The following is a 144,179-nucleotide window of genomic DNA, read 5'->3' on the forward strand; positions in this document are numbered from 1 at the left end:
AAAAAAATGTTTCTTTATTAATAAAAAGGTCTTAAAGATTTTGTTTTCTATCAGTAAAAATAATATTGATTTAATAGGAGTAAGAACCACTAAGGGCCCCTAAGTTTTCTCCCGTGCCCAGGGAAAAATTCCCGGCTCCCTTCTCTCAATGATCTGGTCGTATCTTGCTCATTAGTAGCAGAGTGGATAAAACCATCGAACACTGGTTTGGGTTCTTGCCTCGCCACATAGTGTCTGGGTTTTTTTCATGTTTGTAACACCTAAATAGGGACCAGTCTTCCATATAAAGAGCTCCCGGGAAATATCCCCTCTCGGCAGATCGCCCATGTGTCGCATTGCCGTAAACAAATAAACCTACACCTGGTCATATCTTACTTGACAGAAGAAATGAGAATATCGTATTAAGAAATAATTAATAAGTTTTTTTTAACTTCGCTCTGTGGGCCCTAAGAGGACCTCTCTTAATCAAACCCATTATGGGTTCGGCCAGGCCCACAATGGGGCGGCCGGGTGGTGAGGGACGGGGCCCGACATATCTGAATGGATCACACCCCCGAAAAATTCCTGGGGATTTTTCGAACCCATCCAGATCCGATCCCGGATCTCCCAGAGCAGTAAGCTGTTATGTAAACCGCTCGATCATCTGGTCGATGTTTATGTAATTAGTTGCCGAGTGGATAAAAACCACCAAACACTGGTGGTCGTGGTCGCGGTTTCGCTCCTCATCAACGAGCTGGTCATGTGGAGTTTTCCAGGTTATCTTCATGTATCTTATACCTATGCAGAGGCCGCTTTTCTATAGAAAGTCCTCCTTGAGGTACCCCTCTTTGGAAGATCTCCCTGTGTTGAGTTTCTTTATCTGACCAATCCTACATTTTTGTTTTTTGCTATTTTTAGTATTTTCTGCTTATCATTATCAATGTACAGTACCTCAAACCCTGGTGGCCGGATGGCCGAGCAGTCAAGGTGGCAGCCTACCGCTCTGCGGGACCCGGGTTCGAATCCCAACGGGTCGAAAAATCTCCAGGAATTTTTCGGGGGGTGGTCCGTCCGGATATGTCGGACACCGTCCCTCACCACCCGGTCGCCCCATTGTGGACCTGGCCGAACCCATAATGGCTTGCAAAAAAGACCCTCTTAGTGCCCACAGGGCGGAAAGAGTTAAAAAAAAGTACCTCAAACCCAGTAAACTGAGACTCCATCATTTGACATTTACAGAGACAAAAATTTGGAAATACCAGTTTATATGCATATATTATAGCAAGTTTCAATACTAGCGTACCAATAGAAAATTCTTCTGGCAGGACTATGGGAAACTTGTCCTAATTAGATGTTAGACGCGAGAAAAATCTGTAAAGTCCTTTAGCAGGAGCTAGTTGTCTTTGTTCTCAAGAGACTTAGATCGCAGGGTCAATACACATTCTTAGCATGCAATTTCAGTTTTACGAGTTGCCTTGTGTCATGAAGCATCGGGCAGGCATAAATGTAGTGCCGAACCCCGTCCTCTTCTCCACAATAACTGAACAGCATTGAACTTATGGAATCGACAGAGTTACGTGTTGAACTACCCGTGTCCTGTGAGAAATTGAGTCACCTGAAAGTTTCGACTAAACCACTAAACCACCGACTGTGGAGATGCTTCGAAAGAAGCTCCTGGAAATGTGATACAGGGAAATAGATTCCCACTCTTGCTGCCAAATCTCAATCATTTCCTTACGAAGGCGAAGATTAAATCTCGAGGCTGAAAGAATACAGTAGTCTGAAATGTTACGACAGTCGGCGGCAGACCGCGCCAGCTGGTCAGCTTTCTCATTCCCTGGAATACCACAGTGAACACCCTCTAATCCACCCAATAGGAAAACTTAGAACTAGTTGAAATGATGTTGAGAATGTCCCTGCATAGTAGTTGAAGACTCTCGTTATTTTTGAGGGCTGCAGAGCTCTCGGTGATGATGTTAATCGCCCTTTCAAGAAGATTCATCTCGCACCAACTAACTGCCAAATCAATGGCAAGGACCTCATCCTGGAAGACCGCGAACTCCGGGTAAAGAACACGTGTCGAAGAAAATTTCTTTTTCTCCCGAAAACACAGAAAAGAGTGCTATTACCAGTGATTACCCTTGATCCATTGGTGAAAACTTCCACGTCTACTAAATAACCCTGTCTTGTATATAGCCCTCCTGTGGGCTGGGTGTAGAAGTTAGTCTATTTTTCTGTTAACCTCGTACTGTACAGTACGTTGCCGAAGGGAAGAAAAAGCCTCCAATATCGACCTCGAACCCTCTGGTGATAAAATATCGCTTAGCAGTCAAATCGGTGATTAAACTGGCGATTAAAGGTCGCCAGTTTAATCACCTTTTTTTTTTTTTTTTTTTTAACTCTCCGTCCTGTGGGCACTAAGAGGGCCTCTTTTAGTAGGCCCATTATGGGTTCGGCCAGGCCCACAATGGGGCGACCGGGTGGTGAGGGACGGGGCCCGACATATCCGAACGGACCACCCCCGAAAAATTCCTGGGGATTATTCGACCCGTTCGGATTCGATCCCGGGTCCCCCAGAGCGGTAGGCTGCCACCTTTACCGCTCGGCCATCCGGCCGTCAGTTTAATCACCTTAATAAACAAATATCTCTTATATTTTTTCAAAACGTAAAGATGAAATCTATTAAATAAAGATTTTAAAACAACTTTTTGTCATATTTTTTGAAAAGTATTATTTGTCAACAAAAGCCAATTGTCTTCACATCTTGCTTCTTTACTGTTTGGGTTTTGCACCCGTATGATGTCATTGTAAATATAACTTGAGGAAGTTGAATCTTTATACATAAAAATACATCTCTACATCTGAATATTTTAATCAAGTCCTTCACAGCCGTTTTGCTATACACAATTTAGGGAGGTTGCGGCAGAAGTTTTCATCTTTAAAACGTGAACGTCAAACGTCGAGCGCCGCCATCTTGTAAGCCTAGAAGTTTGACAATAGCATTTGTGTAATTGTCAAACTTCTAGGCTTATAAGATGGCGGCAGTCGACGTTCGACGTTCACGTTTTAAGATGAAAACTTCGGCCGCAACCTTTTTATTGTCTTTAGCTTTCTTGTTTGTTTACGGGTTCGAATAGGCTGAAATTATCTACTGTTTCAACGCCGATTATCAAGTGTTCTATTATAACAATGTTTACTAATTTGGCCCAGAGTTTTTCACGTTTTCCACAGTGTGTTGCAGTAGATATTACATAATTCTAACGTATATAATGCAAATTATCTATGACAGACATGAACGTGGGCTTACTGTAAATTTATTTATAATTATTACAAGATTCGAGTTTAGTTTCAGTATTATATAAAACGTACGGTATATTGTATTTCAAAGACACTTTAAGCTTACTGCTTTTAACTTTTTATTAACTTCTTATGTAATTTTCTGTATTAAGTATCGTGTCTGACCATACTTATCTCATGTTACTCGCGTTATTATTCATGAAAGATAAGTTACGATTACTAAAAATTTTTATGTAACAAATTCTTGTAAAAGAAGTGCACAAATAAGTATATTTGCATAAATAAAAGCTAAAAAAAAAAAAATGAAAATATATTTATAAAAAGAAACATTTTCGTTGCGGAGGATTCCGGTTCGATTCTCCATGGAAGTCATCCTCTAACCGAAATTATAAAAATATTAAACATAATATTATTATTAATTTCAAGATTATTGTTATTAATACATAACAATAACAGTTTAGTATTATATTTAAATTTTCCATCACACTATTTGATTTTAATTAATCTGGCAACACGAAAGCGTGCGTAGCGTGTTTGATGCAGACGATACTGCTGTTTGAAATTCGCATTATTTAGGCATTTTCGGAAATGATCTCGATACGTAACGAACAAGAAGCCAGTCAAATTAAACTTTACATTTCTTTCTTAACGAAATTCTTGAGAGAATTTACATGGTTAATCGATTCCTTTGTGCTGGTATGTAATCGTTTTATTTTCATTTAAAATTATTAATTATTCATGCTATAAAAAACCCTTACGTAACAGATTTTTACAGAAGAAGATGCATTGATTGGTGATGAAAGTGTATTAACCTACTTACATAAATTAAATCACATTTTATAAATAAATTCACTTAATTTGTCTTATAATTACTCTAACAGATGCAATGGTAACATATACAAATAGCAATAGACGAGACAAGTTGTTTTGGTTTAAGTACAGGTGTCTAAACTACAAACCATAATGTATAAACTGCGGTTGCTTCAAAAAACTGGGACCGAATGGAAAGTATGTTCGTAAAGACCAGATCAATCGGTCGCAAACTAAAAGAAATCAAGAAATCCTTCGTGTCGGATGGTGGCACGAATGCGGCTCCAAACGAGGCAGTTGGGACCTTGTCACATCCGTAGACTGTGCCCGTGGGAGTAAAAGAGACAAAGGTGTGACCCTTTAAAACATATAAGACCCAAAATCAGTCTATCGTGATTTCGAAGACCGTCAAAAATGAGGTAAATTTTAAAAGTGAAAAAATCTCGAACTATTTCTTGAAACCATGCTAAAATCGACTGTTTTCACTTTACTAGAGGTGAGTAAAATCTCATAAATAGCAAAGAAATACCAAGGAGCGATCGAAGTTGTGCTGCAGATCCCGTCGAGTCTTTCATGTATTTAATGGGTGTCCCGTGGGCCGATTTCAAGTGGCTATATCTTGCAGGGGAATATGTAGACCGTTGGTTCCCTTAACTATTTGACTTCTATGGTCATGGCATATGGCTTTGATAAGGTCAAACCGTCTCATTCAGAGCTTTGTTTGTACCAAATGGGGTGCAATTTGAATTTCTCTCTCCTGGGAAAACTAAGTTCTGTCCACCAGTGGCCAAGTGGACTGGGAGTACGGTTATGGATTCATGCCTGGCCAGGACGCCAGGCACAAACCCATGGTTGGCCGCGTGGAGTTTTCCAGGTTTTTTCCAAGTCTGTAATGCCCGAATAGGGGCCAGTTACTCTTAAAAAGACCTCCTGGAAGGCATCGCCCAAGTGTTGCTTTGCCATAACTTAATAAAACAAAACAAAGTAAGTTCTTGTTACCCCTTCTTATTTTTCTGGAGGTTTTGGAATGTTGACATGTGATGAGTCAGTCCATACCACTGCTACTCTGCCTTTCCCCTTATCTTATGCACTTAATGCCCTCTTATCTGAGACTGATGAATTATCTCTTATAATATGCTTTTCAAATTATTTCCTAAATAATTACACGTCTCGGCACCGCCTTATCTGATGCCTGGACACATGCCACATCTGTCTGGCTTAGTTTCCTGTTTGCATTGGAGTTTGGGATAAAAACAATACAAAAAATGTTCTAAAAATTACTACTATCCAATATTGGATTTTTTGAACAATTAATAATTACAAAAATACAAAATTTTAATTAATTACAAATTGAAATTAATGCTAGTTAACTTATTAACTTGCATTAACCTGACTAAGGATTTTTTTTATGCTCTGTTCTCTTAATCAATAGTAATTACAAGAACTTAGGCTGACACCACAACAAAATTAATGAATAAATATGCAGATGAAACTTCAATAGATGTAAAGTTCTTTAATGTGGATAATAGAAATAAAAAGTAAATAATACAGTTCAATGTAATTGTAAATAAAAGTTCTTTTGTTATCAGAATGAAAAAAACATGTTGTATAAGTTGATAAAAACATGCTAAGTCATATATTTATTGAGATGAAATGTTTCTCAAGATTTAAAAGTGAACATTCTGTTAAAAATGATAAACAAAAATGAAACCAAATTTTGTTGATTTGGTTTTTGTTTGTTACTTTTAACAGAATGTACAGGCTGATGATGAGACATTCGGATTTTGGAAAATATTTTTCTCAATAGAGACACAATTTCTGTAACTTATATAGCATTTTTTCATCCTAATGATGACTACAGAGTCAGTAATTAATAAGGAGCCAATTCTTATGCTACATAAATATAGAGCAAGAGAGAATTTTTTTTTTTTAGCCCATGGTTATGCATTAGTATTAGGTGCTAAATGTTCTATTTGATTAAGCTGCTAAAGCAGGATGAACTCTACACGATTTAGCTGGCTGACTATGGTAGAGGAATTAAATCTGTCCATAGCATGGCAAGCACTAGTGGACAAAGAGCTATAAATTCTCATCAATTGCTACATATATAGTGCACATGCCTAGTAAAACTTCATCGGGTAACATATATTCGAATTTTGAATAATAATCATATTTAACAACATTCTAACAGAAATTTATTGCCGCCTGAAGAACCGTTGAAGGTTTGAAAACGTTCGTGAAATTTATTTTTTCATTTTTGATGTTAATTGCACACCGGTAACAGGCTTTGAGGTACATAACTGACTATGGTTGATGGATGGTTTGTTATGCGACAATGTTTGTGGGGAGAGCAAATACTAGACAACATTTTCCTCCAGAGACGAATCGCATGATGACGGATGTTGCTACTTTGCTGCTCATAAATTGGCACAAGTATCATCTGAGACTTTCACCGATTGGTTGTTGGTGGCAACAAGTTATGTTTTCCAAACTTTCGGAAAAGTAAAGTTGGCTATCCCTTGTTGGGCAGCATGTTTTGTGATGTCGAAATTGGCTTACAGACCACATTGTGCAGCAAAATTGTGTAGTGTTTGACTCGTTTAAGACATGCATCTGCATTCAAAACTCTGGAGCAAGAGTTGAGTCAGATGTTAACTGCTATGTGACTACAGTGAATGCTAATTTGTTAAATTCTGACTGATTTTTGATTTTGAATTTTAAATATGGACATTAACTTCTCTTCTGTTGGGACTTATTCTTTGTTTTTAGCAAGTTATTTTCTTAAACTATATTTTTATTATAACTTCATTCGTAATCATTCAAATAGTTGAAAATTTCAAATGGCAAAAAAGTGTTTTATTTGCTTATATAATTCATTTGATCTTATATAACTCATCACACATTTATATATTTTGAATAGTAAATAGCGTGTTGCTACTTGTAATTAGTACGAATATGTTTGCAGTACTTTCTTTATTCATGAGAAAATAATAAATAATGCATGATAAAAATAAATTTTTATATAATCAACATCTTTACAAGAGAAAGTGTATTGATTAATACGTAAATTTAATCTAATTCCATAAATTTACATTATAACTACAAATAAATTAATTTATTCTGAAGTTATTCTAATAAATGCAAATTTTTCAAGCATAATTGCAAAAATGATCGAAATTATTTTGGTTTTGTTTATATAATTTACATACATTTAATAATATAAAAATTAGGTAATTAAAAAATATTAAATTTTGTAAAATTTATATGGTGTCACGTAATGTCGCAATTTATATAAAACAGATTTAATTTTGAAGTTTTTTTTATTTTGTTGCAGTGAAGCGCATTAAATTGATTAATTTAAAACAATGGCGCCACTCTGGAATAGTTCAGAAGAATTAGGTCTTGTTATCAAGTACATTATTGTATGACAGATGCTTGGTTTTAAAAGAATTAAAGAGTGAAAGAGCATTTCTTCAATGACAAAATAATTCCAAACAATGAAAAGTAAACACCAATGATACTGTAATTTTGGTTCTTCCTTTCACTTTGCTTCTATCAGAACTGCTTTAGTGATATTTATGTAAGTCTTGAAAACAAACTTAGCTTTGTCAAATCTTAGCTAATAGAATTAAAAAAAGAATCATTGTTTTAATAGTGACAGGGTGAATAAAAACATCGGCTCTACCAGGTGTCTAGAAAAAAAGATCTGATTCATTATCTGCTTTTCATTGTTTGGAATAATTTCATCATTGAAGAAATTGTTTTTACGCTTTCTTTCTGATACTTCTAATTAAGATTTAGATTTTGTTTTTTTTTTTTTTACAGATTATTTCTGTAATTAGAATAAATTCATTTTTTAAATTTACAGAAATCATTAATTTTTTTCCCTATTTTTCTGTCCTTTGAATAGTAAGAGGATATTATTAATCATATCCATTGTGAGTTTGGCTAGGTCCAAAATGGAGGGTAGCTGAATGCGAAGGAGGGACCAAATGTATTCGAGACAGCTTCCTTGTGAAAAAATTTCTGGAGATTATTTCAACTGCCCGGATTTGATTTCAAGACCCTAGGGCAGTAGGTCGAGGCTTTAACTGCCTCGACCTACTGCCGTTTGACGCATTGATTTAAATGTGAAGATTTGCTAAAACCTGTGCAAAACTTTGGATTGAAATCTCTGCTTAAATTTCTTTTAATTTTTAAACAGTGTTTATTTTTATAATGCCAAATTTGTTTTTCTTTTCTTAACAACTTTGTATTATGTTTTCTGCATAAAATATCATATCTGTAGTGTTATCATTCTTAACAAAAAAGAAATCAATGATTTTGAGTTTCTAAAGAAATGGCTTAATGTCAAGAATTTTTATATATTATATATTAGCAATGACTATTTTTTATTAACTGTTATTTATTAACGACTGTCAACCTTTCCTAACACCATTTTGATTTTGTATATTTTATTGTGTATATTATTCTCCAAATAAATATTCTGTTCTGTGATGCCATGATTATTTTAAATTAATCTAGTTACCCTCTGTCCATTATTATTATTATTTATTTTCTATGAGTATGTTCTTATCGCATGCTGTAAACCAGATCACGTTTTACGAGATGACATGTAGATGGCGTCCTAAAAGACACAATCTCTTACGAGTTAACTCGTTGATAGTCAATGTGTTAAATGAAGATAAGATGATTCATAAACTTGGTTCTGATGATTTTCATATTATAATATGCGAAAATTTATTTGTATAGTTAGGAAGATTTGTATATTTGTTAAAATAAGACATCGCATTAAAAGAACATAAACATGAAATCTATCTCTGACTATCTAAATATTCCTAGTTACTGTGTTGATATATTTTTTAATATTAAAATTTAAATAGATTCAGTCTTTTTTTTTTTTATTAATATTGCATGCTATTCATTTTAAGAAGACTGTTTTTTTTTTTTTTTGAGATAAATGCATTTTGTCTTTGGATCCGAAGCTTGATAATGTAAGTGATTTGTCCTATTTTTGAAATGGCAATTCTTATTTAAGTATAAGTTTCAGATTTGTAGATCTGACATTTTTATCTCAAATAAAAATGGGCTCTTTTCTTCCGCTGTGCCAAATAATTGTCAAATACGCTGTAAATTCAGTATTATTAGTTTGTAATTAGGAAGACAGAGAATTAATTGGACTAGAAACAGAATATTTGACATGTTTATCTTATTTAGATTATCATGGAAACTTATGATAGGAATTTGGTGGAAATTATAATAAATACAACTGACCCTATAATTATTTTTAATAACAAACACACAGCCAAATTCTTTATTGGTAAACTGATAAATGATCAATATGGTTTTATCTGAAATTACTTAGTGTGGAAGCAATGATCGAACAGAGGTGTGGGTAGCATAACAGTCAACACGTCTGCACTGCAAGTGGGAGTTGCGGGTTCGAGCCATGCTTTGGGCTGATCTTTTCTTTCAGAATAAATTTGTTAATTTATAATTCTATCCATCTTTAATTTGAGTTTTAGGTGCTGCATATTGGTGCCTAAAAATCAAAATACAGATGGATGTAAAGTAAAGTCTAGTGTCTATCGAAAAAAGCATTTCATCGTGCATTACAGATCAGTTTTAATTATTATATTTAACAAGAGATGACAGCTTGGCCTGCCTCCTGCCAAATTGCTTAGTAATTATTTAACCTTATATTTCAATAAAGAATTCAGCTGTTCTTTTGGTATTTAGTGATGATCATAGGATATTATTATTGTTTAATTCTTTGTTAATGTATCAGGAAAGTCTGAAACAGATTTGGATTTTGAAGTTTTAAATCATTTTAAGCTTTTTTTTTTATAAATACACAAAAGCAAATAATGTTTTTTAAATTGCATTGGAATTGTTGTTTATTATTTGAGATTATATTATGAATTGTATATTGCTTTAACTATTAAAAAAGTCTTAATTATTATCCTTTTTCTTAATTTAAATTATTTTGTTGTTATGTAAATTAATCATACGAAACTTATTTTTAGGATTTCTTCACTGATAACCATTGGTCGAAATTACCATTTTCCTGGCAATTGTGTCTTTGCAATGTAGAACCACAAGATCTATCAGTTTGGTTAACTAAAGAAAAAATGAGGTAAATTAAATGACTTTGCTGATAATTTTTGAATTAGGATAATCAAATTACTAACAAGATTATTTAATAACGAGAAGGAAAAAATACTGCTACAGTAGAGTCCTGGAAACTAGATTCTTGGTAACTTGACATTCCATAAAACTTATTGTGTCATTTGAAAAAAATAAAATAATAATAATAATAATACATATAATACACATCTCAAAGCCCAATGAGTTAATATAATAAACCAATGATCGCCTAAATATTCGGGCTATAATATGTCTATAATCAAATAATTAATACAAATAAATTTGGTACTAGAGGTAAGCATTAGACACCATCTCTTAACTAAATTAATAATTATAATTTTTAATAATTAATTTAGAACTTTCTGGAAAAAAATAACTGACCTGGGGCAGGGCTTGAACCCACAGCCTCCGCTTCCGTGTGGTGTGCTACCAAAGCGAAGGCTGCCTTGGGGTCCGGGTGGCACAAATGGTAGTGCACTGCATGGCAAGCGGAGGCTGCAGGTTCAAGCCCCGCCCTGGGTCAGTTATTTTTTTCCAGAAAGTTTTAAATTAATTATTAAATTATTAAAAATTATAATTATTAATTTAGTTAAGAGATGGTGCCTAATGCTTACCTCTAGTACCAAATTTATTTGTATTAATTATTTGATTATAGCCAGTAGGATCAAATAAGTTATCATTCTTCACTATCAACACTCGATAACAACATCAATTCCATGTGTTAACAAAGAATATAACCTTCTTTCCAAGGTTCCACTTGTAAAATGCTATGAAGAAAGTGTCACAAACTCAAAAGTAGCCACTGAATAGCAAATATTTTTAAAAAAGTCATATTTTTAAGGAATATATTAAGTGTTCGTTGTAGATTTTGTATGTTGTAAAAATATTTATTTTGTGTTTAGTCATTTAATGCACTGATCACATCTTTATTTGTTAAGTTGCAATAGAAGCTGATCAGTACTAGCTAAGAATCTCTTCTAACATACAAAATATTTATATAAACAACAACTAATCCGTTATACATAAAGACACAAACCAATGCCGAATTATCGGCATTGGTTGGTGTCTTTATGGTGCCTAACGCCTAACTCTAGTTCCAAATTATCTTAAAATTATTAATATTGTTATAGCCGTTTTCTAGCCCGATAATTCGGCATTGGTTGGAGTCTTTATACAAAATATTTGTGACTATGCCTAATCTTGCCCAAAACATGCATTCAAAGGAATATTTACTTTTATTTAAATGTGCAAAAGTTTTGTTATAGTTTCTTATTTTAGAATTGCTAGTTAATTACATGCAGCACTTTTAATGTGTAGTTTGTGTTGCCATGCTGTAATTTTATATTTGTGTTCATAGATATAAATTAAGAGCAAGAATAAAGTATTTGTTGCTTAATGAAATTTTGAAAGGATTTTATAAATTAATCAAATCACTTCAAGTTCTAAAATGAATTTTTTTGTTTTTTTTTTGCACAGAGTGCAGAACAATAAGTTTATTATTATTGTGTGGAGATGCTTAATGCTTAGTTTTCCACAAATCAATCAAAACAATAGTAGAATGATGTAAAATTTACAAACAAGAAAGAATTTTTGGCTCAATGATATATAATAATTTCAATAAATATGTTAGAAAGATATATTTTTTTGATTTTGTAAAATGAGAATGCATAAAACTAAGACTGTGTATAAAAAGTACCATGAAAATCAAGGACAAGTTCATGTTTATTCAATAGTTTAACTTTAATAAAAGCTAAACTTTTGTGCCTTTATAGTAGAATGTAATTATGTCAATGGGAGGTAAAGCCCAAAACAATTTGAGATAAAAGGTTCACTGTACGTCACATGAGAGATTAATTCATAAGCTTGAGTGCTTTTATAGTAGTACTTTAATAATTATGAATCAAATACATTGGTCAGTTACTGTTTTATTTAGAGTTGTGCATAAATTGTAAAGCCAAACGATTGCCAGATTACATTGGGCTACATTAATGCTACTAACTCAAAACACTAACTACTACAGTAGAGCATTGATTATCCGACTCGATTGGGGACTGAGGTTGGTCGGATAACTGAAAAAACGGATAACCGAAAAGTATGAAAAAATATGTTATTAGTATAGTGTATTAGGCCTGGTTTAAATACTGACCTCCCTTTCATGGTTGAGCCAGTGTTTCCAGCTAAAACACGCAAAAATTTAACAAAAATAATATTAAAGTAGCCAAGACATAGTCAAATATTGTAGCGCCACGTCACTAGCGGACATTTGAATTTGCCAACTAGAACGTGATCGGTTAACCGATGTGACGGTTGATCGGCGGTCGGATAATTGATGCTCTACAGTAATTAAATATCAAGTAATTTGGCTTTAATCTAAAAATTGGGTTAGTAGATGTTTATATTCGTATAAATTGTAAAGACGGAAATTAAAACTTGGGAAAATATACAAATATTGATGTGTAAACTTAATTATGGTATTTTACTCTCTGACAGTTTATTTATTTTAAATTTTTAATAAAGTGATAGTATGAAAGGTAAATGTAAACCATTTTCATTCATTTAATTATAAATTATAAAATCAATTGTTAATTTGTTTTTCAATGATACAATGATTTTTATAAATCTTTCAGTTACAAAGAGGTCTGGCCTTTGGGTCTGCAAGCTCTCCGAATTGTTGCGCATACATTCACATTATCTCGTAAAGCAGTTACCCCTTTCCATCAGTTAGAACAGTTTCTGAATTCTTTTAAATTTGAAAATAAAGGTAATTTGTCTTTCATCAAAATTATTTTTTATAAGTTAAATAAATTTATTATTAAATTTTCATATAAACTTCTTGTTAATACTTTCATAAATGTTTAGTTTACATTTTAGAATTTGTAAAGAATTACTGAATGTTTTTGAAGACATTTTCTATCTTCTGTGAACAGTTCAAAGTGATATCGATGTAGTAAAATATATTATTACATTGATATTAAATCCTTTCTAAATTTGGCTAGTTATTCTAATTATTAAAATTATCAGCAAATTAACACATCCACATATATTTTTTGTGAGAGTAGAAAATCAACAATTTGTTGATTAATATTTTGTATCTGACAAATTGTACAGAAATTTCAAACTATTTAAAATTTTAGTTCATAAGTACAATTTTTTCACTTCAAGGCAAAGTAAATATTAATAAAATTGAGAGTTTTTTTTAAATTGGAGTAAGTAGATTCATCAAGTTAAATATTTTTATTGTGGTTTATATGCTAATCAGTAAAAATTTATATTCTGAAATGAATATCAGAAATTAAGCTGACATTCAAAGTGGACAATAAATTCTTATAAAATTTATTATAATTTCTATTCATTATTATGTTGGGTTAAGTTAGATATACTCGGTTAACACCGGTGGCTAAGTACTATGCCGGACCAAAGTCAAGGCATAGTAACCAAAACAGAAATTAAAGAAGTGTATCAGTGTGTGTGTCTGTATTCAGGAATTTTCTCACAATATGACATGTATTCAATATAGTGGCCTTCTGTAGAGTGATGTATGTGTTTCTATTCAATTCTAATGTGCCCAGGCTTTTGTGTAGTGTGTGTGGTATGACACCTGTAGAGGAGAGAACAACAGGTACAATAAGCACCCTATCCATCCTCCACAGATGCCTTATTTCCTGGGCGAGTTCTGTGTACTTACTAAATTTTTCAGTGCATGTGTTTTGTAAATTGTGAGTGTTTGGAATGGATATGTCTATAATGTATGTGATTTTATTGTGTTTGTCAATGAGTGTGATGTCTGGTCTGTTGTGATAAATTGTTTTATCTGTGATTATAGCTCTGTCATAGTACATTTTGTGCGTGTTGTTTTCCAATACTGTCTGTGGAATGTATTTGTAGTATGGTTTGTGAATGTCTACTAATTTGTGTTTCTTTGCAAGCTCTTGGTGTATTATATTTGCTACTTGATTATGTCTGTGTAAATAATCTGTCTGTGCCAAGAGCTTGCAACCAGAGGTGATGTGTTGTATAGTTTCTGGCATGATGTGACATTTTCTGCACGTGTCATTTGTGAGTGTTGCATCTTTGAGTATGTGTTTTCTGTAGTTTTTAGTATTTATGACCTGATCCTGTATGGCGATCATGAATCCTTCTGTCTCCCCAAAGAGGCATCCCCGAGCTAACCAGCTGTTTGACGCAGTTTTGTCAACAAAATCCTGGGCCAGGTCATAAGGATGCCTGCCATGGAGCGCCTTTCGAGCCCACGATTGCTTAATGGTGTCTGTGCTTTTTATATGTTGTGTTGTGTCCATATGATGTGAGTGTAAGTTTAATGGTGTGTTATTCGAGTCTGCTAGAGTTACTGCTTTATGTAATTGTGATGTTTCTTGTTTTTTGTAGAAAAACTCTCGCAGTGACTGTATTTGTTTGTAGTGAAGGTTAACTATGTCAATCAGGCCACGTCCGCCATCTTTACGTGGAAGGGTTAATCTTTCTGTGGCGGATTTAGGATGATGTTGTTTATGCTTAGTAAGTGTTGTTCTTGTTTTCCTTTGGAGTTGCTCGAGATCTGTGTGAGTCCAATGTATAACTCCAAAAGAATATGTGAGTACTGGGATGACATATGTGTTTATTGCTTTGACTGTGTGTTTTGCATTTAATTGTGTTCTGAGAATAGCATTTAACCTACTTTGGTATTCTTTAATTAATCTTTGCTTTATTTGTGTATGTTCTGTTAGTTTGGCCTGTTGGAATCCTAAATACTTGTAGAACTCGCCCTGTTCCATGGATTCAATAATGTCTCCATTTCCAAGTGCAAAATCTTCTTTCTTCAGGATTCCTTTTTCTATGTGAACTGTTTTGCATTTATCTAGGCCAAATTCCATTTGTATGTCCTTGGTGTATGAATGTGTGATTTGTAGGAGTTGATGAAGTTGTTTTTGTGTGGATGCATAAAGTTTTACGTCATCCATGTACATGAGATGTGACAGTGTAAACTGTGTTGTTTTTTTGTGTCTAATATTGTAACCATATTGCGTGTTGTTTAACATGTTGGATAATGGGTTCAGGGCTAAGCAGAACCAGAGAGGACTCAAGGAATCTCCTTGAAAAATTCCTCGCCTAATAAAAATTTGGTTTGTTTGTATGGAAGTGTTACTAACCCTGAGATGTAGTGTTGTTCTCCAGTGCTGCATAGTGCTTTGAAAGAATGCAATGAGTGATGGATGTATTTTGTACATGTGTAGGATATGTAGCAGCCAACTGTGTGGAACACTGTCGAATGCTTTTCTGTAGTCTATATATGCCATGTGTATGTTTCTGTGTTGTCTGTGTGCTTGCCGTAGAATGACTGAATCTATGAGTAACTGTTCTTTGCATCCCCTGTGGTTTCTACGACAACCTTTTTGTTGTTCTGTTAGAATGTCGTGTTCTTCAACATGTTTGTATATTTTGTTTGCAATACAGGATGTCAATAATTTGTAGAGTGTTGGAAGACATGTAATTGGTCTGTATTGTGTGGGGTCTGTGGTATTGTTGTTTTTAGGTTTCATGTAGGTGATGCCCTGAGTAAGAAAATTTGGCATGTCTTGTGGATTGATGATGATGTGTGTTAGATGTTTAGCTAGTTCCTGGTGCAGTGATGTAAACTTTTTGTACCAGAAATTGTGAATGTTGTCTACACCAGGTGTCTTCCAGTTGTGTGTTCTGTTAACAGTGTATTGGAAATCATGTATGTTTATTTCAACACAGGGCATAGTTGGTATGTTGTGCAAGTTTCTGTTCTCCTCCTCGATCCAGCCTGCATCAGCATTGTGCGTGACAGCACTGGACCAAAGAGAAGACCAATATGTTGTAAGTTCTTCTTCTGTTGGTGTGCCACTGTGCTGTGTATCAGTGTTTGCTTTGTTATTGATTTGTCTGTAAAAGAGTTTTTCATTGTTTGTAAATAATTTATTTTGTTGTTTTCGTAGTGTACATGTTTTGTATCGTTTGAGTCTACGTGCTTTGGCAGCAAGTTTTTGTTTTAGTGTATCAATGTATTCTGTAATGCTTGTGTTGTGATGTTCATGTTTTGTGTGTGTTTTTATTTTCTTGAAAATGTTTTTGAGCTGTTTCCTTAATTTGGGTGTTATGTTGTTTTTAGTGTATTGTGTTAGCCTGCCTAATTGCTGTCTAATGTCATTTATTTGTGTTTCTATTCTTCTCTGCCAGGCAGGCTTGTGATAGAATTGTGTTTTCTGTGTATTTGTCTGCGATTGTACTTTCAGTCCATGGTGTGTCACTACTGTGACTGCCCCAGCATAAACTAATGTATGAATGTCTGCGAGTGTAGAAATTGAATGAATGTAGTGTGGTAGTAAGTGAGTGTTTACATAATTTAGTGTTTTTCCTACTTCCTTTGACGTGTTGATTTTTGGTATTCGTGGTCGTTGTGTGGGATCTGTACCTGTATATTTAGTGAGTGTTTCCTGAAATATAAGTGAGAGCGTATTAACTAAATCCAAGTCTATGTTATCAGTGATGGATGAGGAAGTGTCTGTAGTATCATTAGTGGTAATTGTTGTATGTGTGTTATTATCAATGCTTGTTGCTGGATTATCCTGACAGGTTACATGATCTTCATTAATGTTAGATGTTTCTGTCTGTTGATGTATTTGATCAGCAACCTGTTGTTTGATAAGTTCAAGTGTTGTTTGTGGAATAAGGTTGTTGTGTATAATTGTTCTTTTTTGATCAACAACCCTTTGTTCGGTGACAGTGAGATGAGGATACTGTTGTGTGAATCTATGGTGTAGTTGTTGTCTGTATGCTGTCATGTTTGTTTCGAGTTTTGTGATGGTGTAATAAGTACGGATGATAAACTCGTTCATTTCTACTGTCCATTTCATCCGTTGGCGTGGTTTTCCAGCCTTTGTGGTCTGTGGATGCATTGCCACAGAAACACCAAGGCTGGGTTGGTTCCTCACATCTGTTGAGGGCATTGCAGTAGCCATGCTTGGGCCGGTGCTGCTTTCGCCACCGGTAACCAAGGGAGACTGTGACCTATTTTTCGAACGTGAGCCTCTGCCTAACCCACGAACGCGGACCTTGTTAACCCGGGCGACGTCCGAGCCGGTATCACACTTTGATCTAGTTATTACCATGATGAATATCTCCACAGAATGTGGGCGTGGTCACTCTTAGCTTCATTTCTCCCCATAGACCTTACTGGCATGGGTGTCCCTACCAGGAGCTTATGCTCCAGCCTGCATTGCCCTATGGATCAGTAAAATTACTGGGCTCTCCCACCACGACCAGGTGGTGACCACGGGAGAGTCATTATTATTATTATTATTATTATTATTATTATTATTATCTTCCAAAATATGAATGTAAGCAAATAGTCATAATGGATGTAAATATTATATTAATATAAACTTGAATAAAGATAAGAACAAGTGAGAATTACATCTAACGTAGTGAAATAAAGAAATTACCCTGTTTATAACCAATATGCATTCTGTACGTTGTAGTAAAATGAAGAAATTACACAGGGTGATTCTCTTTTCAGAGCTCTTAAACATTTCTTAACAACTTTGTTATTTCTTTATGTTTGTCTATGAAAATTTATATGGATATGTCTTGTACATTACAAAAACAAGTTTTCCTGAAGATGTTGAAAATGGCTTTCTTTAATATTCAAGCTCTTTTGTATTTGAATCTGCAGAGTTTCAAACATGTTTGCTAATGTAATCTAGGTAATGGCAGTAACACCCACCATATCATGTGTTTGAAGGTGTAAATTCTGCAAGGATTATTGCTGTATACTCATTCTTCTATTAAACCTCAAGAAGTCAAGTCTTGGTATCTTGGTGGCCAAGTAATCTCAAAAGATTTTTGGAGATTACTTGGTCACCAAAGAAAACTTAATTTTCCTCATGTTTGCATCTATATGTGACACATCGCTTTATCTTGTTGAAAATAATAACTTTTCAATTGTTTGTCTGTTAACTGACGTACTGTACAGTACAAATCTTTGAGTATGTTAAAGTAAATCTCAATTGTAACAGTTTGATCAAAGAATATGAGGCTGATAAGTTAGATATAAACGTGTTTAGATGCTGCAGGTATTCATATTTTAGCATTGCTTTAGCAAAAACTTGTTCTAAGTACAAAGTCTTGTAAACTAGTCTTCCATATAAATATTCATATGCAAATATAAAGAAATAACCAAGTTGTTGAGGAATGTTTGGTGCTGCTTAGTGTGAGAATCACACTGTATTTAATTATAAATGGGATAGATAAAAGTAATTATACTTCTATTTGGAACAGGTTGTTATACATATTTTCAAATAGCATATTCCTTCAATGTTAAGTAGCCATAGAATCTAAGATTCACCATGACGTCGAAATCAAGAATTTTTTTTATGAAAGGAAAAATTGTTAAATGATCAATTTTATTAAGTTTTTAAAGAAACAACAAGTTAGAAAAATAATTAAAATTCCATGAAATAGATAATGTTTGTCAGTTCTGTTTTCATGCTCTTCTGAAAATACAATAACTATTCATTGTAATGCTACATTATGATATCTTAAAGGCACTTTAAACATTAGAGAAGGTGTTTAAATCAAATGCTTGTCACCAGTAAAGCATGCTTGTACCAATTGACAGGATAGCCAAAAAAAATCTTCATTCAGTAATAGACATTTTTTGGCTAGCCTGTCAACGGTTGTAAATACTTCCAAGATTATTTATAACCATTTAGCATTTTAGAATGAAATGCATAGACGTCTTTGAAAGCATTTATGAGAAGTAAAAAAAAGGACTTCTTAAGTAGATTATAGGTTATTTTCTGTAGTTTTAAATGAATGGTATTACAGATATTTATAAGATGACAGCATTATAGTTAATAACAAAACAATAATATAATGAAAATTTACTTTATTATAATTAGCTTAGAATATTGAAAACATTTTTTATTAAAATTATAAATAAGAAATATAAGTTTAGAAATAATGACTTAATTTTATAGATAGAAACATAAATTCAAATGAAGATGCTGAAATGTTGAAGGGTTCAGATTTGGATCATATATTTACAAGACACGTAAAACCTAAAAAATGTCATGAAATTAAAAGAATTGCACAGGTTAGTATATCTTTAAAATTTTTAAATATTTCAAATATAATACAAAATGGCTCCATGTGTAGGATTTTTAAAAGAACTGAGTTTAAAAAAAAAATTACTTTCTCATAACATTATGTTCCAGAGTAATTAACTAATTGTAATAATTGTCAATGATCGATGATACATGAAAAACAAGCTTAGAAGAGCTCATAACCGGTGCTCTCATGCTGCATGTCTGTTAGCACCCATTCAAATAATTTCACCATTTCCTATGAGGCAATATCACTATTTTGGAAACCACTGATCTATAGTTAAATAAATTTTTTAAAAAAATAATGCCGAGGAAAATTTACATTTTGCTGTTGAATTTATTTTTACTGTTTTTAAATAATTATTTAAAAAGTAATATTTGAATTTATTTATAAATCAAACATTTGAAAATACAGTAGAGCATCGATTATCCGACTCAATTGGAGACCGAGGTTGGTCGGATAACTGAAAAAACGGATAACCGAAAAGTATGAAAAAATACATTAGTATAGTGTATTAGTATATTAGTATATCCCATGTAATAAGCATATTAGTATATCGCTATTAAACTACTTCGCGTTGAATTTTCATCGATGTTAAGCCTAACAAAATTTTTTAAAATAATCATCATTAAATTATTTCTTTGTTTTGCAAAATAAATACAGAAATAAAGAAAAATAGAAAATTAAGCCTGGTTTAAATACTGGCCTCCCTTTCATGGTCGAGCCAGTGTTTCCAGCTAAAACACGCAAAAATTAAACAAAAATAATATTAAAGTAGCTAAGACATAGCCAAATTGTACAAATATTGTAGCGCCACATCACTATCGGACATTTGAATTTGCCGACTAGAACGCGGTCGGTTAACCGATGTGACAGTTGATCGGGGGTCGGATAATCGATGCTCTACTGTAATTTTAAACCTATATTCAATTTTAGACTGAAGAAACTTTAATTATACTAAAGGTAAAAGTACATTCATTAATAAATCTTTAATCTTTTGTTAATATATTGTTGAATTGATGTGTAGTTATTGCTTTTAAAAGACGAATAATTTCTTAAATATAATTTTAAGAATATTTTTATCGGTCTTTTGTAGTCTATTTTCTCTCTTTGTTAAGTAAACATTTCAGCCATTTCAAGTGGTAGGAGTTCTTTTTCTAGTTAGTTTCTAGTTCTTTTGCATGAATATATTACCTAAACCTCAATCATCTGTAGTATTCATATTATTTATAGCTCTTAAATTAATTCAATTTTGAAACAAACACAGTTAACACTTATAGAAAAAAATATTTAGTAATATCTATCAGAAATCATTAATTTAGGCATTAAACAAGACCAGCTAATTATAAAAAATATTTTTATGTAATAAAGTTATAAAAAATGTACATATTTACAAATTTAAGCTATTGAATTTTTGAGTTATAAGTAAGAAAAATAACAATTGTATAATAATTTTTGGTTTTTTGGCTAAAATAAAAATTGTTTTAATTCAACATTGTTTGAAAAAAATATTGAATTGATAACTTTGATTAGTATAATGGATTTGGATGCAAAATATGTATTTTAAAAGTCTTCCAATAAATTTGCAATGTATTTTTCACAAATTTAAAAATAAGATCTTAAAATATATATTTTTTTAACAATAGATTTAATTTAATTAGATCCTATAAGGACATCATTAATGCATCACTTATGTGTTGCATCAAATGATAGTCTTACATGAACATTGCCTGTTTTATTTAAAAACGTATACAAAATATTAAAATGGATGAAACAATTAGCATTTTAATGTCATTTTTTTAAAATTTTGTGGCACACCGGTAAGCTTTTTAGAACCACCATTGGCTGAAAACTAATATGTGAATTACACTGTTTCTACAAAGTAAGAGACTGAAATTCCAGCTACCAAATAATGTTTATTTAATGTTTAATTATAATAATATTTCAGATTGCCCAAGTGGTCTTACAAAACATTAAATGTCATAATGTTGTTGATATTGGATCTGGCCAGGGACATTTATCTCGTCTTTTATCACTTCGGTATGGCTTTCAAGTAATAACGATGGAGACTATAGAATCTCACATTAAAACCGCAGAAAAATATGATAAGAAGGTAATAAAGGCATTGTAATTCATTAAATAACCATTAGAAGATATTTTATCTATAAATTTATAAACGTTACAGATAGTTTTATTGTAGGCTTTAAGAGAAATTGTTAAGAAACAAAACAATAGTAATTTGAATGAGAAATCTGAATCGAGTGCTTTAATATTGCCAAAGCATATTGTTTATCATATATCTGAATCGACAAGTGAATCTGAACTAATTCAAGTAAGTATTGTCTATATATATACTGTATATACAATGGAATTCCATTTTAACATTTGCCATGTAATAAATTTTTTCAGATGATAAAGAAAAATTGGGAAACAGACGTAATAAACTCGGATGTATGTAAATTATTTTATATATATTTATATCTATAACTGATTTTATCTGAAATAAAACGGTTAATCAGGACAAACAAACCCTCCTATTTTGTCAGTTTCCTATTAGATATTTAATTAAAATATTGGATGGAAATTGTGAAGAAAAATAAAACAGCATATCAGCTGTAATAACTGATCACAAAGTATTAATAATATGTGTGAATGCATAAATAGTGAAGCAGTCATATATTGCACAAGGATTGAGATTTGAATTTTGTTCTCTAGAGTAGGGTTTACATGTTTTTTCAGATATATCAAAATTTAATTAAAATAATAATATATAAATAAATTGAATCTTTAATCACACAAGTGCCGTTTTCTTTAAAAATAGGTTTTTCCCAATACATTTTAAACTACATCTGAAAATTACTAAATAAAGCCAGAATAAAATTCACATGACTTCTTAAAGAATAAAAATTCAACAAAATTATTGATAAAGTTTGGATAATGATTTGAAAACATTTAAGGACTTATTTTAAAATTTATAATATTTTAAAACGCAAATAAAATGCAAAGAATTATAATATATAAAACTTTTATTCATAAATTTTATAGATAGCTTTATTGCTAAATCATTGATTAGTTTATGTATTTGTGATTAACTATATTTTTAATAAGACTTATATGAGACTGAATTTTTTGTTTTAAGTAAAGAGTAATAATCATTTATTCTTAATCTGCTACATTGTTTTAATGTAATTAGTATCTGTACATTACGTACGTTAGTCGTTCCGTAGTTTATAATATTACGTTAAATTAAATTTTTTAAAATATCTTTACAGAATAATAATATTTTTTTATATATTTTAAAAAAATATTCAAATATAGATACAAAATATTTTTGTATCTAATCTTAACGAATTTAATTGTATTTTAATAATCACGAAGTATTATAAATGATTTTATAAAAATTTTATTCTCAGATATTTTTCGGTATCGTTGGGCTGCATACGTGTGGAAATCTTGCAGTTAATATGATTAAATTATTTTTGAATAACTGCGAAGCCAATGTAATTTTGTCTGTTGGTTGCTGTTATATGAAGCTAGATTTAAACAGGTAATATATTATTGCTTTTTAAATTTTTCTCACTTTTTAAAATATTTGTTAAATTACTTGTAGATCAGATGCAATTATGACAAAAAATTTAACAAAATGTAAACATGTTTATTTCTAAATATATCAGATTAATGAAAGTTTTAACTTTTTATCTTGGAAATTAATAATTTTGATTTCCATTTTCCGTGATGATTAATTTTTCACTTTACAACATAAATATAATGTAGATTTTGAACTTACGAAACATGAAATGTCAATAAATTTTTAATTTTCGCACATTACTTTATAAAATACTGATTTAAATTATTATTAAGCCTATCTAAATTTTATATTAATTGACTTAATTGCTGATAAATTCAAACTACTTACAATTAAGAAACCTGTTATAATATTTATGAATGAATTCGAGCTAGCAATTTCCAACAATGCCAGTGTTTTATTTAAATACTAATTGAAACATTGAAAACATAAAAGCACGAAGAATAACGACACAGCAGATTTGGTACTGTTCAGCAAAAACCATTTCGTTGTGTATAAATATCAAATAAACAGGAAATCCAGCATAAAGTTGAAGATTAAACTATATTTATTTTTGGTAGTTTCAATGATTGATCATCGTCATCATATGTTTGTTACATTTTTAAATTTGAAAAAAACATTTGATTTTTATAAACAGATTTATTTCAATGCAAAACTGAAATATAATTATGTAAACTGAAACATAAAAGTAACATTATCTAAATAGATAATATAATAATTAAAACATAGTTATTTTTAAAAGTTTACTATATATATTTGGCAAGAGAATAGTGATATCAATAATCCTATATTATGCCATGTTTTGAAATTACTTGTTAGGTAAATTTGATCTTTATATTTTTGAATAAAAAAATTTTGAATTTTTTTAGGTTTTTATAATTAAATGTTTAAAATCCCAAAAATTTATTACTACTAAAGTTTGCAAATTGTCATAGTCATCGCTAAGACTACCAATTAAATGAGTTTGGTCTCGTTTTCATTGATTTTGCCTACACTTAGCAACCAATTCTTTTGTCTCTTTCACGACAATTGTAAATAAATTGACACACAAAAGTGAAAATGTTAAGCAGTTTAGAATAATTATTACTCTGATTTAATAGATTGTCTAGAAAGGATTGCTGAACACTGATAGCACAGAAAATAGTATTATCCAATTCACATTAGTATTATCCATTTCCTTAATTCACATAAGTAATCATCCTCATTTTCTAATGTCTCAACTGTCATATCTGAGGATTTCAGCTCAAGTTGATTTCTCAAGAATTCTGGACCATTGAACCAAAAGGAATTGTCTAACAGATGACTGGCATTTATACCTTGAGATAGTAGATCCACTAGATTCTGGTTACCTGGACAATGATGCCAGGCACTTGAATCGCAAAGGTTTTGAAATTCCTTTATGCAATTGGCCACAAAAGGCTTCCAGCATTGGCCCTTGATCCAGTGAAGTGTAATCATGGGATCAGTCCAGAAGAATACAGATGCAGTTTTTTCTGGTCCAAGATTTTCTTGACATTATTTGTTAGCCAGGCAGCTAGCAAGACTCCAAGTAGCTCCAGCCTTGGAATGGTAATTCTTTCGATAGGAGCCACTCTACTCTTGGAAGTGAGGAGATTCCCTATAATATCAACTTTTACAACTCTCAAGTATATGGCAACATGTACTTGAGAGCTAGTAATGCTAGCCAAAGGGCTTACTTACCCTTTGGCTAGCATTACAAAAACTGCGGATCTCAATGATACTTGCTTTTCCTTTAGTTGAGTTAAACACATCCCTAGGGATGTTAAGCTTAAGAGATGTGGAACCTCAGAACACCATTGGAGCCATTTTTCCTGTATGTCATCAGATAACTGCTCATCCCAAGGAATTTTCTGCAGCCACAAGTATTTCACATGAATTATGAATGGAGAAAGTATTCCTAGTGGGTCGAAGATTATCACAACTTCTCATAGGAGGAATCGCTTGGTACTCTCATTCTTAGACAGGATCTCTAATTGACCCTTCACTTCTATGATGAGACTCATTTACATTTCAGGACAGTCCCAAAACCTTGGCTGCACGGAAGCCTAACTCAATGGAATCATGCTTCGATTGGGTGTCGAGTCCGTCTTATTTCTACTGCTCCATCAGAGATCTATGGTTTGCTGACCACTTTCTTAACATCATGTTTCCCTCTTTCATAATGGACAAAGCCTCTCAGGAGACCTCCAAGGCTTCTTCCATATTGTTGGCATTGGCAATGAAATCATCCATGTAGAGGCAACAATCCAATAGTTCTTTTGTGGCCAGGTAATCATGCTGCATCGTTCTTAGGTGTGCCTTGATGGTGGCAGATAACAAGAAGGGACTGGAAGTGACCCCAAAGGGCACTCTCTTGAATTGGTAAGTTTGAAGAAGGCCATATTCCTTCCACAGGAAACAGACGGTATCTCTGTCCCTTTCTGCCAAGGACAGTTGCAAAAAAGCCATTTCTATGTCTGATATTAATGCAACCTTGTGAAGTTGGAAGTTTAACAGAAGATCAGATATATTTCGATTCAAGTTTGTACCAGGCCACAACAGTCATGATAGTTGTCCAACATCATGTGAACTCGCATCAAAAACGATGTGCATCTTGGCGGTTGTGCTGTCCTCTCTGATGACAGGATAGTGAGGTAGATAGTAGACTGTCTTGTCTTTTAATTTAATTATATCTAGTACCTTCTTGATGATTTCTTTTCTTTCATAATCCTTCAGTGTTTCTGAGTATTTTGACTGAAGTGTTGGGTTATGCTTATGGCTATTTTGGAAAGAGTTTATTCTTTTTGTTGCAATATTAAAATTGTCACTGAGTTCTCTCCAATCCCTCATCCAAGGAAATTCAACCTCATATCTTCCATTTTCATAGTGGATAGTTTTTCAAATTTCTCTAACACTTCATCTATGCCATTGCCACTAGGATCATCCCTTAATGACATTTTTCTGGCATATCTACCTCTTGTTCCTACTATTTTGCTGACAGCATTCTACACAACTTGAAGCTACCTTACTATTTGGTGTTGCAATTTTAATGTTCTCAATTTTCCAAAATCTTTTGAGCATTTTGTCTAAACTAGTCTCTTCTTTAATAAAGCTACAATAAATTTGGTTATGGTTCTTTACTTGCACTTCCCGAAACATCAAAGCCAAAAATAGTATTTTGTAAAATAAGATCTGAATTCTCAACTTGAGTTGCCCTGGTTTCAGTAGCTCATAAAAAATCTCAGCCCCAATATCAAATCCACACGTTTTGGAATGTTAAAGTTATCATTTGCCAGCTTCAACTTAATAAAATCTTGAACTCAAACATCTAACTTTCGTGAGGGAGTTACATCGGCAGTTATTTTGAGGATGACTAAAAAATCTAAACTCTTCACAAAATCTTTCTCTCAGTTACATATTAGAGCATTAACCTTATTCTTTATCATAAAAGAAGCATCATTTAGACCACAAATTGCAATATTAACCTTTTCCTTCTTTAATTGTATCATTTCTATACATCTTGACATGAAATTTGACTCACTTCCAGCATCAAAATGGCATCTTACCTTATATTACCCATTTCATCAATCAAAAAACAAATTGCAGTGCTCAACAAAACCATTTGGGCTGTTGTTTGAAACTGATGCCTCAGTACAAAAATTGGTACTGAGGCATCAGTTTTCAAACAACTTATTACTTGAAGCAGTTTGCAAACTGCTCCTTGGAACTAGTATTATTTGGTTTAGGAAAATGGGTTGCAAAATATGAAGGTGTTTCAATAAGTAACACCTTCTATTTTTTTAAACAAACATTTTAATGTGTATACAAAAACATGAATATAGTAAATTAAGTTTGAATTTCTGGCAACACTATTGCATGATAGGAACACTTGTGTTGCCTGTACATTTCTGACAAATGGGAAAGAAAAGAGCAGCAAAGCGTTATTCATTTTCTATGGGCAAGGGGCAAGAAATGTGAACAAACTCGTGTGGAAATGCAGAAAGTGTATGGTGATAATTGCATGGCCAATTCAAATGTCCATCGATGGTGTGAAATGTTTAAAAATGGTTGTCAGCGTGTGATTGATAAGCACAGGTCAGGTCATCCGGTAAGTGCAGCTTTGCCTTCAAACAGTCACTGCTGTTAATCGAACGATTCAAAGTAACTGCCGCATTCACCTGAAGATGCTGTCAGAAAAATTGCTCGGTGTCCTATTTGGTCCTTTGAAGAAATTCCTGGCTAGAGCAAAGTTCCATTCTGACAAAGAGGTTAAATCAGCTGTTCACAGATGGTTGTATGGCCAGGAAACAGCATTCTACAATGCAGACATCTTGGGACAAGTGCTTGAATTTGAATAGTTCTTATGTCAAGAAGTAGCCTAATCCACATATTTCATTTCATATATTCTGTATTTTCCATATACATTAACACTTTTGCTTAAAAAAATAAAAAGTGTTACCTATTGAAATCCCCTCGTATAAGTAGATTTTTTTACCTAATTTGTTAGGTTTGAATCGCCCATCTTTCTGTCTTATGCTAATATAAGAAGCTGTTTCTCTATCTAGTGATTGATACAATTTGTCTGATACTATGAGCTCATTTAAATTTTTGAAATCTGACACATTCAAATAGTACTCCCAAGCAGTAGTCAACCTAGAAGAAAATTGCATGTATGTTTTGTTAGGTAAATAATTTCCCTTCTAAAGTGCTCTAAACATGAGTAAAAAATAGGCTGAAACTCTCTCAAGATGATCTCCTTCATTTTCTCATAATTAGTTAAATTTTCATCATTTAAGTATGTAATTGGATTAGTGGCTCTCAGTAAGTTCAATAAGATTTCGGCCTTATGAATGTCAGGAACATTTTTAGAAGCAAATGCTCTTTTTAACAATGAAAAGAAAAATCCCCATCCTTCAGGTTTCAAATCAGTTTTAGTTTTGTTTTCGACTGCTCCGATATAACCTTTCAATCTCGATTTGACTCTGTTCTTTAGACTTTCTCTCCTTAATAATTAAATTGGCAATTTCCGTAACTGACTCAAGATTGCCCTTACACCTTTTGCTGTTTTTTAATATCATCATATAACCCAGCAGTCGTTATTTTTTCATTGACAGTTAGACCTAAGTTCTGAACAATAGGAATGAGATATTCTCTTAGCACCTTTAAATGTGATTTCGAATGTTTCAAAGCACAAACAGAAATTGTTCTTGGAATTTTAACTCAGAATTCTCAAATTAGGCTTGGACTCTCAACTCAGAATTTTCACCTGTTGAGAGCAATGACACACAAATTTAAATTTATCCACAGATGAGTGTTTCAAATCCACCACGATGGACCATCATGTCGATGCTCTTATTGTTAGTGGACTGTAAAAAATTTTCTCTCACACAATTCGAAACTCAAGAAAAAGAACACTCATGGCTCAGAGACATTTTATTCTTTCTTTTTCTGCTAGAGGGCCCAACATACTCTAGGGCATTTAAATATATACTACATCCACTAGAAGGTATTTAAATATATTAAAATTGTTAGCAGCTTCGATCAGATTAACTCGAGGAACACAGCAGTTATCATTTTCCATCTTATTCGGTTAAATGCATAATTTGAATTTCAGTTTAGAAACTTATTTTCAGTTGAAAATTTGATGCTCTTTTAAAGTAAAAGTTTGTATTATTATTTTACTTATAATCTCATATTAAACAATCTGTCCACAAATGTTTGGGTTGATGTTTTAGTTCATTTCAGGATAAAAATATATAATTTTTTGGAATGTTTTAATATATCCATTTTAATCTGCATATATATTTATTTATATATATATATATATATATATATATATATATATATTAAAAAATTAATTTACTATTAAAAAAATTTAAATTAATGAAAATGAATTTATGTATATATGTTACAGTCAAAACTCGTTTTTAGTTAGAATGTGTTTTAACTAGTTGAAACTAGTTTATATTGGATGTCTTTGTTAAAACCTGTTTTGTCTACTTAAAACTAGTTTTAACTCACATTCATTTTTGACTAGCAGTAAATTCTAGTTTTAACTAGACAAAACCCGTTCTGTCTAGTTAATTTACTGCTGTACATGTTTTGATTTTAGATAAAACTAGTTTTAACTTTTAACATTAGTTAAAACTAATTTTAGCTAAATAAATATGTTTGGGGGAAATAAAGTTATGTATAGTGATTCGGGGAAGATGCCTAACATTATGCTTATAAAGGAAATTATAGTGATAATTTGGGTTTTGGAGGCTTCTAACAAAAATTTCATATTCTTGAGCATGTTTTTCAAATAAAACTTTGGAGTATATGAAAAATAATTGTATATTGTGTTTGCAATGACGACTTTTTTACCATCTGGCATTTTAGGCATCTCACCCCAAGTATCCGGGTGAGATGCCAAATGCCGTTAGGGTAAGATAACAAATATAATTGCATAAAATTAATTTTCGAATATCTTAACCAAATTTAATTTATTGCATATGCAGTACAAAGTACTTCATAGTAAGTATAACAGTGTAGTATAAGTATTGTTAAGTTTCCACTTGTTCTAACATGCTCTATAGCTAGTGAAAGCTTTTTTCAGTCCAAAAACCTTTTCGAGAAGTCCTTATATAATTTCTATGCATATCCTGCAATAAAACGAGAAAACAAAAATTTATTAAAAATAGGCATATCGGAATTCAATTAACAAAAAATAGGCATGTTACTCCATGAAAAATGTGGCATCTTTTCCATTTGTCAGGGTAAGATGACTACATTGTACGTGTTCTAGCATGTCTGTTTGGGATCGGCGGTAGCTCACAATGGAAACTTTAGAACCTTAACTCACACATTAATTGTTTTTAGCATTTTTTAATAAATTTTATTTTAACTTTTAGTTTTAAAAGGATACTAGAAACATTTCACAACAAAAACTTCGTTCTTATCTTGCTGTTATTCTTCTCGGATGTAGAAAATGAGGTAACAATAGCCAACTACAGCTTTCCGCACTCAATATTGGCCCGACGATTCATCGTACAAACACGTGACAATATCTGACGTCACCGTTTGAAAATATCAAAAAGTAGGCATCTTTCCCCGCTTACCATCTTACCCCGAATCACTCTATATGTTGCAGTCAAAACCAGCTTTTAGTTAGGATGCGTTTTAACTAGTTTATACTGGATGTCTTTGTTAAAATCCGTTTTGTCTAGTTAAAATTAGAATTTACTGCTAGTCAAAAATGAATTTGAGTTAAAACTAGTTTTAAGTAGACAAAACGGGTTTTAACAAAGACATCTAGTATAAACTAGTTTCAACTAGTTAAAATGCATTCTAACTAAAAACGGGTTTTGACTGTAACATATATATATATATCATTTACAGAAATTTTCCACTGAGTAATTTCCTGAAGAATTCCAAATTCACACTGACTTATGAAGCTTTAGAAATAAGTTGTCATGCAATTGAGACTTACACTGAAAGATTAAGAAGTAAGTTAAATTGTAAATTTTATAATTATATATTTGCTTAACCATAATATTTTTTATTTTATTTCTACTCGATTGTCCCAAATCATTTGTCTAATTTGTTAAATTAATGAATGTTTATACTGCTGGACAGAAAATGTGAACACCCATAAAGCAATGACACCTTCTGGGTGTTTGATTTTTCCTGTCCAGCAGTGCATATTAAAGATTATACTCGATTGGCTTGATATTTGAATAAATCTTCAAAAAAGTCTAAAATCCAACAATAAATTTATTTGACTAATATTTGTGGTCGTTGAAAAGTTACATTTGGATTACATCAACATAAAATATTTGAATGCATATGAAATTTGAAATTTGTTTTTTTTTTATCTATCAAATATAACAAAACAAAACAATTTAAATATATTTTACAATAGAAAAAAAAACATGAAGAGCTCTGATATTTTTCAATGTACAAATGTAAATACAATACAGACGATTCTCCTCCAAATTAATCAATGACGGAGAAATACTTTTAAACATTAATCAAATTTGTTTTTCCAGCGACATACATAAATCTTGTAAAAATCAACATTTATTCAATGCGCACACTGCAGAAATATTTACTGTTTCACGTGCTTTTATGACAGTTATCATCCACAAAATTGTGCTCCTGGAAAGCAAACAGATAGAATAATATTAATAAAAATGTCTTTTTTATTAACAAAATTGGCCTTGAATAACGATAATTTTGTTTAAAATCTAATCTTCTTCTCAAATAAATTATAAATAAATGTTAGTATGAATCCCATATTTGTACTGTAATGAATATTCGAAAATAAAAATATAATAAATTTATTGTATTTATTATATTTTAAATTTTGAAACTTTTAAAAAACATTCGATAATATGCACTTAAAAGCAAATTGTAGACGATTTTTCAGGAAGCTCGTAATATAAGCCCCAGTTAAGATTTACAGCCAGATGATTGTATTTAATAAGTTCAATGCAACCCATGACGGATGTATTGAATTATAAAATAATAATATTTAATTAAATATAAATAAATTCTAATTAAATATTGTAAATATTCAAATGATCACCTTTGAATGAGACATCCCCTGAAAATAAGACCTAATGCATCCTTTGGAGCAAAAATTAATATAAGACCCGGTCTTATTTTTAGGGGAACACGGTAATGTGATTGGGGGGGTTATTTTAAAATATTTTAAAAAGTTACATTATATTTTTTTACTTCTATTTATCTAATAGTAAAATAATATGAGGTTCAATCACTTAATTTTGGTTTAATATTTTATTATTATTGAATTTTTTCTCACAACTGACAAAATTAAAAGTAACTGATTTAATCTGGCAATTATTTGGCTTTATAATTAACAAAATTTTTTAAATTATTAGCGAGGTTGAGGCCGAAGTTTTAAACGCGAAAACGTGTACGTCGGACGTTCGGCGCCATTTTCCTGTAAGCCTAGAAGTTTGACAATGGCGTTTGGAATGTCGAGCATGACTTTCCAAACGCCATTGTCAAACTTCTAGGCTTACAGGAAAATGGCGTCGAACGTCCGACGTACACGTTTTCGCGTTTAAAACTTCGGCCTCAACCTCTCTATTGTTTACATATCACTGACTTATGGCATTCTTTAAGATTCTGTTTATTCATTAAGCCATTTTTTTTTTTCTTTTTCTTTTTTCATTTGTTACAAATATTATAGAATTAACTGTATTTTACTTGTGTTAGGTTGAAATGCCCATACATTATGCAAAGAATATATTTTTATCAAAGAAACATATTTTTTAGCTTCTACTAACAGTTAAAAAATATAGAAAGGTTTGTATTATTTTTATATTGAAGGAAATGCGGATTGTTTGAAGATTCATTGTTACCGAGCTACTCTGGAAACTTTGATTGTAAAGTATTTACCGGAGATGAAACATTTCGGTCTTCATAGTATAAAGCATGCAGATAAAATGCCATTTTTTGCGTAAGTTAAAGTTTAATTTTATAAATTACTGTCATAAATTTAAATCTATTTATGGGTTTTCGTTTGTTACAGTTATGTTCAGAATGCATTGAAAAGAATTGATTTAAATATCACTCCAGAAGACATATCGTCTCCTTATGTTAACGAATGTCTCGAACGGTGGAAACTAGTTGTGATATTTTATTCACTCAGATTAATGATTGCGCCAGTAATAGAAACCCTTGTGTTACTAGACAGGTTGTTGTTTTTATACGAAGAAGGTAAGATTTTGTGTAGCATGTGAATTTTATAAGAATTTGTGAATTTATAGAAAGTTGACTGATGATAAATGTAATGACAAGATAGATTCAGAAAATCTGATAAAGGTTAAAATAAAAAAACTGAAAATATACTGATTCAGAGTGAGATTTGGATCGTCAACTCTTGTTCAATCACAGAAGTTACAATACAAAAATTTAATCCCAAAATTAATGCAAGCTTATTTATTGCTCGCTCTGTCAATGAGATTAATTTGCACTGATATAAACTGAGAATAAATCCTCTGATTAGATGTTCTAAATAGGCATTCGGTGCTGAATTTTACGTCACTGAAGAACTTGGTGTATTGTGAGTATATTCTTCCATGTCATATTCAATAAAACATTGTACTGCTTATATGGAATGAAATACTGAAATGCTCCAATAAATGTAGAGGGTCAAACATCTACTTGGAGCAAAAATTTCACAAAAATAAGGTACATTTGGATGCTTTCTTCCCATAAAAATACTTGATTGAAAACATTTAAATGTATATTATTTTGTAAATTTTTTGTTGCTAAAAGTGCATTTTAGTGTGGGTCCCTCAATATACAGTAATTGGATAAGTAATCAGGGTGATTGATACCAGTCATTTTTGAGATCTGACAACTTAACTCATATTTGTGGTGTTTTTTAATATCTTTTTCTTGTAGGCAAGTATGTGCTGTTAGAGGAAGGAGATTTGCCTTCAAATTTCACTTCTAAGACAGAAGTTTCATTTAATTAGAAAATTATATATATTTTCTTGCATCATATGTTCTATCTGGTGCATAACAAATACAAAATGCATATTTTACACAGAGAGAGATAGTGTGTGTATCTGTGTGTGTATGTTATGAGTTGATATGAAGTTGATAGATACCTGTGAAATGGGTGAACTTAGTGAGATTGGGGTTCTAGGAGCTTGGAATGGAGGAGGATGGAGGCAACAACATGGACATAAGCACCATACTCTTTTTTGAACTTCTTCATCAAAGGTTTTTTTCTTCTTCTTCTCCAATCTTCTTCCATCGGGGACCTTCTGCAAACACTATTTGCCGAATCATAGATTCCGTCACCTTTAATTGGGTTTTCTAATCATCACTGAAGGTTTTTGATGATTACTTAAGAAATCTTCCTCTTCATCCGGAGGAAGTATCTTGCCTACATTCTTTTTTCTCTTCTCCACATTATTGTTTCAACACAATAACTTTGATTGCCAACATATTTGTATCTGTATCCCTTCTGATGAAATATTTCTTTTTTTTCTCCTTTTATTTAAACGAAAAGTTTTCCTCCTACTTTTCCAAACACCCCATATAAGTCATTAAAGTCCCAATCATCTGACCCATGCAATTTCTGAAGGTTACGATGGACCAACCTCACATAAGATGTTTAATCTTCTGAATTACAGGAATTTATCTATAATGATGAAAAAATTTATATCAATTTCTATTGTTAAAGCAAAAATTATTAAAGAAAAAGTCATAAAATGAAAGATTAACATATTTTTTTTTTAGATTTTTAACATTTGAATATTATTAATTTATAGTGAACTATAAATAAATTTTGATCAAATTCATAAAATGATACACAAAAAGACATTAACTATTTAATTTTTTGCAGGTTGTTCCTGTTGTTTGATGCCGTTATTTGACCCAAAAATATCGCCACGTAACCAAATTTTGATAGGAGTTAAACCGAATATTTTTAAACATTAAAATTTCAAAAAACTTTATCAAAATATGAATTACTGTAGATAAAAATCAATTTCTTCCATAATAACTAATTAAAATATTGTACATATTTCAACTCAATTTCAAAAATTTGCATATTATCAATATTTAACTATCATAGAAGATAAGTAAATTATTTTATTAATTATTTATTGAAAGAGAAAGATTTTAACATTTTTGATTTTATTACGCACCTTTTACGAATGAACAAATGGTAGCTTATGCGGCAATATGACTGTTTTATGCAATTAATATTTGTGTTATGCATTACGGTAAGAGAAAACACCCAGGAACGGAGAAGTATCGTTTGATAAAGAATTGTTTTGGACGAAAACAAATCCGCCGAGAAATAAGTTTGACGACTTTAATATCGACAACGTCGGAACGAAAAATTCTAAAGAAAAATATCGACAATTGCCCGAACGAGTGAAATAAAATAAATACATCTTTGCAAAGTAACAAAACTTCAAATGATTCCTCAATGTATGAAATAAGCAATTTGATCACAATGATTTTCAGAAGCAAATATGCATGAAATCAGATATACAGTACGCAGCCAGTCAAAATGTTCCCAAAATTATGGTAGAGCATCGTAATGGTAAGACATGTGGAAATTCTTATCTAATCGGCTTCAAAGTAGATGATTAGGCAAACTCTTCGGCACAAACACGCTTGCCCCGTCGATCCTGCCATGGTCGGAAGCACTTTTGGAAGACTTCTTTCAGATCGTTCGGGAGCCACTGTCCGGATGGTACCAATCACATGTTTGTACCAAGTGAACAGAGTGTTACTGGCCATTTCTGCATGCAAATTTTGCATGGTTACAAGATGTAGGAAATGGTATGACAAGTGGCAGGGAAGTGCTTTCTACATTGTGATAACACACCGCCTCACTCCGTCGTTTGTCGTGTAGCAACTCCTTGTCGACAAAAGACTTCCCATCACTGCTCGATCGCCAGACTCGCCGGATCTCACTCTGAGTAACTTTTGGCTGCTCCCTACTCCAAAAATGGATCTCAAAGGGGCACGTTTCGCAATCACGGAAGACAACAAATGGAACGAGATGACCAAACTTCCTAATATTCCTAAAGAATATTCCTAAAGAAGCCTTCCAATGGGGCTTCCAACAATGGCAGGATCGACGGCACAAGCTTGCGTGTGCCAAAGGGTCCTACTTTGAAGACTATTAGGTGTTTTCTTATGTCCTACCATTACACTGCTATACCACAATTCTGGGAATATTTTCACTGCTCGGGTGTTCGTATATACAAAAATTTTCGGTTACACTACCCCATCTTTAAGAGTTTATCTACAGAATGAAAAGAAAACAAAATTTCTTGATTACTTTATTATTTACTAAAGATAGACAACTGATTTAAAAGTGTTTAGTATGATTTTTAAACACTTTTTTTGCTTTGAAAAAGCGATTAATTTGACTTTTATGATTGGACGAGCTTACGCAACAAGAATATATATTTAATAAACTCTTCACTTGTTCGGAATATAGACTGAAAAGTACGAGTAATATAGGACGTAAGAAGAAGAATGATAAATATTCAACAGAAAAGATTTCAAGCGATGCCATTTCTGCATAATACTCGAGAACTTATACTATTATCAAATGCCAAATAAAAACATTTAAATAGTTTTTACAAGTGTAAAAGTTTTTGTATATTTTATATGGTTAACGGATTGTACAAAGCGCAAGAGAGAGAAAACTGCCAAAATGTAGAGAAGGGAGCTAGAAAAGACCCACGAAGAAGAAAGAAGCTTTTCGCAGATCGGTCTTACTCTAAAGTAGAATCATAAATTTTATTACTTGGAATTACTCTTTACTCTTCTAAAATTGTATCCGGAAAACTGTAGCAACTTACGTGGAGGAATCAAAGATTCGACGAAGAACAAATTTAATCTCGAAGTCTAAGCAGGTACGTTCGGTCTCCAACACTTTTATCGAAATTATAATCTCAAATTTATGAATATTGACATTATAAACAACTTTTTTTTGAAAATGCCTGAAATAAATTTTATCTAAATTTAAATATAATAATAAAAATCTCTTGTATTTGATTTATTTTTAAATTTTTATAACTAAATTGACTAAACTATTTCATTTTCTGTCTAAGTCGGTGTTTTTGACCGGGTTCCGTGGCAGGTAGGGTGTCGCCACGACTCGAGCACTGCAAATATAGTGCCGAGCGGCACCGTAACATTTCTTACGCATATTACCGAAAAGTGCAAAAAAAGGTCGGACGGTTAAAGCACCGAGCTCGGCAATGACGTTTCCGTATGCATTTTTCTCTTTATCTCGTTCTTACAATACATTATATTTTTACTCTGTCTGTCTCGAGGGCACCGAGAAGGCCTTTTTAATTGTACTTGTTACGTGCTCGGCCATACATTGGGTAAGACAGAATGGCAAGAGGTGGTGCACGAGGTATTGCACAGACCACCCGTAAAAATTCCTAGAGATTCCCCATCTGGTCCTCCAGAGCAGCAGACAAATAGAACCGAGTGATAAGGTGGCAGCCTGTCACTCCGAGGAATCTGAAAGTTTGTTTGTTTGTTTAGTTTTGGCAATGCAACACTTGGGCAATCAGCCTAGGGGAGTGCCTTCCAGGAGGTCTTTTTAAGAGAAACTGGCCCCTATTTAGGCATTACAGGTGTGGAGAAAACCCGGAAAACTCCACGTGACCGGCCTGTCCAAGCGAGGAGCGAACCCACAACTGAACTCCCGGTGTTCGGGGAACAAAGACTGCTTGGCCACTGGTGGGCCCCAGAAGATCTGAACACTACACTCAAATATCAGATCTACACTCAAATACATTCGATGGCAGATCTCAAAGATCTGCCACTGAGTGTATTTGAGTGTATTTTAAACCGACCTTCTACCCTTTGTATATCCTAGCACGTTTGCACAATCTTCTTGCAAACTCTCCACTTTTGGGGCATCAAGAGTCCACCGATGGCCGAGTGGATAAAAACCACCAAACACTGGTTCTCAGTTGTGGGTTCGCACCCAGTCAATGGGCCATAAGGGAAAGTATTGGAATCGTGCCCAATTTGACCCTCCGAGATTTTTGCAAATCTTCACATTTTGATACTTCCCAAATCCAAAAAATCAAAAAATGGCAAAAAATTCCGTGGATGTGCATGTGTGCACATACGTCTATTTCGCTTAATATCTCAGGATAGGGTTAAGATTAAGAAACGAAATTTAGCACGGTTGAATATGAAGGGCTTTGATGCTATTCAATTTTGGTGGTTAAAGATCGAGCGGATGAGGAGATAGAGGTATCATGTCATATATTGAGAGAGGTAGGACTAAGAAAGATTTTATTCGTTATCATCATTTACACTTTTTATATTTTTTTTTTTATAAAACTCATTCCTATCTTCAAAATTAAGCGTTTTGCACTTTTATAATAATAAAAAATATAGAAAGTTTTTACAACAAAATTTCGTAACAGATGGCGCCACTCACAAATTTATTTTGCTTAATATAAAAGTTTTTAAACACTTAAAAAACACGTAAACAGATAATGAAAATCTTCTTTACTCGCCATGTACAATAAAAGTTTTTTTTTAAATAAAAAAATGTCATAACAGTCGGGAAAGTTACTCAACTTTGCCGGATTTCTTTTTTTATAAATGCACGTGTAACGTTAAAGAATTAAACAGACGTCCGTCATCTCTGTAATCCGGCACTCTGTGCAATAAATAGCCGGATTAGCGAGAGTCCGCCGTATTTCGTCAAAGCTATAGGAGAATGATGCAGGCATACTTTCCCCGCGCGGCATGGAAATTCGCTTTAGGATGAGACTATGCAGACATCAAATTTTGGTGGTCAAAGGCCGAAGGGGGTCGGACTTAACGACGATTTTGCTGGTTACTAGCGTTTACAACTTTTTTATTTTATTTTTTTTTTAAATACAACTCGTCTACCTTCAAAATTAAGTTTTTTGCTATTATATAATAATAATAATACACGCTATTTTATTTTAAACGACGTTTTAACATCAACCTAACACAAAATGAAGGCTTTATGGGAGGAAAAATAAATAAACAACGGCAGACGATATTTGCGTTTCTTTCGTAAGAGGCGCCCCTAGTGGCAGAACGTTTCGATTTTTTTTCCAGTCGATTATACCGCTAGTGGCGCTACTTCGATATCATGCGGCGATGTAATTCGTCGCGAGGTGAGGCGGAGTGACGTCGATTTTGTAATAAATAAGGTGATTTAATCTCGTCTCCCGGAAATATTGGAGGATAATATTGGCAGAGGGCGTTGCGTAGCGATTAAATTGCCAGAGAATTCGAAATGGGTTCCGTCAGTACTTTGAGCCCCTTCGTGTATTGGGCGCAAACGGAGAAGAATTTATCGCTGAGAGTCGATCTGAGGAACGTTAAAGTAAGTTTGATCTTCGCTCGTTTCATACATTTTCGCAATTGCCTACAAAATATATTCTTTTTGTTTTTTGGTTTTTTGTGGTGATCGATGAACCAATCGCATCATCTCTCTCATCCTTGTAATTAATGGTTTTGTTTATGTAGAGGTAAGATAGAGGAATTTACCGAAATTCTTCTGCAAATCGCGGCATTTTCGAGAATTATCGGGGTAAATGGTGAACTTGTACCGTGTTGATACTCGAATTTGTGCATTTAAGCTCTAAAGTATGTGGCATGCTCTGCATCCTCCTCTGGATTGTGTCTAGAACGTCGGTTCTCGGAGTGCCGTCTGCGGACCACGGACCAAACCGGTCGTTTTTTCTAAATTGCAAGAAAATCCAGAGTACGAGCATGGCCCCAAATGAGGTGGTGGGGCGTTATCGGTTCCGTAGACCGTGCCCGTAAGAGCAAAATTGTTAAAGGAACCGCTAGTCTTTGTGTTAATCTTTGCAAGAAATTGGCTCATCTGGGATTTTAAAGATCCTCAAATGGGATAAAATTTAAAACTGGAAAAAAAATCTGGAAACATTTCTTGAAACGGTGCTAAAATTGAGTTTTCCGCTTTACCGGAGACTGGTAAAAGCTGGTGAAACACGAGAAATTGCACTGACTACCAGGTGCCGCACGGTCTGTTAGGCCTCTCAAGTGTTTATTGAGCCTCCGGTTCAATTTTGGGAGGCCATACGTTGCATAGTCGAGCATAGACCGTTTGGTCCCTTTGACGATTTTTACTCTTGTGGGCGCAATGTATGGCTTTGATAAGGTCCCGTCTGCCTCGTCCGGAGCTGAATTTGTACCCACGATCTATCAATATCTAAGGTGATACTTGTGGGATAAAGAGTAGATCGAGGCATAGGTCCACCCTGTTTAAGTAGTCTGCAAGATCGACAGACTCTAGAACTACCAGTCTAGAATGACTTCACGACTTGTTAGAAGGAAGTTTTGAATGCATTTCTGTTGGGATTTTGCCAATGCTGTGCTAGGCTGCTCATGCCTTATGTTTCTTTTGTGCTCCGTCAATCTTTCTTTAAGGGACCTTCTTGTGGCTTCGATGTAATAAAGATGTAAGAGAATGATAGAAGTATACATTTTCTAGATATTTCAATTCAAATAGATAAGAGAGGAGATATTGCTACAAAAGTGTATAAGCCTACCAATTCCTAGGTTTAACCCATTGTTTATACCTTGGAATTCACACGACCCTGCAACATATAAGCTTGCAGCATTTCGGTCACTTATAACAAGAGCACACACGCATTGCAGCAAAATACACGATAGAAATGAAGAGCTGCAATATATCAAAAAGCTAGCGAGGCAGTTTGGGGTTGACATTAAGGCTTTAACCAACCAAAGAAAAACCGGCAGCAACAAACTAAATGTAAGAAGAAAAACAGATGATTATACAGTGATGGAGTATAGGGCCCAGCTAAACAGTATATACAAAAGAATAGGAATAGCAACAAGCAAAAAATAATATACAAAAGGAATCCAACAGTGTATCAAATGTTAAGAGCAGACAAAGACGAGCTGGACCGGAGCCTCATTCCTGGAGTTTATAGAATCCCAGTAACAGATAAAAGGAGGCAGAAAGAACTTTATTACATCGGAGCCACAAGAAGGTTCCTTAAAGAAAGATTGACGGAGCACAAAAGAAACATAAGGCATGAGCAGCCTAGCACAGCACAGCACTGGCAACATACATCTTAGTAGACCCTCCAGAAGTAAAAGTGGAATGGGAAAAAGCAAGTCTGATACAAAAAATTTACAACAAAACGCACCTCAAATATGCAGAAGTGTGGCATATATTCAAAACCAGTCACAAAGGGCAAGCAATCAACTTTAGAGAAGCAAGATATCAGCAGCGTGGAGAACCAGCATAATATAAAGTTTCTTTTCAGGATAAAAATTTTTTATCAACATAATATAAAAGTTTAGTAGGAAGGAAGTTGGTGACAGCTTATAGAAAGCCACTACTTGCAGCATGTTACGTGTGCAATGTGTTTAATATACACATGTATTTTATGGTTATTTAGTTAATTTATTAATTATGTGGTTATGTTATCATTTATCGTTTGTATTTACTTTATTTTAAATCTATCGAATATGAGATTGCGCTGCTAAAAATATTTTAAAAGCGTTCCATAACGAATTTATTCGTTAGTGCAAATCGGGCAGCATTCAATGTCATTTTTCTTGAAAAAGGTTATTAAAGATGACCGAAAACATTTGAACTAGCAATAAAAATGGCTGCAGAGTAAAATGGTTCTTTGTGTAGTATTATTTGTTATGCAAAGCAGTCTGTGAAGAGTTTAAAGAGTTTGAAATTGTGATTAGTGATTTTTCATTTACGTATAGTGATTCTGTAAATAATAATTTGAATCCGTGCGAGTATTTCTACATTCCTGCGAAATACCAGCTTGAACTTCAAACACATTATAAATCAAGTTTAGATGTTTGAGTTTACGATGCTTAAAGTGCTAATTTATGCATATATTTGAAAATCCAGATGGGATCCTACTCCAATTAGTCCAGGTTTTCGACACGTCACCGTATTATGGTATTTACGTGCTTGGTGCATTCATAGCAAAACCTGTATGAATTATAAGAATAGTAGTATGTGTTCCCCTCAAATAACCTTGGTTAATTGGGGTTTGGATAAGCAGTGTTCTACCATAGTAACTTTTGTGCATCGGATAAACGTCGCATCACGGTGATCGAGACAATTCTCTTATTCTATGTTTGCTAAGCCTGCAGAAATTATTGATATATACAATGTTAGTATTATCGACGTGTTTTTGTTGACTTGTGCTTCGTCTTACAACACATCATATGGATGCTCTTTGATTCTTTTCTTGTAATTGTCTAGAAATGCATTTGGTGTAAATACAGTTGCAGTTGAATTGTCCATCTTTTGCCAGGATCTTACACACGTCAGCTGCATAGCAAGGTGCCTAGTGTCCTTGTCATTTCAGAATAAATGAACTTTACAAATACACCATAGGAAGGACATTATAGGATTGCATTTGATTGTGACCAGAGTTTGCTTCCCTAACAATTTATGTACAAATCTTCCTCAGTACAAACCTTTCTGAATATCTAGGATGTGTACGATTATTTGTAGCATATTCATACAATGAAGTAAGTCTTTTAATTGTATAAAAAGCCATGCAAAATGTCAACATTCTTAATCCTTTTAAATTTGCTGCTTGTGTATAATACACCGATATAGTGTTTGTAGGCTCGTCTTACAAGGCCTTTGAAGCTGCTGGCTTATGCAAGATTGGATCGTCGGAGATTAACAGAATGTAACAAGGACGATGTGCCGGCTAGACAAATATCCGTAAATGATTCCATCCGTTAAAGTCGTCAACCAAATTATAAATTGTAAAGAGATGACGAACAAAATCAACGATTTAATTAGCTATGTTCACGTACGACTTATGTTTAAGCATCTTTTTCATTTATGATTTGGAAGTCATTTACAATAGATCTATTTGAGAAATCTTAAGAGTATCGCATCACGTACTTCTCTTATCGGAGCCAGTCTTTTCTGTCTATGGTAAAACCTTGTTATTTTGATATCAGATAATATCAGCTTAATTTGAAGTCAAGTCTAGTCCCCGGCCGAGAGAATAGGATTTTCCGGATAATTCAAAATATGCATACAATGAAATTCGAAGGCATTATCTGGTCCTTTCAACCGCAAAAATATTTTCTACATAGAAACCTATCATATCACGTGTTTTATAAGGAAAGTTTCTATACCCAAGTGGCAATTTTCTTTTCAGATTTATCAATTGCACATCGTTGATTTATTAGATGTCCATTCAGGGTCATTCAGACATTGTACTTGTTGCCAACAAAGAGAGAATTTTATCGAAGAAATCTGGAATTTAATTAATTTGAACATTTTTTGCAAAAACCTATTGTTTCGTAATTCTAACGTCCATTAAAAATACGTGCATATTTGCGATAGAATGCGTATGTAGCTTTAGTCGGCTATGCAGCTTGTTTTGTAACACGTGATTTTAGTAATCTCAAACCGAAGACCGCAAATTCCTCGTAGAACTAGCCATTGGTCCTCTAGATGAAATTTATGGGTAATTCTTATTGAAGCACTTAAGTTTCTTTTGTACATTATTTTCAGATCTTGTTTTGAATGTAGTTTTGTTATGTTTTCATTAAGTACATGCCGACTAAAGCTTTTTCCAAAATAGCTTAAATTACTAAGTAATAACTCATAACATTATTGCATTTGTAACCGAACAGGTGAAATTATATAAGATAATGTCATAATTTTATTTGAGAATTACAAAAAATTCTAGTTAATTCCAAAGTCGTGTTTATTTTGTCCCTCTAGTTTCGAAATAACGAGGTTTTATCGTATTGTTAAGTTAGTGTGTGCATCCAGTACCCAAAGTGTTCTTTTAGTTGGTAACTAAAAAAAATGTGTAAACCCACATAATAATTATGGCTATCGTGATATATAAAGCAAGCATTCATTCAGTAAATTTGTTTCTAATCTTATCTCTATCTGACCTTATTGATTGCATAACCGAAAGGTTCCTGTTAACTGAAATGGTTAAGTTCTAGTTTTTAAGGAAGGACTTTAATATTGAAGCTAAAACTTGTATAGGACTAGCACGCAAGTAAGTTTGCCGATGATGCAAAATATAACTTCTTAGACCATTATCTAGCAATATTCTTTTGATTTCTTTGATTAACATTAACTTTTTGAAGCGGGTTATAAATGGAAACAAAGCAGCAAACGTTACAATGGACAATTTCTTTCGTAACTTATATATAATCCTCCTCCAAAAATAGCTTCCGTAAATCAATACTGTTTTATAAAAAGATTAAAACTAATAATCATATACCATTCTTATTGTTTTTGAGACAATAAGAATGAAATCCTTCATATTCTAAGCTGTCACAAAGTGTCGATAGACTTCATTTTTTTCTCATTATTTTGGGTCGGCAGTCTACGATACGTACGCTAAGTGTGACGTGTAGATTTACGGCACGAAAAAACAACTCTAGAACGGATCTCGCAACACGACAGCTTCGGGATGATCTCGCATTATTAGTAAATACTCTGGAAAACCTTAATCTTAACGAAAACATCAATAAAATACCAACTGTTTGTTTTCCCTCTTAAGTAATCCTTATTTATATATATTTAAAATTAACAAAAAATATTCTAAATTACATCAACCAAATCGCCGACTTAGGCGTAAGTTTCAGTCAAAAAAAAATTTACGTTTGTAAAGTACCGTACGTAGACGAGGTCGTAGAAGGCTCGGCTTTACGTGGCAGAATTTCATGGTGCTATTGCCAAAAAATTTTAAATAGGTTAGTTTCTTACAAATTTACAATTGAGATAGTAGATTACGGTTCAATGGTGTGGGGACGTGTTTGTTTATATACCAAAAATATCTTATGACAACGAAAACATACTTTTCGAACAAAGTTTGATGTGTTTGATCACTTAATAAACATAATAAAATTTAGTTGTTATTGCCTTGTTATCCTTATTTAGCCTCCAGGAGGCTAAATACAGAAAGACTGTTTAAAACGTATATTTTTTCCCGGCTTAAAAATGATTAATCAAACAAATTTCATTATTTTACAAGAATATCTTCACAAATTAACAACTTTGGTTAAATATTTAGCAGAATTTTAAAGAATTACTTTATTTGTATTATCATAGATTGTAGTGTATATTTATTATGCTTTGTATTGGAAAGTGTCAATTTTTTTAAAGTGATATTACAAAGAATCTTGAAATATTAGTTAATTTCGAATCCTGCAAATTTTGTATGACTGCTGACTTGGATAATCGAGCTAAGTAAGCGAAACTCATCTCTTTGCCTGAATGTTGTTGGATTTCAATAAACTCCTCCAAAACTGCCCAATTGAAATTTGGTACAGATGGTGAATCCCGGGTGGTAAATGTCGTAAGCTGTTTGGAATCTCGATCGTATTGCGTTGTCGTCGTCAAATATCGCAGGAAGACTCTGCCGTAGAGTTAAGCCGGGCGTTTAGGTGTTTACAAAGCGTGCAAGGCAGTTCGGTTCTGTTTAAGGCATAAACAAATACGCTGTGCCCGAGTTTCGCTTGGTATTCCTCAGTTTAACGTGACGGTTGAATCTAAACTCCAGTTTAACGGCTATATGTTAGTTTGTATATTTGTAAATATTGCTGCCCGGCAATACAAAGTTTAAGTTTGTACACGTAGGCTTGTGAAAGGAATAGTTTCCAAAATTGGACACTAAATCAGGTATCATTGCTCGTATTTTGAAATGCACTAAATAAAATCTTCATTTGAGCATAAATCTTGCTCGGCTCGATTTACTCGCATCAAAAACGAGCGCGGTTCTAGTTTAATCGGACAAAACGGTTGTTTCTTATTTCAAAACTCCTAAATTACAGGATATTTTTATACTATAATTAAACCGAATTAGTTTATATATAAAAAATATTCTGTAATTTCTAGTTGACTGATTCTTACAATTTCAGTATTTTGATATGAATCATTTTTGTGTGTTATATATCTTTGTAATGATTTTATAGTTTATATACTTTTATAAATGTTTTAAAATATTTAAAAGCAAAATTTCAATCGACTTAATCATAAAACAAATCATTTTAGGCTCCTAAAGTAAGCCTGACGTGCAACGAATTGGAGTTCAGCGCGAATGGGATCGGAGCCAAGGGAGAGAATCAATACTATTTCACGATTAAGTTTTATCAGAACGTCGATCCCGACGTAAGTAAAAATTTTGAATTTAATCTTTGTTAAAACGACGAATTTATCGACAACTTTTAAAATTATGTCGACGTCACTATTAAATTTAATAGTAAAGTTGTAAAAAATATCAATAAAAAAAGGATCCTAAAACAAAACAAATTAGAAAAATGTTTATATCAACTCACTAATTATTAAATTTATTAATAGTAATTTTAATAATTTTTTGCTGTGATCCTTTACTCTATCTGTTGGTTTTTTTAGTCTTCTAAATTTAGAAAATAGGAATTTTGTAAATTAAAAAGAAAGGTAATGTTATCTGTCTTTACTTTTAGAATTTTTCTCAAAAGGAATTAATGGTAACATCTCTGAATGAGAAATTGGTATTCCATTTTATTTTAAGGGATTTCTGCAAATCTTGATTAGGATAAAAATACTGTACAAACAAAAATTTGGATAAAGTAGCTTATCTTGCACATGTATATGCACAGGGTTTTCCAGAAAGAATTCTACCGTTTTAAATTATTGTAATTATGTTAACTACTATCCGAGAACGTCGTACTGTATGTTAAAATGTAGTAAAAATGTCCAAGTTTCACATTTGCCCCTTACAATTTTACAATGTATCGATGTGACCGACCGATATTTGGATTCTTCCTTTGCTCTCTGTAGCACATCTGTCGTCACTCTTCTCGCGGCAGCCGCAATTCTACGGTTCCTACGGATTACTTGTGTTGCGCGGTGACGAGCGATTCCGAATTTGCAAGCTGCAGAACGTGAGTGCCTTCTCTGTTGCAGAGTTGTCATTTTGGTGTCAAAGTATGCTATGCATTCCACTCTGTCGATTGTCTTGCGTCTTGTATTTCTCAGATAATAATTAAGAGAATTATGGTAACTCGATGTAACACTTAGCCATTTATTTTGAAGACCCTAAACATTTTGAAGATTATGTACATCTAGTGGTTTTTTCCCCCCTATCTGAGCAGAGGGCTAAAATTTTATTTGTTAGTATTTTGAATCTTAGACAGATTGTATATAGATTTGTCTAAATGTCTTTCTTGTAAAAATGCTTTGTCTTTCAGTTCAGTCCAAAAATTTAAGGAGTGCTTTAAAATTTTACGTCGGAATTTTTAATTTATTTCTTCATTCCTTTCTTTTGTGACATCTCTCGTTCTCTGTCGTTCTGTAGATGATCCTTATTTTTGTGATGTAATTAGTTCCTAGAAAATTATAACGTGAGTTGTCATTGAGCCAAACTATCTTCCATAGGTTTGGTGTAATATAATGAAATTATATTCCTAGAAATAGTTTGAGTTATGTGATACTACACAGATTTAACATACTTTCCTGTTGGATTCTAAGATAACGTCAAGGAAGACTAACAAGAAATATAGTAAATTACATTCCTTGATGTTTTCCTGTATTGCCCTTACTTACTTTTGTCTTTAAGGAAATAACATATTTAATTATATTTAATGATTCTGACAGAAATTAAGCAAAGTATTAGGTTGAAAGTTAAAATTTATATAAATTAATTCCTAATAAAAATTATTATTATTATTTACCAAGGATAGCCAATATAGAATTACGGATCGCGAAGTAGATTTCAGCATAGTCAAAAAGGAAGAAGAGTGGTGGCCCAGACTGATTGCCGAAAAGAAGAAACCGGTGTGGCTGAAGATCGATTTTGATAGGTTAAAAACAGAAGACGACGAGTCGGACGGCGAAAATTTACTCGAACACAGAAGGGTGAGGGACTTTTTAATTAATTATAAAAGCAATGCACGTGGAATGCCTTAATCACTTTTAATACATTCGATCTGATACACGTTGCCGAGCATCTCAAAGCATTTAGTAAAAAATAAATACGTTTGACTTCTCGAGCCATATAGAGATCCTTTGAAGTCTAAGTGATGGAGTTGACGATTACAAGGGATATTACATTTGTCATGTTTTATTCAACAAAAACATTTTGAATGTAATTTTCACTTTATTAATAGACTGAGCCAGTTATGATATTTAGATAGTTATATTTGAAATTCTGTATGTAGACCACGACTCTTGGCTTTTACTTAATTTTTAATGACCATTAGAGACTTTAATTATATCAGTGTTTATAATTAAAGTATGCTCCCTGAGACCACTCCGGAAACAAAACTGTTAAAATTTTGTTAGCAAATTTATCTATCAATTTATCTTGACAAGGGGAAAACTACTGTTGGATTTTCAAAAATAACTATAATTTTCACTGCTAACAGATCTGTAACAGCATCATGATCGTGGCAGCATCAAAGAAACTTAGTAGTAATATGTGACAAAGTTGCAGAAAGCATATCTATGTTACTGCATTAACAATGGCCAAGCATGACGCATCAGGCTAACAAGACTTGTTTCCCTTTCAATTTGCTCACTCTCATAAATCTGCAATTCTACCTGCATAAGCCCTGTATTTCGAATAGCTTCTTAACCAGCAAGGTGTTTGAAAAGATCATCCGATCACCCTTTTGTCGGTAAATGTGTAAGCAGTATGTCTCTTACAATGCTCATGTTGTGAGACATTGCATAAATATGATATTTGAGTAACATTTATATACTATCCCATTCTAAACTCCCTACTATAGTTTAGGAACAATAAAAGTTTGCAGAATGTCTTCATAATGCTGCCATTACAATGCCAATGTGATAGCAATGCCATTATAGACTACCAGAAACAAAAATCGTAACTATTTTTGAAACTTCATCTGTAATTTTACCATGTCAAGAAACATAACTATGAAATTTTAAGTATATCTTATCAAACAGTTTAATCTCTAGAGTGATCTAAAATGACACACTTTAATTTTGAAAACTAAAAATCGGGTTTTATTTTACAAATCTTCTTAGTGGATCTGTATTAATTTTGAATAAAACTTTTAAAATTTCAGTCGACCTATGACGATCTCCTGGATGATCTTGCAAAATCTAGAAGGAAAACAAAAAAGAAAGGTATGATGATTTGAAAAATGATAATTTTAAATCATTAAAAATTCTCTTAGAGAAGTGTAGTTTAACATGTTTACACATATATTAGTGATAATCTCAAATTTTACATTCAAAAAAGTTAAAATATCTTTGGTGGTAAAATTTGTGGATTAGATCTACTGTATTTAACATTATTTGTAGAATCATCAGAATGTTTTATTAGCAAATTAAATTTTGTGAAAGTAATAGGAGAAAAAATCAAAATCCTTAATAATAATAATAAATAATTAAGTTGCAAAATTTGACAATGCAAAGCAACTCAAATTCTATCTGCTTCTAAATAAGACATAAGGTTTAAACTTTAAAATGCACTGTCGTCGGTCTCGGGTACATTTTCGATGTCGTTTTTAGAGGCAGTCCCGTCTCCCACCTCAAAACCCGATTAAACATAGACTTCACCGAATTCTATGTTTGGTTGTGTTTAAATGCACTGTATTGGTATGTGTGGTGGAGTGAGGGCATAGGCATCAAAACACACACGCATGCGGGGATTTTTTTGCAAATTGATATTTCGAGACCCTCTAAATTAAAAAAAACTCCGAGGGTCAAATTTGACACAATTGCAATATTTTTCCGTGTTATAACAGCCGAGAAAGTAAAAATAACTCTGACAGGAAATTTCAAGTACTATAAAAAAAATTTGCTTTTATTTAAAAAAGTAGAATATTTTATATTTATGCTAAGAGATTTTTAAAATCATCTAAAATATATTTAATTTTTTTACAGTGGAAGACTTCAGAAAGATTTATCTGCTGCTTTATAACTTATTTCAATTTGTGGGTTTTCTGTACTGTTTAATTGTGATATCCATCAGATATGCAAAAGACGGACCTCGTGAGTACTTTATTATTATTTTTTGATACGTGGCCGTGGAGGAAATAAATAATTTAATCATTACATTTGCATTACGACATTAAATTATGGTGTCGTCTTATTTGGATCGACAAATTCTGTTTGTTTTTCTGCAGTAGTAATCCAACTAATCTGGTGCCATAACTAGTTTGGATCGGTTAGCGTACATCAATATTATAAGAAATTCTTGAGCCCAATTAATTAATATTAATCCAAATATATACTTGCTGGTTTTTTGAGTTACTAATTTTACTATTGAAAAGTAACTAAGCAAATCCGGATGGTGGGTATTTGGATTAATTATTAATAATTTACTTTTAATTTAATTGTTATAGTGCCCTTTGAAACTTGCAATTGTATTTCTCTGAAATTTTGTGTAGTGCTTGATTAGTTTCCTTTGTCTATGGCAACTGACAGTTATGTACTCGTATTTGTCATTTTGTGATGTCACAATGGGAAGAGGGTGTTAAAAATTCTGTACTAATATTCTGAGTTATGGGTTAGTATTTCATGAAATAACCAATCATAGCTACAGTTGTTGTAATTTCAAGAGATCTTTGTATTTTACTGAAAGAACAAATTTGAAATTCAAACAGAATAAAATTTCAGTTTTTTTTCAATACATAGAATATGGACCCGTCAGTATGCATTTTAAGAATCTGCTTGGTTGTATGAATGAAGTACCATTTATTATGAAATTTTTCTCCAGTTGAACTCAATTTAGAGCTAGTTTGTTTGTGTTGGTGTTTCGTACGACCAGTCCAGGTCATGTCTTCTCCGCATTAACTCTCAATTTTCTTTTGTACTCAAGATTTGGAGCCCGGTATCCAATTGGGCTTAGACCAAAATTTTTTCTTGCATGTCTACCTTGGAAGGAAGATGGTATTTACAAAGTATGCAAAGCATTTCCAGGATGTATTTGAAATTGATAATTAAAAATACTTGAAAGAAACTAAATTGTCTTTGTGCTTTCATTGTATCCAATCGTCAGATGCTATGGAAGTATGATGATCTAGTTTCTTCCATTTTAATGACTAAAATGCTGTTGCTATTTTATATGAAAATTTAAAAAAATGTTTTTTACATAGTTGATTTAGAAATTTTCCGATCCAAATTCATAGATGTTGATAAAATAATCTTTAAAATTTAGTTACAATTTATTTATTAACTAATTTTATGTTTAGCTTACTAAATGTCATAATATTGTAAGAGCAAACATGCATACTCGGGACAGAATACAAATTTGTTTCGGAGTCTAAACAGGCGTAAGATCTATTTGCAATGCTCAAAACCTTTATGTTCTTAAACTGTAATGTGATTATGTTCTTTAATGGTTTAAGCTTCTTTAAACATATATATGGTGGATTCATTCTGGTAGCAGAGCAGTTTAAAAAATATCCAGAGAACTATTCTAAACTGAAAAACAAATTTTAAACGAATGGTAGATGTTAATGAAAATAACTTTGTTTTTTAAAAGAGTAATTCCTAACATTGTTTCTGAGTTTGAAGTGTGCTATTGTCATCATCAAAAGGATGAAGCATAACATAAAATGAAAATGCAGAAATTATTAGTGTAAATGCAGTCTAATGAGAAATGTACTGTGGTTTTCTAGAGCAGTTGTTTATTTTGTTTTTCCCTGAATTTTTGAAAACCAAGATAAAGTACGATAAATGCATTTTTAAGATATTAGAAAAAGAAAAAACAAATTGATATGTTACATTAGAAATAAAGAAGTAATATGGAGATGTGTGCAGTAAATCCTGTCAAAAAATGGTATGTTCCTTAGAATAATTTTTACGCGACTGAAATTTTATGAGATTATGGCATTACTGACAAATTGTGACAGATCCACGGAAAGTGGGTCAAAATCAAATGGATGTAACATGCTGTTAGTTGTTCTGCCATATGTAGATTCCGTATGCAAGTTTAGACTATATGTAACCGGATTTATTGGCACCCGTAAAGCAAAATATTTAATAATAATAATACAGATGCCTTTTTATTTTTTAGTGTCGATGGAGGGAACGTACGGTGCGATTGGAAAGGCATTTCAGTTCTGCACTCTGATGCAGCTGCTGGAGATACTGCATCCGCTCCTTGGCTATACTTCTGGTAATGCCGTCTTCCCAACAGTTCAGGTGAGTCTGTTCAGGCAACTCTCGCATGAATGTCAAAATTAACTTGATCACCCAAGTTAATTTTGTATATTATTATTCCAAATATCAGATCACTGATGAATAGTAGTTAGCTGCAAAGTACATTCTGTTGTGTCAAACTAATTATCAAAAAGAGAGTTTTAACTTTTAAAATCGTATTGTAGGTGTTTGGACGAGTGACCATGCTGTTCCTGATGATCGGCGGGGAACCGAGAATGCAGACCAAACCGGTGGTCTTTTATTTACTCTTAATATATGCCACCATAGAAGTCATCAGGTAAGAAAAATTTGCCATCTTTAATTAATTATTTTATATAGATTTTATTTCTATATTATGATGTTTATTTGATAATTTCAGATATCCATATTACATGCTTAGAACGTACAGTGTGGACATTGGCATTCTGACATGGCTGAGATACACAATCTGGATACCATTCTATCCCTTGGGATTTCTGTGCGAAGGTGTGTATTAAAGTCATTCGTAATGCTATTCGTTTTTAGCAAATATTGGCTAAATTTTTCATACATTATTTATTGTTTTGTTGGGTGACTCTTTAATATATATATATATTCCTTGGCCCAAGGAATTTATAAATTGGCAACATAAGTGTTTTCAATCCTGTGTGAAGCTATGATTGTACCCCACTAGAGAAGATACACAAATGAAAAATTTATCACAAGTTTCATTTTCTATGAAATTCGCTAATACATTCCGAAAATTACATTGTGTATATCTTTCATCCTATACCCACGATCTATGGTAAACTTGTAACAAAGTTTAGTCAAGGATATTAATATACATCAAACTTCATTAATATGCAAGGATGCATTGGGCAGACATCTCTGTAAGAAATTAACACTGACAGTTTTTGGCTTAAAGTTAACATTTGAGATAAATATTCCAACATTTGTAATTTGTCATGTTACTCTTATTTCTCGTACAAATAGACCAGAATTTATTTTTGATATATTTTTAGGTGTGATAATATTACGAAACATCCCCTATTTTGAAGAGACAAAAAAATTTTCTCTGGAATTACCCAATGCGTGGAATTTTTCCCTGCATTTTCCCACTCTCATGAGAGTTTATTTACTGATGGGATTTTTTCCAAGTAAGTATTTGTAGAAAAAGTTTTTGTTTTTGCTTTGGCATGTCTACATTTTCTATGGTAAGCTTTTAATTAGTATTTTAGTCAACAAGAAACTTCTATATTGATACGAAAATACAGTAAAACTTCCCACCTTTTGAATATGCAGACATACATTATTTCTTGGTTTGCACAAGCAGTTCTATCCAATAAAATATACTTATTTGCTGTATATAAGGGCAAAGAATTTTTAATGTACAAAGTTATGAAATTGCCTTTCTCAGTCTGGTCACAATGGTGGCCATCCCTTTAAATACATAACACATTTTTTAAGTTATATAACTGAAAATAACTCGAATGTCCTCACACTTTTTAAATTAAAAAAAAAAAAAATAAATACTAAGAATTTATGAAGAGAATATCCATTGTTGAATATTGAAACTGAAACTTTCAATTAGATATAAAAAAAGCTCTATCTATTTAGCTCCTTCCACTAAGAGGCCCCTTTTTTAAGCAAACGGTAACATTTAAACCAAGTTATAGACTAACCTCCTTACATGCGCAACATGTATCCGTCTATAAAACATAAGAGTTTTAGAAACATCAAAAACTCTTAATTGTCACCAATGGATTATAGACATGATAATTCTTGTATTAAAAAATAACTACTTTATAAGCAATGATTCTATAGGCAAAATGATGGCATCCCGATGGGTTCCCATTCCAGCTGAACTAAGTATGTCCAACATTGATAAAGAGGTTGCCAACATTAAAGGCATTTATGGATCTGCAATGCTACGTTGATGACTGCTTCATAGTATACAATAATATTATTATACAAGCGGATCAAATTCTGGAACATGTAAATAAAAGAGACAGATATAAAATTTAATTTAGAACTCTAAAAATGGTAACTGGCAGTTATTTCAGACATTCTCGTCACTAGACTTAGTCACAAAACCACTTGCACTATTGACAGTGTTATGCATTTCACATCTGAAGTACCCAATTATATCAAAAAGAACATTTTTTACATTGACAAAATCATACAACATACCACTAATGAAATTGATAAATCAACTGAAATACAAGACGTAATGAAAATATTTAATGAATGGATACAGCAAATGCATAATCACCAACTGGATCAATAATAGGAAAACTAATAAACACAAACAAGAAAGTAACAACACTACTAATAAATTTTTTAAAATCCCGTACAAACAGAACATTTTTGAAAGAATCAAAATTAAATTAAGCTAATATAATTTTAGTGCCCAAAAAAATCCCCAGTTTAAATAGGAAAATGAATTCTCATGACAATGATGATAATATACGAGGGCTATTTTTTAAATAAGGTCCGTTTGTGAATGAAAGTGAGAATAATGCACAATCACGGCGGCATGCATGCGCTTCTGCTCCGAGCAAGCTTGGCGCGCGTTTTGACGCCATTTGCAGCCATATCGTCTGTCTGTATGCTGAGCTGTAGAAGTTAAAATGTTTAAGAAAATTGAGTCTCCCGCCGACTGTGAGATACGATCTGTTATTCGATTCTTGAATGCAAGAAACTTGGCAGCAGCGGAAATTCACCATCAGATTTGTGAAGTTTACGGTGATAATGCTGAGTGAAAGTTTGAAAATGGGTAAGAATGTTCAAGGATGGACGAGTTAATGTGCATGATGAGCCACGCCCTGGCCGACCTTCTCTGATTTCTGAAGATTTGATTCGTGATGTGGATAACAAAATTCTAGAAGACAGACTATTCAGGATTTCAACGTTATCAATTGAATTTCCACAGATTTCAAGATCAGTTTTGTATACCATTGTTTCGGCGAAACTGAATTATCGAAATTTGTTTTCTCGGTGCGTTCCAAGACTGCTTTCTGACGATCACAAAACAGAGATTAAACAGTGCTTTATCATTTTGACTCGATACGATCATCCACACAGTCCAGATCTTGCACCCAGTGATTTTCACTTGTTTCGATACTTAAAGGAGTTCCTTGGTGGTCAACATTTCAACGACGAAGAAGAAGTGAAACTGCAGTCGTGGATTGGGCTTGACAGGCGGCAGATTTCTTTGAAGTCGGAATTCAAAAAATTGTTGAGCGGTATGACAAATGTTTAAACAAATTCGAAATTATGTAGAAAAGTAGATAAAAGTATGTAGAATATGGAAAAAAATATATTTTAATGATATTTACAGTATTTTTCTTCTTATTAAAAAACTGACCTTATTTAAAAAATAGCCTTCGTATAACACCAGAATAATGTAATTCACAAATTTGAATATAGCTGCACTGTACCTAAACTTTATATATGTGAAACTAGCAGAAATTTCAAGGTTTGTTTTAAAGAACACATAGCTGCAATTAAGTATGACAACAGTAATTCGGCTGTAGTGGTACGTTGTAACAGCAAAGGATGTCAAATAATTAGGGACACTGTAAAAATTGTTAAAAAAGAATCCAACACAAAAAAAGATGATGGTATGAGCATTTAGAAATATTAAAAAACAAAGACAAAATTATGAATAATAATACTGGTCAAAAATTACATGAAACATTGTATCCATATTTGACCAAGAGGAGGTGCAGGGGAAGGGTGTGTGTGTAAATAAAAAAGGAAAATGGAGGCAAATTTCTTGTTTCTGTAAATTACTTCGTCGTGTCACTGTTCTACTGTAAATAAGTTTATAGTCTTATTGATTTAACGGTGAATAAGTTTTTACTTTATTGTTTTAACAATAAAACAGTTTGCTATGTTACAGTTTTAACAGTGTACTTTATTATGTATATTGTTTGCCTTTTGCTGCTAATACTACATTATGTATCGTAAAGGTTGTAAACTTACATTAGACATGACGGTACATCTATGTTATATATATTGTTCTTTTAAATCATTAACATTCTACTATTGTTATAGCAAATACCTGTACACTAATAATTGCCATCTGTATTATATCATTTGTTGCCATTTCTGTACTTTTCATATCCATGTAAGTTAAAATCTTAAAAATTTTTTGTACTGTTACAAAATTTGTAACATGTATGCTCTATTTCCTAAGGAGTTACAGTTAAATCATAGAGTTGATGAGGGACTCGACGTCCGAAATGCATTCTCTTGGAAATAAAATGTGCTTTTCTAAGGCTGGTCCTGTTTCTGAATGATGGATGGTGTAATAAGTCTAGCAAAAAAGAAAAACCGACACAGAGCTTATAAATTTAACTGTCAGTCAGTCAGCTTAGTGTCACTTGTGAACTACTGACTTCCTAACTACTTTTTCATTTGAGTGAAGAGATGAAAATCATATGGTGCTAAATTTGGACTGTACAGTGGATGAGGGAACTGCTCCCATTTGAACCTCTGGAGGAGTTTCTGAGTCATTTTTGCAGCATGAGGACGAGCATTATCATGGAAAAGGATCATGCCCTTGGACAGCATTCCTCTTCTTTTCAACATCTTAGATATACAATCCAGAACAAGAGTTTTGCAGTACATGGTTGCATTGATGGTTGTCCCAGGTGCCATAAATTTGGTCATCAAAATGCCTCTTCTGTCCCAGAAAATAGTTGCCATCCTTTTGTTGGTGGAAAATGAACATTTGAAATTTTTGCATTTGTTTGGAGATGAAACAGGAGCAATGAAACCAATGGATGCATTTGTCTTGACAGTTTTGAACAACACCCACATCTCATTCCTCATCACAAACTTTCCCTAGAACATCTCACCCACCATCTTGGTGGTAACGCTGCAGAAACATCAAGGCAGTACCCATCCTTAGTCTTCTGATGGTCTGTGAGCATCTTTGGAACCCATTGTGCACACAAGTTGCTGAACCCAAGCTTATCCATTACAACGGTATAAAGCGTGGACCTTGAAATTTGACGAAACTCCTCACTGAGCTCGTAAATCATAAACCGACACCTTTCTTGCACCAATTGATCCATTTTGTTCACCAAGTTATCAGTCATCACACACTTCCTCCCTTGACTGCCCTCATCGTGAATGTTGTCATGTCCTTATTTGAATTTCCTGCACTATTCATGCACATATCTGTTGCTCATGAAGTTCTCACACATCCATTCAGCCCTTTGGCCTGTAGAAAGCTAATTATTGTTTTATTGTTCGTACTTCATAGTTGGCGGGAGACTGGATTGGCAGTGCCATGTTTTTACTGCACAGTAGAAACGTCTAAAAGAGCTTGGCACGATGCTAAGTGGTGAGAGGATATACTACTCAGAGACAGGGTGTGCCTCTAGTGTGTCATGTGCTTCATACACCGGGCACCACTCGCAGAGAGGCGCCCAAATGGTCTCCAAGACAAACTATATGTGTTTCTGGAGGAGGGAGGGGGCACCAGTTATGTTTGCTAAGCCACTGATTTAGGGTTTTCCAAACAGTCATGTGCAATACTTTGGTTGGTAGAACAGCTGCAGCTTCTCTTGATGACATGTTTTCGTTTGTTATTAATTGAAATACAATGGGTGATTGGTTAACGAACAAATAGGATAACGAACACTTTCACGAAAGATTATGTTTGGACAATGAACACCTTACAGAACACAAGAAGAGGCGATGTAAAATAATGAATACTGATTGGTCTTGTCTTCAGGCAACAATTCGAAACTTTTTCAGAGTGTGGGAGACGCTCAACCCAATGTATACTGATCGAATAGTATTCCTCCTAGTTTGAAACTCTCCCTTGTAATTCCAGCCTTTTATTTTTCTGACAAACAATTCTTGTATAATATTCACAAGACTGTCGGGCAGGCATTCGTTAAGTTTTGCATCGGTTTTTATTTTCCAAAGGTGAGAGAGTAACAGCAAAGGTAGAGAGTGGGCAGATGTCTGATGTTCTGGGCAGTATGGTTCGAATGGCTCTACAGTAGGCTGCAGTTCAATCTTATCTAAGAAAGGTACAGTATAATCAAGAAGACTCAAGCAGCTTAAGGAATAACAAAAATCATATCTGAGAAATAAAGAATATTGAAGAGCTCATAATGGAACTTGAAACTGATCTGATGACAGAACGCCAAGAACTCTTGAATGAAGAACACTATGAAACTCGGCAAGATATGTTTTCTTCTGGAAAAGAGGATTAATGCCGATATCTGCTATTAAACATTTTTTGGAAGGATGTCAGAACAACGGTCTTAGAATGGCATCCAAACCAGGTTGAGATTAATAGACTTAGAGATGTCTACAATTACAATGCTATTAATTACTTCTGAAAAATCCCGAAGAAGAGAGAAAAGCAATTGACATTAGACAGATTCTTTAACCCCCACAAATGGAAAACAAATGACCAATAAAAATGCAAGACTGTGTATATATGTATTTTTATTATTATATACTTTCTTACTACGTTTATTTATGTGTGTTTTTTATTTTTTGGGGTCTCCGGAATGTATTAATCAAATTCCCATAAAATCTATGATAAATCGATAATCAGTTAACAAATAATTCCGATAGCAAATAAAGTCTTGAAACAGATTATGTTTGTTAACCGATCACCCACTGTACTTGGAGTCTATCTCTGTGAGTCAGGCTTTCAGCCTAGTGTGAGATTAGAATTGGGGGCAGAACAGGTTAGAATCAACCTTCTGTCACTTAATCGACCTATCGATTGCATGATCGATTCCCAGCTGTCAAAAGTTGGGATGGCTTCTGTAAGATGAGACAAGTATCTGTGAAGATGTCTTGTGAAACAAGGACATGTTGGAGCCCCTGTTATCGGGTTAACGCGCTTAAATCGTCTCGTGGAATAACGAGTGGGAGGGCTGCAAGTAAGTTTGGACAGGTGCTGGATGGATTTGAGTCAATGATAAATCCATTTAACAATAACAAAATAAAATTTAATTAATCACATAAATTGAAAGTACAAATAAAATCGATTCAAATAAAACTATCTTAAATCTAGATCCTAAATCGCGTGAAAGAGTTTGACATATTATATTCATGAGTCACATATATTACCTGAAAACATTTGTAGGTTTCTTATAAATCTTCAGAATAAGCACAAAATTATAGGTCTTTCAATCGTCTACTTAACATCAAATTTTCTTCTATTTTAGAGAGTGACTTGTAACCATATCTAACTATTGGAGAACCCTAACTCACTTCTTCATGGGATGAAGCTTCTAAGCGGACTCCTCGATTTAGGCGCATATGTCGATAATATTTTTATGTTTTACCCAATCAAATCACTGCAATATCACCTCTGTAGGGGTAAAAAGGGGTAAAATCTCTCGACAACACAATGACAAAGTTGATGATAAGCAATTTTTTTAAAGGAAACCAACTTCCTTTTTAACTGAAGGGAGTAAAAATTCTCCCTTTACATAATTGATAGAAGGAACCAGAAATACCTTAAATTTAAGCTAAATTAATACAATATTTTTAGTTTTATATCTGTTTGTTAAATGATGTTCTAAAGGTCCTAAATTGTATACATCTATTGTTAACAGTTTGATGTTAATGGAGGCAAAAATGAAAGTATTTGTGTTATCACCTCTCATATCAGTTTTTAAAGTTAAACTTCCTTCTAGATTCTGACGCATATTTTGTCAAATAAAAATATTTTTAAAACAAATTGAATAAAATATATTTTAACTAAAATTTAAATAGTATTTATGAAACCGTGCCGGTACTTATTCTGCAACTTGAACACCAACTATATAGTGTATTCACTCAGACACATGGCAAATTTCATCACTAATTTTTATTCAGTTGAGTAAAAATTAGTGATGAAATTTGCCTTGTGTCGGAGTGAATACACTATATAGTTGATGTTCAAGTTGTAAAATTTAAATAATTATAGTCCCGCAATCTCACACTAGCAAATCATTGATTTTTCTATATTGTTGTTTTTGCTGTAAAACATGCCTTACAGCAGATGTAGAACGATTCACACGAGCGGCTACTTGCCTCAATGATTTGCCAGATTCATGTAGTAAATGTATTTCACGAATTTCTTGTTTTGATGATAAGCAATTTTTGATGGTACAATTTTTGTTAAACAATGCTTTGTGGTTGCAGTCTAAAATCTTTTCAAAATTTCTAAACACTGTTTAAATTGCTGCAGTATTTGATTTAAAAACCATTACTGCCCTCTATTGTTAATAATAAAGTTGCTTTTCTTAATTATAATACATTTTTAGTCATTTTTAAACCTGTGTTTATAATTTTGTTACAGTCCAAAATTAAAAAAAAAACTTTTAAACTAGTAATCATTTTAATATATTTAAAATCTGTAGCTATAAAGTTTTTGACCTAAAATTTAAAAAAAAACTTCAAAACAACTGTGTTTATACTTTTGTTACAAATTGTAATATCTCAAAAAATTACAATGGTACAATTAGTTTAACACAATCAAACTGAAAGTATGTTCTCAACATAATCAATTAAATTGACATGAAATATCATTTCACAGTTTAAGACTAACAAAATTAAGTAATTGTATCAATTCCCCAATAGGACTCCTTTTGAAAAGTTTAGAAATTTTTAAATGACTTTTATTTCTGTGTACAGAAATAAGTTTCTGAACTTTTGAAATGGAACCGTACTGTTCTAGTACTGCGAGGTGCAAACCAATTTACATAATACGTTTATTGGCAGTTAATTTTAACTTCCTGCATTTTTTTTTTCTAGCATTGTATTGTTTAATGAACAACATGTACAAGCAGAGGGTGAAGATTCTGGGAGAGAAGAGGAAAGAGAAATCCCTATGAAACATTGCAAGCGGCTAATTACACTCCTCTACCAATAAAAAAGAAAGAAAATAATAAAGTTTATTATTGTATATTTAATATAAATATCTTCGCCTCGGAATAATTTAGTCTCCCTCCGACGGATCGATAACGCGTTAGTCGCTTCGGACACCACTAAGGGACCTCGTTCGTCTCAATCTCTCTCTCTTCTTTTGTACTTTTGTTTCGAAGAATCGATCGATTGTATCTTACTTATTAAAGAATCTTCGACAAAAATAAAATGAGAAATTATTTGCTAATCCCTAATATCTTTTGTACTGCCATTCGACTTTCTGAACCGAACCCAAAGTTCTGTGCTTTCGTGTGTACAAACAAAAACTCGGCACGTTTCGTGTGTTTTATCTTTACATTCGTATTCTAAGTTTGCTTTATTGTTCCTGTGTTTCGACCATTGAGGTACTTCCTTGCCTCAATAGTTGAGATCTGCGTATTTAAACGGTTAGAAAAAATGTTTAAAAACGATCCACTTTCGTGGGATTCCATTTTCGGGCTTCTACGCTACACCCACCAGGAATTGTTGACAATGGATTTCCCTCGTTATCTCCCTTATCGCTTTAAAACGAGCCAACAAACAAATCGTTACGAATTAACAGCTATTGTGTTTATCCAGATAAATATGGCGCCTTGTCTAGTAAAGCATCCGATAATCGCGGGAGTTTGCGTGGCTTTTAATCCTAAAAGAACTGTCGATTTCGTGTTAAATTTAGGTCATTAGGGGCTATCCATAAATTACGTAAGGGCGATTTCGGCCATTCTAGACCCCACCCACCCGTGTAAGAAACCGTAATATTTTCTTTGATCCCCCTCCCCTTCCCTATCTTACGTAATGTTTAGGCATTTTATAGAAAGATTTTAACAAGACATTTTTTAATGAAACCCTAAGGTTTTTGGACCTAAGGTTAAAACCTTAGGTCCAAAATATATAATTATTAATTAGTTAAAGTCTTTTATAAATATATATTAATTATGTGAACAAATTTAAAAATAAAATAAATTGTTCATTCGAATTCATTAAATTTTTATAAGAACTTTATTTTTTAATAATTAACAATGTTTTTATTACTATTATCATTAAAATTTATAAATGAATATTATGACGATTAATTTTCACAAAAAGGACGGAAAAAAAGTTTACACGTGCACTAGCTAATCGATCTGTCAAACAGAAACGTCATACAAAATAAAACAAGAGAGAATAGAGAAACCACATTCCGTTCCATATTGATTAAATCTTGGCTAAGGCCAAGAAAATAAACTACATGCTGATAAAATGTGTTAGGTACAGTACACCTGGGGACTAAATCATAAAGCCTGTAAAACTCTATATAATAGGGCAATACAACCAATGCTACTTTACGCGGCCTCTAGCTGGTGTCAAGTAACTAGTAAAAATTCAGTAGCAAGTAATTACTCTCTCTTCAAAGACCAGTTTGCCATCAGGATTTCGAAGTGCTGCAGAACTGTTTCTACTAACGCCTCTCTGATACTAGCGGAGCTCCTTTTGCCACTATGTATTGTAGAAAAGGTTCTAAACTACTGCATCAGAAATACAAACATCAAGGCTCAACAACAGTCGCTACTCCTATCTACGGCTGTTTATATGCTACCACATTGCAATTTCCCTATCTCTGATCATCACCCCGTAAACAAGGTTATCCCCAGGGTACATTTGGTGTCATCTGCTTCCTCCATGGATAACCATGCAGACATTAATATCTACATAGATGAGCCGACACAAAGGGGGCTTTTGGACCCAAGTATCTGTATCTTCCTCCAAACTGACATATTTTACCTAAAATATGTTAGAAGGTACAGATACCTCCCGCATACCTCCATCTATCAAGCTGAAGAAGATGCTGTCTACCAAGCTATTCAGTGGGCCACTTCACTACCAAACAAATCTCTATCAACATTTACAGTGATTCTCAGTCTGTCCTAAAAGCTCTATTAAATCCCAATTGCAATAGCAATAAAATCATATATATCCAGCACCATATTAAAAATCTTGTAAATAAATGTCTTGTAAATTTGTTCCTGACCATACTGGAATACTAGAAAATGAAAGAGCCGACTTTGAGGCTGAGTCAGCTGCAAAGGATACCGACTTGGACTACACTCACATCCCTCGCTCACGTGGCAGCCTTAAAAATTATGTTCATGACAACGCTATCCAAAAGTGGAATCAACAATGGTTGAGTAGTTAAAAATGGTAGAATAACTTTAGAAGACTATTTTCCTAGTGTTGAATGTAGTTCTCATCACCACTTAGAGATTTAAGGTTTGCTACAGCTCAACTACTACAGCATGATAATTTTAGAAGCCACCCGGCGATGCAAGAGGCACTTTCTGCCCGAAAGTGCCTCTTGCTTTTGCTCTACAGAAAACCTAGACACCGTCGACCATATGATGTATCATTGTGCAATTTACGGTCAACATAGACTTATTGTTCTGAAATTAGAAATCTTTACGCTTGGTTTCAGGTGGCCGTATCCACTCGATAAGCTTGTTCAGAAGCCACTGTTTGATGCTGTTTACAATTATGTTCAAAAAACATGGAGAAAAGACTATTTATAATTTCTTAATACTGTATCTAGTTTTACATTTTAGTTTTCACTAAAAGCCGAATACTAATTTTATGTTTACTTTGTATCATGTAATTTGGTTTATGTATTCTTAGTGTTATACACCCATAGGAGTACTTATTCTAATAATAAAAGAAAAACCACCACACGGCCTTTTTCCCACGAAAAAAAAATGTGTATAGCATGAGGCTGCTAGCGTTATTATTTTAACACGTCACACGAGGTGGCGTTAGTACAACGAGCGTTCATAATAGAAACTCCCAAATTGAAACCTCCACCACTAAACGAGATAAAAATAAATAGATTTCGTCTTACGTAATATTTTTATTATCCTCCTACCCGAATAAGAAATCGTAAGAAATCCTTGACCCCCACCCACCCCAAAATACTTTACTTAATTTATGGACGGCCCCTTAACTGAAGTACGTAAAAAGTTGATTTGAGAATTATGAAAATTCAAAGGCACCTTTCACTTTTCTTATTTCAAGCATACGACATTAACGAACTATATAGGGTACCTCCCATGAATATAAAGGCACTAATAGATTTCCGTACAAAGTCAATTCACATGGAAAAATTTGCATAGCCTATTTATTTATTTAATAGAATCATTAAGTCCGTTAGGGGTTTGCCTCGGCCCATTTGTGAAAATTAAAATAAATTAACGCCCTTCAAAGCTTGTAAACAGGCCATCACGAGCCATTGTTCGCCAGATTGCAGGCAGCAACGCCCAGTGTAATATTGGCAAATCAATTATTGGAGTTGTGCTATCCCATCACTAGCATCCACTTACTAAAGCCCAAGGAAAAGATGAGCTTGACGGACACTTGAAAACAAATCATCTGAAGTGACGAAAAAAATTCATCCTTGATGGTCCAGATGGTTGGAGTCACTACTGCATGATTTGAGAAGTGAGAAAGGACTATATTCCAAATGACAAATTGATGGGTGTTATTGTAGGGGTGGTTTTAGTTGGCAAGGAAAGATTCCACTTCCTTTTTTTTACAAGGGTTTTTTTTTTGTAGCTCTTGTAAATTATCATCGAAACACGTTGGCGAGCAATCTCTCGCTCTTTGCAGAACGGAAATCTGTGGGTCTTTCAATACAGCAATGCTCCCATTCACGAGCAAACTATTTAGCTAAAGAGCTGGCCAATTTATAAGAAGCATCTCTATCTCCTTATCGTAATCCGATGGAAAATCTTCGGAGATTCTGGCTAGAGCTGTATATGCAAACTGACAATAATATAAGTGTGGAAAACTAGAACAAGCCATAATTCCTCACTAGGAGGATATAAGTGCATTTGTCTACCAAAATCACATTTACTAACTCATTCTAGCCGTAGGAAGTTTATTGAATAATGAGTTGTATTTAACACTAACCCAATAACACGTCATTAATTGTTTCAGTTAACTTTCTTATATGCCTTTATATATTTTGAGGCAGTCAAATTTATTGCAATCGTTAAATTTTTTTTTCCAGTCTCAATAAACGACTATTGTTGCTTGGACTTTCATAAATGCACGTACAAGAAAGTCAAAAATAATTTATTTTTTGTAAAGTTTTAAAGTTTGTAAAGTTGTTTGAACGATTTTATACGGAAATCTAGTAATGCCTTTATATTCGTGGGACTCACCTTACTACCCATTGGGATATTTATACCAAAGTACGATCAAAATTTACGACAATATGACAGTATTAAGTATTTGACAGACCCATATAAGGGTTTTCAATGTTTAACAACGTACTATTGTTTTTAATATTAAATAATGCCTACAAATACGAGATAAATTAAACAGCGCTGCCTTGTGCACGTGCAATAAACGTACGCTCCGCCCGATTTCACAACTAAACTGATTCTTGTTTGATTTCTAGACATTAGCTTTGTCTCCATCAGTCTTTTCTTATCACGAACGAGTGAGACGTCGGTGTCGATGACGTATACTATCGAAGATAATTCAGTTATACATTCGATTGGTAGTGCCGTACAGCACGAGATTGCCTCTCCCAGTAAAAATAAACGAAAAAAGAACAATGCAAAAATAAACAAATAAGAACTAACGTTTTACTCACATTAAAGGCATAATACAAAAGGATTGTATGTTTAAAGTGAAGAGACACTACGATAAAAACGACGATCTACAGCAGAGATGCCCAAATTTTTTTCGACTGTCCACTTCTTCGAGATTTCCTTCACCTTTTATCGACCGCCCTTTTTCGGCTAATACAGTTAGTAATAATAGTCTGGTGAGCCATTATTAATCTACCATTATTTCCATAGAAAATATCTAATGTGCAAATTTACGTCATTCCGAACAGTCATAGATGTAACCCATCATTACTATCAAGCGAACAAGCTGATGTTTACATAGGCAAACTTCAAAAAGTAAAATAGTATCGACTAATATTAAATTAGCAGAACACACTTTTAATTCGTTATGATAACAGACTCGTAACGAAATGTACTGTACAATGAAGGAAATGGCCTCCGAAACTGCAGGAATAAATATATTACAGTAGAGCGTCGATAAGTGGAACGTCGGTAAGTGGAATGGCCGGAAAGTGGAACGATTTTCAGTCGGACTGTGTCGTGCTGAATCGAATGTTTTTGATACTAAATTTACTTCTAAAGTATAATTTTCATGTTTTTTATATTCTTTATTTTGTTTCTACAAAATGCAGAAATAATTTTTAACGATACGATAGCCTCGATGATTATTATAAAAATTTTCGTTAGGCTTAAAATCGACGAAAATTCAACACGAAGCGATACGCAACGGAGAAAAATTTGAACATCGGACAGGTTAATGTATTTTTTCGTACAAAGTCGGAAACTGGAACAAATCATTAACTGGAAGGACCCGAGTCCCCAAATGGTTCCACTTTTCGGCGCTCTACTGTATTTGGTAATTTGCTTGTAGTTGTTCAACAACATAGGAGCGATTACACCCGGTTAGCGACCATCTTGGATTCCCATCTTGCCCCTACGTCATACTGTATTTACTACATGGTTTATATTGCAGCGATACGGCGTATCTTTAATTATCACATTACTGAATGTTTTCAAAATAATCTATTATATTGTTTCCTTTCGTGAAAATTTCTTTGAATTCGCAGACCGCAGTGTATATTAATATTAAATTACATTTTTGCAATAAAAAATCAATCATTCTAACAATCCCGCATAATAGTTTCTTTGCTGTTATTGGTCAATTCCTCCGCCATATGGAGCGAGGGAAATGTTTCCGGTCCGATTTCCAGCTAATGCCGAATATGAAATTAAACGCTCTGGCTAGAAAGTTAATTAATTATCGCGGTAATTTGGCAGTAAAGAGAGGAGCGTCGCCATTTATCGGTAAAATTTTCCTTAAATTTTCGGAAGAGACGATGTATGAAAAAAATTAGTCGATATAAAAAATCCTTTGCAAAATCAGACGCCGGAAATTGGTTTTGTTTGCGTAATTTAACAATAAATTACGCAGACGAAACGTTTTATACGACTTCCAAAAGAATCCTACGAACTCGAATACTGTAAATATCAATTCGTTAAAAATTAAAATATTTTAGACTCGTGGGTTGTCTATGGTCTTTCTGAACGCTACTCATGGTTTCCCTTTTCTAAAATACAATCGAACTACATCTTATTGTGACGTGACCAATTGTCTTTATGCTAAACCTCGTGGGCCCTGAGTTTACATCCAGTTTAAGCAGACGCCAAACTTTTTTATTTTTGAATCTTTATGCACCGTGTTCACTAAGAGTGCCCTTTTGTCGTGTCCACGTCTACAACGGGAACGACCGGGAATTGGGGGACGGGTCTCGACATATCCGGGACGGACCATCCCCGAATTTCAGTCAAAAGCCTTACGAAGGTTAAAATCGTTATTACACGTCACTGTATCGACGCTTCTTATTGAATGGAAGTTGCAACTATCGCAAAAGAAAAAATTACTTTGTCGTCAATAGCGGTTGCAAGTTTGGAGGAAGTTAGCCAAAACTGGGACAGGGAACTATTTTCAGTTGCTGGCGTGGGTAGAAAAAGAAACAGCGTAAACATAGCTTTATCCAAATGGAATGGCAGAGGCATTTAAAGCTATGTTTACACGGTAAAGCTAATACACAAGTATATTAACGCTTCATGACTAGTTAAGTTGTTATATATCTTCTGGTATGCGTTCTTCGAGATTAGCGTTGGCCACGTCAATGGTATATGTCACAGCAACCACGTTCATACAAAGGAGAAAAAATCACAATTTCCTCTCACAGTTGGTGCTTCCTATGCTCTAACGACGCTGAACGATTAGTTACGACAATTGCCACGCGTAATTAACGACAATAATCAAGTAGGAAAATTCGGGATAAATATTATCTCGAATATCCCTACCCGATTATTAATTTTCTGCCTAAACGGCTGAAGAATTAAATTAAATTTTGGCTATGTTGTTGACCTAAAATTTGCTAAAAGGTTATAAAAAATTATATTCATACTATAAAATGAATTAAGGCGTAATTCGTTATAAAAATAAACTCATTGTTTACCTTTTTAAACCTAGTATTAGTCAAATTGCTCGCTATAAAATCACAAAGGCTGTAAAAACTACTTCTGTACTTTATTTCTGAACAGATGATTAGCCTTAGTGTTGTAAGTGTTAATTTTCGAAATGACACAGATTCTTGACGTGTCGGAAAAAACCCAGGAATTTTTCGGAAGGGTGGTCTGTCCCGGATACGTCGGGCCCCGTCTATCACCCGGCACTGACGAGTTATCATATGGGCAAAAAGGGAAATTTTCCGAGGCACCCACCAGCAGGGGCACCAAACCAATCTTTTATAAGAAAATATTTCCCCAGAAAATTTCTCCAAAGAAAAATGAAATGAACACTTTACACGGATCCTCCTAATTCAAATTCGCCCTGGCCCCATGAAGCTATAACACGCAACTGTAACCCGGTCACTGCCGAACCTATTATGAGTTTGATGATAAAAAAAAGGGGGGTCATCTTAGTGTCCACAGTAAAATAAAGAGTAAAATTATTAAATTTTTTAACATTAAGTCTAACGAAAATGGAACTGGTAAGTTGTCATCATAATTCACATTAAAAGCCTACTTTTTCATAAATGACAAATTCTTAAAAACAGACAAAGGAGCTGATGGAACTAATTAAAGGGATATAGAAATTCTCCTTTTTTGTATATCATTAAATATTTTATAAAATTTTGTATATCATTAAATATTTTACATATCCTAGAAGATTGGAATCTTCTAGGATATGTACTGTCAACCATACAGCATTACAACAATGCAAAGAGATTTACTTAACAAGAAAGAATATTTTTGAAATATTCCGGGAGAATTCTATTAAAATCTGGCTACGATCCAGGCCGAGAGTGAAAAAATCGTGACATTAAGTTCCATCTATCGTAAATTCGTCATGGAAATATGAATTCTTAGCAGAATAGTCCAAGCCAATTGTGCCAAATTAAAGTTAACTATGAATTTCAATCAATCGGTGCCTTCACCGATCGTTTATTTGATTTTTCCAAGTTTACTACTGTCCAAAATTGAGGACTATTTTTACAATTTCTCAACTTCTTCGCATACGGCAAAGTGGCCATTAATTTCCATCTGGAAACAATAATATTGAGTAGTTTCCCAGGTCAATCGAACATTTTAATTCAATGCAACTCTCGAGAGAAATCATCAGAAATCATATCTAAAATAGCCCTGATAAAAATCTAGTCCCTTCGATACCGTTACGAAATCAATGACAGATTACCCATTGTAGATAGTAACAGAAGTATAGTCTGTATAAACAGTGCAACTCAATAAAAATCCATTAATGATGCTGCCTTGCGGATTATGTAATTTACCTTTCCATTTTCGGGAAAATTTTACTTCAAAATTTAGACGCTAGGGAATATTAGGCGCCGATGTCTCCTGATGTGTGTATTTACGAAACCTCAATCGTTGTTTATATAACCAAAACAAATCACCTGGTATATTTCCTCCAAGTATGTTTAATATTTCATCTTACGAATAAAATATTAAAGAAACATTAAAAAAAGATTGGACTCGGGACCTTGAGATGTCGAAAAATGCCAAAAAATTCGAGGCTTATTCAGTATGTATGAATGTTAAGTGTGAGGGGGCAGGATTTTGTTCATCCGCTTCGAAGCTTAACTCCAGTGCTTTCTGTCGAAAATTTCTTTAATTTTGCAGGGAGGTTTATGTATTGGGGGATCGATGTTATTAAATTTTGTGGTTAGAGGTCGACTGAATGAGGAGATAAAAAGAATCGTATGTCATATCTCGAGTGGGGTTGAACTTAACGACGATTTTACTCCTTATTAGCATTTACATTTTATTTATAAAACCCACCCCTATCCTCAAAATAAGCTTTTTGCCATTTTATAACAATTAAAAATATAAAAAGTGTTTTTAAATCAAAATGTCAAATAGATGGCGCCAAACACGCAGTTTTAAACGTTGAGGAAAGCAACTCATTGCTGTTTTCTTTTAAACTAATGGCATTAATTTCCCGAATCTCAGTACCAAACTCGTGTAATTTTTTTAATAATCCGGCATTAAGAAAAGAGAATTCAAAATGACAATAGTTAATTAAGATAGAATTAAGTAGAATTTCTTCTTTAGTCTGTTTACCCTATCTACCAAACTATCAACTCTAGCTGAATATTCAATTCGTTTTGCCTGAAAATCTTTGTTAGTTGCTTTAAGAAACTTAATATTAGCTGTTAAACGTATGTGTTATTAATATAAATAAAATCCTCTAGCATCAGTGTTTACAAATGTATCATCGTATATTCTTCACTATACCGAGAGGACACGATAAAAATCATAAATATTGTTAGACTACAACTTACTTTGTGTATTTAATGCTGAATCGTCTTGAGATTATTATCTTGAAATACTCTATCATATTTTCTGACATTTCGCTTCCAATATTACCATCAGCAACGACACGTCGCCCAAATATGCAAATGAGGAGGAGGTGATCGTTGCGACGATCGCGTCTCCTTATTTGCATATTTTTAACATCGTGGATCCCGGTAAAAGTCCGAAACCTTGCTCGATATCGCTTATAATCAGAAGCATTTATAAGACAACTAACATCCAAACAAAAATAATAAACTCCAAATACAACGAGTAGCGGGGAAAAAAAAAATTCAGACAAGTCAAAACAAAATCTCACCAACGCGCTTAAAAGCCTGTGAAGCCTCCAGTAAAATTAAACTATTAGGGCGCCACAGTGATGGGGTTTCGTAAAATTACCCCAGTTCTGCCAAACAGCGCTTGAAGTATTTTCTGGAATGGTTCGCTTGATCATTCCACTAAAATTTCTAGGAGTTATTTAAGAAAATTAATATTGTAAATGAGACGGTCAAATGGCCGACACGATTAACGCTTCGAGGAACACGAATTCGAATCCGGGCCAATAGAAATACTCCAGAAATTTTTCAGGGGTGATCTGCAGGCTTATCTCTCTTCATTGAACCGCCCCATTGTGAGTCTGGCAGAACCCGTGACGAGATTGATTAAAAAATCCTCTGAATGCCACGGGGAAAAAAGAGGATTGGAATGGATTAGTGAGATATGGCAACGCAACACGTACGATCTACCAAGGGTTGATGTCTCGCGTGAAGAAAGCCTTAAAACTCCACGTAACCAGCCGTTGGTCGGCATGAACATGGATATGAGTTTCGGTGGTTATAAAATCGACGAAACTGATAGTTATTTATTCGGAACGTTGGTGAGCCACGGAGAAGAGTCAAAAATAAAACTAAAAACAAATTGTGAAATTCATTGTCTTGTTGATCCCGTGGGCACTAACACATTGCTGTCATATCCACAACAGAGGCGATCGAGTGGTGAGGAATGCGACCCGACTCACTCGAGACAGACCGCCCGTAAAATATTTTTGGAAAATTGTTCGTCTCGGGTTCACTAAAGCGGCATTCTGACCATAATCCTCTTTGGCCATGTAGCCGGCAAATTCGAGTAACTGTTCTTCCCGATTGATGAAGCATGAGACAGGTTGAAGAATTTCGGGATAACACGACGATACTCTTGTCGACAATAAAAACGGAGTCATTAACATTTAAATTTTGATTCATTGTGAGAAGCTAAATAAAAATATCAACAGGTAAAAATATTTAGCTTTCATTTTTGTGTAGGAGGATTCTGAAGAGAGAGGTGTACCTTGTTAGAATTTTTGAATTCGCTTCTCGCGCCTGAATTCTAAGTTTTGCTTAGACATTTTGAATTTTTTATCAATAGCACTTGGCTCAATAACAACGTGGCACAGATATCTCCATTTCTCTCCTCCACTGAAATTAGCAGTGGAGGAGAGAATGTCCACTGGTGCGTTTTTTTTTTGTTTTGAACATACGGAGCCCTTAATAAAGATATATATCTTTAAACAAACCCTTATGAAAATCTTCATAATATATATTTAGATTTAAATGAAAATACTGTAATAAATTTACAGTATTTTCGTTAGTATTAATAATTATTGTTATATTCTAAAGTATTTTGTTTGGACTTTTGTTCGTAGAATCTTGGGGTTCCGCGGAACACAGTTTAAGAAACAGTATGGTAACGAATTGTGACGTACTTATGGGACGTGGGGGTGGTTAGTATCTACGTGATTTTTTCCCTCTCGACAATCTCATATAAACTGAGTTAATTCTATTTTATCTCTTGTTAGTACAACTTTCCTCTCTTCTTTTCTACACTCACCTGTTACAATTTGTACCAACCTTTAAACTTATTTTCGATTTTATTATATTGCCAAAATATGCTTATTTTCTTATTAATTTTATTGACATGCCAAAACTATAGAACACCGGCGTTTGCGTATACTTCCCCATATTTGGGTTGCAATCGCGTGATTTCTTTCATTCTGTCCGCGTCTCACAGATTCCGGTTTTCAGAGAACACTCGTTAAGTTAATGTAATCGTTTTATTGAAAAATATTTGAACTCTTTCTATCTCTGGAAGGTTTACGCCTTACTCATTTTCCGGCTTTTTCAGGCTTTACTATACACAAATCTGTGTATAAACTAATGGAGATACCCGACACTTTTTGGGGTAAACATTATAGTCAAGTTAAAAGTTTAGCTTGATACCTCTACTAATTACTTCCGATAGTCCTTTAGATGGTTCTCATTTAAATTCTACATCGGAGACATAAACACAGTGCACATATTGCATACTGCTTATATCTTGAGTAGGGAAGATCAAACTGTAAATGTTCACTTGCATAGGATGTACAAAAGATTCCTTTCCTCAATCTTTCAAAATTTTTAATTAATAAAACATGACCTGCGCACAAAATGTAAATAAACAGAACACGCGTACAAACCATCACCTGTAATCAAAAAATTTTAGAGTAGATGCTGGAGGTGACCGCCTGACATCTGGATACAGAGATCCACTCCACGACATATATTGGAATAACATCCGACATGCTTGCTAAAATGCTGCTTTTCAGGTCATCCGAATTGCAGAAATTACTCGAATAAACTGTATCCTTTAGGTATTTCAAAAAAAAAAAAAAAAAAAAATATGGCGAAGTTAAGTCCTGGATTGAGTAGCCACAAGCCCTTAGAAATGATGTAATGATCAACGAAACAATCCAGATTTCACGAAAGCCACCGACGAGTTCGTACAAAGTAGGCTTATTTGATTTAATAAATAAAAAACAATACGTTTTAAATATGAAAATCACGAACCTTTCATACTTATAATTAATCTTGTTTTTTATCCAGAAAATAAATTTCAAATCGAATATATGGAGGAATGGCGGCAAAAAGAGAGCGTGGAGGCACAATTACGTTTCTTAATAACTGTTATAAGACACAATAATTAAACAATAGAAGAAAATAACAAATCCGAATAATTGATTTCTATTGTCTTAAATGTCGTAAATACTGTATTTTATTGGAACCGCGTATTTTTTGAGATTTCGCGGGTAAAACAGATAATTATCACAATTTGTTACTGTCTTCAAACACCCAAAAACACATATTATTTTTACGTAATTGAAACCACGAAAATTAAACTGCGATTTGAAAAACGGCAACGGAAAGACCTGAAATAGTAAATTATAGAGAAGTTTATGCGTTTATAGAAACAAAAAAAAAAAAAAAAAAACAAATTAAGTATTTCAATGCCAAGATGTTGACACACTTAAAGGGTCGTCTCGCACTTCCTCACCTATTTCGAGATTTCTCGCGATTGCGTCAGCCATGGGTTGGCAGGTCCGGTTATTTAGGGGTCGCTCGTCAAATAAATCTAAAAGCGAAACGCGATCCTCAGAAATCGAGAGTAACCGAAACGACGACACGCCCTCTGCCGTCGGAAATACGAATTAATTGGTTTTCTATGCCAAATTCGTTGCGTAACCGAAATGCAGTTTATGATTAAAACGATCCGTTTCGTCTTTCGTCACGCGAAAAACGAATTATTCGGGACATTAAATGCCGCGCGCTCTCGTCTACCTCTTTTCCGTTATCGAACTCATTCCTTTCGCTGTCTTAAAAAATTTATTTAGAAAAATATAATGCGTCGCCAGTTTCACTCGAGTCGGCGCGTAGGAGGACTTAGGGCCGCGAAGCGCGGGAGGCGCCGGGGACGACGCCGAAGGAACCAGCGCCGGCGCCGATCGGCGTAGCGCTTTCGGCCAGCGACCGGACGGAAAGCCAGCGTAGCGCATGCTCGTCGGGCGGCCGGCCCAAAATCGTCGTTGCGCTGGCACGTCAAGAGTCCGAAGAGGAAAGGAGCAGCGCGTCGGGCGGAAAGATCGAGGGCCGCCGGAAACGGCCTGGAAGGTGAGTGGCGGGCCGCGACTCCCACATCCGGCGCGGCGTGGCGCGCGCCCTCCTTCCGCGCCGGAGCCCGATCGCCCGTCCGCTCTCCCGGCCCGGCATCGGGCCTACCGACTGCGGACGGGCGATTAGGCCCGATTTCGGCGTTCTCTCGAGCCGTCGGCCGCTTCCTCCGGAATCTCGGGTCGGCGGCGGAACAAGGTGAACGTCCGGCCGCCGACCGACTCGGGACGACCGCGGGGGACGAACGGCCGCGACGCGCGCGCGATCCTCGCCGGCCCGCCGCCGACGAACGCTACTGACGCCGAGCCCGAAACGGCCCGAGACCGGCGACAAACGCGCAGGATTTTTTTTAAAGAAAAAGAGGACGACGAGAACTTTCCCTTTCGTTCCCGCGCGAGTTCGTCCGCCGATCGACCCAGCTCTCAAGGTCGTTTTCTGCCGTTGGCCGTTTAATCGGCGCCACTTTTTTAAAGATCGCGCGCGACGACCGACACTCTGCGCCAGCTTGGCCCGAAAAAACGAGGTTCCAGGAGATCGCTTATAGAATCGACTAAGTGACACGCGCCGGGAAAAGTACTCTTAAATTTCGGCGCGCCGCCAAGTCAGTCGGCACGCGGCTAGATTTTGGGGGATGTCAGAAGCGAGGTCTCGTATTGTTTTCGGTCAGGGGAGCGGCGCGTAAAGCGCAGAGTCGACGGTTCGTCCCTCGAGGCAGACGGATAAAGGATAGGTACGCCGGCCGCGATTCGCGCGCGTCGATAGGTAGGTAACTCGGTAGGTGACCTCGGTCGGGAAGACCCGGTTGGTGGCGCGCCGGTCGAACCTCACCGCCGTTAATGGGACGTCCGTTAAAGAGAGAAATGGGAAAAAATCGGAAGGTGGAGGACGGACGAATCGCTCTTCCCTTCGTTGTAGTCACCGTTTAGTTCTGTCGTTGAGCACCCCCTTGCTGCCTTCTACTGCGTGTTCTGCGTTCCCTATCGCAGGTAAGTAGCGCGCTACCTCCGACTAACGGTCGTTTTCGGTGTCGGAAGGAGTATCATCCCACCCGTCGACCCCTGCCGACGTTTTCCTTCGCGTTCGCGTACGTGTTGCGCCGAGCAAATTCGAGTGGGACCAGGAATTTCCCCGAACGCGCGCTCGACGCTTTTGGTGACACCAGGCATTGTTAACAAACGCTTTTCAAACTGCCCGACTGGCTCTGTTTTTTTATTTTTATTTTTTTGTCTTCTAACTTGCCTTCAACGGCTGGAAGAACCTCGACCTCGAACCGAAGACAGGAGAAGTAACATCTAAAACGTGGCCAGAAAGGGCCTAGATGCCAAATGCAGTTTTTAAAAAATTCCGACCGTTCGTACGGTTGTAAACGGACCGGTACTATCGTGTGTGAGTGTGTGACGTAGGCAAATAAGACAAATGTTTAAACTGAGGTAAAACGGACGCCTTTCGTTTGCCGAATAATTCTATATTCGTTTGGATCCACCAATTAAAAGCTGTTTTACTCGCAGATTTACCTTCATTTTTTTCTGTGTGACGAAACGTTTGCGTGAAAGACAATGAAAATCCCGTGTTGGAACCTTTATCCAAAGGAGGATTTTCGTGCAGGATTCGCTCGTTAATTATTATGCACTGCCAAAAAAAAATTCGGAACGTTAACTTCGAATACCGAATAATTAAGAATTAATTTATTGTCGTCCTCCAGAAAGCCGCGTCTTACGTCTAAATGGGGTTTTTAACTTTCTATACCGAAGGCTAAAACAAAAATAAAAAAAAAAAAAAGAGAAAAAAAAAAAAAAAAGAGAGAGAGAGAGAGAAACACGCGGCCCGGCTCCATTAACAATTCCAAATTCGAAAACGTTCAAGAATTTGAGCCAAAGAGCTCGTGCAGATACGTAATAACATTTGCACTAATCGTAGCGCTCGTAACTTCGGTTGGAGCGGCTTTCTGAGAAACCCGTCCCTTACAAACTGTGTGGTTTTTTTGTTTTGTTTTGTTTTGTTTTCTACGTTGCTGACCACGAAAAAAAAGTTAATAAAATCCGACGAAACGTCGGTTCCGGTAAAACTTATTCTACGTTTTCGCGCGATTGGCGTGACGCAATCCGACGGATTAAATAACGATAAATACGATAGGAGGACCGGAAACGGGTAAATATATACGACTGGTGTAGAATAAATGGAGACGGGGTGATTTACGTCAGCCTGTGTTAGTTTCGTGTTTTCGTCCGGCCCTCGTTGGAAGTTTCGCTGGACTATACGAGCGTAATAGCACTAGCATTGGGACGAAAATTAAATCGAATCGACGCATGCGTAGTCGAGTGGAAACAGTGGACCAATGGGGTACGTTGGGAGAAATCGTATAATTATTCTCGGCGCGAACAAAAGTATTCCGTTTACCGGAATAACTAATTAAGAATAGAATATTTATACGCGACTTTCTGTTTAACTGTGTTGATGTTTCACTTGTAGTAGATGACACGTGATTCACAATTAAAAAATCATTCAGTATATTACTATTTTTAGAACTAAGTGAAGTTTTATTTTGTTATTTATTTATTAGCTTATTGCTTATCTCTAATTTCCACACGAAAAAAAATGCAAATTATTATTATTATCATTATATTCCTGCGTAAGTAAAACAGTTAATTAATTTTTTCGATGCTGACCGCGAGGATCCGGGTTCGAATTCAGTACAGAATCGCATAAATTCTCATTAGCAATTGGGGGATCGTTTCTGTCTTCGCCCACCTTGATCTGACCGTAACAGACGAAATCGCGGTATATTCTGTAATTTGCTAATGGGGTTAATTAATTAATCTAGTTTTGTAGATGTAGGGGCAACTGATTAGGATTTGCGAATTCGTCCAGCACGCGGAATACGTTAGCCAATCGCGAAGCATCACGAAACGAAGCTCGACGAATCCGGTACGTGAAACGGAAATTTGAAATACGTAACGACATTTAAGGTAGCACGATTTAAGGATGTTTATATAAAACGTAAACGTAACTTTCGTGTCCGTTACCGCAGTTCGTTTCATTGCGTAATTTTATTTGGTCGATTCACCCGAATAATATTTCCGCTAAAATCAATTTTATAAAAATATTTCCTCGTGTTGCGTGCAATTTTATTAACTCGTTCTATCCCCCCAGATGCTATGGATCCGAAACAAGCTTCGCGGTAACTTTTTCTTGTAATTTTAAGAATTTTTTGCAAAAGGGCCCCGTTATTAGGCAGCGAGAAAGTCCCTCCAACGTTTTAAACTTCCACTTGACATATTAATAAGGTTAATTGACTTTAAATAGAGATTAAAAATTGGCAATTCATTGTGGTATTTCTGAAAAATCTGATCTTCCAGACACTTAAATTCCTCGTGGCTGAGGCCTATAATTCTTAACCAATTACGTTAATTCTGTTTGTATATCGCAATTTTGATTGGCCGAACGTAAGATTCCTTCCGTCACGTCTCGAGACCGATTCCAACGTAACGACGTTGTTGCCCCTGAAATGGCTTCCTAGCATATAATGACGTCACATTACGCCTACGTTACGTACTGTACGTGTGCCTGTCTGAACGCGGCTTCATTCAGGGATGATAAAATACAACAGAACGTACTGGAGTTCAAAGGTCTTATCTCCGTAACACGTAATAATTATTGTTAAAACTGAAGTATATATAAGCGAAAAATAATTACTACCGTCACTTATGGAGAATATTTTTCGGTTAAAAAAAAATTATTTTGTACAAATCTTTTCTGAAAATCAAGCAAAATATCAATATATACTGTCTATAATTTTTATTTATTATTCTATTTATTATTATAAACAGAAATCTTTGTTGTATAGTCATAAACACTACTGTAGAGTTTTAAAAATCAAACTTTCTGACTACAGCAAATAAAATATCATCACCTTAAGGGGTGTTAGTGTTCTTAAAATACATAGGCGAAGAAGTGAAGGTAATAAAATTGTAAAGAGTAATTTAAAAATTCAAGTGGTTGGCAATTAACGCCTACGATCCTTTCGATTTATGCATTTTATTTTTGCTTAGAATTCGAAGAACGATTCATAAAATGAACACGAGAAGAATTAAGGTCTTTGTTTTCTCCAAAAAGTATCATTATTGGGAACGAACACATTTTTAACTAACAGTTTATCCTTTAAATATATACCAATTTAATTAATTAAAAGTCCAGGACGACAATAACATAACATAAAAGCATGAAAAAATTTTAGAAGTAACATTAAGTGCATTCACAATCCGTCTATCGTAACACGCCAGGAACACAACAGCCTCATAAAAAGGTCGACTCCGCCATGAAAGACAGTTCTTGATGTGTTACGACAGACGAATTTTGAAGACATTTAATGTTACTTGTGAATTTTCTTTAGACTTAAGATATAAAAGTTTATAAAGTTGGTAGCCGCCATTACTTGAAGCATTTCAACGGTTAATTAATAGTAAAACTTTAAATCTTTAATCAGATTTACCTATTGAATAAATTATTTAAAAATAAAACAAATATACAGTTGGCCCTGATTATCAAAAATAATTTTAAGCTTCCAACTTACAAGGAATGGTCCTAAAATTTGATTGGATTTTTTAAATTTTGGGATTAAATATTTTACACGAGTTAATCGAAAAATATCAAAACCTAACGTGGGTCTAGTATAGAATTCTTTCTTCATTTCGTTCGAAACGGAAGAGTAAACAGACTTTGTCACTCGATTGTTAAATCTTATTGTTTAGTCTAGGCTAGACACAATACAATTTACCTTCAGTTATACGATAGGGTATCTACACAAGCGTTTATTTCGACTACAAAATACGGAGTGGCAGAGTAACTTCAATTATAAAACACTACAAATAGGATTTTTACGAATATTTAAATTTCAAAACATTAAAACTCCTGCTTAATTTCCTGATAACTTATTAATCTCCGTAAAAATACGAGGAGTATCCCCATAAACGTAATTACAATCCTGGCATTCTATTACGCGAAGTTTATGTGTAGAGAACACAATCCCGTTTTAACTGTCATTGTAAAATGTATAGGTGTGGAAGGAACAAACGAAACCCATTCGAGTTCATAACTTTCTATGGAAAAATTACTTTCTAGAAAGCTGAGAAACGAATAAGAAAACTTTAATAACTGTATTCAATCTAATTTTAAAACAATGGATTTCTAATTCCCTATTAGATAACAAATAAGTTTGCAGAATAGTAATTGAATAGGGATTCAGACTGTAATTTTTGTCTGATTTAACAGGCTAAATATATATATATATATATATAAGACAGAGAAAGCTACGATTCCCAATAAAAATTTTTGAAGAGCACTCCCTTAACAGAAAGATACATTTATTGATAGCAATTTCCGTTACAATCAGTCTACACCCTAGAAGATAGGAATGTGTATTGATAATAGAGTAATTTATCTACAAAGTAATAGGTCCAAATAATTTATCTGTAGATAAATTAGTATTAAACGAGCTGAACTATGTCCTGCCTTTATCAACGATTAGGTTTTGTTACGAGAGGAACCAACGAATCATGCTGAATTCAACTTATTTATGGGTCCTCTCGATTATAGGAATTATCACAAAAAATCGCGAAGATCCGGATCATATTCGAAGTCCTTGTAGATCCAGGCGATCATCTACTAATTTTAACTGTGTGAACAGTAATTTGAAATATTGGATACAGAATTAATAATAATATCGCACATTCATAAATGGGTTCTGGTTTCGATTAAAAAAAATAATAAGAAAAAAATTTCTGTACGATATTTTAGAAAATCTTAAACACTGCTCAGGAAACCGTTTTTTTTTTCTATAAACATTTTTAATTTCCTAAACACGCTATTTTCATTGGATTGCATGAATAATACGCACGTTCAATCATTTTTAGATGACATATTTATGTATAGTAGGACTCTCCACACGCCGTTTCAGGTTTACTCTATTGGAAATAAAAATAATTAAAAAAAATACATAAAATAAAAATTCTTGTGCCTTAAATCCCCGCCACTTTGAAAAATTATGAAGTCTCGCACGTAGTTCTTGGAAACGTTACTGTGACTCATTGCACCAAACACTAGGATCTATATCATTGTCCTGAATGCTGCTAAATAGAGGAGAATTTCTCTAATTCTAGATAACTTAACTCCTGCAGGGAAAAGTGCGGATATTGAGTAATTGCCGGGTATTTGCAGATACGTTATGAAATGACGAGGAACCTCTAAAAGTTTAAATTTTTACTACAAATATAGTATATATTATACATGCAGACCCCATATTTACTACTCTTGAACCGGGTATTGTGGAGATAGTCTACTAGCAGCACTGTTGTCCGGAATTTTCACTTGTAACACGTCGTGTCCGTGTGACATCAGGTCTTTGTTTCATTTACGCAAATTATTATACATATGGCAGAGTCATACTGTGTGTAATTTTAGTAGGATATAATAATAATACAAATATAAAACATCCTTTTAATTAAAATCTAGCAAGGGAGTTACTCTTCGGTTTCTTAAACTTGACTTTCCCGGCATTCTTTATTTGATTTCATCCGTTTTCATACCAAATAATTGCTAACATTAAGTCTTCGGATTGGTTCGGGTGGTATTAAGGGAGTGGAGTCATATCTCCCGAACCAATTTTTCGAGTTTCCTGAAAATTTCTGGAAACATTTTCCCCTGATACACAAACTGCCCTGCAAAATTTCAGAAATTTTCGACAAAAGGCATAGGAGTCATTAAGCTTTAAAGTGCATAAAAAGTCGTGCTCACCTCAAGCATTCACGTATACAGGAAAAAACCCAACTTTTTGCATTTCCCGACGTTTCAAGGACCACCGAGTCCAAAAATGTAAAAATCTTGGAGGTCATTTGGACCGATTGCCATACCTTTCTTCTGTTATATAACACCCACGAAAGTAAAATCTCAAATAGCTTAAATATTACCGAAAATATATAGTCGTAAACATGATAATTTTTTCCATTAGAATATTTAATCAAGATTTAATGAAAGTGAAAATAATACATATATATATTAAAACATAATTAAAATTTTGTTAAACAATTAATTTCTTATTTAAAATAAAATGTACTACGTTGCCAGAGAAATTTAGAACATTTTAATTCTAAACTTTACAATGTTCTTATTTTAGAAAAAAAAAAATCAATGTGGGTGTGTCGGTAGAATTCCTCCATGAAAAGGACGGACAGATATTTTTTTTTTATATATACTTTTATTCGTATGACATTTACGAATTAAAACGTATCTCTCTCTCCTCTCTCTCTATATATATATATATATATTTAAATATAATTTATATAAAACCATACACAAGTCCTATATATAATTTTATGAAATATTTAATACGTAACTAAAACTTGTTTGTGTTGTACCTTTTCGTCAACAGTCCACCGTCAATAGTAACAGCACTAGAATTACACGTCGGTAACCATAAATTAAAGTGCATAATGAAGGGGGAGAGATAGTTCAACTGCTGTAATGTTAGTTTATAATGAAAAATTTTACTGTTACTAATAGAAAATTCTGTTTATTTTAATGTATGATGGATTGAATGAAAAACTTATTTTATCGATAAGTTATTTTCGTTTCGTTTAAAAATCACAAAATATTTTATTATTAATGATTAAAAAAACTTTGTTTCTAATTATATAATCTAAATTCTAGCTAAGTTCCTGTATACTATTAGAGGGATGCATCTACAATATATATTGCAGTAGTGCCCACATTCTTCGATTGATGGGCTAAATTGCGTTTAAGTCGTGGGTAAGCGGGCCATAAATATTTTGTATATTCCATATGTACTAAAAGTAGGAGCATTTGTATTATTTATAAGTTATGTGTCGCGTACAGGGGCCGTAGTTTGGGCACCACTAGTTTGAGGTATAGAAAATATCATCTAATTATCTTGTTTGGAGCCAGGTGTCTAGTTAAAAACCATTTTTCCACATCTAACTACTGTTTCTAGTCGTTAGAAGCTAGACTAGAATCACCATAACAATAACACAGTATATTGTATAGAGTAACATGCCTATAAAACATTTTGAATTCATTTATTCCTTGACATGTAAAACTTAACACAAAAGATAGTTTCCGCAGCGGCATTCCAGACACAATAAAAGAAATAATTGTTTTCATTAAAACTATTTAAAATGCTGCTTACGAAATTAAATAGTTGGGAGATTTTTCCATTACTCACAAATTTCTAGCTCAAACCGATTAACGTAATCAGTGAGTTAATCATTAAAAATAGGTTGGTTTCACGTCGCTTAAGAGTAATATTTAAAACGTTTGTCATTCGTCTTCACGAGTAAATTAATTATCATTGATTGATAGTAAAATATAGATCTAAAAATTTCGATATTTGCGTGGATGTAAGCAGTTATCTGTTAGCGAGCGTTTAAAAATCGCAAATGTTATAGCTAATGCTGTAAATGAATCATTTCCTTTCTGTCGGGAGATACGCTACTCCTAGAACATTAATAATGTTTTTTTCAACCGTGAAAAATTCGTATTTATTATGTAATTAATAAGAGTTTATTTTTTTATGAGTCAGGATTCTAGGTTATGAATTATTAATAAATTGTAGACGATTTTGTTTTGCTTCAGTTAATAGAATTCTTATTAAAAGCTTCCAATTAGAGTGGTTTCCGAGATGAAAAAAAGTCGAACTTTCGGATTGGTTTCATAGAAATTATTTCGGAAAATCTGAAAACTCGAATTTGCTTCGCTGTATAAAGTGGAGCACCGACATCCGCAAAGGGGAACAAACGGTGTACTTGTCCCTCCCTGGAATTGAGTAAAAAATTCCACAAATTAAAATCGTAGAAAAGTGGCGCGTTATCCGTACAAAAGGGGCAATTGACTGGGTCCCTCACCATCAGCGGACCCCAAACCAATCTTTCATAAACTCATTATTGTAGTAAGAGTATCGAAATTTAATTTTGGGCCATATCTGGGATCCTAGATTGACGGTGTGGCACAAGTGCAGAGTTTCATTGGCACGTTAAAAAAACGAAAGAGGAGACAGGTGGATTCCCTAAAAATTTCCCCGAAGAAAACTGTTTGAACACTGTACATGGGGCCCCTAATTCAAAATTTCCGGGGCCCCATGAAGCTATAACGCGCCACTGTCGTAGAAGTGATTGAGATATGTAACCTCACACCCTCGACCATGGGAGGGTTTGATACAGTATTGTATTCTATAATCTAGTAGTGAAAACCTCTAAAATTAAATAATTTAACAAAAATTGATTGATGTACTTATCTGTCTCCAATCTTTCTGCCCCTGTAAAATTTTCTGCGATTGCGCATGTATTAAGCATGATTTTCATGAAAAACCGAAGAGAATATATTACATTTAATTTTACACGAAACCTCAACTTATACTGGTGTAGCTAATTAAATAAGCTATAAAAATTTAATTAGAACCAATTTAATATAAGAAGATCCTATATTAAAGCTATTAAATGATGCACGAATCCGCTAGAAAATTATTTTAGAAACTACCATTAAAATGGATCGTTATATATTTGTACGTACTATAACGTACAAATCCGTCTTTTAATGCGTGTTAGATTAATAATTTACAATATATATATATTATGTAAGTCGAATTCGTGTCCTTTGAGTTTGATGGCGAATGAATTTTACATACGTTCGCATTTGCGGATATATATTATAGTTCTTGTAATAAATGGACCCTTTCAAAACATGGCGTCAACAGCGTATAACACGGCTCCAGACCTAATTACACTACATTTGAATTGTCGTGCACACGCGACAAAACACACGAAAAAGGCAAACTAAGAATTGATCCGTTAGTTCTCATGAATATTGCATCAAATTGCGAAACTTAAGAATATTACTACAGAATTAATCGACTAATAATTTCTATTTTTGCTCTTTCAATGGACAACGAAAACTTGTAAAAGATACCAAAAATAATGCCAGATTTTACAAAATTAGATTAGATTCTTTTTTTTTATCCTATTTACAAGGAGAATCTTATACGTGTAATAATTTAAATAAAACTATAAACTTCGCTCGAGGTTTAATCTTTCGAAAATAGTTTTATATAAATACTTCACTCATTACTGTCGTGTCGTGGCGCTCCGTATTTCCGTTTGGACAGCTGATATTTTCCGTAAATAAAAATAGTTTGATCGTAATGTATTCAGGCGTAAAAACAAAATTCTGTCCGCTTCATTTTCCTCATACGATTACTTATTGATAGTATATATATAAATATATGTATATATAAGCCTACAGATAAGTAGGGCCATCGAAAGCTTTGTATAGGGCCGGGGCAGAGCGGGTCTCTTTTTTTTTGCCTGTTTTTGGACAAATGAAATATATAGAGATTGCTTTTATTTATTAATTCACAGAAATTTTAAAGATTTTATTTTTTGTTAGTAAAAATAACATTAATATATAGGAATAGGAGCCACGGATCCCCTCCGAGTGCAAGGAAAAACCCCCAGATCTTTTTCTTCATGCCCTGCAGATCCCTTCATCCGTACGCAGTGGCATCACTCCGTGGATCATCTGTATGAACTGAGTGAACCCCCATGGGATTCACTCAGTCCCTACAGAATCCTTAGTAATGTTACTCGTAAACCGTAATTCCCGTATATTGCTAAACGTAATGACAATAACACAAACAGCTAGCAAATTAAAATTACAATGTCATACGTGTATTTGCATTCATTTTTATTTTCGTAATACGTAATAGTGCATTTTAAATTGTAAAATATTTTAGTATTTTTCCATTGTAATTTAGTAGTAATGACAGTTCTGACTGGAACACAATAAAAGGATTCTAAAATAAATTAGTAGTGTTTTAGCGTCGTATGTATATTGATACATACAAGCTGAGCTTACGAAAGAAATTTTTGTGATAAGTAACTAAAGGGATTTTTTTAAATAAAAATAATAATAAATTTCTGCTGAAACACTGCGGAAAAATTTAATAGAGTCATTTTTGTGTCACTTCCTCTTAATGGTGTCACCCAGTGCGATCCGCATTTCCTGGTGACGTCTCTGCTTGAACGAAGTGAATTGGGATCTCGTGTGAATCGAAGTGGGCTTAATTTTCACGATAAGGTCGATTAGCAAGAATTGTAAGACAAGCGAAACCCAAACCGAATTTAACTGCAAAAATTAAGATATTTTTATACAGCCATAAGAATTTCTGGTATGACATTCTCAACCATTTGGAATATTGTAGTTGATCCAAGAAAATCACCCTTTACTTTGGAATATTGGGTTATGCGCAAGTCAAAATTGAGAAAAGTCCTTTCTTCTTTTTATTTCCGAAACGAAACGAACCCGTGTTTAGCTTCCGGGATTCTTTCTTGGACAGGAAATGACGTAAGGGGAGACGCTCAGATTCGGTGTTCTACTCGGACGAGAGGAACGAAAGCGCGGAAAGTGCGTATTTTCGAGAGTTCGTTAAGGCTTGTCGCATTTGGAGCGACTGACGACCGAGTTAATATACGATTTTCTTTTCTTAGTAGAACACTCTTCCGGTCGTCCCAAATCGCGCAATTAAAGGGCGCCACGGAGGGTGGTTAAGCCGAGCGGGTGTCAAAATGGGCAACGGAAATGTCGTCCGTCACGCCGGTGATTTTTGACGAAACGGGTGGCTCGTTTCCGGCAGCGCCGCGTCGGTGCGTTAAGTAGAAACGTTGGCACGTGTACTGTACATTGTTTGTTTTTCTGTTTGCAGAGAGTTCGTCGCGTGAAGGGCGCAGTCGACTGGAGGAAGAGAAATCGCCGGGGAAGTCGGAAGCCGAGAACGCGGCCCGGCGGGAACCGGGCCGTATGAAGAGCATCCGGGGCCCTCCACTCCTGGGCTGTGAGAGTCGAATGCGGGCGGCCGAGGGTCCCGCCGGCCGCCCGGACCATGAACGGTAGCGTGGCCAAGTCGACGACGGGCACCGGAAGTCCCCCGCCCGGAGGCAACGCGGCCGCCAACGTCACCGTGTCCAGTAACTCCACCAAACCGCTGTTGGACGTGTCCAGGACCATCACTCGCCCGGCCAGCCTGGCCGCCGTCTCCAGAAGGTCGCTGGTGGAAGAACAGGTGGAGAAGGGCATCTACCAGATGCTGGCCTCGCTGGCCCTGCTGTGCCTGCTCTCCCTGCTCATGTCTTTCCTGGCCCTCTTCTTTCTACAGAAGGTGGCCTCTTCCCTCGTCTCTCCCGAAGACTTCAAAAAGAACGGAGAGAAAAAGATAGTGGTCAATCCCAAAGAGTATTTCGCCGTCTACCAGGTGTCGGTGGCGCTCTGCACTCTGACTTTGTGCCTCAATCTGTGTTGTCTATTCGTTTGCTGCATCCAGTTTCTCTTCGCCATCAAGTTAATGAAGATACCTCGAGGCAACGAAAGGTAACCTTTAATTATCTCGCCGCGTGACGTTTTTTCTTTCCTCCCCACCGAGGAAGAGACGGTCTTCCGCGCCACGAATTTCGGACAGACCCGCGGAAGTCCGAATTTGTCGAAATTGTTGCCTAGTAACCGTCGTCACGCGAATTTCCCCCATTTCCTAGTTGGGATCAGATTGGAACATTTTGGGATTGTTCGTCCCGAGCCTCGGGGGTCGGATGCGAGAGGAAATTCCGGTTTTACAATAGATAATAGAGATAAAACGAAGAGTAGATTAAAGGATGTGGAACGTGGTTGACGGAAACGATATCAATTTTTTGTAAGTAAAAAACTTCACTCTAATTCTTTCTATTGTTGAAAAACTAGATAACCCGAAGAATGTATTCTTAGAGAATATTGTCGGAAGAACTGGAAAATGATCGAAAAGAACAGATAACAGAACCGGGGTCGATCTTGTCGCGGTATCTTTCACTTCTTATCCGATTAACTATTAAATTAAATCTCCGAATTAGTGTTTTATGCTACATAAGAACAAATAACAATTTAAATTTTATCCAGAGACTTGCTGCATTATTAATTTCTAATCTTGCCTGAAAAATGTATTATAGTTTATTGTTTACTTTTTATAATTTTTCTTATTATTATTCTTTTATTTTGGTTCTTTTACGTCACTGTGGGGGTGGCATTTTTGCCCTTTGGAATCGCCTTTATAGTAAAGAATAAAATCAAAACTATGCTTTACCTATATCGAACCTACATCGATTATTTTTTGTATATTTTTGGTAATGGCCATAAACCAGGAGAATTTGCAGGATAGTAAATAGAGATTAAGAATTGTTCACTAAATCGAAGATTGAACTACTATTAATATTTGTATTCTAACGGAACTGTACACTTTACAGTAGAGTTTTTCAGCCTAGTAACTTTTCCCACAGTTTTAACTGATAAAACAAGTTCCCTTATCAAAGTATCACGAGATCCAAAATAAATGCGAGAGAGATAATCATTTTGAACAAATTATTGTATTTCTCTCTAAGGAGGTATCATTATTTCTTGGCATTCACGAGGAATTCTTATCACTACTTTTTCTCTTACGAAACTGAACTGACAATTTTTATAAATAGTAAATTATAATAAGCGTGGTTGCAGCAAATTATAATATTAGTTATTATCTAGGGTCACAAAAGAGAACAATTCATTTAAACCAAAACCAATAAATAAACATTTAAGATGCGAATTAAATACGAAATTATGTAACCACATAGCAATTAATATACTAGATTTTATAGAAAAAACAATTCGAATTTTTAATATGTACTTCTACTTAATTTCTGACACGGATTTAACAGTCAGACCAACAAGCTCGGTTAGAAAAATTGCACGTAAATTTGCTGCAGAGTCAGTCACACGCGATTTTACAGTCAGAGGTTGGTCACACCAATCTAGAATATCTTCAATTGGCCACAAGCCAGATAAAACACGGAAATAAAATACGGTTTGTGTGTACTCAGATACGCTCTACCGGCCAAGGACGAAGCTGTATTATAGTCACACTCTATCTTGTAAAACTTGTCGAATGATAAGAAAGCTAGTAACGTTTTACTAATTCGATAAAACTGAATTCACAGAACTCATTCCAAAATATTTGACTAACTTCAGAGTAGCTAGTTTAAAGTTTATATCTCGTTTCTATTGATCCTACACTCAAACGACCCTGTTTAAAAATATTAACAAATGGATTTTTATAATAATAACAGAGCGAGAATCATCTGACCACTTCGCTGTTGTAAATGCCAACGGTAACTTCTGCTAGTAAGCTGGTTAGAAATTCAAAGTCGTTATTATTTGACTCGTTCCAGGTGTGCGTAAAAAGCACTTTTATTCTATTGTTCCACAAATAAAATACTGAATGACACTGTAACATGCAACGAAAGTTTTCACTCATAATTTCCATAATGCCAATTCAAAGAAATCGTATATCTAAAAATACAGCAGCGAATCTGTATTCGTTGCAAATAATTTACTATAGAAAAGCATATTTTCCGGTAAGCTAACCAGACATCGGATATCAAAAAATTTATTTGAATGGGCTAATTTGGACTACATAACACTATTACAGCTATACTCCCAAATTGTACTGAACTATCCATGATTGTAGGCGTATTTTTTAAAAATCATTTTAACGAGTTTTATCGCTTGCATCTGATATAGTTTGCATAGATATGTTAAGGACGTCATCAATTACGAATAATATATTTTTAATATACAGATACTAAACAAATACGAAGCGGAAAATTCCATTTAATCTGATGATAGTTTCAAGATCCATTTAACGTTAATGAATGTCCCCTAGTGTTTAATTAAGAATGTGCCTTCTCTCCCATTTGTATCTATTGGAGTGATTCTTGTTATGGTTGCAAGCAAAATACATTCATACGTCTCTATTGAATCATGTTAATGCTTCTATAACCGTCTAATTATTATAAGGATACCTAACAATGAGATACCTAACCTGCATTTCGGTTAACGCCTATGCTTTTGAATCCGTTAGCTACTGTATTTAGCAATTCAACTTACTTTTATCAGTTTTTGTATACTTATAACTGTAAAAATTATATAATAAGACCAAATATTCACATCAATTAAATTATATTAATACTTATAAAATTATTTGTATACGTTTCAATGCACGTTGTGATGTTGAAGAATGACAAAAATCTGAAGTGAGACAAAATAGATTAAAAAATTTATCCGAACAAAATGGATACTAACTCAAATATAAATATATTTGCATATCCTGTAATTAGAATTACAGTATATACAGTAGTTATGAACACGAGACTATCTGCTGACATATAGACTACTACATCAGGTGATCGTAATTAGAGTACCCCTACCCAGCACTGTTTTGAGATATTTAGCAGTCCAAATGCGTTAAAATCTTGTATGGCGATATCTCAGAACGTTATGGACATTTACTTTTAAAAAAATTAGTTACAAACTCGTCCCACGACACTTTTGGTGCTGCACTAAAGTCTTATACAAATATTTTATTTTTATAAGACTTTAGATAGTGTTCACTGTGGTCCCCATTCTGAATAAAACCTGAAGGCGATGGACACTGTTCAACGGCCGGCTGTAACTTATCTTGTGTGATGCTTCTCACATATTTAATATGATACGGTCTTTCAAGGCTTGCAAATTCAATTTTTCCTCAGAAAACCATAATTTAAGTAACTCCATAAATAAAACAGTTTTTTTCATGCGCCAAAAATCCTTTAGCGGCGAGTTTTGTACTAAATTTTTACTTTCCCGGCTGTTATATATAACAGAGGAAGAGTATGGCGATCGGTCAAAAAAATAACCTCTAAGATTTTTACATTTTTGTATTCGGGGGACCTTAAAACGTCGAGAAATGCAAAAGAAATTCCGGGATTTTTTTCTGTATGTATAACCAGGTTGTTAGTGTTTGTGTGTGTATCTGGGACACAGTTTTCTTCACCCTCTTTGAAACTTAATAACTCCTGTGAGTTTGGCGAAAATTTCTGAAATTTTGCAGAGCGGTTTGATTATTAGGGGGTTGGATGGTATTAAATTTTGGTGATTAAAGGTCGATGGGAAGATAAAGGGGGTTCGTGTGTATCTCCAGTAAAGTCGGACTTAATGACGACTTTATTAGCACTTACAATTTTTTATAAAACCCACCCTACCCTCAAAATTAAGCTTTTTTCTATTTTATAATAGTTAAAAACAGGGCTGCGGAGTCGGAGTTGGCGGATTTTTTGACGACTCCGACTCCTTTTTACTTCCCAACTTGTTATGTATACAAAACGAAAAAGTATTGGAATCGTGTTAAATTTCACCCTCCAAGTTTTTTGCAAATATACACGTTTGGAGATCTCCTGAACCTAAAAAATGTCAAATAAAGGGGGGAAATTCGTGCGTGTGTGTGTTGACGTCTAATTTGTTTAATTTTTTTTTAACAAAAACAAAAAAATAAATAAATAAATAAGAACGTTTAAGATAAAGTTAAAGAAACTAAATATGGCACAGTAGCTTGTGTATAAAGGGCATTAAGGCATTAATGATGGGACACATGGAAGTCAAGGAATCGTGTGTCATATCTCCAGTGTGGTCGGACTTAATGACTAATTTACTCGTTATCAGCGTTCACATCTTTTTTTTTATATATATATATATATATATAAAATTCGTCTCTACCCTCAAAAATAAAGCTTTTTGTCATTTTATAATAGTACAGTAAAACCCGTTAAGATGTTCTCGCCTGAGATGTTAGAACGTGTATGGGGGCACGATTTAGTTCAACCACTTTGAAGCTTAATAACTCCCCGTGTTAAGCCATCCGACTCCGACTTAAAAACCGTAAAAGTTATTAGGCTTTAAACAGGGTGAACAAAGTCGTGCCCCCCACACACAGTTTAACATTCATACATACAGGAAAAAACCGAATCTTTTGCATATCTCGACATTTCAAGGTGTCCCGAGTCCAATAATTTAAAAATTTGGGAGGGGTCAATTTTTGCCCCATCGCTACGCTTTCTCTGTTATATAATTATAACAGCCGGAAAAGTAAAAATTATTAAATACATATTTATATATTGACTGTGCCATTACTTAGAGGAGTCTTTTAACTTTGGAATAAAAACGTTTCTACTTTCTATCTTTATTAGAACTCTATTTATTGAATCTTTTATTCTGAGGTCGCGTGATGACATCAGAATTTCCGGTTCTATTTTGGTAACAAGTCCGCCCCTGGTTGGAGTCGGAGTCGGTAGATTTTTACACGATTCCACGGCCCTGATTACAAATATAACGTTTTTAAAATAAAATATCATAACAGATGGCGCCACCAAATGTTGCAGGGAAAGTTCGGCAACTCGTTGCTGGTTTATTTTTAACGGAAATGTCATCCGCATATCCTGCAATATCACATACCAGATTTGGAGCTAAATATATTTGTAGATGCATTGAATAGAGGCACATTACGATCACCCAGAATTTCGTACAGTTGTTTCGTGCAAAATCAAACCTGTTTGCTAAATATACAGAATAGGAAGGTCCTCCTATTGAAGAGTTATGAGGAACATTTAATAGAGTCAATTTTTGGTCAAACTTGAAAATTTTGGAGTAAAATGCCTCATTGAAGAGCGTTCTGATTTTGTTTGTGTAGAAATGAGCCCTAGCAGAGTACTGGTGCTGACGGAAGTCATATTTTTATTATGCATGTGTACAGTGTATGGATAATTACATCCCATATAAATGCATTGAAAATCTTTCGAAATATTATAAAATGCTCGCCATTGGCTCATAGAAACAGTAAGAATGGAGTAAATTTAAATAATCTTTATGACTTACCGAAAACAGACGACATTTTTGAAGTTAGGCTTAATTTCACAACGTCCTTCATTGAAAAGTTTTGAAATATTCTGAAAAGAAGTTAATTCTTCACGTTTATTTATTTATCAAAATGTTTATAAGTATATATATCTTACCGGTATTTTTTAAATTCGGATATAAAATAAAGTAATTATTTCCCGAGTATTGATCGATTGAATAAATTGAAGAACAGACGACACGAACTTTCGAATCGACGCAACGTGGCGCTTCTATCGTCGCTCGCAACATGTCGAGAGAAAAGTTAGTAAAATTCTTAATTAATTCGTTTGCATGAGGACGGATCGAAAATATTAAGAAGACAATGACCACGAGAAACAATTAAACAAAAGTAAATTGAAGTTAAAGTAATTAATTTTTTTTTCATTATAAACGTCGGTCGGTGACGCCTAAGAGACGTTACTGCGACTCGTCACAATGGACAAGAACATAATTAAATTTACGAGTTAATTTAATTATCTGCGCGTAAAAACGCGACATTTCCGAAAAACTGCTTTTCTTTTCAATGTGTGATCCGTTAACATTATTCTAAATTTTAAACGAAATTTTCCATTAAAAAAAAAAATACCCATACCCTATCGCAATTGTCATATACAAACAAACTGGTGTATTGTAAACTGAATACGTCTATCGACCGTAATTCTAAACTCCAATCGTAATTCGTGTCACGCGTGATTTTCTCTTACTTCTTGTTGTAATATATTAATAACAAATGCGCATTCGTGCGTGACTCGAATTTCGATTTGTTGCATTCTGATCGTTAGTTCCAGTTATATGTAACGTGTTCTCTTCTAATCTATCTGTCGTACACGGGGCCTATCTATGTAAATCTCTGTTGTATAAAGTGCTTGATAAAGTACGAAGATGGCTTCTTTCACTCGTATATAGCTTTGATTTTTTTCTATATATATATATATACACACTAAATTCGCGAAGAATTATGTCCAAAGGCGTTAAACTAGAAGACACTTAAAGTGCAGATGTATCAAATGTTACTCTATCTTTCTTGATGGGTTTATAGATAATTTTTTTTCTTCTTATCGAATTTATTTATATCTCTTATTTTTCAAAAATCGTTTTAAGAACCTGTTGTCGCCAAAATAGCTGCGGATGACCTTGAACCCTGTATCATAAAAAATGCTGCAACTTGATTTTAGAGTTAGTAGAGTACATAATTTTCGTTGGATGTTACACGCCGATTCGCTCCATAATATAAATTTAGATCAATTTGAATGGTCGTTACAATTTATATATGAATCTACAAATAAGTTTTTAAATATTTATACGTATTAAATAATCAGTAAAAATACTTTTAGGATTTATTTCCGTATGTGTTCGCTCATGAATGTGAAATTTGTATAGACGTTCGAAAGAACTTTACTTACCCAAAGATTCGGTCACATAACTATAAAGTGTTTAAAATGGTAACTAAAGTGATAACATCTGAAGTATACGTGACTGTAATGTTCAGGATATAAACAATGTAGCTACTATCGTATTAAAGTGTGTAGTTACACCTACTTATGTCTACCTATGTTTAGCATAATTATAGAGGTATCCGTTTAGCTTCCTGGTTGAGAATTTTACTTTTTTGGCATCACACGTCTTTTCTGGATTAGACTCGATCTATTTTCTTCAACAATTATATTTCAATTATATTAGAACACACGGAAATTATGAATGCAGCGTTACAGCCATTCAATATATTAAGCACACGAATAACTGTGCCAAATATTCCATTCTTTTATTATAAAAGTAAAGAAACATAACTCATATCCAATTCTATAATGCTATATTTCTGTGAGTTGCGAATAACTATTTTAAAACATATAATTCAATGTGCTGTATTAATGTATACACTTAACGTACGAACTAATCCTTCAGCTAACACGCATTATAATGAAATTCAGCTCAGATTACAATATTAATGAGTAATCGTGTGGTTTTTATCAATAATAAATTTCTAAGAGTAACATGAGTCAGGAATATTAATCAATTAACTTTGTGAGAAACTTAACGTTTAACTTAAGAATATATTGTTAAAGGCAACATGTCTTTTTTGATTGATTAGACCAGAGGTCGGCAACCTGCCGTTCGTTAGTTGCGTGTGACTTTTTAGATGCAATCTTTTGTACGATTATTGTTGACGATAATAGAGAAAATAAAGGAACACTTTCGTACGTAGATAACTTACCTGTGTTTTTGTGCCGTGCTTCAACAAGTAGTTTTTTGTGCATCTAATCGATCAGAGACGTCAAGTATTCATTTCTAACATTGGTCTCAAAAAAAATGTTTAAAAAATTTTGATCTTTTTAGAAATGTTTATCTATCTCTGAACGTGTCTATTATTAAATAATATATACTCTTAGTAGCCAAAACTGCAGTACTAGAGGAGTATTATCAAGATTGCATTTGATGGTCAATAATAGTCCATACTCGGAATTTAAATTATGTTGAACCATTTTCATTTTTAGAGACATACTTAGGGAGATGGTCAGATGAAAGATGCTTAGTAAATTTCGTTTTCATAGATTTATATAATGGTGACGTTCAAAAAGGCAGATTAGGTGCTATATGCGGGGAATTTCAATTATAGAAAACAAAAATTATTTTAAAATTGTACCATAAATTTGTTCGTTTTCCTTCGAATTTTTCTTAGTTTCTGTACAAATTTCAAAGATGCTATGAATTAATTACATTCCTATATAAGAAATACGCGAGGGTGCCATTAGGAGCCTGAAAATTGATATATAAATTTTGAAAATCTCACCATTGAATATTTCGTTACAAATTCTAATATCGATTTCCCGCTGGGTTATCTTTAAATGTCATTTTGAAGATTTCAATTAGGTTAATATCAAATCAATCTGTAATTGAGGTTTAAACTTAGATCTTAAAAGTAAATTTATTTATTATTCATCATTTAATGCGTTTCTTCAGTATTTTTAGGACATTTATACTCATCAAGTGTGTAATATACTTCCATTACAGCACATATATGTTGCGCTTTCCGGAAAATTTATTAGGTCCTACGTGCTTAACAATTTACTCATGCTTAAATTCAGACAACGACCTACAGTAACCGCCATCTTTGCTTTTAGTGTCGTTTGCAAGCTCGAGTGATTCCGGAAGAATGAGAATCCTATGAATTGGATCGTGTTTTAATGAACGACTCTTTCACAATAGCGTAAAGCTGGGATAACACTAGTAAACTTCTTCCGTCCATCTAAAGTATCACTTGATTAGTGCACGGAATCGTCATGAACGGATCGTTACGGTTATTTCAAACCCATGTACAATAGCCTTCCAACTGTATCTATATGTGATAAATGCATTAATGTGAAGAAATCATCGTAATTAAGATTAGTGTCATTTGATAGATCCACATTTTTCCGGTTTACGCTCTCGAAAGGACTTAATTATCGTGTCTCTAAATAATTGGAAAAACGATTTAAATGATTATATCGAAATAAAGAGACTCGATAAAAAGCTAATAGCACTAGAAGTCGTATTATAAGCAATTTTTCTGCTTAATTCTACACTTAATATGTAATTTAAACAACACGAAATGTTTCTAGTACCAGCGAAATAACGATCGATTTAATCTTGACCTGATCACCAGAGGGCAATCGAGTGATTGTTTTACTTTTGAATTTAAATATGTTGCTACTCGATATAAAAAATGATTAGAATCGGGTTTAAATTTTTAAAAAATGAACATTAATCAATATAAATTTTCGTTAATCATTCTAGCAAATCTAATATGAAATAGTAGTATTATTAATTGATACACTATATTTGGTCTTTTAGACCTTAAGTCACTGGAAAGTAAGACAATTTAGTACGTAAACTGAAACATTTCATGGAAATTTATTGTCAAAAACGTCTTCAATTCTTCCCGTATAAGAAGTAAATTATATAAAATAAACTCTACAAATCTTTTATTACTTCGATAATCTTAGTTGGATCCTGTTCTTTTTTAACAGGGACTCGTTGTCTATCCTTCAACCCTTCGCAAAAAATTATGAAGAAGGTTAAGAGAATAAAGGATTTTCCTTATCACTTCTCACTTCGCTGCCAGAAGGTTCCAGAATTCAGATAGATTCTCATTGTCCTCTACTTTCAATGAAGGCCGCACAATAGCGCCGAATACATAGTATAACGTAGAATTATTTATTTTGATGAATGCAGGAAATACTACATTATTAATTTTGATGAATCATTTGTTGTCACATCGATTCCATTTGACAGACGCAAAAGTATATTATTATTCCAATCGATTCAAAAATCAATTTTTGTATCGTTTAGTAATTTTTTCCAGATAATATTCTATATTAGAGAAGAAAGATTTTCTAGATAATTATTTTGTTTACAGCACATTCGTTAATTTTCATCTAGATTAATTTTTCCCTAATACATTATCAATAGTAATTAATATATAAAACCTAATGAAGCGCCCTGGATAGCTAGTGATCGATAGGTAAACTAATAATTACACATGTACTGTACCATGAAATGGCTGCATTGCAAATATAGATCAGATGCCAAACGGATGGCCAAGTCAATTAAGGCATTAACCTACCGATCTGGGAGACCGGGTACGAACCTAAACGGGTCGAAAAACCACAAGTATTTTTCTGTGGATGGTGTGTCTGGGATATGCCAGGTTCCATCTATCAGCCCCATCATGGGCCTGGCCGAACCCAAGACTAAGAAAGCCTTTTTTTTTCTGGCCCTGTTAATACCCTACAGCAAGGGTCGGAAATCTATGGCACGCTGGACGATTTTCAGTGGCACTCTGATTGAATAGAAATGTAATAAAAATTATATTTTATTTATTAATTACGCATTTAAATGGAAGCCATAGTTTAGTGTAGGCCGTAGTACATTAAAAAACGAATCTGTTGCTTGCATATTTATATTACAGTGCATGCGTTTACGTCCCGTGTCACCATCTACGTGTAGTGCATTCGCTTTACATGTAAAAACATAATTCAATTAACAACTTAATTTCAAAATTATATATTTTTGAAGTCCATTATAATTGGACCAATTTTGATAACGTACTGTATATAACAAAATTGGTAGAATCATGTCGGCACCCGGAATAACACTATAAGTTTGGCACAACACCGGTGAAAGGTTGCCAATGATGCTCTCCCTAGAGTACCCCCTTCTTAGTGCCCACGGGGCGAAAAGAGTTAAAAAAGTACTCTAGATTGGAAGAGTCCAAAAAATATCACAATAGTTTTGTATTGTTTTTGTATAGGCCTAATACACATCTTAACTCCTAAAATGGAGCAATTTTCATGCCACAAAATATTGATTTCTATTCGTGTTTATCGATATTGGCTTATTTTTATTTTCGGTTTCACGAAATATAAATGCCATGGTCAATGAGCAGTGTTATTTTTTTGTTCGGCATCTTTTGTTTTATTTGAATTTCATCACTCTTAAACGAGAACGATCTGAAAGAATTAAAAATTTCGAGAGAACCATCCAGTGTGAATTAGGTCAAGGTTCGTTTTGCTTACTTTTACCTTGACGATTTACTTTCACTACCAATTAACTTTTTCGCAATAATTTTATCAACAATTCGGACGTATCTTGTTTTTATGTACTCAGAAATTTGCCTTATCTCGATAATAGACCGTGATGAAGTACAAGTTCTTTGAAGTTTTCTCACACGAATGTAACATTTATTAAGGCCTTGTCATTCGTAATTGGATAAGGGATCAGTGACCTCTTTTCTTTATAAAAGTAAGCCATTCGAGAATTCAATAACTTTGAGAAACCATTACGAAATTAAAAACATTCAATAAAAATAGTTTAATTTTCCATTAAAAAAATTGCAAGATGCCAATTGGAATGTTAATCTCTTATTCTCTTCACTACTGAAGAATTTAATGACAGATGTTAATTTTTATCCCCGAAGGCCGTTAAATATATAAACTCGGAGTAACGTTTGTGAATATTAAAATATTTTATCTTTTATACGGAACATTTTATTACTATATTCGATACGATTTCATCACAACCTGTTCGTTAACCTTAACTAAAATAACGACATTCGTTGTTCTCGTTCCATTCAGCATGTAGACTTGAATGGAACAGGACAACGAGTGATTTAAAGTTTAAAGTAATTTTATGCTAGTGAATTTTCTCGTCTAGTGACTCGTAATAACTTTATGACGTGACACATGGTCTTGTTTCCTGTACGTCTTCATTTTACTGTACTAATACGCAGAATTATTATACAAGTATAATTAATAAGAATGTGTTCATTTTAATGTTCTTCCCCTCTAATCAAATGCCACCTTTTGCATGGATTGATAAAAGGTAATAACGTGTTTTCGATTAGGATCGTTTCCGATTCATCTTCCGGCATTAATCATGAAATTTAGGCATTGTTACAGCCTTAATGAGAAATACCATGCTGAGTACCAATGTTGAAGCCTGTAACATCAATACCGTGAAAAAACCATTGTAAACCTACAGCAATGTGATAATATATTTCCTTTTTTAGTGTCTTGATTTATAATCACCACAAATAACCATAAAGGAACTTTTCTGATCCAATCTTTTTACGATAAGAACTTATAGAAGAATCCACAAAAATGGGTGTTAATCTGTTTTTTTTTTTTTTAAGAAAAAAGAAGAAATGTTTCCTGGCCTCGGGAAAATTTTGTATTGTGTTGGGTGGTGGAACGTAGGACGTGAGTTTTAATCGACACTCGTCTTACTTAATCCACCCAAACTTAACCCCGTTCTTTAAATTTTTAGCTGGATCCGGTTTCCGGTGATCGGGGTCAGACGTAAGTTACGTGAACATCTGTTAATGTAAACTTTCAAAAATGTACGTTTTATAAATACAAAATATGGATTTTAGGAATTATCTCTGTGTGTACTTTGTATGTGTCTTGTGTTATGTATAACTTATATTGTGTTCTGTTGTGTGTTGTTTATGTGGTGTGATTTGGAGTTTTTCTATTATTGAAACGTTTTTAATACTAATTTAATCATTTTTTTTATATCTGAAACATCTCTGATGTTTCAAATTCGTTCTTAGTTTGTCCCATAATGCTAACGGTCGTTACGGAAATTACAGCTGTGATAATAGTAACTGTCAGTTCTAACGGTTAACCGAGATCCTTTTGTTATCTCACCACCTTCAAACTTTCAGTTAGAAGTATTTTATTTTAACAATTATTTAGTTTTATAATAACTAAACCAAACAGCGTATAAATCCTAAATAGCTTTCATAAAATTTTTATCTCCTTTGAACAAGGAGATAAAAATTTTAATAATATACACATACAAATAATATTTGACAGATTTTTGGAGAAATATGACATTTTTTAGCAGCACTTATCGCGTTTTAAATAACAATTAATTCAAAGATTAATATCATTTACGTTATTTTCAGGACCAATAAATTTCTGAAGAGAAGTTCGCAGACAAGAATTGTGGCCATTAGTGGCTTCTTCCTCTCCATCCCCATATTTTTCACAGGTGAGTGTTACAAGCACTTGACTTAGTTAGGTGGACCCGAATCGAATTCCAACTCGGATTCTACAGCCATAAATATTCTGACAATATTATATATTAAGATGAAAATATGATCCAAATAACAATGAATTTCTTTTAACTGTAGGTGTCATACTGTTCACGTTCATCCATTTTCACGAAGTACCGGCCATTATCACCAGTATTATCATCGGATCGGGAGTGGTGTTCTGCGGTGTCACCTCGGTCCAGAACGTGTATCTGTGGCAGTGGGAGAAGACCAGAGCTCTAGAAGAACTGGTCGAGAGCAAACTGAGCCATTTCGGAGAGTCCAACGAGATGACTACTCCGGGAGCCATCGAACTGTCTACTTTGGTGTGATCGGAAAGCGTTACAGGGTATCGGCCATGGATGGGATCCGAATACATAATACACTTTCTCACCGTGTAAAAAAGTCATTTTTGTTAAACATTCGTAATTTATTAATCTAACTTGTACGAAAATAACAATAAATGTTATTAATGAAAATTCAAATTCTAAAAAAGAAATATGGCTTGGTGTTGTTTGTATCGACTAACTTAACAAAAAGTTTGAATAATTAATAAATGGATTGAGTTAGATTAAATCTGTTAACCGTAAATGAACTACATTAATTTTTGTCAATACTTTCGATTTTAAATTGGATTCATTCAAATTTAAAATGTAATTATTAAAATATAAGAATTTTCTCACGTAACTCTTCTAAAAATAGAAATAATCGAAGGTATACTCAGGAGGAATCGACGAACTGTGAAAATGAAAAAGTGGATGTAGTCAAAACGCGGCATTCTTTAGGGACCGTCCATTAATTATATGTAAATTTAAGGGGAAGAGAGTCGAGAAAAGTACAGTACATCATTGTACACAATGGGAAGAGTCGAGGTATTGACTTCGCGAACTATTTTTAGTGGTATTAGTGGCGTACGAAGTTTTACTTATAAGCCTACTTACTGTTCATGTGAATAAACTATAAGTTAGAAAAAATCTGCAGAAATTTAAATTTATTTTTTCATTCTCAGGAATCCGTGAAGAATTCTATACGTAATTAAAGGGGAAGGAATCAAAAGCGGTTTAAAAACTACACGTAACTTATGAACAGTCCCTTATAAAATATTCAACATTTCGATGTCAAATTTAAATATTTACACACTTAAATTTATTTCGTGTAGATTATTAATTGCGTGTGTTCTTGCTTAATGTGTTTCTAGTTTATACCTTCTTCACAAAAGTTTAAAATTTCACTTGGATGGACGTCAAATTACTGTATAACGTCACGAGCATTCATTCCATGAAACTGGTAATCAGATCGTCCTAAGTAAAAAACGTGAATATACGCAATCTGTCAGAAAACTAATTTGAGTATGAAAAGTTTGGCTAATTTAAATTTAAGATTATTCAAAATATTACATCCCACAATTTTCAACATTTAAACTTGGGCACTCGCTCTTATATAAACAAGTTGGTGAGTGCATAAAACTACTAAACACTAGTAGTTTGTGATCGCGGGTTTGTGACTCACCAAGGGACTGGCTCACCAGGTTTTCTTCGCGTGTCTGGCATCTAAATAGGGTCTAGTTTCCCTATAGAAAGTTCTCCGGGGAGGCACTCCTCTCTTGGCAAATCGCCCATGTGTTGCGCTGCCGTATCCTATTAATCCCACATTGAATATAAACTGTATTCCTCGCAATTGACTAATAGATAACAAGTAAAGAAGAACAAATTTAGTTTTCACGCCTACATTATAATTTAATTACTATAATGCTATATGCTGATACTTAGTTCTTAACTTGTATTTTAAATTGAACTTTTCAATAAGTTTATAAATTCCATATAATTTTTGTAAACATCAAACGGAACGTCATCATTTCTGATTTATATTTTGAACAGTGGCTCCAACTTCTAAGGCTCAAGCCAATAATTTTGGCTTACACAATAATTTATTACTTTGTAATTTAGGATCATTTACACAGTCCCACTTTAGTCCACCCAATATATTTAAAAAGTTAATTTGATGCCTAATTAACACCAGTATCAAATACTGGTGATGTCGTTTTTTGTTACCTCATTCGGGTGTGTCAATTACGTCACACGTTAGATCTCCTGTTAATGAACAAAATTGACGCCTGTCTCGTTACACGAAATAGCAATACTGTAATACCGCATCTGTACAGGGATCGCATCGGCTAACGAGAGCTTGGAGTTTAAAGCAAATCTCTTTTACCATCTTTTTTGAATAAATGAAGTACACAGAATATTAATAAAAAGCCATTTTAAAAATTTTATTTTTTGTTAGTAAAAATAATACTAATTTATGGGAGTAGGAACCACTACGCCCGTTTTCTCTAGGCCAGAAGAAAAATTCCCAGCTCCCCTCTCGATGTTCCTGTATTTATATAACACATCTCTATAGATTAACGGATCCACAAGTACCCAAAGGAGTTAACTCAAGAAGTAAAAATATTTGAATAATTAATAAATACCTTTTATTGATACGTTAACATTATCATTATAATTAACACGACGATTGTTTTCTCATCTACGGCTACCACCGCATTTTGTAGTAGCGGTAGTGAAATGTAAACAAAATGGCTACGAATCGAGGACAACGCGTGTGGATATCTTTTAAACTTGGCCCATCAGTGGCACCAAGCGATTCCGTTCCCTGAACACTGGGAGTTCGGTTGTTGGTTCGCACCTCGCCAGGACGGGTTGACCACGTGGAGTTTTCAGAGTTTAAACTTTATATTAAACAATGGTTCTACATCGCTCTGTGCCCCATTGCAAATATAAACAAGGAGATTATTATAATGAACAGAATTCTCTTTCACAAGTTTATGGTAGAAAGAAAATTAAGACCTAAAACTACATTTGAATTTGAACAGACTTGCCTTTCTTTGTAAGACAGTATGCCCCATATCTAATTAAGAGTAATTAACAAATTTTATTAAATAGGATCAGTTTTATATAAATTCTTTATAATTCATCATGTTAATAAAGTTATTTAACAGTTAAATAGATACCTTTTATTTTTGGAGATTTGAGGAACTGGTTTAGTTAAGATTAGGTAAATACTTATTTAATCTTTACTTAACCAGGCAAGTAAATAGCAAACCAAGCCTTTAGATTAATAAGAGACTACAAATGAAAATTGATAAGCCATCTATGACAGTTTTCATTGCCAGAACAGGTGAAAAGTAATTGTTATATCCATTTGTGACCAATTATCTAAGCATTCAAATGTACGTTCTCTAAAAGATAATTGTACAATTCAATTCTGTATTGTAGTTTTAGTAAATGGAAGACTAACAAACTTACGGATTACTACATTGGCTACCTGGCAAGATTCACCTGCATCAGGCAGCCATTGATAACTCATTAAGACCAGTGGCGTAGCGTAGTGGGGGCGGCAGGGGCGGCCCGCCCAGGGCGGCACTTTTAGGGAGCGACAAAATTTCACAATAAATAATATCTTGTAAAAAGTTGAACCATTTCATTTTATATATTTGTCGCACCTACGATTCGGACCGATTGAAATGAGCACGAAATTTTTCATTACTTATACCTAAATAAGGGGGCGGCGAAATTTTCCTCCGCAACGGGTGGCTGACACCCACGCTACGCCACTGATTAAGACAAGCAAAAATTATTATGAATGTCTTTATCAAACAGCAATATGCAAAATCTGAGGCGAGAAGCATAAAACAATCCAATAAAAAATATGGCCAAAATAGGAGCACCAGCGACAACAGGTTGCTTTGCTTGGTAGAGAATTATACATCTTGTTTGTTTAGTAATGGCAAGCAACACTTGGGTTGTGGCTGCCTAGAGGAGGGGGTGCCTTCCGGAGGTCTTTTTAAGGGAAACTGGCTCCTATTTAGGCATTATAGACGTGGAGAAAACCCGGAAAACTCCACGTGGCCAGCCCGTCCGAGCGAGGCGCGATTCCACGACCGAACTCCCAGTGTTCAGGAAACGAAGACTGCTTGGCCACTGGTGGGCCGAATTATGCATCGCATGCTTGCTTCAGTGAATATCGTGAATATCGTGAATATTCAGTGAATAAGTTTCTGTTTTAACTCCGACAAAGAAGTTAATTTATTTGAATAGCGTTAGCAGTTAAACAATCCCTCTTTTCAATGTTCCTACGCGTTAGTGCTTCCCGTGGGTTACAATCGCGGATGGTGCGGTAAACCGTATTTGTCGTCGTAAATATTTTTAAAAACAATGTTTTGAAGTTTGAACAAATAAATTTTAATTTTTTTTTTGTGTCAGTGGAGAGGGCTTAAGTCCCTACAATTCTCCCCTTGTATCTGTCACTGTTTCTAGAGTTGGATGGCCGAGGGGTTAAGAAGTTAGTTTATTGGTCTGAGGTCGAAGGGACAAATCCTTTGAGGTCGAAAACCTGAAATTTGTAGGAAGGTGATCCATCCTGGATATGTTAGACCCCATTCTTAATCATCCAGACACCTGATCAAACACACAATAGGCTTGAAGAAAAAGCGTTCTTAGGGTGCGACTATGCAGACGCGAATTTAGAGCGAGCGAGAGGTTGCGAGAGATTTAGTTTTCGCAAAGGAAAATCATGCACAAGCGAGAAGCGAAAAATAACGCTGGTGAGAGCGAATTTCTGGTTCTCGCATATATCTGACCGGTTTTGATATTTATCGCGTCTCGCCTCTTCTCGCCACATATTCTCGCTCGCTCGCGTCTGCATAGTCGCATCCTAATAGTTTCTTGAAGTTATTTTAAATATTATGAATTATTAATATTTATATATTATTATAATTCTTACAAAAAAATTTAAAATTTATTTTAAAGTATCTTGAATTAAATTAAGAAAAAAAAAAAAAAAAAAATAGCAGTCGAATATCGGGGTTTTAGAAAATAACGCGCCGTCTAGTATTCGTTTATGGAACTATTGAGGTAGACGTATAGCATTTGTTTTGTCATTCAAATTTATAATCTTAAATTTGATATGTTACATTGGTTTTAATTACTTTATTAAGATTTAATACCGAATAAAATTGCGTAATTCTAGAATTTTTGAGATTTTTTGTATCTATTTAGTAAATGGTCGATCTGTGTCGTCACATTATACCGATACGTAAGTGAAATGGATTAATTTGAATATTAATCCATTTCATTAGTAACGTGCTATTTATTTACGTCTCTTGTAAAGCCTTCAGTAATTGGTAAACAAGCTTAAGGAGCAAATGTTTGTGTCTGTTGTTATGGAGATGCAATTCTTTCTAAAAACATATTGGATTTATATATTTTTGTTATCGTTGAATGTATGTATACATTCTGTATTGTATCGAATGTACTGTACAGTACATTATTTTGTAATGGTGTTTTGGTTTGTAAACGATGCATTCTGATATTACTCAAGGTTTTAGCATCTATGAATAACATTAACAAAATGAATAGGAACAACTGATAAAGTTGTTAATGAATTAGTTATTCATATTCATTAAGTGACCGGGGTTAATGTTACTCTAGGTATACAAAATGGCGGCTCGTCTCCGATTCCAGCAAATAGAAGAAAGGAAACTGGGGACGCACGTTCTAACCTAACCTATTCTAATAAATTACCATAATTATTAGCAACCAAATTATTAGAATAGGTTAGGTTAGGTTAGAATGTGTGTCCCCACTGTTCCCTGTCTTCTGATTGCTGGAATCGAAGACGCGTGCTCGTCTTCGATACCAGCAATCATTTCATTTTGTATACCTAGGGTAACATTAACCGTGACCGGTTCAGACACTTATTTTCTAGGAATTATCACATCCACAGACTCCAAAAAATACAAGACAATCAGCAACTTTATTTTACCCAGATGCATTTCGGAAATTACTATATTTCCCTTCTCGGTAGGCTTTCGTACAAGCTAAACAAGTCACAACGCTTCTTCAATATGCTAGTATTAAATTACTTTCATTTGTTATTTTTTGCCTCGTTCACCAACACTCCTCCTACTGAAAAACAATGAATGAAGGTAATGACGACAAGGACTGTGGATAATATGTATGGTTAAGGAAAAGAGCACAGGTACTGCAATATAATTGATGATATAATTAGGTTAATTTTTTAAAGAATTTAAACAATAATGTGTTTTTAAAAAGATAGAAAAAAATGATTTTATTATGGAAATTAGTAAAAAGAAGGTTGGAATATTGAAAAATTGTGGGAGGTAAACAATTTAAAACTTTTTAGCAGTTGCAAATTTAATGTATTCTTTGTATATTTACTAGGGTATTGATAAAGCGTTTGTGCCTCGTTTAGCTTGTACGAAAGAAAGCCCACCGAGGAGGGGAATATCGTAATTCCGAAATGCATCTGGGTAAAATAAAGTTGTTGATTGTCTAATATTTTGGAGTCTGTGGATGTGATAATTCCTAGAAAATAACCGTGTCTGAACTGGTTGTATATTGTAATTTTAAAAAAATAAAAATTGAATGGAAGCAGAAGGATAAATCATAGTTATTTGTGGTTTGACAGAATTTCTTGCTGAGGATAAGGATATTTGTATTTATCACATTTTAATGGAGATTGTTATTTGGACAGGGCTCTGTAGCTTTGGTCATAGTTCAAATCACAAAATAAGAAATAATTATTGATAAACAGTGACGTGTCTAAAATTTTTAATCAACCGATTCAAATAAAAGAATAGCTGACACCTTTAAAGTTATATCTATGTAATTGTTGAGATGCAAAGTACATAATTATGTCAGAGGTGAATGAAGGTCAGTTGAGGCCCCCTGTGCATAAGAAAATATTGGACCCCTTAAAAAATAGAGAGACAGGGAAAATAAAAATACATGTTAACCATATTTTTAAATAAATAAAAAATAATATAATCAAATTTTATCACCAATTGTAAACTTGTGCATAATTAAAATTGCACATATGAAACAAAACTTGGTGACAGAAAAAAAGTGTCAAGTTGGGGTTTCGCGGGGCTCTTCAGAAGTCAAGGCCCAGGGTGTGTGCCTAGCATGCTCACCATTAAATCTGCCTCTGAGTAATGTAATAAAATATGATTTTCCCTTTTCACATTCATATGAAACTAATGATCAAACTTGTGTGAGTGATTTCATGTGATTATTATTCGTATAATACATTTAATTGTTATAACCAACATATAAAGTAACATATGTGGTAATGCATAATTCGTGTATTTTTTCATTGAAGTTTTATTTAAACAACATTTCGTAATTAATTAATCGGGATGCAACTTTTTTAGTTGCACCCTGTTTAATTAATATGCTAAATCTCTGGGTTTACTACTGAGTGTATTTATAGCCAAAGATGATTTGATTATGAAATAATTACACAATAAAAATACACAACCTTTAAATTTCAGCAATTTCACAATATTTTATTGTGTTTTGTGTAATGTAGTAATACAGTATTAAAACATTTAATTAAAATATATGTTTAAGCTGTTTTTTTTTTAAATAATGCTAATTTTTATCATTTTTCTTTTCAGATTTTAAGTTATAAGCAATTTTAAACATTGAAACTGTTTTATATAATGTCATGTTCAACTATATATTGTGATATTGTTAATGTTGGAAACATTGGTCAACAGCCACTTGTTGATATTTTGGCAAATGTTTCGGCACTGTCCCGTGTGTCAGTTGGAGCTTATCAGGTAACATATTTTGTTTCTTTTTGTGTTTATGAATGTTGTTACAGAGATTAAAAATATCAACAAAACAAATGAATTTTAAGTAATGATGATAACATCAACATATATAGTAACAGCAAAGCACATTATCTACTGGTTAGATATATATTTATGAAATAACAATCATTTTTTAGTGAAGTTTTAAAATTTAGCAAGCTACCTGTAGTGATTTTCTTATAATTTATGTGTCTTACACAAATGATTTTTATCTCTGACATTCTAAATTTGAATTAACAATATTATCATTAGTATTCAGGTGTATAATCTGTAAAGACAAAGGTTAAGAATGTGCTTAACTGTTGCATTATGAATACAACTCCTAGACAAAAAGTTAGAATATTCACCTAATTGAAAATTTAATGTACATTTTCTCATGAACAACACAGAGTATGAAACTTTTTTTGACCCTACGTAAACAATATCTATTTATATTTATTATATCCATTAATCAGAAAAATTAACTCAAATGTTTTTTTGTTACAAATGGAAATGGAATGCCAAAAAAATAGAATAACAGTTTGACCATGACAAAAAATTAGATTATTAGCAAAAACACTCAAACAAACAGCCATAAAAATCTAAATTTTAATGCAAATTCCCATATTGCTGGGCATAGCAGTACAACATGGGGCGTAAGCACGACATCAGTGACAGAACTAAAAATATTATAGCCTTGTATAAAGTAGGAAGAACACAAAAAGAAATTGTGAATTATGTAAAATGCTCACAGCCAACAGTCTCTAGAGTACTGAAACAACAAAACTGTGTTCAAGTTTTAACTAATAAATGCCAGAAATGTGGACATAAACGAGCAAATACTGCAAAGGATGAGAGAAACTTGAGAAGGATTGTCGTGTGAAACCATTTTAAGAGCGTTAAATACTTGCATGCACAATGGAGAGCAACTGGAGTGAACGTTAGTAGCTGAACCACATGCCGAGGGTTGCACGACTTGCACTTCAACTGCTGTGTTCTCAAGATGAAGCCATCTCTAACGAAAAGTAATGACAAGCGAGTGTCAGATGGTGCAGAGAGATCATGCAGGGTGTCATGTGGAACAAGACGATTGGAATAATGTTCTCTTCAGTGACGAATCCCTGTTTTGTTTCTCCTATGGTGACCAAGGTCCACGTGTATGGAGAACAACCAAAGAGGCCTTCGAAAAGGACTGTATGAAGAGATCTGTCATGATCAAGGGATGCATGAGTGCTAACAGCATAGGACAACTGTGCATTCTTTGGAAATGTGTCAATGCACAGACATCTCAAGACATCTTAGAGACATTTATGATACCATCGGCAAAGGATTTAATTGAGAAAACATTTCTATTTCAACAAGATGGAGCATCCTCTCATACTGTGAAGTCAACGATACATTGGTTACAAGAACGACAGATTGCAATCCTGCCTTGGGCAAGCAATTCCCCAGACTTAAACCCATTGAAATTTTGTGGGGAGTCACAAAATGATGACTTAATGAATGGTGATCAACTTCTAAAGAGGAACTAGTGATGTGCATTCAACAAATTTGGAACTGCATCACCAGAAATGAATGTGAAACATTAATCCACACCATGCCTGACAGATTGTGAGTACTAATTATGGCAAACAGCAACACCACAAAATATTAAGTTTATTTTGTTGTATTTCCTATATTTAACCCACATTTAGCTAATATTCTAATTTTTTGTCATGGTCAAACTGTTATTCTATTTTTTTGGCATTTCATTTCCATTTGTAACAAAAAAACGTTTGAGTTAATTTGTCTGATTAATGGGTATAATAAATATACATAGATATTGTTTATGTAGAGTCTAAAAAAGTTTCATACTCTGTGTTGTTCATGAGAAAATGTACACTAAACTTTCAGTTAGGTGAATATTCTAATTTTTTGTCTAAGAGTTGTAGTACAGTAGTGGTTTGCAAGATAAATACATAACCAAAATGGAAAAAAGTCTAGAATAAAATAGGAAAAACTCAGTACAGGTCTTTCAAAAAGAATGCTACCGTTTTAAACTACTGTAATCATTTTAATTATTACCTGAGCAGTATGCATTGTACTCCAATCGATAGAGTAACTGTTTGATTTTCATCTTCCATCTGCATTCAAATGTCTTTTTGTCTGTTGCCTTTAGGAAGTGCTGTAAATAAAAATGGCACCTTCACAACATACAAAAGCAGGCATTTTGTATTTTCTGCAGTTTGCAAACTTGGAATCAGAGTCATTATTGTGTAAAAAGAATATTTGTCTTATATGGTAGATCACTTTGAAATTGCCTGTGGAATCAATCATCATGTTGCATAATGATGACTGATTCCAACTTTGCAAACTGCTGAACACAGAATGTTTTCTCTATTACAGATTTGTCATTTATGAAGAAGCAACAGATAAAAATATGTTTGTATGCAGATAGTAGATGAAACTTGGACATTTACTCTATTGATCAACATCATATATATTGCATACTTCTTAGATAATAATTATGATATCAAAAGTAATTTAAAATGGTAGCATTGTTTTGAAAGACCCTGTATTAAACTGTATTAATATAACTAGAAAATATATCAATTTAACAAAAATAGACAGTCAACAGTTCTGATGGGTATTTATTTGAAAATTAGATATTGATATGTCCCATTACAATCTTGTAAATATTGCAAGTTTACTGTAATGATTTCTATGAAACAAATATTGAATGTCTGCCTTATTTCTGTAAGATAAACATTAAAACAATATGTTACTGTGTTATGAACCAAACAATGTTTACAGTTTGTTTTTCATATTTTTCAGGAAAGGAATTTAATTTTAAGTTTTATTATAGTTACGTTAGTATTTTAATCATGGTTGTGAAGTCGGAGTTAGAACAATTTTGCATGGAGTCAGTTGGGGTTGGAAAAATGCACCATTTCTGACTCCAACCTTGATATAAACTTCTTCTTCTGTGTACGCCATATCAGATTCCTGACGTCGGCGACATCTGGCATAGGTTAGTAAGTTAGTAATACACCAAGGTGTTTCTAGGGAAAGTTACAGCCAGAGTGGTTTCCCGTTGCCTTCTCTTGGGCGCAATGTTACGCGAGGGGAAATGCCTTCCGGGAGTCTTGTAAGGGAAACTGGCCCCTATTCAGGTGTTACAAACGTGGAGAAAACCCGGAAAACTCCACATGGCCAGCCTGTCTGAGTGCGACGCAAACCCGCAACCAAACTTCCAGTATTTAGCAACAGAACCGCTTGGCCACTGGTAGGCTTATATAAACTTAAACTTATATTTAAATTACAGCCTTACATTTAAATATTGGTTGTAAGTGTAATGTGTAAGATGATAATTCCTATGGTAATGATGAAATGTCTTATAGTTGTAGTATCATCATAGTAAGTTTGGTATTATTAATATATATTAAGCTTTTATGAAGATGGATTTAAAAATCAAGGAATCGAGTTGGAGTTGGTGACTTCAGGTACTGACTTCAAGGCTCTGGTTATAACTCATTTTAAAGAAATTAATATTTTATTTGGATAAATTTTCAAAATATTAATTTAAATTTCAAATATCATTGACTTTGCATTAATAAAAAGGTAAAAATTACATTTAGTTATAGAAATATCTATTTATTTTATCTCTGTCTGAAAAAGAGGCAAAGTAAATGAAAGATTGATATATTAATTGATAGTAAATTATATTTTTTTTATGTGTAAATAAAATTTTATTTATTAAATTTATATTTTCTTTATTTTTATAATTAATTAGGTATTTTCGGAAGTAAAAGCAACTCTGACTGCTGAAGTAATCAAAATGTTGCCAATGGACATACGAGACATTCTGCAGAAGTATTCTATATCGGCAAAACTTGGAATTGAGTTAGAGAACGGAAGTACTCATCATTCCCTTTACGGAAACTTAGAAGACATTATTGAAGCTTATAGAAAATTACAATATTATCTTTCTGAAAATACAAAATATTTCGACAACGAAAGCACTACGATGAATGATCTCAATGTTTTAATAAATAAAAATACAGATGGCATTGATGTAGCGAAAGAAACTTCCGACGTTTTGAACTTCAGACAAGAAAAAGAAAAATCAAATACTCAAAAATCAATGTACAGATTAAAGAAAACAAATTTAAAGCAATGCTCAAAAATGAATGACAATCAAGCAAAAAGTGGTGTATATCAAACTGATCAAGACTTAAATGATAATTTAAATTCTAGAGCTTCCAGGACTATTAATAACGAAGAGAACAACACTTCAGAAACATTAAGTATGGAAAATAAAAAGAAGAATTACGAGAAAGCCTCACCGTATAAATATTTCTGTGATTTGTGTTCTTTCAAAACAAAGCGAAGCAGTCATTTTGCCAAGCATAGTGCAATTCATAAAAAGGTAAATTATTTTAATTTTTAAGTTTGAACAAATATGTCATCAATTTTTTAAAGATATACATCCTTCATAAGAGTAATATTGTATAGTTTCATTTCTAATACACAGTCAACTCCGCATAAGTCGTCACCCGGATAACTCGACACTGTCGGTTAAGTAGTCAATTTTCTGTAATCTCAGCTGACTTACATAGGCATTAATGTTAGAAAACTCGGTTTACTCGACATCGTTTAACTCGTCACCACTGGATAAATCAACATACTTTTTCTGTTTCGCACTCATTTAGACGTCTGATAAGTCGACTCCCCTCCCGAAAAAATGAGTTCACACCATACAGTAAGCTGTGTGGTGTGAAAAATAAAATTTCAATAGTAAAAATAGTAAATAATTTAATAATTTGTCAAAATCAGATATGTGTATACCTTAAATATTGGAGTATTGATACCTCTTTTTTATTTTAAAAATATATTTTCCGTCTGTATACTCCTCAGGTTTCATCATTGTATAAATGCAACAAATGTCCCTTTACCACAATCAGATTGGGACATCTAAGAAGACATCAGACCTTCCATAGTACTTTTGTTCACAGATGCAAGCAGTGCAGATATCAGACCGACAATGCTAAGTTTTTGATGCGGCATGTCAGACAAAGACACAATAGATACGAAGAGAGAAAACAAGCAGAGGTATTGTATCTTAAATTTCATAGATATTTGTAAAATATATAAGAAACTGTTAGTGTTTTGGACTGTTTTAATATGCGAAATGTGATCATTGTTTGGAGATTGAATAATAATTAGGGAATGAGGAAGTTTACCAAGTTATTCAGAAGGATATTTCAGAGTATTATACACTATACTATATACTGTATACATGCAGATAAATTCAATTTAGTTATTATCAAATTTCTTATAAATGCTTGATTATTTATCATTATGTTTATACAATAAAGTCTGACAGAGTAATTTTTGAGGAAAAAAGACATATATAATTTGTTTAGGCATAACTGCAATCCAAAAGTTTCTTGTTATTTTATTCATTGATTATTTTAATATTTTACACAATATAATGTTTATAGTAAAAATATTGAATTGTATTTAAATATCACATTTAATGTAAATAAATTTGTTTTACTTTTTTTTATTTTGAAAGGTGTGGGAGTGTTCACACTGTCCATATAAAACATCGCGGCAATATTACTTTGATCGTCATCAGCAGACGCATAAGGTAAAGGATCTTTTGTCACCTTTACATAGATGTGATAAATGTTGCTATAGCACCAAAAGAAAAGAGCACTATATTCGTCATATGAATAACGTTCATGGTAATCAAAGACCATATTTATGTCATCTGTGTGGAAAAGCTTTTAAACGAGGAGATGCACTGCGTCAGCATCACATCACACATTCCGATAATGAAAAGCAGGTAGATACTAACATAAAATGTGACATTTGTGAGAAAGTATTTCGTTCCCATTCTCATTTATATGAGCACAGGGCGGTGCACTCCACCACTCGTTCTTTTTTGTGCGAAATATGTGGCGCATCTTTTAAAACTCGTTCCGTGCAGAGAAAGCACGTGCTGTCCATACACAAAAATCCTCGAGCATTTTCTTGTCACATATGCGACAAAAGATTTAACACGCAATATGCCATGAAACGTCATCAGAAGATACACATAGACAGGACCGTCAAAGAAAAGGAAGGTTCGGCAGATGCAAATGTAGATGATACTACTACAGTTGTAGCTCTAACAAGCATAGCGAATGATGCCTCATCTACATTGACGGCCACCACGGAATATATTGCTGCAGGATTCGATCCAACGGCAACGAGCACTCTGGGACATGTACCAGAAACAGCCACCGCGCTGTTATATCTGACCAGTGATACGGGTCAGTACTAATTGTTAAATATGAAAAGAAACATCTGTTTTGATTCCATGGGAAGTTACTATATATTAAGTTAGATTTGTATGAATTGATAATCGTTGTGGATTGGGATAGTAAAATTATTATTAGAAACAGTATTTTGTGACTTTATTTTTAATTTGACTTAAACAAGATTAAGCGGAGATATAATTTTCTAATTTGATCAAAATCTTTTATAAATTTTCCAATTTTAATTGTCTTCTAAGAATCAAAATTACGACCATACAAATATTTTGGGTCAGAACACAATAATCCTTTGTAATAGTCCAACCAGAGACAGATGGTAACAACTTAAAACCGACGAAATGACATTAAGAAGTAAATACAATACAATTGACACCGACCTTTTCTTAGAGAATCCGACGTCAAAATCACAGCATTAAAATTTTTCACAATATCACTCAGGTAAAAATCAGTTGTATTTATATCCCTCTTCAGCAGATTTCTGGTGGAACACTGGAACAGCTTCTTAATTTGCATAATTACATTAGTAATAAAGTTCCAAGGATAAATTTGTCGATTAAATCAAAATTACGACCATACAAATATTTTGGGTCAGAACACAATAATCCTTTTTAATAGTCCAACCATATTAAAAAAGGATTATCGTGTTCTGACCCAAAATATTTGTATGGTCGTAATTTTGATTCAATCGACAAATTTATCCTTGGAACTTTATTACTAATGTCTTCTAAGAAGTTAAATATGATAAAAGCGTTTTAAATATACATAAATATACATATCCTTTGAATAACTTCGAAATTTGAAGTGAAAATTCTCTCTGAACTGTGATATGCATATTAATTTGTACATTTAGATTGAAGTTTATGTGCTTCCATATTATAGAATAATAGACTACAACAACTGTTATTTGGTCAATGTTGCTTTGCTTTTACAATAATACATTTTCAGATGCCACCTTACCAATCAACTACCTTTTTTCTCTCATGAGATAAAAGAGAAAGGGTAATTTCGGGTTGCAAGATTGGGCTACAAGTAGCAGATTAAGATATTTGTAGAGCTTTACATTACTAGATTTGGGCTGTTTTGAGAATTCTGCTTTGCTTTTTATAAAATTCATCTGGCGACCTCTGAGGTTCTCACTGGACATGTACTATTTAACTGCAGTTTATTTATAATAATAATTATAAATTAATGAAAATAGCATTCTTTGTATGTAGCCATATTCTGTTTGCTTAATAAATTACATTGGTTATGTGGCATTCAGCATATTGTACAGTATAGAAATATGTAAACTTTCAAATAATCTCAGATCATTTGAAAGTTGATAATTCTAAGTCACAGTTATTTTATTCCTTGAATTTTGAACTAACGAGGATTTCCTCTATGTATTCAATTCCATTTAAAGTTCTTTGTGCTGATATTAATCCAAGAAAGCAAACATATCCCTGTTAAAAATGGCATTCATGTTTCAATAATAGTTATGTAAATTAAAAAATAAGAAATCCAAATTCATATAGTTTAAATCAAAGTATCATTCTCCCTCTTCTACTCTTCTCTGGATCACTTACAGAACTGACTTGTCTGTACTGAGCAAAATTGAAGCTCTTGCATGCAAGTGTCACATTTCAGAATTAATCAAACAAATTAAATTATATTACAAAAATTTTGTGCTCATCACATTTACTGTTAGATTTATTCTAACATTCTATAATTACACTTGAATTTGATCAGAAAACACCATACAAATGTGTGGATAAAAATTTAAGTTACTTAGAAGAATGACTATTTCAATACATTTTTTTGAGACAAAGTAAAACTAATTTACCCTATTTACTCGCATATAAGACGATCTCGCATATATGAAGAACGTGTTACAGAATTTTTGCATTGATTTGAAGTCTGCCAGTGATAGAAAAATGGATCATAACACTAATTAAATTATAAGACCAAGTTTGGATAGAATAAAGCAGTGTTTTTCAACCTTTTTCATTGAGTGGCACCCCTGATTGAAAAATAAAAAAATCGTGACACCCTTGACCGGCGGCGGATCTAGAATCTAAATAAGAGGAGGCTAATGGGGCAGATAAACCAGAATATTACGCGCAACGCTGCGATGAGGTCCGGGAAAAAAATTTTAAAAATTGACAGTCTGAAGTAGCATTTCAATGCAAAAAACTGCGTTTCTATGTGTTCATAATCAAAATTTTAAATCCATTGAATTTTGTCGAAATACCAATATGTAAAATAATAGTCTCGGTATTGTTTTTTAAATTTAGTTTTATTATCGGCCCTAAACTTTGCCACACTCCAATCCTGGCACCGTAGCACCCTAAGGTGCCGCGGCACCCCGGTTGAAAAACACTGCGCTACGTCATTGAATGCTTAGTCTTAAATAAATGTAATTATAATTTTATCACATTTATCTATGTTTTTCCTGCAAAAAATTTCGCTTCACAAAAATGTTTTTTACATTTAATTGTACTGTACACTGCTATATATTGACTAAGGCACTCCCGTTTGTCGATAATACGAAATTCAACTAGCAAAAATGCGAGATGGAAAAATACTTAAGAAAATGGCTGCCACGGGGTATGCATATAAAAAAAAGTATGGAAACTGCTGCTCTGAATCAATGTAGTGAAGTCGGTTCGTTAATTTTTATGTAACCTACGCAATTTCTTCTAATAAATACGAGTTATTCGAGTGCAACGAACATAAAAATGTCTTCCGATTGTGGGTCTCAAAAATTCCGGATTGAGGGGGAAAATTGTTACGGCCTTGCTTTTCACAATTTTGTAAGTTCGCCGACCTTTAGGGGGGAATTGTTAATCCCGCGACAGGATGGTCTAGGGTCGTTCGCGTGTGGGTGTGAGGGAGGTGACACAGACAATAAGTGTCTCACAAAGAAACTCGTTTATTTAAACATAAAACAACTCACACTATGCACAGATCGTTACAAAGGTAAACGTTCGAACGTTTTTGTGTCGATGTGTTTCCTATCGTCGCTCGATAGTAGGCCCCGGGGCAGCGACTCGTCGGTTGGCGTCGGCGGACCTTTCGATGGACACCTTGGAACACCTCTTGTTTCCCTTGAAACCTCTCGGAAAAGTCTCTTGTCCTTCCAATTCGGCGATTACTTCAATCTCTCTTTTTCGTATTGTTCATGTTGATTGGCTCCACGTCTTTCCTTTCTCTCTTCTCGATTGGTCCCTCGCTTGTTTCCAAGCGAAAAACGACCCCTGTTCGAGTCACGAGAAAGAACCACCTCGACAAATCTACTTGACACCCTCCGTTTACTCAGGTTGGAAAGAATTGATGGAACTTTGAAACTTGCTCTCATATTTTCCCCATTGTTGTCTAATCTGAGAGATTTTTGAAATTTAATGCTTCGATGTGATGTTCCTTTTCATAATTAACTTTTCCCTTTTTCCTAATTTTAATGATATAAATTTCGTATACGAGCGACTTGTCAAAGGTCCATCTATACTGGAGGACATTCGTCTACAATCATTACTCATTACAATTATTGCGTTTTATTTTACGTTAGGCCTTTTTGTCTTTCGACATCTTTCTCCTTTTTTTTCATGCGTCGCGGTATCAAATGACTAAGGGCTGTTTCACACTATGACCGACTGGGCCGACCGGTCCGACTCCTAGTCGTATTGCCATGGCAACAGCAGTCGGTCGACAGACTGGTCGTTCCAGTCGGACAGATTTAAAAAGTTAAATATTTGTAGTCGCGTCGGAGCAGTCGGTGAGCTACAGCCAATGAGAGCTTCGAAGCTATAACCAATCAGAGTTTAGATTTATCCGAAGTTAGAAAATGGCGGAAGGTAAAGTTTCTCGGAAGCTTTAATAAACGAAGTTAGAAAATATCCATGGCTTTATGATATTCGGCGAGCCGATTATAAAGGCGACATTGAAAAAAATAATTGGTTAGAGTAAAGCGAAAGGTATCCAGCTAAAAAAATAGTCTTAAACTTCATATTAACGAATAGACGTAGACATATCTAAATGTAATTTGATACGCTGAATCGATTGGTATTAAAAAAATATTACTTACGATCAACCGTTTAAAAGTTACGAACGATTTTTTATTTCCGTCTATTTGCTTCGTTTAAGAACAACTTTATTAAGAAATACGCAGGCACTCATCGATATTAACAAAACGAATTACTTTAATTCACCATAATACATTTCATTTACAAGAGAAAGCGACATTAAAAATGCTAAAATGGTGTCGTTAGCCCGCGAACACACGACAACCTTATAAAGACGGCCATGTTTTCTGTTTAAATTGAAAAACTTACCACGATTGGCTAGTGTTCTGATCTGTAAGACGCGTTCCGATTGGTCCTTACGAGTCGGCCACCGACATAATCGTACTCAGTGTGAATTCTTTTACTACTAGTCGGTCCGATTATAGGCTCGGTCGGTCGGACCGGTCGGACCAGTCGGTGACAGTGTGAAACAGCCCTAACGCGTCAAATACGATCTTTGATCGGCTTTTGTCCCTTTTAACAATGGATGATTTTCTACATTCGTTTGAACAATCTTCTAATATAAATAATTAATGTTAACCCGTTTTTGGGACTTCACAATTTTGACCAATAATGTAACTACGTAACTTATGTTTGAAACAAAATTTCATAGATATTTTTGTAATTTTCTATAATGCACACGATTTTTCACAAATTCACCACTCACACTGACATTTTCTCGCAAATTTATTACTATCTTCCAATTACAATCTCTATGCTTTCTATCGGACACTATGTGTACCACGACGTGTGTTGCAGGACGACATTCGGTCACACTACTATTTCGAAACCATAGTCACAGTGTGACGTATTTCCCGAAAACTTTCGAACTCCGAACAGTCCGACGACAATTTTTTATCGTTTTCGGTAACATTCTGAAACAAAATTACGCTTTTATTGCCTTTGACCGGTGCATTCCCTACAAGTTTTTAACAGAAAAGACGTAAAATTATCGTTACGCTATACCTTACGACGTTACGAACTGTAAACATAATTGAAATGTCACGCGCAGATAATCCCTGGTATCTGAATTATAGAAAGTAAAAACTTATTGAATATCTGTAGTAATGACATAAATGGTTTATCGTAGAAATTTCGAGGTAATAAGTGACGCGCTTGATGCGAGATAGTACTCAACTAACAATACTTTAAAATTGTTCTTTTTCAGGATGTACTATAGATTATCACCTATGGAATTTCGGGACTTTGAGTATATATTTGAACTCAGAGAGCCGAGACCAGTTCAACGGTACCTTACTTTTGGGCCGGAGGCAAAAAATAAGAAAGTTATCATACTTTTTTCGGCGATCACGCGATGATCGGGAGTCGCGTCGCTCTCTCCGCTAAGCCTATCGCGTGTTTAACAGGCAGCCCGGCAAGTCGGCCATATATACCTTCAACAAAGGCAGATGTTGATCCACGAGCACACTGATCGTCTACAGTTCGAGTTAAGTCTTTTTTGCACACCCTCGCGCTCGCCGACCTCGGGGGCTACGGCTCCTCAGTCTCGTTATCGCTTGCGGTCGGCTAGTACTACGAGCCGACCGCGCTATCGCGATCGGGAGTCGCGATGCTTGAACAAGAGGGTGTAGTGTTTATACTGCTATTACTACCTTTGCTTTTCGTCACTGCGCGGTGAGTCCGGTCCCGTTCCAGGAAGTGATAACTCTTACCACCTGGGGTTCGTTACGACTGGTAAGATGTGGAGGGTGACGTTTCCCACAAGGGAAAAAAGGAACTGGCGTTTGACTGTTCGTGCTATCAACGGACTCCCCCCGGGAGGGGAGCCGCCGATTGTTTAACGTCACTAGTTAATGATTCACGGTAGTTCTTGAACAAAAGGGAAAAAAAGGAAGTGGCATTCGACTGTTCGTGCAATTTCTTGCCGTTCAGTGCTTTTTTAAATTTGTTTACAGACTTTACCGCGAAATGGCAGCACTAGCAACTATGGTGCCGTCTACATGAAAACATTAAAAAGTATGACAACTTAAAAACTATGATAACTTTCTTATTTTTTGCCTCCGGTCCAAAAGTAGGATATCGTTGAACTCGTCTCGGTTCCCTCATTTCAGATATATACTCAAAGTCTCGAAATTCCATAGGTGGTAATCTATAGTACACCCAGATATATATTCTTAGAACTTCATAGAAAGTAGTTTTGTTTGTGTGGTTGTTGTTCTAAATTACAGTGATAACTTATTGGTACAGTTAACATTTCAGATACTGGTATAAATTGGTTATAATATATCAGGCTCGGTACATGACCATATTCCAAAGGAAAAAAAAAATTCATTTTAAAGTTTTGACCTTATGTATTGGTTAGACAAATGCGAAAGGAATCAATGACAACTTTACTGATCTTTAAATGTTTTTATCGACAAAAATGTGCATTTTGTGAAATATTATCCTTAAAACTTTCATCTATTGGTAAGTTACTTTATCATGTAATAGTTATAAGGACTTGAAATTATAAATGTAATAATTAACGATAAAAATGTAGATGTAGATTATTTTAAATTACTTTTCTATTAAATCGGCTTTTCTACCAGCTAACTTGGCATTGTACTTTTTTGATTCCTCCTTTAATTCCTCCTTTAATTGTACCGTTGTTAACCTTCCTAAAAAATATTTCGTTCTTTCATTATTATAAAGTAAACTTGACCACTGCACTGGCCAGACTATTACGGCACAAGGAACCGACAACCTGGAACCCGCGCTAGTCTAAGCGTGAAATGTCCCGGTTGTAGTCCGTCACCCAAGTAAGATAGGATCGTCCGTTAAAAAAGTAAGTAATAATACTTACAGCTTTCCCGTCTGTACCCACGTGGAAATGTGTGTCCAAATGTATCCATGTTGGGATAATCCTGAGATAGTGTATTGTTCAAATGAGATGTTGATGCACACTATCACACACCAAAAGTCTTCTCACCTCCTAGTTAGTAGGGTGTTTCCCTGAATCACAATAGATAATGTATTTAAATTATATAATAAAAAGTAAAAGAAAAACAACAATTTATCAGTTCAAATTCGATTTCTAGAAGTTAAGTAGATTTTAAACTTCAGTTGCAATAATTGTAATTATTAATATACTAACAGGAATTCGAGAAACCGACCTGTGATTGGTCTGCTACAAGCATGGCATTTCTTGGCAAAATCTGGTGTAGCTATAGCTTCTGTAGGGGCACCTCTTTCTGCAGTATCACACGTCGGATAATTATCGCTATAAAAGCATTTCTTGTGCCAAAGTTTGTTTTCATACAATACGGAATCTGCTTTTTCTACTATTTTATTGCATTTGATGCAACAAACAGAAAACTTTTGGTCATAACATTTTATGCAATATATATCATCATCTCTGGGGCTAAGCTATAAAGCTATCATTTCTGATGGGGTTGGCGCAGAACGCGCAAATGAAACATTTTTCGTCTTGATAGATAATGTTATGTATTGCACCACAGTGCTTCGTTCTGATATGTTAGACCATGGGTGAGCAACCCTTTTAATCAACGGGCCAATTTAAATTTTAAAATTTTTTGGCGGGCCGCACATAAAGTAACACTTATTAATAATTTACAAAACTTTATTTATAATAAACATTAGAATAAAAAAATATAAAATTTAAAAAAAAGTAAAGATTTCATATACAAATTTTAATGCAAAATAAAAAAAAACAAGAAAAGAACAGAAAAACGAATTTACTTGAAATTTTAATGAGAAATTTGGCACTGTTTTTTCGATACAAGCTGATCAATATCAGCCGGAATTGATGAGGTAGCTACACGTACGCAGCTTTCTAATCGTGCATCACTCAGTCTTGATCGGTGGTCATTTTTGATTAATTTCATGGTTGAAAATAATTGTTCGCAAACATACGTACTTCCGAACAGAGACATCATTTGCTTTGCATTTTTCGTCAAAAGCGGAAATTTCTCAGGGCTCACATAAGATTTATAAAAATTTTCGATGTTTACTGAGAAAAATACATTTTTTAAATCGGTATTATTCTGCATGTCAATCACTTCCATTTGAAAGTCTTCGGGAACTGTATCCACATCGATATTAAATGGCGAGGAAAACATTTTCATGGAAACCGCTGTCTTCTCAGCTTTGAACATTTGGAATCGTAATTGAAATTCGTTGATTAAAATGTCTATATATTGTGCGTATTTTTGAGAAGTAGTAACGTTTTCTTTTTCTAAATGTGGAAAGTGAGACACATTATTCTGCAAAAGATGCTGTTTCCACAATTTTAATTTGCGCTCAAAGCCCTGAATTTTATCATACAAATTGTGAATAAACTGTCCTTTGCCTTGAAGTTCCACATTAAGATCATTGAGATGCTGAGTCATGTCGATAAGAAACCCAAAATCGCACATCCATTCTTTATTACCAAAATGAGGAAAGGCATATCCCTTCATATCCAAGAACAATTGTATTTCGCTTTTTAAGTTGTATACTCTTTTTAGCATTGCACCTCTACTAAGCCAACGTACGTACTTCGGTATTAAAAACCACGTCGCCATATTCAGTTTCTAAATCTTTCAGGAATTCTTTAAATTCACGGTGATTTAACGCGCGCGACTTTATAAAATTGATTAGTTTAATTATTGGTACTGTGACATTTGGCAAACTCAATCTTTTCGCACACAAATTTTCCTGGTGAATTATGCAGTGGTTAACGAATATTTCCCTTCCTGTGACCTTCTTAATGTCTTGAAATAGCCTTCCCGATACTCCTACCTCCATGCTTGACATTGCTCGTGCTCCATCTGTCGATATACCAATAATCTTTTCTAATGAAATTGAAAAATTTTCCAACACAGACTTTAGTTCATCGTACAGGACTTTGCCGGTTGTAGTCCCTTGCATTGGAAACAGTGAACACAATTCTTCGGTAATATTAAATTTGGTGTCAATACCACGTAAAAATATAGCCAGTTGTGCTGTATCGCTAATATCGCAACTCTCATCAAGTGCCAAAGAACAGTATTCGAATTTTGCAATGCGTTCACGAAGCGTTGTTGCTATGTTCTCGGACAAGTCTTCAATTCTCCTTGCAATGGTGAATCTTGATAAACTAATGTTTGAAATAATATTTATTTTATCAGGAAATGCTATTTCTGCAACAGCAGTCAGACATTCTTTTATCATCTCTCCATCCGCAAAGGGTTTCATTTTTTTTTTGCCAGTATTTGACTGACAACAAAACTAGCCTTTACTGCCGTATTTGATAAAATAGCTTGATTTTTAAAAATGGCTTGTTGCTTTCCCTAGTTTTTCTCCATTTGATTAAACTTATATATCCGGAGTTGTCCTGTTAAGTTTTTATATTGTTGTTCATGTTTTGTATCGTAATGCCTTTTTATGTTATATTCTTTTAATGTCGACACAGTCTCTGAGCATATTAAGCATACAGCTTTATCTTTGACGAAAGTGAAAAAATAATCAAATTTCCACTTTTCTTGGAAATGCCTGTGCTCATCCGCAACCTTCCGTTTTTTTGTTTGCTTTTCCGACATGCTATTATGGATTAAAAATTTGAAAGTTAAAAAAATTTGTAGGAAAACTTAATTTTGAATAAAAAAACTCTAATATTACCTTTTTGACAATAATATTCCACTCACGCCTTTCAAGAAACACAAGAATTGCTAAAATTGCTAGTTAACAGCTTACCAGTCTGACTGATTGTGTGACAGAAGCAAACAGAAACAAGCACAGACGCGGCGCGTTCGTATTGCATGTTTGAACAAGTCGCCGACAAATGAGTAACTCGTCACAAAAATTGTTTCGGTTTAGTATGTACTACCATTTTATTAAAATTAATTTTATAACAATATATTGATGGGAGAAAGTCGATAAATAAATTCGATTTTAGAAATGCTTGGCGGGCCGCATAAACATGTTTAACGGGCCGCCTGTTGCTCATCCCTGTGTTAGACAATTTGTTGTAATAAGTTGTAATTGTTTGGTTGCATTCGGGCATATGTAGCATGTGGTGGTCCGAGCTGAAATTTTTTACACGTTGCCCCAAATCAGTGGCGTAGCATGGGGGTCATCCGCCCGGGATGGAGGAAAAATTTACCGTCCCCTTATTTAGGTATTTTTACAAGATATTAATTATTGTGAAATTTTGCCGCCCTGGGTTGTTATTATCTAGTACATAGTGTGCACCTAACTAATAACAACAGATGGTGTAACAAATCGGAACGAAGCGGCTTGGCTGTTCCAAGGGCAGGGTAGCACCCAACTAACTAGGAGGTGAGAAGACTTTTGGTGTGTGATAGTATGCATCAACATCTCATTTGAACAATACAGTATCCCAGGATTATTTAAACACGGTTACAATCGGATACACATATTCCACTTGGGTACAGACGGGAAAGCTGTAAGTATTATTACTTACTTTTTTAACGGACGATCCTATCTCACTTGGGTGACTGGGACTACAACCGGGACATTTCACGCTTAGACTAGTGCGGGTTCCAGGTTGTCGGTTCCTTGTGCCGTAACAGTCGGGCCAGTGCAGTGGTCAAGTTTACGGTTATTGCTATATTTTTCGGTACGATTTAATTGTAAGCCTTGTTATGGAACCACCAAAGCCGACTCAGCCTTCGGACTTACCTGCATCTCCATCGGTAACTCTTAAAACTGTAGAAGACTCTATCTTGGAGGAGGCGGGTCAACACCTGAGGAGAGTAATGGATCTTCTCCAAGCAAAGTATAAATCCTCATTGAACACTGAAGAACGGAAGGAGGTTAAAGAATTTACGTGAATGTAAAAGCGTACGAAGGCTGGCAGCACTGTGGAGAGTTTGACAAACAAAAAAACCGTTAAAAAACAAAATTAAAATTCAAATAAAAATAATTTACGATAAATGTAATATACTAATATTTGCATATAAAAAGGAATAAATAGTATACTATCAGATAGTACATTAATTAGACTTAAAATTATATTAATTGCATTCAAAAAACTCTTATAAATGCCAATATATCAACTTTCTCACAGAAAAAACAACTTAAATATATTACTTCTGACATTCTAAAAGTTAAAAATATTAGATAATATAATACTTAGAAGGACTGATAGTCATATCTCTAGTACAAAAATTTAATATTCGACAAATTTCACGTCATCAATAATATGATCACAAATTCACGTAATCAGCTTTTACAGGTCAGGGGATTGTTTCATCTAATGTCTTATAATTCGCGAAGATATATAAGTACACAAACATAATATATATGAAAATGTAGAAAACAGAATTCTTCATTTAAATAGCATATAGCCAAACAGAAAATATGAGTTTAAATGATTTTCCTGCGATTTGATTGGACATGATTTTACAAGTCGTTAATGTAAACAAAACAAACGAATTTTTTTTTGGAAAAAGTAAAAAATACAAGCGGATGAAAAGTACACCAAACAAAACTACTAATATTTGCGTACTAGCAAAATTTTTTTCATACTTCTAATATAAAAATTTGATTTTATACGAATTTTTTAAATAATACAAGTACATTCACTCATATGACCTTCAACCTGCCCCGAGAATTTTAGTGCAGGTTGTAAAACAGCTATTCCGCCGCTACCTTAGGGCAAAAGAGTTAATGTATATTAGATTCATTATAATATATAATTAGTTTATTTAATTAATCCGCAGATATTAATTATTAATAAATTACAGATTTTTAGCTATATTATAATTTTTTAAAATTTTATTTGTATAAAATTCATATACAGTAGAACCTCTATTATCCGGACTAATTGGGGATGAAGGTAGTCCGGATAAGGGAAAATCCGGATAATCGAAAATAATAATAATTGACAGTGCATATAGTATGAATAATTTTTTTTGTCTAGATTTACATATAGCTTCAATATTAAATTATTTTTTATTAAGAAATTCAATTAACGATTTTTGTTTAAAGCTAGCTGTTCTTTTTGAAGCTGCTAAATCGCGAATACTTTTAAGACATGTAAGTTGTCCTGAGTTACACTCGTTCTTAGCTCTCAAACCACTTCATGGCGACGTCTAAGCACTAAAAAGCTTCAGAATATGTAGGACCAATATCTTTTACTTCGCAAATCTCTTCTTCTTCTCGATCTTGTTCATCTGAGGCAGATATTTCTTTAATTATTTTCTCATTATTCAAAATTTGGAATCCAGGATCGTTCGAATCGCAATTTAACCACTCGGTTACATCTTCGTCACATTCAACACATATTGAAATCTGTGCTATTGCTTCCGCAATGTCTTCTATACCACTTTCTATTGTTACTGGAATTTACTAATGGTCTTTTCAAAATTTTGTTTCATGCATTCCATCACGTACGCACATAAATAAAGTCGCAATTCGCCAAGTGCAAATTAGCAAATTCGTAGAATTTTTGTTTATTTTGAACAATCCGGATAATCGAAAATCCGGATAATCGAGGTTTTACTGTATATATTTTTATTGTAATATGTTTTCATTGTAAAGTAGTATTAAATTGAAATATTTATTTTATTACAGAAAGTTTTAAAATAACGGTTAGGGAAATTTTTCTTTGTCCTTTTAAATACAAAGAGATTTAAACGGGTAAACTCGTCAGACTAGTGTGACGTAGCGGAAGTCACGTGACCTTCGGTGGTGACGTGTTAGTGTTTCGTCATTATAAACAATAATTTACTTATTTTTGTATTCTTTCATAACTGTTTCAAATGGTTTTTCGTAATAGATAGATTAAAATATTTTTTTTATAATAAACTGAATTTATAATTTATATAATTTATTACTGTGTTGATATTTTCGAAATAATGAAATATTTAAATTATTTAAACATTGAATTGGCTCCGTAATTATGATGATTGTCTTTTATTGTTATTTTTCAAGAATGTAATCAAATTTTTTATTAAAAATATATTTTATTTACTTAATATAAATGATTTTTCAAACGATAGATGTTTATCTTGAAAACATAATTACAGTTTATAAGATTTTATATTCGTGGAACACAGTTTTAAGTAAAATATTTCATGTTCTATTAATTGAAATGTTCTTTTAATGTTTATTATTTATTTTTTCAATATATATATAATTGTTTAAATGCAAAACTACCTATTTCTGCAAAAAAAAAAAAAAAAAAAAAAAAAAAAAAAAAAAAAAAAAAAAAAAAAAACATATTGTGCAGAAAATCCTACAAAAATGTGTAAATCAAAACTGACATGTTCTGTTCTGTAATAATAACGTCATCATTTTATTCTATTATGCTTTCAAATGCTTCTTCAACATGAGAATCACATTTATCCAACTCTACACAATTAGCACAAGATTTAAAAAATGCTGTAATTTGAAAATTCCCAGTTTTGGATGACTTCATATTTAGCAGGCTTATTTATTTCACTTTTATTTTTGATTCAATAATTTTAGAAACAGAAATATGATAGTTACTTCCTGACATCTGTCTATACTGTCTGAAGTGAGCTTCCAGCATATCTGTTTGAAATTTATCCAACAACACAATTTGCTCTACAGCTCTGTTAAGTATTGAGAACCTTCAAATACTCAAAAATCCACTTATATACACATTTTAGAAACCTGATCAATTTTTTGCTAAACACAAAAAATATATATATAACAGATGTTGAATATCTACTTTTTAAAAAACAAAACGGGAGAAATGCACGTAAAACTCTTAGAGAAAGTGAAAATACTGTATTCGGAAATTTATTCTAAAATTTGTTGTAATTATCATTTTAAATCATTTTAAGTATTTTAAATTTAATATATACTTAAAGAAAATTTGTTTTTTCTTCATTAAAAATATTCGTGTATGTAGACACGCGATAACCATTTTAGAGAGGGCGCTGATATCGTAAAGATCTTTACGGGTAAATTTAAATCCTCTGCTTGTCTTCATTAGAAATAACATTAAATTGCGTTTAGAAGAGACATTTTATAATGACAAAAACAGGTGGAAAATGCAAAATGTAACGTTTAATCCTTCAGGAGAAGTTTTACATCCAGCATACGATGTACAAAAAGGCACGGAACAATTTTTAGGCATAATGTTCCTTTACTATTTAAACTACACAATGAATGTATTTTTACCTATATACCAAGCTGCTGTTAAAGAGAAAGTCCCGTCAACTGTGTTAAGTCACGAATAAATATAACAATATACAACTATATATAATTATCACAATTTCATAAAATAGCTATACCTGCACACAAAAGTACAAAACGACCAATTCACTGAACGCCTGAGTCTCACCGTTAACTAGCGCCAAAATCTTTCGCAGCGGCGAAAAATGGAAACAGTGTGAATACGGCAATTTTCTTTACGGCGGACGGCCTTACTAGCGAAGCGATCGACTGGCCTTGGTTTAACACGGCTCAACTCGCTTTGACGTTGGTTTTACAGCCTGCTCGGGCGTAAAATATCTTGAGCACGTGATTATAAACTTTTACGGCCGTAAAAACGCTGGTGGAGTCGCGGCCTTAGTAGTGAACACAGTCACAGACTAGCGTAATATTTTATTTCCTAAGAAGGTACTTTCATGTCTGGAATGTAGCTGTGACAATACAGTAATGCCGTTTCGGCCACAATCTAGATGAGTTAATTAGTGAGTAACAAATTGGACATATTCTGGCGAAGTTTCTGATTAGCAAAGAGAGGATTTCTTTGTAAAAAGTCAAAAGAAAATACCTTTGAATGCTTTCAAATACGTTTATTGTTTACACAAAATAGTTATTAAATAAAATGAAAATATCAAGGAATTTCTAAACTTTTTAACTTTAAATAATAATTTCTCTAATTAAACATTGATATTATTAATATTCTTTTAGAATAAACCGGAGATAATCGATCTTTTTATTCTTTACCCTATCTAATGAAGTCAATGCTTTGATAATTTATCAAACTTATAACATACGCCTTACATAATAAGTTTGAATCCCTTTAGATTTTTTTATATTATATTACTTCATAACCACGTGTTTAAATCATATCTGAAATTATTCCTTAATAAGTAAGCAATTATCTTTTTACTTAAAATTATTAATAATACACAATTATTATGTAACCTAGTTTTAGATGTGTAATTAAACTTTTATTGTTATGTATAACCTGTCTATCTTTCGATTACTCGGAAACCGGACACTTCCTCAACCTCCCCACTCGATTGTTTAAGCACTCTTCGTATAAATCACGAGTTAGGACGCGATCGGAATTATCTTGAACTTTATTGAAACTGATGTCAGTCTGGCAGAAAACGGAAATCTCCCGATTTTTCAGTCTCCAGCCCTCCAAAGCCATCCACTGACAAAGTGAGCGGTTTTCACATGACTGTCGCCGATTAAGTGGTTTATAGGGACACCCGTATGGCCCACGTTCTTTCACAATTAATTACATCAGATAAGCGCATATGCGCTTATGATGTTTGCAAGTCACTGTAAGTAACTTAACCAATGTATTTTTCTTTTTGTAAGACAAAACATCCATATACTGTATATACACCTGCCATTTTGATGGTCTGTTTAGATTGTGACAGGTGATGTCACGTGCACTGAATTTAACGAAAATTACGAGGCGATTACAGCAATGATTCCAGACACTGCATGAAGATTGTGTGCTAATGCCAAAAAATTTGGCTAATTATCTAAAGTGAATTACAAAAAAATCTAAGATATTGATATATTTTACATCGGTTAAATAAAATAACTTAAATTATACTAATCGTCGTTACAAAATTAATATTGCAATAAAGAACCGTAATTTCATAGTCTTCAATTTATAACATTTTGTGAATTCAGTAAAACTCATGCGTAGTTATTTACACACTTTTAATAATAATAATAATAATTAATAATAACGGCCCATTGAAATGTGCCAAGATTTTCAGTGTGGCCCACCTACACATAGGATTGATACCTGTGGTGTAGAACAATACTGTACTTTTAACCAAAGACAATTATATGCCCAATTCTAACAAAACCGGATTAATACAATACACTTAGTTCCACCACACGAAAACCATTACTGTTGTGCAGGGCATCAATTCGTAGTTCTCTACACAAAAATACTCGTTCGGGATGGTTGATAAATAATACGGTAAAAAGCTATAAGTAACGTATTTTACTAAAGGAAATACGTTTCTTAATGCTTGAGTGGCTGTACAGATGCACAATGAACACGCATCGTGGAAAGTGTACACGAAACATCTCTTCTGTACAATTCTGTGCTCAGACTGTTTCAGCCTTTCCAATTTCTCTTGGATTGTTGTATGACCAGGTTCATCGTGTTCATAAATATTAATAGAGACCTGAAAAGCATTTATTCTCTCACCATGAAATACTGTAAGCCTGCATGCATTTTTGGGGATTGAGGAATTTATAAAAGATTTACGATTGCCTTCGTCCGAATATACTGCAATATCTCTGTAAAAGATGACGCATTTCGTTTGTTCCTTTGGTATATTCATTTTGTGGCATACATTCTCTATTTCCTTTTTTATATATGGCTTGTTAAATAGTTTAGATTCGATTGAAAAGATTTTGAACGAATAATTAAAAATATTAAAACCTTGAATGTTTGGGAAAGTCGATATTGTTATTTCAGTTGTTTCTTCTATCGATAACCCATAATGTGCAGGTAAAAAGTGTGTGCCAGCATTTCCTGGAATTAAAAAAGCGATTGTTATTAACAATTGATAAGTATTTTAAAACTTATATAGTACTGCTACTTACGATCCAATAAACTCTTAAAATCCATATATTCACGATACGAAACAGAAGGACGTGTATATTTAGCTCCAGATCCTAAAAAAAACCAACAGTATTGGAAATTTTCGTCGAACCCAACGTAGGGACGTAGCTTTTCCAATTCGTAGAGTGCTGACTTCATTACTTTAACAGGAATTGTCTGTTTAAATAAATCAGAATATTTCAGTAAATATAATTCTATTTGCATAATGTAATTAATGTAAACTTATTTTATTGCAATTCAATTATTCTAAAAGTAAGCTTGTGTAAATTTATTCAAGTTCATTCGTTATAAGTTTTGAACTAACTTTCATACAAATAGAATAGTCAATTGTCGACCTATCATTAAACATTTTAAAAATCAGCAACATTATTTGAACTTTAAATAACAAAAACAGCTGTCACAGAATTTATACGAAGGCAAAAAAACAATTACTCCTACATTTAGTCATTCTATGACAATTGTAAATAAATCAAACAATAAAAATCTTGTGCATGGATTACAGGAAAGCATTTGACAATGTCCTATATTTACAGTTCTTACATACATTACACGAATACAAAATATTCTAAATGTTATTAAACATCTGAAAACACAATGTAACACTGGACAACGACACTACATCTGATTTCTTATTACGTACGTTAATCAATTCAAGATTAGGTCTTTTTTAGAGAGAGAAAAAAGGAAAAAAAAAAAAAAAACACAAACTTTGAATTTATAGCAAACGTATTTTAGGAACACCACGAAGCAATATAATATATATATTCTGTACGTCATTTGCGTAGAATACATAAAACCCTACATCCTCACAAGGACAATCTAAATAGCCTATACTTACACACCGTTACTCTATTGACGAAATGAAACTTTAATGTAGACAAATGCAAAAACACTTCACGTAGAGAAACGAATTCCGAGAAAGGACACAGCATTAAACCCGTCGATGACTGAGAAATCTACAAATGTTTAGATTTACACAGAGAAAACTAACAGACTTCCGCACAAATCATACAAACTCTAACAAAATCAAAAATTAAAATTCGCCATTTCAGTAATTAATATTTTCTAAACCGAATTCCCTAACTCAGAAATTATTTGTTAATCGATTTTGGCATTTTGAGCGTTTGTAGCAATTATATAATCAAAACATTTAATCAACAGAATAACGTTGTAATAATTACCCTTGTTATCATCGTTACTCGGCGATAGATTACGTTTTCGATGATATCTCTCCATTGAGTACACACTTGTCTGTATATATCTAATTGTGCATCTTTCAAGTATTCAAATATATTAATCATTATTATTTCTGGCAAATCCGTGATTAAAATGCAGCCACGTGGCGATAATCCACCTATTTCCGTTGTTGTTTCAAGTGTGGTTTCTGCCATTTTGGTTGGTTTCAGTTTTTTGGCGCAAGGGCAACAAAGGCCAAGTTCTGCCATTTTGGAAATTCTCTGTAAAGAAAAAAATAATTTATTAACTTACAAGGACAGGGCCAGACGTTCAGGTTCCCGATCCGAGGGAAACTTGGTGAACGTGTAGATCTAAACACAAACAGCTTATTTTACAAATAATAAAACTCAATTCTCGAACGTTTTCGACAAACGTGCTTGTGAAAATTGAGTGTTTAGCTTATAAGTCTTTTGAAGTTCCGCTTCTTGTAATGGCGAGAGCTGAGTGCGTTGTATATTAGGCACTGGTGCTAAGCAAAGAAAGTTCACTAATATAGTTTTTTTTAATGTGTAACAAAATTATTCTATTATTTTACCGTATGATTAGCATTCTTATTACTATTATTATTTATCGCGTTTAAAGCTTAGAAAACAGCACGAAACTTGTTGAAAACTTGTTTACAACGTCAAATTTCTCGATTCTCAAGTGATACTTCAATAAGTTAATAATGTCCAATATAATGTATGCTTTGAAATAGACAATGAAAATAATTGTGTGTTGAACTTTTTAGATACACAGTTCAAAGATTTGATAATTTTATCACTTTCGATTAGTACTTTAAGCTGTGTCACGTCGGAAACATCATCAATTATTATTCCAGACCGACCGTGTATATATAAAAGAATATATTTAATATGTGCTTAAACAGAATTAAATTATGTTCAAGTGAAATAACAGATATTATTTATTTATAACCTATTACAGTTCTACTTGTTTTACTCTACGAATTTAACACTTAGTTATTCCAGTAGTCACCATATTTTAAGTGACTTATTTCTATTTTTAGCAGTTTTACGCGTATAAATAACTCTTAAACGTGTTCTTAATTTCTTATATAGTTTTACCATTATATATAGTGTAGGATATGCACGTGGTGAGTGATTCAACAAGAGAATATAACACACATATGTTCCCGTCACCCGTGCTTACATACTTTACAGGATTCTTTTACAATTCCGACACTCCTCGTTCTTTCACTATTAACCTTTTCTACATATAATTCCTGCAGATGCTCGGGTAGAATCGTTAAGCAACCTCGCGACAAAGGAATATTCACCGCGTTACAAAAATAAGGAACTAAGACTAAATACTTAAAACTACTTATACAAATAAAAAAGAGAGAGAAGAAAAGATAGACAATAAGATAGTTGGATATATGATAGAAAAGAATGGGTACCCAAAGTGTCGACGATCTTGGGGTGATGGTGGCGAATGCTAGATTATTACCTTTATGCTTTGTTGATTGTGGACGTCTCTCCGATCCTCTCAATAAGCTTCTCGAGGTTCCTATATCGGGATATATTTCGGATTTATCTCGAACGCTAGCTTAGGCTTGTCGTCTCCTTTGTCCTCCAGTCGATGCCAGAACAACCTGGAGGTCTTCACAATACGTCCTATCTCTTCAACGTCCCAGTCAAAAAGTGACCTCTTGTCCTCCACTTAGCCCTCAGGCTACCACCTTTTCTTTGTCTTTTAATTAGGTCACCGCCATTTGAACAGGGAAGGGTTAGGGAAGACAGAAGTTTCTAGGAAAAGATAGACAAAAGAACTAACGAAGAGGAAGAAAATGGAATAAATACTAAGAATAATATATACTACAATATACAAAATAAGGCGCACGACCACAATAGTAAGGAATGAAAAGGGCACAAGGCCCGAAATGCATTTTCTTTTAAAAAATAAAAAATAAAATCTTATTTCATCGAAAAAATGTTCCTGTATGGTAAGTATTTCCGTAGCAATTCTGTGCTTAAATCCAAAAAACATACAATTAGAAATAAAGTGATTTAAATCGTGACGTCATTTCTTGTCTAGCAAAACGAAATCTCCGTAGATGTATGTGAGTGCTACGTCGGCAATACCCAAGTCACGATTGACCTCACCTGCAGAATTCGCGCTGCATAGCGCCAAAATCACTTGGCAATATTTTTATTAAAATGGCGATAAAAATTTTAGTCCTCATATTTCGACATTCGCCGTGAAATTCAATCACTAATCGCACTTCGGGAAAATCAGCAAAATGTTTAACTTTCGTCCGTGCAACACGTACTGTACCTAGCGATTTCGTGACATCATGTGCCACTTTCGAGAAGAAAAGTAAAAAGTCACGTCGAGAACCGAAGGCAGTTTTGTGTAATGCCACCCAGCATTTCTAGACTGAGAGTTTTTAACGCTGAAAACAATTAATAATTACTACAATTATTGATAAAATACAAGACTTTGACCTCTGACTCTTTAATAAAAAGTAGATAATTACTGCATCTTAACCTTTTGCAAATTACAAACTTTCAATATAATATTGATTTCTTTGATTTCTGATCGAATAGTGCATCTTTTTATACAACAATAGTCCTATGCTCTCTTATTAGGAGTAGATAAAAATATACGGGAAGGGAAACGACGAACTTCCAGAATCGGTATTATTTATCTGCGATCGATTGAAAAAGTCACTTTTGTTTTAGTTAATTAATTAATTGATGACAATTCTTTTTGAATTTCTGAATAAGGAAGCCTACACCCGCGAGCAGAGGCGGCGTAAGGCGTGGGCGACGTGGGCCACCGCCTACGGCCTCGCGCCTCAAAGGTTTATGCATTACTTAAAAGCCGTGAACGCAACGAAAACGTTTTAGTCATTGTTGTTTATTCTCATTCTCGATAGAGAAGTGTATTGCTATTCGCTTGTACTCCAAAAAACAGGAGGGTGATCGCTCAGCGACCGAATAGCCGGCCTTAATAGAAGACGGCCAACGCGAAAAAGACAGGAGGGAGGTCACGAAGCGACCAAAGCCTACCTTATAGGAAACGGCCTACGCGAAAAGGGAGGATAGAATGCCTTCCGGGAGGATTTTGATGGGAAGCTGGCCCCTATTCAGGCGCCATCTGCAAGGAGGAAACCTGGAAAAAACTCCTGCTGCCGCCCGTCCGAGTGAGGGCTGTTTCACACTGTCACCGACTGGTCCAACCGGTCCGACTCGACCGATCCTATAATCGGACCGACTAGTAGTAAAAGAATTCACACTGAGTACGATTCTCAGCGTTTCTTTATGCAGCGCTCGAGAAGCGCTTTACAGCGAACACACCGAAAGTAATTTCTAATTGGCCAATATTGCTCGTGACGTCATTTCGCTACACTCTCCTGCATAAAGAAACGCGGCCATCATGTCGGTGGCCGACTCGTAAGGATTAATCGGAACGCGTCTTACAGATCGGAACACTAGCCAATCGTGGTAAGTTTTTCAATTTAAACAGAAAACATGGCCGTCATGGAAAGGTTGTCATGTCTACGCGTGTTCGCGGGCTAACGACACCATTTTAGCATTTTTAATGTCGCTTTCTCTTGTAAATGAAATGTATTATGGCGAATTAAAGTAATTCGTTTTGTTAATATCGATGAGTGCCTGCGTATTTCTTAATAAAGTTGTTCTTAAACAAAGCAAATAGACAAAAATAAAAAATCGTTCGTAACTTTTATACGGTTGATCGTAAGTAATTTTTTTTTAATACCAATCGATTCAGCGTGTCAAATTACATTTAGATATGTCTACGTCTGTTCGTTAATATGATGTTTAAGACTATTTTTTAGCTGGATACCTTTTGCTTTACTCTAACCCTAGCTTTTCTTATCAGAGTGATTAATGTATTTATTATGTACTACATATTATCGATCTATACCGTCTCAGACACCAGAAAACGAAAATTGTTACTCACCACAGCAAAACACGTCCAACCAGATTGAACTTCTGTTCTACAATGAGAAAAATTGGATTGGTAACAAAGAAAGAAGAATTTTAGACAAAAGAAACCCGTTCCTATTGTTAACTGCCAACGCTGTAATTGCTTAATTAAGTGGAAACACTTCTGTAAACACTTATATAGCACCAAATCCGACAGAGGGCGCTCAAAATGGCTGCCGAAACAGGTAAGGAACCGACAGGAAACGTTGTCCTGTAGAAGGTGAAACCGTTTTGGATGCTGGACACATCGTATTTTGTGGATTAAACTCTAACAACAACACTGAACATAGTTTTATTTTATCATAATAGTTACGTTTTTATATTGGCACATGGTGTATACTGCTTAAAATATTTAAACACTTCTCACCGGTTAACGTGTAACAGGTGAGAAGTGTTCTAATTCTACAGACGATAGTCTTTTATTTTATTTTTAAATAATAATTCTTATGTAGTCATGACGTAGCGGTAATATTCCAATTCAAATTTGAAAATCTGAAGCCGTCCACATAAAAAAAAAGAAAAAATGTCTAATTGTTTTTGTAAATGGACATGCCCGTAGAAAAGTTGTTCTTGTACGCAGATCGGAAAGAAAATAGGTAAATTTTCTATCTTCATATACATATGTCGAGATAACTTTCCAGTCAAATTTTTAAAAATATTCTTAATTGAAAATACAGTCAAACATGTTTTTATGCGGGGGATAGGGATCGCATTAAAAAAAAAAAAACGCATAAAAAAAATCTCACGAAACTTCACGAATGGCTGTAAATAATAGTTTTCGCGACACAATTAAAAATATTTTTTTTATGCAGTCAACAGGGACCGCATAAAAAAAGTCTCACATAGAAAATAACTCAAAACCGTACGAAATAGAATTTATTGACAACAGATGTCAGCACTTGACTGCATCGTCTGGTCTATCGTCTGTTTTACATATTTTTGTCCAGGTGGTGTTTTGTTGACTTAAAAAGTAAATTATTTCATTTTTCGCATATTCATGCAATAATATTACTATAATAAGTGCATTTATGCTATAAGAAGTTTATTTAGCTGTAATAAGTCAACGTAAGACATGACGAATCGCACGAGACTAGTCGCCAACTATACCGCACAAATTAAAAATTCGCATTAAAAAAATCGCACAAACAAAAATCGCACATAAAAAGAGCGCATAAAAACAGGTTTGACTGTATAAGTTAATTGACGTTTTTTGTTTTCATTTTAGTATTATGCTCGGCTATCACATGTTTACGAAAACCAGCCCCGCTTTGCACGTGCATTCTCCCCGTAATTGAGATGTATTAAAGCGACAATACCTTAGATTGCAACACTAAAGCCACAACGTGAACTTTCGGTGTTGTTGTTAGAGTTTAATCCACAAAATACGATGTGTCCAGCATCCAAAACGGCTTCACCTTCTACAAGACAACGTTTCCTGTCGCCGATACAGTCTAGAATTTGATAAAAATTCAATGATTTGTTCTCCATTTGGTCATCGCAGTAGTCGTCACCGATGAAAACTGAATCGGCTCAGTCATTGAACAAACACATGGTCGGATCCTTATTTGTTTCGGCTGCCATCTTGAGCGCCCTCTGTCGAATTTGGCGCTTGCCAATAGAATGAACTGTTAAGGTAATATGTGTGTGAATTATACGATTTGGAAAATAAAGAAATAAATATGTCTTTAGTGGCTGTGATCCTTAATTTAAATATATATATGTTACAGTTAATACCCGTTCTTAGTTAGAACGCGTTTTAACTAGTTAAAACTAGTTTGTAATGGATGGCTTTTGTTAAAACCCGTTTTGTCTAGTTAAAACTAGAATTTACTGCTAGTCAAAAATGAATTTGAGTTAAAACTAATTTTAACTAGACAAAACGGGTTTTAACAAAGACATCCAGTATAAACTAGTTTCAACTAGTTGAAACGCATCTTAACTAAAAACTGGTTTTGACTGTAACATGTAGAGTGATTCGGGGAAAGATGCCTACTTTCTGATATTTTCAAACGGTGACATCCAGTGGCGTAGCTACAAATTCAGCGCCCTTTAGCAAGTAGAGTCGGTGCGCCCCCTAGTTTCACGGAACAGGTCTCGCGAACTTTGTTTTGAATATTTAATTTTAAAAAAATATATCTAATTATTTCGATTTAAAACTTTATTCAATAATAATTGATTTGAGATTCAAGATATTTCAATAATAAGATATTTAATTTAATAAATCGAAACATATTAATAACGAGGTTGAGGCCGAAGTTTTAAACACGAAAACGTGTACGTCGGACGTTTAGCGCCGCTTTCCTGTAAGCCTAGAAGTTTGACAATGGCGTTTGGAATGTCGAGCATGATTCCACTGACTTTCCAAACACCATTGTTAAACTTCCAGGCTTACAGGAAAGCGGCGCTGAACGTCCGACGTACACGTTTTCGAGTTTAAAACTTCGGCCTCAACCTCGCTAATAAAACGAAATATAATTCTTTAAGTACGGAATACCTAATAATAATTACAACATATTAAAAAAAAAACACTATTGACAAAATGTATCCAAGTTCAGTTTAGTCTAATAACAAATACATAATAACGAGGTTGCGGCCGAAGTTTTCATCTCTAAAACGTGAACGTCCAGCGCTGCTTACAAGATAACGGCTCTCGATATTCGACGTTCACATTTTAGATGAAAACTTCAGCCGCAACCTCGCTAATAATGCATAAAAGAGCTTCAAAATTGTTGTTTTCTCGCTTTTTCATTTGCAAATAGGCCAATCACTTTCTCTAAATCAAGTTGACAAGCTATCGTTTTTTCAATTGATATAGTCGCCAAAGAGCTAAAGGCCGCCACACACGTTTAGGAAATCTTTTGATTAATAACTGTGTAGGCCTGGCCTTGAGGAAATTCAGAATTTCCTGTCGCCCACACACGAGGAGGAAAATCTCTCAGTTAATCAATCGGCCATGGCATCCGATGACGACGTACTGGCTGTTCCTGGATGTTTATAGGAAACAAATTGTATTAAAACTAGCGGGAAAAAGCATGTGCGTAGAAGTCTACGTGTAAATAGTAGTAGTAGTGGTTTGGGTAGCACCGATCACAAAATTAATTTTTCAAGAGAAATCTTGGGCTATAGATTCTGTTAAAAAGCATCAATTTCCAGCGACAGATCAATGACAAGTCGATTTTACTACCAAAAAAATTCACGGGTTAAATTTTATAGACGAAAAACCATTGGATATAACTGGCTGGATCGAACATAATAATTTACAAAACTTATTAAATAATTATTTTTATTTAAAGGTGAATAGATAGGGGGAAAAAGTCTTTTTAAAAACTGCAGCTACAGTTACCCCCTATTTCACCAACAGACGATTAGGCAAATCGCAGGATTAACGGCTATCACTAATACAGGATTACTGATTTTTCGTTCCACCATTCTAAGATTAGACGTAATCTGGCATTAGTAACTAATCCACCGAATTCGGGCGATTAGTGTACTAATCTCGACAAACATGGCGGAAGATTTGTCTTACTTTTCAGAGTACGTGTATGAAAACGAAATAATGCAAAATTACTTTCGAATTCCACGACGATTAATTTGTGATCGATCCAATCCTATTGAAAAGTTTGACGATCAACTGTTTATCGAAAGGTATAGGCTTTCTAAAAGAACTGTTGTACATGTATGTGACGAAATCAAGCACTTCTTACCATCATATAATACAAGAAGAAACCATCCTATATCACCTCTATTGCAGTTATTGATTACTTTACGTTTTTATGCCACAGGAAACTTTTATCACGAAGTAGGAGATCTGACTTCAACATCGAAATCAAGCGTATGTAGGATAATTAAAACTGTATCTAAAGCTTTGGGGAGCCTTTCAAAAAAGTACATCGCATTTCCATCGACCATGCTGGAATACAGGAAAGTCATTAAAAAATTTTATGATATTGCTAAGTTTCCAGGTGTTATAGGTGCTATAGACTGTACTCATATTCCAATTTCATCTCCTGGAACAAATGCAGAATTATTTAGAAATAGGAAAGGTTATTTTTCAATCAATACCCAGGTATGTTAAATTTTATATTATTTTTTATCAGAGTGTTTACATGAATGAATTTTGTATGTATTTTTAGGCAGTCAGTGATGCTAATTTACTAATAAGAAACTTAGTAGCAAGATGGGCTGGATCAGTACATGATTCTACAATATTTAATAATTCAGAATTATGTCTGAAATTTGAGAATAGAGTTCCTCCTGTCACATGCTATCTTCTAGGAGATGGTGGCTATCCCTGCAAACCATATTTGATGACACCACTTTTAAACCCAACAACAAATGCAGAAGTTAAATATAATGCTGCTCATATTAAAACTAGAAACACAGTAGAGAGACTATTTGGAATATGGAAGAGTAGATTTCCTTGTCTAAGGTTTGGTCTTCGAACTAAACTAGAAACATCACTTGTTATTATTGTTGCTACTGGTGTTCTCCACAATATAGCTATGCTATGCAAGGATGATTCACTTGTTTTAGATATGGTTATTCAGCCCGAAGAATGTAATGGAGATGATGCTCGGGATTGGACTGTTCAAGGCGGAACAGCTGTTAGGAATACAATAATACAAGCTTTCAATGAATGAGAAATATGTAGTTATTAATTTCTTATTGAAATTTGTGTGTAATTACAGACTTTGATATGCATAATTCATAAATAAAGCATTATAAAATTCAAATGAAACTTTTGTAAAATAGTTTATTTTTTGTATAAATAAAATTTGTTTATATATATATATAATCTATTTGATTATCAGTTGTGTTTGGTAAGTTAATTAAACACAATGCAAATTAATATAGACAGTATTGTATTTAATAATAAACAACAAAAGTTTCCTGGAAAATGTTAGTTTTTCAGATTATGCTTCCAGTTTTTAATAAATTAGTAGATAGAAACATATTTCTAGTTAAAAGGTACAGAACTTGAAAACAAAAAGAAATAAAAATTGTTATATACTGTATATGAACCGTTTATTTTGAAAGTGGTGCAAGTCCATTTTTTCTTCTTTCAAGATATTTAAACGTTTGCCTTTTAGTTGATTCAAAAATATAAATAAAGTGTACTAAGTTTGACAATGTTTCTATGACTTTAGAAATATGTAAGTTAATTGCAAAATAACTGAACTTTACAGTTCAATAATTTTGAAAGTCGACGGCCGGATGGCCGAGCGGTCAAGGTGGCAGCCTACCGCTCTGGGGGACCCGGGATCGAATCCGAACGGGTCGAATAATCCCCAGGAATTTTTCGGGGGGTGGTCCGTTCGGATATGTCGGGCCCCGTCCCTCACCACCCGGTCGCCCCATTGTGGGCCTGGCCGAACCCATAATGGGCCTTCTAAAAGAGGCCCTCTTAGTGCCCACAGGGCGGAAAGAGTTAAAAAAAAAAAAAAAAAAAAAAAATTTTGAAAGTGGTGCAAGTCCATTTATGGCCCAGAAAGAATATATTAGTTTAGTTAAATTCACATAGAAGTCTTTATGCAATTAACTTACATATTTCTAAAGTCATAGAAACATTGTCAAACTTAGTACACTTTATGTATATTTTTGAATCAACTAAACTACATGTTTAAATATCTTGAAAGAAGAAAAACTCATTAAATTTCTATTATGTAAAACTCAATTTCACTTGAAACACATTGTGTTTTATTCTGATTTTGTTTATATATAATAACAAGAAATAAAATTGTGTTGTTTATTCTGAACATTAAAAATATTTACTTATTGTTAAACTGTTTTATGATAAGTTTATCATTATGAGCTACCATTAGACACCACTTTTTATTTAGGTTCATTACATGGATTTTTTTCCATTCTATCAAATTGTACATTTATGGGTAAAATTCATAGTTTTACTCCTCAGTTATAAGGGGCTGTCCATAATGATGTCCACTGGAAGGGAGGGAGGGGGTTAATCCCTTTCCTTAAGACAAGTTGGACAAGAACAGTTGAGCATTAGTGGACATCCATTTATTTCATTAAATTTTATGGAGTTTAAGCATTTTATTATATATATTTCAAAGTTTCTTGTATGTTTCATTTCTACTTACAGTATCTATCATTCATAAAGTGATGAAGATTTTAATGGGGGTTGAGTTATGTTGGACATCAAAAGAGGGGAAGAGGTTACAAAAACTTGGAAAAACTGGGACGAGAAGGGAGTAAAAGTTTCAAGAAAAATGCACATGTAATTTATGGACAGCCCAAGTGCTTAGACTGCAGAAAATGGACTTACACCATTTTCATAATCAATGGTTATGCAATATCATTTACCGATGAATTTTTAATTGATCAAAGCTTATGGTTATTTTAAAATAATAAGTGTGAATTGTTTATAAATAAAAAGTTCACACTAAATTATATGTATATTATGTGACTTCACAATTTTTTCCAAAAATGGACTTACACCACTTTCAAAATAAACAGTCCATATACTATATACTAGTCCTTTTGTTTCTTTTCCTTGAAAATGTTAATTTAAATTTTTAATCATTAAATTAGTCTATTAATTGTTAATGTTATCATGCAAAGTCAAAAAATCCCATTCAATAGTTAGTTTGGACCTCTGAAAGAATTCTATATCACTTTCATTAAATTTGAATGTGTAATTAAAATAAATTATTGAATTTAAAAGTTATAAATAATTTTCAACAAAATAACTATAAAAATTAAATTTATTAATAAGACTATTTTTTAATGCTTTTTAATTTTTCTTGCAGTAATTGTATTTTTAATTGTTGTTCTTTTTTTTCTTCTTGCAAGAGTTCAATTCTACAGTCATGCTCTCTCTTTCTTCTTACATCTTCTTCCTTCATAAAATTCATTTTAGCTCTATGTTCTTCTTTTAAAAAATGCATTCGAGCTTTGTGGTATTCTAGTGCATATTTATCAATATTTTTAAATTTACTGCGGCGATTGTTATTGGGTGGTTCACTTGTTGGGTCGTCAGAAAATTCTGATGGATTCACTACACATAAATCCTGTATGAGTACCTGAAAATATGTGTGATATATAAATGAACACTATTTTTAAAAAGTAATATAGCTCTAAAAATTAATTTCTGCTTGGCTAATTAGTTTATAGTATCAAAACATTATCATGATTAAAATACTTTACATAATTTATATTAACATCAAATTATAATTGTTGATAAAAGTTTTATTACTTTTATGCTAATTTTACAGTACTCTATATACAGAGGATCACTAAAATACAATCCTAAAGATAAAGGGAAAGGGGTATTAATTAACTATTTAACACTTACATTTGATGCATTCAAAGGTTCACTATTCGATTCTCCCGATTGCTGTTGCAGTAATTCAGGAAATTCAGCCACATTGTCTGAAAATAAATACCAATGTTTATAACTGTATTTAATAAATTTTCATTTATTATTATTAACTGCTTTACTACTGTTTAGTTTTGATTGAGTATAATTAGATATAAGCAAATTTACCTTCGACAGGGACATTAAAATCGGCATCACTGTCAACAGGATTCGAGAGAGGCGTAAATTGCTCCGGGATTAACACGTTGACTGCCACGTGACTTTTTAGGATTCTGTTGTAAAACGCCAACTTAATTTAATTATATTATATTATTAAAAACTCTAATCAGAGTATATAGTAATAATCAAATAGCATATAAAATGTGTTTTTCTTAAAATAAAGGTATTACGAATTATCTCGTAGTTGGCTTATGTAACAGAAAGCTCTTCGCTAAAGCCAAACTACGAGTTAATTCGTGCACAGACACGATTCGTCCTGTCACTTCGCTACAGCCAATCGGAGATGTGCGTCTAAATTCATTAGTAATAAATCGGATATAGAGGCGAGCACATCACATTTACGTCTTTTTTGAGAGTGTTATTTTTTATTTATTTTTATAATCAAATTATAAATATCCCAAAATGGATAAGAAAAGACCACTGACTAAAAAACAACTTGATTACTACACTAATCTAAGTGATTCAGAATCTGACAAAATTTTTGGTGAGGATGGGGGAGTTTATTTGGCAGCGAAATGGTCCTGTTACTGTATGTAAATGGAAAGACAAACGAGAAGTCCTTACCATTTCAAACATGCACGTTGTTGAAATGGTAGAGGTGTTCAATCGCAATGGAAAATGTTCGACGAAACCGAATATAATTCGAGATTATAATCATGGAACGTCTGGCATTGACGATCAGATCAAATGCTATCGTACTACACAGCTCTAAGAAAGACTATTAGATGGCTCAAAAAGGTTGCATTACATATTATAGAAATATATATACATAATGCACACAAACTCTTTCAAAAAGCAACTTCTTCTAAAATAAAACTTATGCTTCTCTATAAGCTAACTTATGCTTCTCTTTTTCTCTAAAATAAAACTTATGCTTCTCATTATGACGAATGCTTCTCTAAACTAAAAGTTTAGAGAAGCATTCGTCAAAGCGTTGATTGGAGAAGAGATTCAACCAGTTTCAAAAAAAATTAAATTGCAGAAGCTTCACTATTTACAGAGTATCCCATCTACTCAGAAAAAACAACATCCGACAAAGCCATGTCGAATTTGTACCAAAGCTAAAAAACGCCGAGAAACGCGTTATTTCTGTCCAATCTGTCTTGAGAAGCCAGCCCTTTGCGTAGAAGATTGTTTTAAAAATTATCACAAACTATAAAAATATCGTTTTGCTTTTGATTTTGAATAAACATTTTATAATATTTTCTGTTCGTTTAAATTTATATTTTTGTTTTATAAATTATCACAAACAATAAAAATATTGTTTTGCTTTTGATTTTGAATAAACTTTTTATGATTATATTTTCTGTTCATTAATTAATAAATGTTCTGTTCATGTAAG

General features: G+C 33.8%; 6 protein-coding genes and 1 long non-coding RNA gene across 12 annotated transcripts in view; 6 read left to right on the top strand and 1 right to left on the bottom strand.

Annotated features, from left to right (window-relative positions):
- The first annotated feature begins 3,771 nt into the window (after nucleotides 1–3,771).
- Nucleotides 3,772–34,440, top strand: LOC136972012 (methyltransferase-like protein 25B). The gene is made up of 12 exons (XM_067266560.1): nucleotides 3,772–3,972; nucleotides 10,113–10,222; nucleotides 12,861–12,994; nucleotides 19,233–19,348; nucleotides 21,308–21,472; nucleotides 21,560–21,691; nucleotides 21,769–21,810; nucleotides 22,773–22,906; nucleotides 30,326–30,432; nucleotides 32,285–32,414; nucleotides 32,487–32,674; nucleotides 34,317–34,440. Exons 1-12 carry the CDS (start codon nucleotides 3,865–3,867, stop codon nucleotides 34,409–34,411), a joined length of 1,461 nt encoding a protein of 486 aa, XP_067122661.1. The 5' UTR covers nucleotides 3,772–3,864; the 3' UTR covers nucleotides 34,412–34,440.
- Nucleotides 34,441–38,605: 4,165 nt separating this feature from the next.
- Hacd2 (3-hydroxyacyl-CoA dehydratase 2) lies at nucleotides 38,606–60,763 on the top strand. Its single transcript, XM_067266561.1, has 10 exons — nucleotides 38,606–38,837; nucleotides 45,528–45,644; nucleotides 47,193–47,372; nucleotides 48,548–48,608; nucleotides 49,371–49,478; nucleotides 51,508–51,635; nucleotides 51,818–51,930; nucleotides 52,012–52,118; nucleotides 52,634–52,768; nucleotides 60,399–60,763. The coding sequence occupies exons 1-10, from the start codon at nucleotides 38,748–38,750 to the stop codon at nucleotides 60,476–60,478; spliced, it is 1,119 nt and encodes a 372-aa protein (XP_067122662.1). The 5' UTR covers nucleotides 38,606–38,747; the 3' UTR covers nucleotides 60,479–60,763.
- Nucleotides 60,764–73,808: 13,045 nt separating this feature from the next.
- On the top strand, nucleotides 73,809–99,842 carry LOC136972014 (uncharacterized). 2 transcript variants are annotated; one of them, XM_067266563.1, is made up of 4 exons: nucleotides 73,809–73,950; nucleotides 85,715–86,376; nucleotides 99,215–99,300; nucleotides 99,443–99,842. In XM_067266563.1, the coding sequence occupies exons 2-4, from the start codon at nucleotides 85,892–85,894 to the stop codon at nucleotides 99,673–99,675; spliced, it is 804 nt and encodes a 267-aa protein (XP_067122664.1). In that variant the 5' UTR covers nucleotides 73,809–73,950; nucleotides 85,715–85,891; the 3' UTR covers nucleotides 99,676–99,842. The 2 variants fall into 2 exon arrangements, with proteins under 2 accessions (XP_067122664.1, XP_067122665.1); XM_067266564.1 differs by lacking the exon at nucleotides 73,809–73,950 and adding an exon at nucleotides 74,688–74,936.
- Nucleotides 86,388–87,647, top strand: LOC136972015 (uncharacterized). Its single transcript, XR_010880268.1, has 2 exons — nucleotides 86,388–86,692; nucleotides 86,766–87,647. It is a non-coding gene; the product is annotated as an uncharacterized lncRNA (long non-coding RNA).
- Nucleotides 99,843–104,194: 4,352 nt separating the features above from the next.
- LOC136972016 (zinc finger protein 519-like) lies at nucleotides 104,195–113,433 on the top strand. 5 transcript variants are annotated; one of them, XM_067266565.1, is made up of 5 exons: nucleotides 104,195–104,256; nucleotides 106,824–106,988; nucleotides 110,773–111,408; nucleotides 111,897–112,091; nucleotides 112,558–113,433. In XM_067266565.1, the coding sequence occupies exons 2-5, from the start codon at nucleotides 106,869–106,871 to the stop codon at nucleotides 113,308–113,310; spliced, it is 1,704 nt and encodes a 567-aa protein (XP_067122666.1). In that variant the 5' UTR covers nucleotides 104,195–104,256; nucleotides 106,824–106,868; the 3' UTR covers nucleotides 113,311–113,433. The 5 variants fall into 5 exon arrangements, with proteins under 5 accessions (XP_067122666.1, XP_067122670.1, XP_067122669.1 ...); XM_067266569.1 differs by lacking the exon at nucleotides 104,195–104,256 and adding an exon at nucleotides 104,297–104,310; XM_067266568.1 differs by lacking the exon at nucleotides 104,195–104,256 and adding an exon at nucleotides 104,415–104,437.
- Nucleotides 113,434–138,626: 25,193 nt separating this feature from the next.
- Nucleotides 138,627–140,053, top strand: LOC136972037 (putative nuclease HARBI1). The gene is made up of 2 exons (XM_067266590.1): nucleotides 138,627–139,345; nucleotides 139,413–140,053. Exons 1-2 carry the CDS (start codon nucleotides 138,785–138,787, stop codon nucleotides 139,917–139,919), a joined length of 1,068 nt encoding a protein of 355 aa, XP_067122691.1. The 5' UTR covers nucleotides 138,627–138,784; the 3' UTR covers nucleotides 139,920–140,053.
- Nucleotides 140,054–141,986: 1,933 nt separating this feature from the next.
- Nucleotides 141,987–144,179, bottom strand: part of LOC136972024 (myb/SANT-like DNA-binding domain-containing protein 3) — a 2,724-nt gene continuing 531 nt past the window's right edge. Inside the window, exons 2-4 of the mRNA XM_067266577.1 lie at nucleotides 142,787–142,907; nucleotides 142,595–142,671; nucleotides 141,987–142,322 (exon numbers count right to left, since the gene is read on the bottom strand). Of these exons, the coding sequence (XP_067122678.1) occupies nucleotides 142,017–142,322; nucleotides 142,595–142,671; nucleotides 142,787–142,907 (504 nt within the window). The 3' untranslated portion in view covers nucleotides 141,987–142,016. The remainder of the gene's footprint in view (nucleotides 142,323–142,594; nucleotides 142,672–142,786; nucleotides 142,908–144,179) is intronic.

The sequence above is a fragment of the Centruroides vittatus genome, unplaced genomic scaffold, assembly GCF_030686945.1.
Source record: "Centruroides vittatus isolate TY-2023 unplaced genomic scaffold, ASM3068694v2 contig_2747, whole genome shotgun sequence".
Classification (NCBI taxonomy): domain Eukaryota; kingdom Metazoa; phylum Arthropoda; class Arachnida; order Scorpiones; family Buthidae; genus Centruroides; species Centruroides vittatus.

Coding starts and splice junctions, on each gene's coding strand:
- LOC136972012 (XM_067266560.1), top strand. CDS start 3,865: ATGATCTCGATACGTAACGAACAAGAAGCCAGTCAAATTAAACTTTAC. Junction 21,811..22,772: donor CAGACGTAATAAACTCGGAT/GTATGTAAATTA, acceptor TTTTATTCTCAG/ATATTTTTCGGTATCGTTGG. Junction 22,907..30,325: donor ATGAAGCTAGATTTAAACAG/GTAATATATTAT, acceptor TATCATTTACAG/AAATTTTCCACTGAGTAATT.
- Hacd2 (XM_067266561.1), top strand. CDS start 38,748: ATGGGTTCCGTCAGTACTTTGAGCCCCTTCGTGTATTGGGCGCAAACG. Junction 48,609..49,370: donor AAGGAAAACAAAAAAGAAAG/GTATGATGATTT, acceptor ATTTTTTTACAG/TGGAAGACTTCAGAAAGATT. Junction 51,636..51,817: donor CCGTCTTCCCAACAGTTCAG/GTGAGTCTGTTC, acceptor ATCGTATTGTAG/GTGTTTGGACGAGTGACCAT.
- LOC136972014 (XM_067266563.1), top strand. CDS start 85,892: ATGAACGGTAGCGTGGCCAAGTCGACGACGGGCACCGGAAGTCCCCCG. Junction 86,377..99,214: donor ATACCTCGAGGCAACGAAAG/GTAACCTTTAAT, acceptor CGTTATTTTCAG/GACCAATAAATTTCTGAAGA. Junction 99,301..99,442: donor CATCCCCATATTTTTCACAG/GTGAGTGTTACA, acceptor TTTTAACTGTAG/GTGTCATACTGTTCACGTTC.
- LOC136972016 (XM_067266565.1), top strand. CDS start 106,869: ATGTCATGTTCAACTATATATTGTGATATTGTTAATGTTGGAAACATT. Junction 106,989..110,772: donor TGTCAGTTGGAGCTTATCAG/GTAACATATTTT, acceptor ATAATTAATTAG/GTATTTTCGGAAGTAAAAGC. Junction 112,092..112,557: donor AAGAGAGAAAACAAGCAGAG/GTATTGTATCTT, acceptor TTATTTTGAAAG/GTGTGGGAGTGTTCACACTG.
- LOC136972037 (XM_067266590.1), top strand. CDS start 138,785: ATGGCGGAAGATTTGTCTTACTTTTCAGAGTACGTGTATGAAAACGAA. Junction 139,346..139,412: donor ATTTTTCAATCAATACCCAG/GTATGTTAAATT, acceptor ATGTATTTTTAG/GCAGTCAGTGATGCTAATTT.